The sequence below is a fragment of the Pseudorca crassidens genome, chromosome 3, assembly GCF_039906515.1.
Source record: "Pseudorca crassidens isolate mPseCra1 chromosome 3, mPseCra1.hap1, whole genome shotgun sequence".
NCBI lineage: Eukaryota > Metazoa > Chordata > Mammalia > Artiodactyla > Delphinidae > Pseudorca > Pseudorca crassidens.
Window position 1 is genome coordinate 49,983,863 of NC_090298.1, and position 121,896 is coordinate 50,105,758.

At 37.9% G+C, this 121,896-nt stretch overlaps 1 non-coding gene and 1 pseudogene across 1 annotated transcript; both read left to right on the top strand.

The window, feature by feature from the left end:
- Nucleotides 1-24,074: 24,074 nt before the first annotated feature.
- On the top strand, nt 24,075-117,679 carry LOC137220981 (small ribosomal subunit protein eS12-like; annotated as a pseudogene).
- On the top strand, nt 58,364-58,471 carry LOC137222811 (U6 spliceosomal RNA). The gene has a single exon (XR_010942602.1). It is a non-coding gene; the product is annotated as a U6 spliceosomal RNA (small nuclear RNA).
- Nucleotides 117,680-121,896: the final 4,217 nt, after the last annotated feature.

A 121,896-nucleotide genomic window follows, 5' to 3' on the forward strand; every position in this document is an offset into this window, starting at 1 on the left:
TATATGATCTGGATAAGATAATTACTCAAGATGTACCAGCTCTCTGTCCGAAGGTGAGCAGTGACTCAAGCAAGACTAATGGGATTCCTTCTGGGAATTTGAATTTAGGCCAATTCTCCTTTTACGGCGTCACTAAGACACATAATTTCAACTGACTGTGGACCCACTTATCAGGAAATGTTATTAAATAGGTTTAAAAACAATCATGAGAAGAGTAATTCCAGGGTAGAAAATTGTTGGAGCTGAGTCATTTTTTAATGCTAGAGACCAAAAGAGACCCTCTCTGAGATGCCGTTCCCCAGATCCTCAAGCTATCCTAATTCTTGTCCTTCCTAGGGATTCTGTGAAGTACGTCATTTCCCTCCTGTTGTGGTTAAATTAGAGTATGTTCTGACACTGACTAGTATGTTTTTGTTATATTCCTTTGGATTGATTTCCTTTGGATGAACCTCCTTGGCTTGCTCTTCTCATGCCCCAGAGTGGCACACCCTCCTGGAAGAGGGCTATGGAAAAGGGCAGAGGAGGCTGCTGAACTTGATTTTAGTATAGGCTTTGGGCCAGAACCACCAAGGGAGTCTCTTGGCCTCCACATAAGCCAGTCCTGTTCATCAACGCTAGAGGTTCTTTATCAGCACTTACGGTTAAGTTCATATAGCAACAAAAAAAATGAGCTTTGGCCTCCCCTATCCTCCTTTCTCGTTAGGTTTAAGTAGAGAATCGCTTGCGGGAATATGGTCAAGAAGGTTTTCTTTGCTTAACTTACATGGAACCCAAATGTCAAAGTGATTAACATAACCAATCTGGTGCAAATGATTTTCAATGCTTGATTTGGATATTTTGAGTATGTCGGCTATCTTCTGCGTGGTATAATGTTGTCAATTAATGTCTCCGTTTGACTGTTATCAACTTCAACTGATCTACCCAACCATGGAGCATTGTCCAGGAAGAAATGTACAGCATGAAACTTCACAAACTACCTTTGACACGTTTGATCAGTCACAGCACCTTCTCCATACACTGCACAAATCTCTTTTTGTGTTTCAGTTGCATTTTTACCTTTCTTGAAATCTTAAAGGATAATATGCCAAAAATGTTGCTTTTTTCTTCCATCTTCAATATTAAAATGGCTACACCAAAATTTACGAGTTTTGATAAGATTTTCTTTTTTAAATGCAGGCTAATATGACAGCTCTCACAATCAATCTAACAGAATTGTTTCAAATGAAGTTAAAGACAACTAAACGCTACTAGAGCCACCTTATGCAAAAAAACCGAACAAAGTTTTTGGCCAACCCAGTGTATATCTTGCTCATGGATCTGTAGTGCTAGGTGGATGGTTGAAGTGGAAAAATTCTAACCAAGTGTCACTAGAGGCATGACTAATGACTAAATAAACCCATTTCCTTGAGTGATTTTTTTTTAACATCTTTATTGGAGTATAATTGCTTTACAATGGTGTGTTAGTTTCTGCTTTATAACAAAGTGAATCAGTTATACATATACATGTGTTCCCATATCTCTTCCCTCTTGCATCTCCCTCCCTCCCACCCTCCCTATTCTACCCCTCTAGGTAGTCACAAAGCACCGAGCTGATCTCCCTGTGCTATGTGACTGCTTTCCACTAGCTATCTATTTTACGTTTGGTAGTGTATATATGTCCATGCCACTCTCTCACTTTGTCACAACTTACCTTTCCCCCTCCCCATATCCTCAAGTCCATTCTCTAGTAGGTCTGTGTCTTTATTCCCGTCTTACCCCTAGGTTCTTCATGACCTTTTTTTTTTTCTTAGATTCCATATATATGTGTTAGCATACGGTATTTGTTCTTCTCTTCCTGACTTACTTCACTCTGTATGACAGACTTTAGGTGCATTCACCTCACTACAGATAACTCAATTTCATTTCCTTTTATGGCTGAGTAATATTCCATTGTATATATGTGCCACATCTTCTTTATCCATTCATCTGTTAATGGACACTTAGGTTGCTTCCATGTCCTGGCTATTGTAAATAGAGCTGCAATGAGCCAGGACATATTTAAAGTGATGAAGGAGAAAAACCTACAACCAAGATTACTCTACCCAGCAAGGATCTCATTCAGATTTGATGGAGAAATTAAAACCTTTACATGCAAGCAAAAGCTGAGAGAGTTCAGCACCACCAAACCAGCTTTACAACAAATGCTAAAGGAACTTCTCTAGGCAAGAAACACAAGAGAAGGAAAAGACCTACAATAACAAACCCAAAACAATTAAGAAAATGGGAATAAGAACATACATATCGATAATTACCTTAAACGTAAATGGACTAAATGCTCACACCAAAAGACACAGACTGGCTGAATGGATACAAAAACAAGACCCATATATATGCTGTCTACAAGAGACCCACTTCAGACCTAGGGACACATACAGACTGAAAGTGAGGGGACGGAAAAAGATATTTCATGCAAATGGAAACCAAAAGAAAGCTGGAGTAACAATTCTCATATCAGACAAAATAGACTTTAAGATAAAAACTATTAGAAAAGACAAAGAAGGACACTACATAATGATCAAGGGATCAATCCGAGAAGATATAACAATTGTAAATATGTATGCACCCAACATAGGAGCACCTCAATACATAAGGCAAATACTAACAGCCATTAAAGGGGAAATTGACGATAACACAATCATAGTAGGGGACTTTAACACCCCACTTTCACCCATGGAAAGATCATCCAAAATGAAAATAAATAAGGAAACACAAGCTTTAAATGATACATTAAACAAGATGGACTTAATTGATATTTATAGGACATTCCATCCAAAAACAACAGAATACACATTTTTCTCAAGTACTCATGGAACATTCTCCAGGATAGATCATATCTTGGGTCACAAATCAAGCCTTGGTAAATTTAAGAAAATTGAAATCGTATCAAGTATCTTTTCTGACCACAACATGATGAGACTAGATCTCAATTACAGGAAAACATCTGTAAAAAATAGAAACACATGGAGGCTAAACAATACACTACTTAATAACCAAGAGATCACTGAAGAAATCAAAGAGGAAATCAAAAAATACCTAGAAACAAATGACAATGAAAACACGACGACCCAAAACCTCTGGGATGCAGCAAAAGCAGTTCTAAGAGGGAAGTTTATAGCAATACAATCCTACCTTTAGAAACAGGAAACATCTCAAATAAACAACCTAACCTTGCACCTAAAGCAATTAGAGAAAGAAGAACAAAAAAACTCCAAAGTTAGCAGAAGGAAAGAAATCCTTGAGTGATCTTACAAAACTTGATGAGATCAGGAGGGCACATATCATTTCCACTTTACAGACACATAAACTACAGCTCTGCGTCTATGTGGTATGATGGTGTCAGGACAGAACTCAGGGCTCTGTCTCCTGCATTACTGAGGCCACATCATATATTTTAGTTGACTGTGAATAGAGCTTCTATTTTAGAGATTTAAAAATTACGCTGGCTATTGGAAAATAATTGCTTAAGTATCCTTAGTCCCTACCCTTGCACGTGGTGAATAATCCATTTATATTATTCTAAGTACTTGCTTGCCAGTTTAGCTTGAGCTATATAAAATTGCTGTTTGGTAGGTGAAAAACTGTCAAATACTGGCTGTTCCATGTGATTCAACCCACACCATTGAGAGATCAATTCACCTCTTACCACTCACCCTCCTCACTCAGCCACACTTGTGGCCTCCTCGCTGTCTTCACACAGAATGTTCTTGCCTCAGGGCTTTTGAATTTCTGTTTTCTCTGTCTTGATTGCTCTTATTTCAGATAATGATTCCCATCCTCACTTTCTTCAGAAATTTTATACAAATGTTACTGTCTCAAAGAAGCCTTCCTTCATCATCTAGTCTAAAATTTCAATCCCCTGTCCTGACCAAACACGCCTTTTCTATCCCCCTTCCTGGTTTATTTTTTTTCCCCTTAGGATCCACCATTATTTTACATATTATATATAGTTATTTATTTTCGTTTATTGTGTATCTTTACCTTATAATGAAAGCTCCCAGTGGGTAGCGATCGTAGTTTGTTTTATTCACCGCTGTTATCTCCAACATTTAAAATAGTGCCTGATACATAGTAGATGCTCAATAAAATATGTTGAATAAATGAGTGTGAACTGACCTGTAGTAGCCATAAATCCATGGGTCTAGATCTTTGACAACATCACATGGGTAATTGGTTACTCTTTTGTGACAAAACCAGGATTGTAGAGGTCTCTGTAGCTATGGTACAGAGTGAGGGGTAGGCCAAGGAAACACAACTGTGGCCCATTCCTTTCCCATTCAAACAGGACAGCTCAGTTTTTATCTCTCTTATATTTTGGGGTTCAGGTAAGGATTTCATTAGGGAAAAGGTTTATGCAGATGGATAATAACAATTTGAAACCACTGATTTGGGATAACAACAACAAAAAGTGTTTATAAGTGATCGTGTATTTTTGAGACTAAAATATTGTGATTACAGTGTTTTTTCAGCACCCCATGAGGAGTGTAAGGGGTGGGTGTGATGGGGAGTCATCTGTAAAACCCACACATTCAGTGAGCTTCATATTTGAGAGATCTTTAAAACTGTTCTTGAAATGTAAAAGTTATTGTATTTTAATAAATTGTTGAAAACTCCCTCTCCCTCATTCCTAGGTATATTACTCTATATTAACCCTCCATGTGATTGAAAATTCCTAGTGGGGAAGGGGACACAATGTTATTTATGTATTTACTTTTTGCTGGGAAATCGGCCTGAGTGCTATACTGGCCAGAAGCAAGGGAAAGTGGGCATCAGGAATAACAGGTCTTAGTCCACAGTCTCTGAAATTTGTGTATTTCAACAAATTTTTAAACACATGATGACACAAAAATTGTTAAGGCCATAGTATAAAGACATTAAACGAATTGATGTGAAAGCAAGATGGTGAACCATAAAGTAATCAAAAGATATGTCTGCCTCTATTTGTTCTCCCAGTAACCTGGCCCAGAACCCTGCCTCAGATCACTGAGGGCTGCCTTAATCTCCTGTTTTTCCATGATACACTGCTTCCCTCTCACAAATCCTTCAAAATGGATATCAATGCACTTTATATGTTAATACAGAACTTTGCTCTATTGAAAATATAAACATATAAAGCAAACTTTTACCTATCGAGATTTACAAATTGAAAAGGAACGTGCTAATCACAGTAAGCGTTAGTTGAATACTTAATAATTCTTAGACTAGAAGAGTAACTGATATTTAGCTAATAATTAATAATGATTTGGATGGAAGAAATACTATTTTCATGCAACTATACACATGTAAGACTACCAGGGGAAAATAGATGGGAACAGGAAAAAGGAAAGAAGTCTGTGTGATAGTTACAGCAGAATGAATGAAATTCTGAGTGAAGATTAGAAAGTCCAGGTAAATAAGACAGAGGAGAGCCAAAGGGTCCAGTGATACCGTAAAATGGAAAATGCAGCTGTTGTAATGAAATGAGGTCCTCCGTCTATTTTTTTTTTCTTGCCCTTACATTGTTTCTGTTAAATAAACATAATGGTTCGGTTCTTAACCTGTTTTGATCCAGGGACATTTTGAAAATCTTGTTAAAAATGATAGATTTTTCTCCCCAGAAAAAAATGCTCCTATGCACAATGTTCTCCAAGGCCACTAAGTGGTGTGCAAAAATGTAACCTTCTTTGTTTACCTGCTGCATTTGTCTCTGTCTCAAGCCTGCATTCTGCCTGATAGCAGGAACCTAATCCAGCTCCTGGCAGTAAGCCATCCCTTCAGTGGCTTCTCCATGACTTGAGGTTTAAAATAACAACAACAACAAAATCCTGATATTTCCTCCCCTCTTCCTGCTTCTGGGGTTACCTCTAAACCCTGGGGCTCTGCTTCTTGTTCTGGCTCTACTTTGAGCAGGTATCCCTGAGACATATGAACAGCGTGTTGGGGCTTCTGGTTGTTGCTTCCATCACTGCTTGCTTTTCTTGCTGAGCAGCCATGTCCCCATTGTGCTGCACCTGCATGGTCCCTGCTCCTGGTCACTGCTATGTCCTTTTGTCCTGACTCCCTGATTTTCCCTCTGTTAGGGCTCTGCCCTTCTTTCAATCCTTTTCTCCTTGACAGCTTGGAGGCTCTGGATGGCACAGAAGTAACTTGGTCATAAAGGATTCTCCTTCTGGGAATATAAGAATATGTCTATGTATTTTCTTATTTAAAAATATACAAAGAATAAATGAAAAAGTAACCAAAATAAGTAATGAAAATGATTTATAGTGGGTGGGTAGGAATGGAGTAAAAGGGATGGGGAAAGGAGTGAAACTTTCGAGTGTGCCTTTTAAATAATTTGGACTTTTAAACCATTTTAACAATTTACGTATTCCAAAAATGAAATTAAATGAAAAAGGATGAAACAAGTCAAACCTTCAAATTGTTTACTAACAGGAACAAATACTAATCCTAACTATATATTGAACTGATAACATAACTATAGATAAGATATTTAATTGGATTATATTTGTACACCTATTTGTACTTGGATATAATGTAAGATAATAAAATAACTGCAGGGAAATCTTAAACTATATTCAGTAGTTAACTAATGGCAGTTATTGTAATTCTAAAACTATTTTGTGTGTATTTTAGGATAAAATAAATGAATCAATATGTTGATATTGTTGGCAGCCAGGATTTTCACCGGGAGAAGGGAGTTTCAACATACAGGATGTAAGGACAGTAAGGAAGAACTCCTTGGTATTAAATTTAGATTGGAGTTATATTATAATATAAATTAAAACTTTAAAATATCTGTATATAGCTATAAGCACATATAAATATTATATAAATAATAGAGAACTAACATATATATATGTATATATGTATGTATGTATACACAGAGAGATAACTGGCTAACTGTATACATTTGTTCTCCCCTGGAAAGACCTAAAATCAAAGACACCTTAGTGGCAGCAAGTACCACTAGTACCCAGACCTTGGTTGTGAATACCATACTCTACTAAATGAAACCAGAATTTCTTAGAGAAACAGCTAAAATGGGGAAAGTACAAAGTGAGCCTGGAACTTCTTGTGACAGGAAACAATGAACTGTTCAAAGACTAACTGGGTCTTGTCAAGAACACAACATGAATAGTAATGGTAATACATAGTAAAAAGTCCATGAATCCACAGTGATATCCAGAAATAGGGAGAGGGAAAAGGAGAGGGAGAGGGAGAAGGGCAGGAATAGAGGGAGGGATTGAGAGAGAAGATTGTCCTCCTTTAAGTAGAATAATGCCAACTAATAAACACAGAATGAATGATAGAGCAGTCCCCACTTTGTAAACTCTAACATATTAAATTGATTTAGGTAAGCATCATCAATGGATGCTGTGGTGCTGTGGTAGCAGAAAAACAGCCCTCCAAAATGTTCATGCCCTAATCCCAGAAATGTGTTACTTTACATGATGAAAGGCATTTTGCAGATGGGAGTAAGGTTAAGGACTTGGAGATGGAGAGATTATCCTGGATTATTTGGGTGGGCTCAGTGTAATCAGCAGGGTCCTTATAAGTCGAAGAGGGAGGCAGAAGAGAGAAGCAGAGAGATGGCAATATGAGAAGGACTCAGTTACTGATTTTGAAGATGGAGGAAGCAGGCCATGAGCCAAGGGAAGCAGGCAGATAGTGAGATGGTTGGAAAGAGTGGGGCAGGATGGTAACAGTTGGTGGTTCTTGGGGAGGCATATGCAAGTGTTCATGCAATTTTCTTTTAATTTTCTATAGGTTTGAAAATTTTCAAGCTAAAAAATTAGTTAAAAAGAAAAAGCCTAGGGGCTTCCCTGGTAGCGCAGTGGTTGAGAGTCCGCCTGCTGATGCAGGGGAAATGGGTTCGTGCCCCGGTCCGGGAAGATCCTCTCCCGTGGAGAGGCTGGGCCTGTGAGCCATGGCCGCTGAGCCTGCGCGTCCGGAGCCTGTGCTCCGCAACGGGAGAGGCCACAACAGAGAGAGGTCCGCGTAACGCAAAATGAGTTAATCTGGGTGTGGATTATTATTGTCATTTTGCACATAGGAAAGGTTAATAATATGAACATAGACACAAGCACCAGTGAACATCAGGGACGGAGTAGAACTCAGGTATTCCAGCTATGCATCTGTTGTACATTTTATTAAATCAGTGTTTAACCACCTGTGGGCCCTGGTGGCTTCAGGATCTATTGCAGAAAGTCTGTCCTGCAAATGAATTTGGGTACCCAGCTTTGTCTATAGATTGAACTATGCCTCACACATATTCTACTATTTACAATGTCAATTCAGCTGTTTAAAAATATTTAAAAATTAAAAGTATTCTCCTTCTATTAAATATGTACATTGAGAGTTTTAAAAAACTGAAAAGCCAAGGATTTGGATTTTTTTTTTCTGGTTACTTCTATGGCGCCACTGCTCATTCTCACCATAGGACAATACTGATCTCAAGTCTTGCCTTACTAGAAGAATTTCTTTGAGGGTGGAAAATTGATATGAGTTTTTCGTTGTTATATTTCTAGAGCCTAGAACAGTGCCTTGTACTTAGCATGTGTCCAGTAAATACTGGTTGAACTAATGATGGGACAGAACTTCAAGGATGGAACCGCATTAGCTAAAATGTCATATATTAACCGTCCACACACAGATAGAATTTTGTCTACATTTTAGAGCCATTAAAGAGCTCTCTGAAGTCATCCTTAGACTCTAAATGAAACCCCACTCTACAGTTCTTCCTTCCCTCTCAGTAATTTTCTATTGATCTTCTAGTCTTTATTTCTCTGTTGCTCAATTGTTACTTCTAAATAGGCCCCACTAGCTGGGCTGAGTGCCTTTTTAATCTGTGCATTTTATTTCTTGAAACACATTTTAAGCTTCTTAAGGACAGAAACTACTTCTTATCTATTTTTTTCTACTCTTTTTTTCAAACCCAGAACCTGACATGGTGTCTATTTTTTTTTTTTGTAGGCATCTGTTATTTTTGTTTCTCCTGGCTTCTATTCATTCCTCTTCTCTTTTTTTTTTTCACAGACACACACTATATTTTATTTTTACAAGAGATAAATAGACTGACACCAAGCATTGTAAATGGATGACCACAACAAAAGCAACAATGATTGCAATTACCAAACACGAAACCCACTCATACTATGTCATAATATTGACATTCAGTCCAGTAATCCTCCACTGTAACAGCTCCTTTACTTTGCAGTGAAAATTGATTTGTATATTTTTTGCCTCTGAGTCCTTGTGGGATTTTTTTTTTATTCAAACAGAAAGTCACAAAAATTATAATCATCCTCATCAGTTCACTCAGTCCCATGTAATTAATTTTTTTTCATCTTGATCTTTTGTTAGCACTTTTATGATTTCATCAGTTTTCCATTAGAGTTCAGAAAATGCTTATTCATTCAGTTCACCAGTATAGTCAGTTACCAGAAAACTGTACTTTCAGAGTCTTTTCCATGAATTCCTTGAAGATGAAACCCTTTTATAGGAACATATTTGCAAAAGCATCAGATACACCCAGAACTGTCTGTAAATGACAAAAGACTTAAAAATGACCATGGTTAAAGATTTGATGAAAGTTCATAATAATGCAACTGACAAGGAAATTTAGTTATTTCTGAGATATACATTTTAAAGTAATAACTAGAATTATGACTTACAACATTATACCAGAATATATAAGATTTTTAGAAATTTCATGTAATGTCTCAAATATTTATATTAACATATTTCCATACAAATAATCCAAAGAAAGTCTGGTATTAGTTGTTTTGTTTGCTTCTTTGTCTTTTTATACTGCAGGTTCTTATTAGTCATCAGTTTTATACACATCACTGTTTACATGTCAATCCCAATTGCCCAATTCATCATACCACCATCCCCACACCCCTGCCGCTTTCCCCCCTTGGTGTCCAAACGTTTGTTCTCTACATATGTGTCTCTATTTCTGCCCTGCAAACCAGTTCATCTGTACCATTTTTCTAAGTTCCACATATATGCGTTAATGTATGATATTTGTTTTTCTCTTTCTGACTTACTTCACTCTGTATGACAGTCTCTAGATCCATCCACATCTCAACAAATGACCCAATTTCGTTCCTTTTTATGGCTGAGTAATATTCCATTGTATATATGTACCATACCTTCTTTATCCATTCATCTGTCAACGGGCATTTAGGTTGCTTCCATGACCTGGTTATTGTAAATAGTGCTGCAATGAACATTGGGGTGCATGTGTCTTTCTGAATTATGGTTTTATCTGGGTATATGCTCAGTGGGGGGATTGCTGGATCATATGGTAATTCTATTTTTAGTTTTTTAAGGAACCTTCATACTGTTCTCTGTAGTGGCTGTATCAATTTACATTCCCACCAACAGTGCAAGAGGGTTCCCTTTTCTCGGCACCCTCTCCAGCATTTGTTGTTTGTAGATCTTCTGATTAAGCCCATTCTAACTGGTGTGAGGTGATACCTCATTGTAGTTTTGATTTGCGTTTCTCTAATAATTAGTGATGTTCAGCAGCTTTTCATGTGCTTCTTGCCCATCTGCATGTCTTCTTTGGAGAAATGTCTATTTAGGTCTTCTGCCCATTTTTGGATTGGGTTTTTGTTTATTTAATATTGAGCTGCATGAGCTGTTTATATATTTTGGAGATTAATCCTTTGTTGATTCATTTGCAAATATTTTCTCCCATTCTGAGGGTTGTCTTTTCATCTTGTTTATGGTTTCCTTTGCTGTGCAAAAGCTTTTAAGTTTCATTAGGTCTCATTTGTTTATTTTTGTTTTTATTTCCATTACTCTAGGAGGTGGATCAAAAAAGATCTTGCTTTGATTTATGTCAAAGAGTGCTCTTCCTATGTTTTCCTCTAAGAGTTTTATAGTGTCCAGTCTTAGATTTAGGTCTTGAATCCATTTTGAGTTTACTTTTGTGTATGGTGTTAGGGAGTGTTCTAATTTCATTCTTTTACATGTAGCTGTCCAGTTTTCCCAGCACCACTTACTGAAGAGGCTGTCTTTTTTGCATTGTATATCGTTGCCTCCTTTGTCATAGATTAGTTGACCATAGGTGCGTGGGTTTACCTCTGGGCTTTCTATCTTGTTCCATTGATCTATGTTTCTGTTTTTGTGCCAGTACCATATTGTCTTGATTACTGTAGCTTTGTAATATAGTCTAAAGTCAGGGAGTCTGATTCCTTCAGCTCCGTTTTTTTCCCTCAAGACTGCTTTGGCTATTCGGCGTCTTTTGTGTCTCCATACAAATTTTAAGATGATTTGTTCTAGTTCCGTAAAAAATGCCATTGGTAATTTGATAGGGATTGCATTGAATCTGTGGATTGCTTTGGGTAGTAGAGTCATTTTCACAGTATTGATTCTTCCAATCCAAGAACATGGTGTATATCTATCCATCTGTTGGAATCATCTTTAATTTCTTTCATCAGTGTCTTATAGTTTTCTGCATACAGGTCTTTTGTCTCCCTAGGTAGGTTTATTCCTAGGTGTTTTATTCTTTTTGTTGCAATGGTAAATGGGACTGTTTACATAATTTCTCTTTCAGATTTTTCATCATTAGTGTATAGGAATGCAAGAGATTTCTGTGCATTAATTTTGAATCCTGAAACTACCAAATTCATTGATTAGCTCTAGTAGTTTTCTGGTGGCATTTTTAGGATTCTCTCTGTATAGTGTCATGTCATCTGCAAACAGTGACAGTTTTACTTCTTCTTTTCTGATTTGGATTCCTTTTATTTCTTTTTCTTCTCTGATTCCCATGGCTAGGACTTCCAAAACTACGTTAAATAATAGTGGTGAGAGTGGACATCCTTATCTCGTTCCTAATCTTAGAGGAAATGCTTTCAGTTTTTCATCATTGAGAATGATGTTTGCTGTGGGTTTGTCTTATATGGCCTTTATTATGTTGAGGTAGGTTCCCTCTATGCCCACTTTCTGGAGAGCGTTTATCATAAATCAGTGTTGAATTTTGTCAAAATCTCTTTCTGCATCTATTGAGATGATCATATGGTTTTTATTTTTCAATTTGTTAATATGGTGTATCACATTGATTGATTTGTGTATATTGAAGAGTACTTGCATCCCTGGGATCAATCCCTCTTGATTGTGGTGTATAATCCTTTTAATGTGTTGTTGGATTCTGTTTGCTAGTATTTTGTTGAGGCTTTTTGCATCTATATTCATCAGTGATATTGGTCTGTAATTTTCTCTTTTTGTAGTATCTTTGTCTGGTTTTGGTGTCAGGGTGATGGTGGCCACACAGAATGAGTTTGGGAGTGTTTCTTCCTCTGCAATTTTTTGGAAGAGTTGGAGAAGGATGGGTGTTAGCTCTTCTCAAAATGTTTGATAGAATTCACCTCTGAAGCCAACTGGTCCTTTGCTTTTGTTTGTTGGAAGATTCTTAATCACAGTTTCAATTTCATTACTTGTGATTGCTGTGTTCGTATTTTCTGTTTCTTCCTGGTTCAGTCTTGGAAGGTTATACCTTTCTAAGAATTTGTCCATTTCTTCCAGGTTGTCCATTTTATTGGCATAGAGTTGCTTGTAGTAGTCTCTTAGGATGCTTTGTATTTCTGCGGTGTCTGTTGTAACTTCTCCTTTTTCATTTCTAATTTTATTGATTTGAGTGCTCTCCCTCTTTTTCTCGATGAGTCTGGCTAATGGTTTATCAATTTTGTTTATCTTCTCAAAGAACCAGCTTTTAGTTTTATTGATCTTTGCTATTGTTTTGTTTGTTTCTATTTCATTTATTTCTGCTCTGATCTTTATGATTTCTTTCCTTCTGCTAACTTTGGGTTTTGTTTGTTCTTCTTTCTCTAGGTCTTTTAGGTGTAAGGTTATATTGTTTACTGGAGATTTTTCTTGTTTCTTGAGGTAGGCTTGTATAGCTATAATCTTCCCTTTTAGAACTGCTTTTGCTGCACCCCATAGCTTTTGGATCATCGTGTTTTCATTGCAATTTGTCTCTAGGTATTTTCTGATTTCCTCTTTGATTTGTTCAGTGATCTCTTGGTTATTTAGTAACATATTGTTTAGCCTACATGTGTTTGTGTTTTTTACGTTTTTTTCCCCTGTAATTCATTTCTAATCTCATAGCGTTGTGGTCAGAAAAGATGCTTGATATGGTTTCAATTCTCTTAAATTTACTGAGGCTTGATTTGTGACCCAAGATGTGATCCATCCTGGAGAATGTTCCATGCGCACTTGAGAAGCAAGTGTAATCTGCTGCTTTTGAATGGAATGTCCTATAAATATCGTTTAAATCTATCTGGTCTACTGTGTCATTTAAACCTTCTGTTTCCTTATTTATTTTCATTTTAGATGATATGTCCATTGGTGTACATGAGGTGTTAAAGTCCCCCACTATTATTGTGTTATTGTCAATTTCCTCATTTATAGGTGTTAGCAGTTGCCTTATGTATTGAGGTGCTCCTATGTTGGGTGCATATATATTTATAATTGTTACATCTTCTTCTTCGATTGATCCCTTGATCATTATGTAGTGTCCTTCCTTGTCTCTTGTAACATTCTTTATTTTAAAGTCTATTTTATCTGATATGAGTATAGCTACTCCAGCTTTCTTTTGATTTTCATTTGCATGGAATATCTTTTTCCATCCCCTCACTTTCAGTCTGTATGTGTCCCTAGGTCTGAAGTGGGTCTCTGGTAGACAGCATATATATGGGTCTTGTTTTTCTATCCATTCAGCAAGCCTGTGTCTTTTGCTTGGAGCGTTTAATCCATTCGTGTTTAAGGTAATTATCGATATGTATGTTCCTATGACCGTTTTCTGAATTGTTTTGGGTTTGTTTTTGTAGGTCCTTTTCTTCTCTTGTGTTTCCCACTTAGAGAAGTTCCTTTAGCATTTGTTGTAGAGCTGGTTTCATGGTGCTGAATTCTCTTAGCTTTTGCTTGTCTGTAAAGCTTTTGACTTCTCCATCAAATCTGAATGAGATCATTGCCAGGTAGAGTAATCTTGGTTGTAGGTTCTTCCCTTTCATCACTTTAAGTATATCCTGCCACTCCCTTCTGGCTTGTCGAGTTTCTGCTGAGAAATCAGCTGTTAACCTTATCAGAGTTCCCTTGTATGTTATTTGTCATTTTTCCCTTGCTGTTTTCAATAATTTTTCTTTGTCTTTAATTTTTGCCAATTTGATTACTATGTGTCTTGGCGTGTTTCTCCTTAGGTTTATCTTGTATGGGACTCTCTGCACTTCCTGGACTTGGGTGGCTGTTTCCTTTCCCTTGTTAGGGAAGTTTTCAACTATAATCTCTTCAAATACTTTCTCTGGTCCTTTCTCTCTCTCTTCTCCTTCTGGGACCCCTACATTTAATGTTGTCCCAGAAGTCTCTTAGTCCGTCTTCATTTCTTTTCATTCTTTTTTCTTTACTCTGTTCCTCAGCAGTGAGTTCCACTGTTCCGTCTTCCAGGTCACTTATCCGTTCTTCTGCCTCAGTTATCCTGCTATTGATTCCTTCTAGTGTAGTTTTCATTTCAGTTATTGTATTGTTCATCTCTGTTTGTTTGTTCTTTAATTCTTCCAGGTCTTTGTTAAACATTTCTTGCATCTTCTCGATATTTGCCTACATTGATTTTCCGAGATCCTGGATCATCTTCACTATCATTATTCTGAATTCTTTTTATGGAAGTTTGCCTATCTCCATTTTATTTAGTTGTTTTTCTGGGGTTTTATCTTGTTCCTTCATCTGCTATATAGCCCTCTGCCTTTTCATCTTGTCTATCTTTCTGTGACTGTGATTTTTGTTCCACAGGCTGCAGGATTGTAGTTCTTGCTTCTGCTGTCTGCCCTCTGGTGGATGAGGCTTTCTAAGAGGCTTGTGCAAGTTTCCTGATGGGAGGGACTGGTGGTGGGTAGATCTGACTGTTGCTCTGGTGGGCAGAACTCAGTAAAACTTTAATCCACTTGACTGTTGATTGGTGGTGCTGGGTTCCCTCCCTGTTGGTTGTTTGTCCTGAGGCAACCCAACACTGGAGCCTATGTGTGCTCTTTGGTGGAGCTAATGACAGACTCTGGGAGGGCTCACACCAAGGAGTACTTCCCAGTACTTCTGCTGCCAGTGTCCTTGTCCCCATGGTGAAACAGAGCCAACCCCCGCCTCTGCAGGAGACCCTCCAACACTAGCAGGTAGGTCTGGTTCAGTCTCCCCTGGGGTCACTGCTTCTTCCACTGGGTCCTCATGCACACACTACTTTTTGTGTGCCCTCCAAGAGTGGGGTCTCTGTTTCCCCCAGTCCTGTCAAAGTCCTGCAGTCAATTCCCACTACGCTTCAAAGTCTGATTCTCTAGGAATTCCTCCTCCCATTGCCAGACCCCCAGGTTGGGAAGCCTGACGTGGGGCTCAGAACCTTCCCTCCAGTGGGTGAACTCCTGTGGTACAAGTGTTCGCCAGTCTGTGAGTCACCCACCCACCAGTTATGGGATTTGATTTTACTGTGATTGCGCCCCTCCTACCATCTCATTGTGGCTTCTCCTTTGTCTTTGGATGTGGGGTATCTTTTTTGGTTAGTTCCAGCATCTTCCTGTCAATGATTGTCCAGCAGCTAGTTGTGATCCTGGTATTCTCGCAAGAGGGAGTGAGAGCACGTCCTTCTTCCCCGCCATCTTGTTTCCTCTTCCATTCCTCTTCTCTTGATAATAACATTCTGCTTTCTTTCTGGGAACTCATCTCACCTCTATTTTGTAGACAACTGTGGGTAAATGCAAGCTATCCTGTCCTGTCTTAGCCAAGCAGGAGAGGAGGTTTTGGAAGAAATAGGTTAACAGCTAGACTGTAATCTTCTTCAGCATTATAATTAATTGAGGAAAAATAGAACACTGTCAACCTTCTTACGATATCAACTCAAGAAATTTTTTCATTGCAACGGTCTCTGTGGGTTTGCTGTGAATAGATTACTGATCCATGAATATTCTTGCATACTTGGTTGTCAAGATAATTTATCGTATAATCTATAAGTTTTGATTTGTAGCCTCATAAAAGACAGGAAGCCAGGCAGCCTCTCCTTTAGTTCCCCAGTGACAGGTATCTAGAAAGATATTTAAGCTGAGGGACCCTAAGCCCTGCAGTTTTCTTGTGTTTTTGTGATTCGCACTCTTGTCATGTCAGTGCTGGTCCCTCATGACTAAAGTGTATCCCATGTAGTGACTGAGACATTGGAAGATGTGTCTGGGGTGTCCAAGGCCTCCACGACCTTGTTGCAGTATGTTGTTGTCCCTCTTCTTAAGGCTTCTGTGTGCTTTCTTAAGGCTAAGTAAACTCAGTGATGTATAAGCCTATTGTATGCTGTGCACTTGATTGACAGTCTTGCAGCGTGTGACCCAGACTCAGCCAATGATAATTTCTCCTGGGACTTTGAATCTTGGGTTGGTGGCATATGTCCTAAATGGATTTTTTTTCTTTTTTAATTTGACTGGCAGCACAGCACTCTGACAAAGCTATAGAATAGTTCTTGCTCCCTGGATGTCAGAGCTACATGTGTTTCTGTCTATTTCCAAGCTTTTCCACGGTTTCTGTTAGCATGCTCTCTTTCCAATGAATTCCTGTTTACCTAATTAATCAGAGATGGTTTCTCTTAGCTGCCACCAGAGAACTCTGACGATACCGCTATGAGTAAGGTAAGTTCTCAATACATTTTAATTGTTTAGTTAGTGTCTTGATTAGCTACTGCTCTGTAATAAATCACCTCTAAATGTGGTGGCTTGAAATTACAACCACTTATTTAGCTGCAGTTATGCAGGCCCATGGGTTAGACTGGGCTCAGCTGTCTGGTTCTCTTGGTCTCAGCCAAATTTCCCCACATTCAGTATTTTTGCCATAAACATCTTTGCCACAAATGTTTTTGCCCCAAGCATTTTCACTGCATAGCTAAATGGCTGTGAGGCAAGTTTGCTATCATGGATAAAATAATGAAAAAGAAAAGTGGGATACTAAAACATGAGAAATGAGTAACAAAGTTAAGAGGACCTTATTGCAAAATACAAAATACTTGAATACATTTAGAATGTGTGTAGATTCATGCAATACTGCACGTATAACTGATTTTATTTTGTGGGTTGTACCTAAGCACTTGTCTTCCAAGGCTTTCGTTCATGATATTTTATACATTGATTGATTGATTGTTAATTTGTCTCCCTGTTTGGTGCCACACTTTTTCTTTTTTGCTAAAATTTCTTCCTTTATTAATAAAGGTAGCAGTTTTCAAACACTAGGATGCATATTTGTAACTGAGCTTTGTATTGTGTTGGGAAAGCCTCTGCACTGTTGTTTGTTAGCATTATTTCACATGCTGGTTGAAAGATGTTTCAAAGTTCTATGGGAAACGTGGGTTCAACTCTGTGCCTTTGAGGCTCTTGAGGCCTCTTTCTCTTCCAATGTCGTGTGTTTCAAAATAAGAAACCCACTCTTGGGACAAATCATCATCATCATCTGTCAACTCAAAAAAAACCAATAACGTTGCTAACCAGAAGAAATGCTAATGTATTCAACCAGATAAAAACAAACTTTCTAATCAAAAATTGCCAACCATTTATTTTACATTTCATGGAATAATTGCCTTAAGGCCAATTAGCTTTGGGCACAAATGCTTGTGGCAAAGATGTCACTAAAGATGTTTATGGTGAAAGTGCCTAGAAAAATTTTCTCAGGCTTTTGTGGTAGAATGCACGTCAGGTGGGCAGCTTTGCTTCTGGAGGTTAGCTGGCCATCTAGGAAGTTTCTCTGGGCTTGTTCAAATGGTGGCGATGGGGTCCCGAGAGAATGAGGGAAGCATTATGTGCTGAATTGTGTTCCCTCAAAATCCATATGTTAAAGATTCAACCCCCCATTAACTCAGACGGTGACTGTATTTGGAGATAGGACCTTTAATGAAGCGATTAAGTTAAATGATGCCATTAGGGTGGGCTCTAATCTAATCTGACTGATGCTTTTTTAAGAAGAAATTTGGACACACAGAGAGATACTAGGGGTACCCATGCATAGAGGAAAGGCTATGTGAGGACACAGCAAGAGGGTGGCCAGCATGCCAGGAAAGAGGTCTCAGAAAGAACCAAACCTGCCAATACCTTAATCCTGGACTTCCAGCCTCCAGAACTGTGAGAAAATAAATTTCTGTCATTTAAGCCACCTAGTCTGTGGTATTTTGTTATTGCAGCCCTAGCAAACTAATACACGAAGCACACAGGTTCTCTTGTGGCTTGGTCTTAGAACTGGCACAACATCACTTCAGCTGTATTATATTGATAAAACTAAGTCACAAGTCCAGCCCAGCTGGGAGGTCACATTACAAATGGGTATGGATATAGAGAAGGGAATAATTGTGGCCAATTTTGTAAATAAGCTGTCACAGTAATTTGAATGGAAAGGAAGTATACAGAATAGAAATAGATATTAATGCAGAAAATGTTGTTGTGTACTTTAATCTGCAATTGAAATGCTTTGTCCAAAGCACATTTCTCTTTGGTGTGAATGGAATAGGCTAGCTGATGTTCATCCCATGGTCTGCCCAATGAAAATATGCCCACCTGTACCAAGAAGGCTGTATTATGAACCATAATGCCTTGACAAATAACCAGAATGTGGGAGGAATGGTATATTTCTTTTTTAACAGATCAAATCATATCATTAGGTCTTAAAAACTTAGCATTATCATGTCTTATTAATTTTTCAGAGGGATAGTTGCCCAATTCTTTTTTTTTTAACTTCCTAGCCCCCTTATTTTCTTTTTTTAAAGCATTTTTATTGGAGTATAATTGCTTTACAGTGGTGTGTTAGTTTCTGCTTTATAGCAACGTGAATCAGTTATACATATACATATATCCCCATATCTCTTCCCTCTTGCCTCTCCCTCCCTCCCACCCTCCCTATCCCACCCTTCTAGCTGGTCACAAAGCATGGAGCTGATCTCCCTGTGCTATGTGACTGCTTCCCAATAGCTATCTATTTTACATTTGGTAGTGTGTATATGTTCATATATACACTACCACTCTCTCACTTTGTCCCAGCTTCCCCTTCCCCTTCCTCATGTCCTCAAGTCCATTCTCTAGTAGGTCTGTGTCTTTATTCCCATCTTACCCCTAGGTTCTTCATGACCATTTTTTTTTTTTAGATTCCATATGTATGTGTTAGCATACAGTATTTATTTTTCTCTTTCTGACTTACTTCACTCTGTATGACAGACTCTAGGTCCATCCACCTCACTACAAATAACTCAATTTTATTTCTTTTTATGGCTGAGTAATATTCCAATGTATATATGTGCCACATCTTCTTTATCCATTCATCCGATGATGGACACTTAGGTTGCTTCCATGTCCTGGCTATTGTAAATAGAGCTGCAGTGAACATTGTGATACATGACTCTTTTTGAATTATGGTTTTCTCAGGGTATATGCCCAGTAGTGGGATTGCTGGGTCGTATGGTAGTTCTATTTTTAGTTTTTTAAGGAACCTCCATACTGTTCTCCATAGTTTGCCCACTTCTTGTCATTGACAGACTGGAGTGCTAGAAAGGTCAGGGAAAGCCCTTAAGTTAAAAAAAAAAAAAAAAAAAAGAAAAAGAAAAAACATTTTCCAAGCCTTTAAAGTAGGGTTATGTCTCATTCCACCTTTGCATCTCTCCATGATAATGACAGGCTTTACAGAGAAGGCGTTTAAATACTGAAGAATTAATACTGGCTTCTATAGTTGAGATTGCATCATTAGTTATGTCCTGACTCATGTAGCTGGAAAACTTATTTACTTTGGATTGTAGAAATAGACTTTAGTCAGGTGTAGAAAAATTCGTGTGGTGGCCTATAGAATTAAAGAAAAATGCACCACTTCAACCAATATTTATTAAGTATGTGTTCACGTTCAATATTTATTTAGAGGGGAAACTGGTTTATTAATAGTAAAAATTCTTCCTCCCTCCCTCCCTCCCTCCCTTCCTTCCTTCCTTCCTTACTTTCATCCTCTTTTCCTATTTTATTTTCTCCCAAACAAAATTTCACATCAATGAGAACATTAGGGAATGATAAAGTATTTACTGAGGTGAAGTGGAGTGGCAAGGAGAGGGTTGGTATTGCACTGTGCCTGCTGTTTCACAGTTTGCACACCAAGCTCAGTGAGCCCTACCTGGTTTTCCAAATTCCTCTTGTCATCCTCACAGCTACCACATTTCCTCCCTCTCTTTTCCCATCCACACTCTGCCTTCTTGCTCCTGCCTTAGATTTTCTAGATCTGTATCTGGGATTCTCAATTTTTCCGTTCTTAGGCAGAGCAATTTAGTGCTGTAACAGTTTTAAATTCAAACTTTGACACTCCCACTCACTAGTTAAAACTGCCTACAGTAACATCAAAGGCCATTATATGAGGAACAAAAGTTTTACTCCTGTTTAAAAGTTCCTCCAGATACCAAAATTTGCGTTCCTTAGAAGGCAATGGGAAATAAAAACTGACAAATCTACTATGAGCAGATGACCATAGTAAAAGGCAAAATAAGCAATTTCTTACATGGCCTGCATAGGAGAGGGGCCGATTTACATCTTTCTATTGTGTTAAAAGTTGTTTTGATGTGTAAATCATTTAAAAGTTAAAATGATTCTCATGATATTTTAGCAACCCTTATGGAATGGAGTCCTGGAGGTATTCAACTTGTCCAACCTCTAACACACCCATAGTTATTGTGATAATGAAATTAACTGTATCTGTTGAGAGATCTTTGACAGCAGTAATTGACAAGTGAACGCTTTAATGTACATCTGCCCCCATCTGAACACTTTTCCCAGGGTTTCTCTCCTGAAGCTACAGTGATGGGGTGGGTGGGAGGGGCTAGCCATCTCCATCATGCCTCTTTCTGTTGGTTCTCCCAGCTCTTCCACTTCATTCACTGCCCCTAATTCTTGCTACCTGGATCGCAGTCCCTGAAAAGAAATTTGTCTTTGTTTCCCGCTCTGTTTTCTAGGGAACCTAAGCTAAGATACTCATTTAAAAAAAAAAAAAAGAGGATAAGACTGGGAAAATAAGAATACTGTAAACTCAAACTTTGCTTACTTTAAAGTGTTTTATGTGCACGAGGTAAAGGGCTATAATTCCTTCTACTCAACGTTCTTTGAAATATCAGAAAGACTTGTCATTTTCCATTTTTTTCCCCCAAAGATTGAAAAAAATCCATAAGTGCATTAGAAAATCAAAAAATGTAAAGAATTCTTAGACGATAAAAAGCAGTTGAGATTATTTTATAAGAGAATCAAGAGCAGGGAAACCATGTCTCCAGATCCATCTCAAGCCTACCTGTGTTTTTCCATCTCCACTGTCACCTTCCTAGACCAAGGTATCTTCCCCTCTTACTGGGGTTCCACCTGGTCTCTTTGCTTTGCTCTTGTCTTCCTACAATTCCTTCTCTATGCTTTTCCCACCTTCAAGCCTTTGCAATTTATTGTTGCCTCTGCCTTGGATGCTCCTTACCTGCTTCTTCCCGTTGGCTCCTTTTAGTTCACCTTAAACATCATTTTCTCAGGTCAGAGCATCTTCTGACCTCCTGGTCTAAAGTCACCCTCCTCTTCTGCTTACCTCCCATCATTTCCTATTCCATTTATCTGTTACTTTTTTCATGGAATTTACCAAATCTGTTACAGTTTTTTATTTGTTTGCTTCCATATTAGTGGCTGTTTCTCTCATTAGAATATCAGTGCCATGAGGGCGGGAACCTGGTCTGTTGTCTTTATTGCCCTGTCTTGGGTTTTCAGCACAGTTAGTGACACACAACATAGAAAGAATGACACTTTTCTTAGGGCTCTTCACTCAGTCAACAAGCACTGTACCAACTATTGAGCTAGATATTGGCAATCAAGAGGAAGGAAATAAGACCCTGCCTTCAAGGAGCTCTGAGTGGAGAAGAGCATGGCCTTTTATTTTCTGATGCATTGTTTGATCATTTGTGCTACATATTTTATTTTTTTACCATTAGACTTTACCACACTGAATGCAGGATCTCAATCATCTTTGTATCTCTACAGAGGTTAGCATATACCATGAAAATAAAATCATATTTTTGATAGCATTTAAAAAGTTCTAAGGGAGCTTTTATAAATATGATAAATTATTATTATTTTAATATTACTATTATTATTATTATTTTTTGTGGTACCCGGGTCTCTCCCATTGTGGAGCACAGGCTCCGGACGCGCAGGCTCAGCGGCCATGGCCCACGGGCCCAGCTGCTCCACGGCACGTGGGACCCTCCCAGACCGGGGCACGAACCCGTGTCCCCCGCATCGGCAGGCGGACTCTCAACCACTGCGCCACCAGGGAAGCCCTAATATTACTATTATTAATTGTCCAGTAAAGTATAATCAGTGCTTCTTAACTATTTGTTAATTACCAAATGAGATGTTTACGTAAAAGGGTGAGAAAAAGATTGTGGTGTTGGTGAAAAAGAAGAGTCTGAGTGGATGGTAGGTAAAGTGATCAAAAGAAAAATTGGATTTGAAAGCCAAATCCCACACTGCTGTAAGGATACTCTTCTGCTCATTTTCTTTCCTGGAACTTTATAATTTAATAATAATCATTTCTTTAGATGTCTGTAGGAAGTTAAATAATGAGTCTGCTGCAATTTCAACACCTAAGAACAAAAAGTTCACAAACCATAGCTTATTTATCTACTTGAAAATTACCTCATTATTTTCCAGCTTCAGTGTGAGAAGGTCACGCAAATTAATTAACAACATACGGTCAGCAACATTCATTTAATTGTGATCTTTTGGGAGAAGGAAATCATGTACCACTGTCACTGATGTGAGTTGGGAAGCGGGGGAACATCACACACCTGTAATTTTATTAATTATTAATGAAGACCAATATAAATAATGCATTTCCTATTTTGTTTACTAAGCCAGTGGGACTCGGTATAGCCTGAGATAATATCTCTGCCTAAGACAAAGAAAATTCCAGCTGCTCTGAATTTCTCGGCTGGAATTTATATCATATAAATTCCAGCCGATAGTTTGCCAAAAAGGGATCTGGCTACTACAAGTGGATTTACAAAAATGCTGTCTGTGATCTAATGCTTAATAAATACAGTTTAATGATAATAATGTGAGCTGCTGAGATGAAAATACTTGTAAGGTAAGACCTGGTGCCTTTTCAAATCAGGCATGTTCCCCAGACATCATGGAGCCATGTATACTTTAGAAGGAAAATTAAAGGAAATTTATGCATGTGTGTGGTCCCATATGAATGCTCACCAAAGGGGGACTTCAGCAGAGGAAAATTTTAATAATCAAGTGGATAGGGCAACCTGTTCTGTGTATGCTAGCCAGCATCTTTCCCCAGGTACCCTTGTTATTGCCCAGTGGGCTTATGAACAAAGTGGCCATGATGGCAGGGATGGAAGTTATGCATGGGCTCAGCAACATGGACTTCCACTGACCACTGCCAACTTGGCTGTGGTCACTGCTGAATGCCCAATCTGCCAGCAGGAGACACCAACTTTGAGTTCCTGATATGGCATCATTCCCTGGGGTAATCAGTCAGCTACCTGGTTGCAGGTTGATTACATGGGACCACTTTCGTCAGGAAAGGTCAGTACTTTGTTCTTACTGGGATAGACACTCTGCATACAGATTTGCATACAGCATTGCTTCTGATCAAGTAACTCATCTCAAAGAAAAATGAGTATGGCAATGGAGCCATGCTCATGGAATTTACTGGTCTTCCCATGTTCACTATCCTGAAGCAGCTGGCTTGATAGAGTGGTAGGATGCCATTTGAAAACTAAGTTACCACACCAGTTAGGTGGCAGTTCCTTGCAGAGCTGAGGCAAGGTTCTCTTGAGGGCTGTATATGCTCTGATATCAGCATACAATATATGATGCTGTTTTTTCCATAGTCAGGGTCCATGGGCTCAGGTATCAAGGGGTGGAATGGGAGTGGCACTACTCACCATTACCTGTAGTAACCCACTAGCAAAATTTTTGCTATCTGTTCCTGTAACTTTATGTTTTGCTGGCCTAGAGGTCTTAATTCCAGAGGGGGGAATGCTTCTACCAGGAGACACAATGTTTCCATTAAACTGGAAGTTAAGAAATGTCCACTGTGAAGTCCTCATGCCTCTGACTCAGCAGGCAAAACAGGAAGTTCTTGTGCTGGCTGGAGTGATTGGTCCTGATTATCAAGGAGAACTTGGACTGCTTTTCTACAATGGAGGTAAGGAAGAGTATGTCTGGAATAAAGGAGATCCCTTAGATTGTCTCTTAGTATTACCATGCCCTGTAAATATGGTCAACTACAGCAACCCCGTCCAAGTAGGACTGATGGCCTAGACCCTTCAGGAATGAATGATCACCCTGCCAGGTAATGAGCCATGACTAGCTGAGATGCTTGGCGAAGGCGAAGAGAATACAGGATGTCTGGTAGAAGAAGGTAGCTATAAATATCAGCTACAACCACATGACCAGTTACAAAAATGAGGACTGTAATTGTTATGAGTATTTCCTCCGTATTTCTTATGAATACGTTTGTGTATGTGTATAATATCTTTTTTCTTTCCTATATTATTCCCTTATCATGTAAGGTAAGATATATTGACTTGATATCAGTATTTAAATATTGTTGATTTTACGTCATAGTATTTAAATTATTGGATGTCGGGAGAAGAGTAAACATCACTCAAGGACTTTACCTCTTTTTCTGGGAAAGGTATTAGTGCGTTTTTAGTTGTATGTAGGATAGTTGTATCATGTTAGATGGAATTATGACCTTGTTATTGTTTTTATCTGGAGATTAAGTATGGTTTAAGGAGATGCATATAGTTGCCAAGTTGACAGCTGGTGGGCTTGTGATAGTTAATTTTATGTGTCAACTTGACTGGGATAAGGGATGCCAGATAGCAGGTAAAACAGTGTTTCTGGTGTGTCAGTGAGGGTGCCTCCGGAAGAGATTAACATTTGAATTAGTAGACTGAGTAAAGGTTGCCCTCCTCCATGTAGGTGGGCATCATCCAATCTGTTGAGAGCCTGAATAGAACAAAAAGGCAGAGGAAGGGTAGTTTCACTCTCTCTGCTTGAGCTGAGACATCCATCTTCTGCCCTCTGACATCAGCGCTCCTGGTTCTTGGGCTTTTGGACTCAGACCAGGACTTACACCATCAGCCCCCTCACTCTCAGGTCTTTAGACTCAGAGTGAATTATACCATTGACTTTCTTGGGTCTCCAACTTGCCGATGGCAGATCTTCTCAGTCTTTATAATCATTTGAGCCAGTTCCTCATAATTAATCTTCTTTTACATATCTGTTATATCCTATTGGTTCTGTTTCTCTGGAGAACCCTGACTAATACAGTGTGTGTGTCTATGTGTCTATAGAGCTAGTATTTGATATAGAAAAGAATCCACTGAGAAGCATAGAAATAAAATGTAAACAAAGAATAAAGAGTAATTAGAGAATAAAAACTTATTACCCAGTCAGATTTCATAGAATCGGAAATCTAATAAAAAGGCATTTGAATCAAAAGAACCTGAGTACAACCTAAGCATTGAAAATAAGGGAAAAATGTCCTCCCCCCCCTTTTGTTTTTCATTCCCTCTATACACTTTCCTGATGATTTCACTCACTTCCAGAGCTTCAGCCCAGATGTCAGTGTATAAACGTGGACTAGAAGAGAAACTTTTAGCAAAAGTTTACCAGATAACATTCTATGAAAGACCTGAGCTCTGCACAGGCAGCTGCCTCTAGACATCTTACGTGGATACTCTGGTTCCTCAGACTCAGTGCACCCCAACCTGTACCCATCACTTCCCCTTGCAAACCTGTGCCTCAGTGCCATCACCATCCAGCCAGTCTCCCACAATAAGCCCCAGATTCACCCTTTTCCCCTCCTTTCCATTTACTCCTCATATTTGATTGTCCATTGACTCCTGTTGCTTCTACCTCAGAACTGTCTTTTGAATGCAAGCCTTTGTCCTCTGCCTCCCTTCCCCCTGCCTTAGTTCAGACTCTTATCAACAGATTCCAACAGGTCTGTGCTTCTCCATTCCTTCTGAATTTCTCTCCATCTGCCATTACTGCTGCCAGAACAGTTCCCCAGTCTGCAGACCACTGGTGATGCTCAAACTCCTCATCATGTCAAAAAGGCCCCTCACAGCCAGGTCCCAACACACCTCTCCTGTGACAACCACTCACTCTTCCCAAAGCCCAGCTCTTGGGAATTCTTAACCATTCCCCCAATATGCCAGGCTCCTTTTCACTCCTTTGTATCTGCAACTCCCCCTGCTTGGAATTCCTCTATTCCTTCTTCCTGCATTCTCCTTGAAGCCACCTCCAAACAGGTGACAATCTTGGTTACTGGTTAAGACTAGGGGCTATGGAGACAGATAGTCTGGGTTGGAATCCTCCACCAACTTGCAGTGTGATCTCAGGCAAGTCACTTAACTTCCCTTGTCTTAGGTTCCATGTCCATAACATGGGAAGATCAATAATGATACCTATATCTTAAGACTGTTATGAGAGTTAAATGATAAAATATATGTAGCAGGACTCCACATCCCTTCTTAGAACAGTAAATGTGTAATAAATGTTAGATACTATGACCAAAATTTCTCAAGGCAGAGTTAGTTCTTCCCACTTCTTGGATCTCTAAAGATGAGGGCTCTGGTATCTGGAAAGTTTGCTCAGAAGGACAAGTGATGTCCTGAGTTCCGAGGAAATTACTAGGGGAGTTTTCATAGTTAGAGCAAGGAAAATCATTCTTTATTTCTTCAGAGTCCTAGGCACTGGGGATACAAAGTGACCAGTTTGTTGAATAAGCCTGTTGGAACTAAAGTGCAAAATTATATTTTTCTTCCCTCCATTTTTAAAACTTTCTCAGCCACTGGATAAGAACCCATCAAGTCCTATAGATATTCTCTTCACTCTTGAGTAATTGACATTCTCTAACCTAAGTCACAAACTCTGTCTCAATTCAGTCGAATTTCCAGTCTAAGACATGATTAAAGCTTTAAACTTGATTTAATGCTATTTCGTTTCTTTGCTCCAGCTCTGCCTGCTTTAGGCTAAAAGCCTACAGTGGGAAAGTGAGTGTGGTGTTGGATAATGATACACAAAACACAGACCTGTTTTTCAAGCTCACTGTCTTTTGTGGGGACAGACGAATGGTAGATTGGATTACAGTGTGACATATGCTGTAATAGAGGTATGCTTATGGGCGTAGCAAAGCAGAAGAAGGGTGCTGAAATCAAGCTGTGACATGAGGAAGGCTTCCTATAAGAGATGAAACATGACCAAAGCTCAGTTTCGCAAGACTGGCAACAGTTTCCAATAGAGGAAGTAGCAGGTGCAAGGCAGGAAAAGGATCATGAACCTAAGGATCACTTGCCAAAGGGATTGCGTTTGCCATAGATCCCAAGGGAGTTACTTTTGCCAGCTGTGCTACTAAAATGTATATGACCACACAATGTAGGCGTGGAATGTGGTTTAGATATGGATTAGATTAGATATGGAAAATATTGTGGGTTGATATTTTGGGTTCTCTGATTTACTAGCTGCCTGATCTTGGGAAAGTCGTTGAACCTCTTTGAGCCCTAGTTTCTTCACCCAAAATGGAGAGATTGTTACTCACCTCAAAGTGTATAAATTTAAATGACGAACTACATATGCAGAGTTCTTTGTACTATCCTATTGGTTCTGTTTCTCTGGAGAACCTTGACTAATCCAGTGTATGTTTCTGTGTGTATATGTCTGTGTGTCTATGGAGTTAGTACTTACTTAGTTTGGGCTTAATAATTGTTAGGTCATTTACTGAAACTATCTCCACTCCCTGCTTTTAATTTATATTGAGGACAGATTGGAGGAGCAGAAATTTTATGGCAAACTCAAGAATAGCATTTCTAGATATTGAGACAGCATGGACCTGAATTAGCAAATTGGTAGTGGGATGGGAGAAAAACCACATATAGTTGGAAACAGTGCCCTAAAAGAAATAGACTAGCTATGTCTGTTGTCATTGTTAATTTTCAATTACATTTTTATTTGCCCACTCGCTGATTATGCTTGTTTGTCTGGCTTCAGGATCCATCATCTTTATCGTATTTGAATGTAGCCTTGTACACAATTTGAGATCCTCAAAGAGAAGTTATTTCTATCAAAAAATGATTTGTACATTAAAATAAGCTGCCACCTGGGAGATTATAACCTAGAGGCATCATTGCTTTATTAGCTGAGCCCAAAATTGTTGGAGTAAGATTACCTCAGATGAAGAGGTGGCATATGATTCTTAATTGCGTTTGATTTCTAACACAGCTTATTTTGGTTTAACTAAAATACATGTCCATTTGTTTGAAGTACTCTGCCTAGAAAGGTGGGGCTATGAAGTCAATGCAAATAGAGGAGAATCATCAAAAGAAATATGGTGGAAATGGCACCAGAGGAATCAGAAAACCTGGGTTTGTTTCTGGCTCTGTCACTGACTAGTTGGGTAACTGGAAAGGTTGCTTGTAGGATAAATAAATATGATAAGATGAATATGGGGCCTGAATGGTGAAGTAACTGATAATGTATTTCCTTTTGTATCCCCCCTCTTATCTCTTTCTTTACTTCATTATCTTTTACCTGTTCAAACCACTAAGGCTCAACTGTTACCAGAGGTTCACCTGGGTATGAAAGAATTTTGTAAGAGTGAGGGTGATATGCCAACATGAGTGTGTCGATATGATTATATTACTGGTTCTTTCTTTTTGTGACCTTCTTTCTGTTGTTAATGCCAAACCAGAATTTCTTTTAGTGACTTTCATCTAGAAACTATTATTATTCTTAGTGAAAAGTCTTTCACATAATTCATATCATTTAAAAAATCATGAATATTTACCCATATTATTCATATTTACTAATAACACTTCTAATGCTTTTGATGACAGAGTAGCTTAAAGCAGGTCAATATTTCAGGCTAATTATTTGTGTGTTACCTGTTGCTGAATTTCTTCAGCAAATAGTACCATTCTTGGTTTGTGACTTAGATGACAGTAGAGAGTCAATCACTAATGTGAATTGAATGTGAAAATCAGGACTTGTTTGTTTCCTGGTTGATTGCTTTAATTCTGATTTGATTTCTTCACACCAAAGGAAGTGAACATGTAGTAATCCAGGTGGAAATTTAATATCCTGTCTATGCAGTACAAAATTGGAGTGGGAAACTGAAGCTTTTTGCAAAATATTCTATATCAATATCATGCCAAAAATGTTTTTTATTGAATGTCTAGAAATATGGTCCTGTTGTAAGATTTAGTACACAAAGAGTTGTCCCAACCCAAACCTGTGCTTTCAAAAAACATATTTTCATGCTATGAGCTTAAGAGAAAGAAGAGGGAGGCTTTCTAGCTAACAGTAGTAGCTGAGGTACTGTGGCATTTTAAACAAACTTGAATGTCCGCCAGTTGCTCAATAAATCCTCTTCGTTTACTTTCACCAAATGCACAGGAGGTTGGGACATGACACTGAGTTAATTATGGGTGCAGGACTTTCCAGAATAACACTGGGTTGAAGACAGGTTGACATTTTCAGTAATGCCATGGGTCAGAAAGGTAAGCTAATTTGGGCTCACGTAAATCTGGAAAGCAGCTTTATGTTTAACCCAGTAGAAGGAAAGAAACAATCCTTACAGTCCATTGCAACACTGCCTTGGAAGGGTCCTAAAGGCCATCTCGTTTAAACTGCAACACTTGTGATCAGGTTGGTTGGATCTAGAACGTCACAGAGTGCTTGACCTTCAGGGCCTGGGCTGGTCACAGAGCTGAAGAACAATTTTGACTCAACCAGTCCCAGAGTGCCAGATGAATCTGCTCAGTGGCCAATTCCCTATCTTCACAGTGCACATGTGAATACTCACCTGTGTGCATGCCCCCAAGTGAACACATACACACGCACACACACCATGGTGTGCAAAGGAAAGGCTTGAGAATAAGACCAAGAAAGCTTGTGTTTTTTATCCCTTTTCTGTTACTTAATAGCTATGTGGTCTAGAGCAAATCACGCTGGATAACTGCCTTTTGCCTCTCTGGATGTCCTATCTACCCTTCTCTAACCTGCTCTCTGTCCCAGGGGGCTGACTTTTAGGGACTATATCAGAAGGCTTCCTAGTCTTCTGGTTTCCTGTTGGGTTTGGTAAATGCTGAGCCCCAGCAGGAGGCTGGAGGGAGAGATAACAGTGAGCTTGGATGTTTCTCTGTGAGCTCACCTTGGGCTGACTTTGTCCCTCAACCAAAGGTCATAACTGCCCTTGGGCATATTATCCTTGTGTGACCCTCCCTGCTGTCCCTCTTTATCCCTCACCCACATAGTCCCTACCTACCTTACAAGCTGAGGATTTTCCCTTGATAAATAGTCTCTTTACTAATCTCTCTTTGAATTATGTTAATTTGGTTTAATTTATGTTATTTGGTTTATTAACATAATTATGTTAATAATTATAATAATTATTTTAACATAATTATGTTAATTATGTTAATTTGGTACCAACTGTTTCCTCCTGGCACCCTGACATGTTTTGTTTTGTTTTGTTTTTTTCGGTACGCGGGCCTCTCACTGTTGTGGCCTCTCCCATTGCGGAGCACAGGCTCCGGACGCGCAGGCTCAGCGGACATGGCTCACGGGCCCAGCCGCTCTGTGGCATGTGGGATCTTCCCGGACTGGGGCACGAACCCGTGTCCCCTCGTCAGGCGGACTCTCAACCACTGTGCCACCAGGGAAGCCCCCTGACATGTATATTCAATGGACTATTATGAGAAGATCTCTTAGTTTATGTCACTGTTCATCAAAGAAGGGGCCATGGTGGGTCAGTGATGACTGCCATGAGCTCAGCTAGAGGGAGGTGAGCATAGATGTCCAGAATTAGCTCTTTCACAAGTCTCCTCTGGTTCTAAATGTTCTATGACTCAATGTGTAGGAAACTGAAGGAAGCCTATTACATTTTGGACTTTTATATTTCTATGGGGAATCTGGACTGGGATGATTAGACAAATGTAGTTTAAAGGAAGTTACAAGCAAGGTGTGCCTATGAAAACCAGAGATGAATCCATACACACAGAGTCTTCCTATAAATAGTGCCTTTCAACTATTGTTCATTATTTTCAGTATTGGATTATTTTTCACCAAGTATTGCTTTTTTGTTAAGTGTTAATTCTAGGTCAGTGTTTTCTTATATGTAGCAATATACAGATTATAAAAAATATACAATAGTTAGACAAGCCTTATTTGGCAATATGGCAAAAGTATTTACTACCAATTAGTAGTATTAAAAACCATCCCTAGGGCTCTGGGTATATTCTCTGGATTGCAATTCTTTTTACTTTCCCATCTACCTCTCAAGTTAAAACAGAAACTGCTTATACTCATGAAATTTGCCTGGTAATAATACCCTTGGGCTTTCTCGTAAATTTTCCAAGAGTGTATATATGGTCAGAAAAGCCAAATGTGCCTATTTCAGCCCTCACTGTGGTAAGACTCATGAGATGATTTGAGGTCACCTTTCTCCTGGTAAGGATTTTATCCAGTTTCATTTTCAAAAAGGATCAACGACCAAAACTGCTTACGATCCGCAGCGTGAGTAAAAACTTTAAAGGAATTTTTCTGTTAGAAAAAGTTACTAGAGCATTCCTGTCAAGCTGTCTATCTTTGTGGGATTTGATCATTTGAACATTCAGTAGTTGATAGAATTTGACAGCTGCTGCAGCTGTCTTTTTTTTTTTTTTTTTAAAGATACTCCTTTAAGGGCCTTATATCATGGTTCTCCTCTCAAAACAGTGACCCAGAGCACTTGCCACTTTTGCCCACAGAAGCTAAACCTACTAGTTACTGGGAAAGAATATATTACTTGGCTATAGGATGCTAATAGTAAAGATAATTCTTCTTATCTTTGTTTTCCAAATTCCTTTCACACATGCTTGGTTATGTTATATTTGGGATAATGTAATGAGGTTCTTAGGGAAAGTGCTTTATTTTTAGTTTACAGATGAGAAATCTGAAGCAGAGAACTGTTATTATCAGGCAGCACTAGAACCCTAGATTATTAGTTCATAATAGGCTTTAATTTTCATTTTCATGAGTTATTCATATTTAACATATGCCACATAATTTAACTGTAGGAGAGCATTCCCCATTCATATTTAGGCTCGTAAAAATGGTCTAGTAGTTGAAGATAATACTCTCCACTTTCAAGATACCCAATATTTTTAATGCTATTTTTTCATCTATGTATTCCAACTTGAAGCACCAGTGTGATTTGGTGCTTTGAGACAAGGCACAGACCATTAAATAGGCTTGGGATTTTGTATCCCTCACTAATCCCCTCCCAGCCCCTTTCTGCTTATTTCTTTACCCTGAAGCAAAGGCTGAGATTCTTCTCCACATGAGTCCTGTATTTGGATTTTAGAGCATATGGGTCATAGCACCACAGTAAAAGGAAAATAAAGATTTATACGGATGACTTTGGCAATTCCAACTCTCTTTGTTCCAAAGAACAAAACTTCCTTTGGCATGTTGTGTCAGAGGACTTGCTTGCACTACCTTCATATCCTTTGCAGGAAATGTATATAATTGAGAAGATCTCATCTGGAAAATCTAGAGTAATTATACTAATGAGCTGGACCTGCTGATCCCAGAGATCCTTTCAGGTTTAACAGCCTGGAATTTCAAGTATTAACAAAGAATTTGATCTCCAAATGATTGAGCTATTGTGTGTGAGGCAGAGAGCAAAGGGGTATGAGGAAGGGAGGGTTTCAATGTCCATGTGACCTAAAAAATGAGGATTGAGAGAGATCAATCCCAGCATGAAGGAGCCATGATGAAAAATATTATAGAAGCAAACTTAGAGAAATCACAGATAGTCATAAAGTTGAAGTTTGACTGGGAATGGAGATAATTACATGGAATTGGAACAGAGGAATTGGGAACCAAAATGTTAGCATAGTGCTGCATTCTGGAATCCAAGCATGTGGGTTCAAATCTCAGCTCTGTCCTCAACTGTACATCTGTCCATATATGATTCAGTACCGAACAGCACACACACCTTAGAGCAGTGATTTCCAACCTTATTTGGATATTAGAGCACTAGACTCATCTGGGAGTTTTGAAAAAATGCAGGTGGCTGGGCCCACTTCTGGAACAGTTCAGTCAGAATCAGGGACTTGTTGGGGACTGGGGTGGTGGAGGAGATAGGCTTGAGAGCCTGGTTTGAAAGCCACAGGTTTATAGCCATTATTCTCACATTTTTGTGTGTCAAAATCAACTGGGGTGTTTGTTAAAATAGATTGCTGGGCTCTACGCTCATTGAAAGTGTTCCTGGTGAATTTGAGGTTCTTTCTTTGTCGCGAAAGGATTCGGAGATGCAGTGATAGGTAAGAATCGGATTTATTTAGAAAGAAACACACTCCATAGACAGTGTGGGCCATCTTGGAAGGCAAGAGGCAAGAGGCTTCAAAATATGGGGTGGTTAATTTTTATGGGCTGGGTAATTTCATAGGCTAATGAGTGGGAGGATTATTCCAGTTATTTTGGGGAAGGGGTGGGGATTTCCAGAAATTGGGCCACCTCCCACTTTCTGACCTTTTATGGTTAGCCTCAGAACTGTCATGGCATTGGTGGGTGTGTCACTTAACATGCTAATGTGTCACAATGAGCTTATAATGAGGCTCAAGGTCTAGTGGAAGTCGAATATTCTGCCATCTTGGACCCAGTTGGTTCTCACTAATTTTTGTTATGTACTATGGCTATGTCATTCTTTTAGAGGTTGTGCCCTGCCCCCTTTCCTCCTGTTTCAAAAGTGAACATCATCAGGTCAAATAGTTTGTCCACAGATCAGAGTGTTGCAGGAAGGGACATCTCTTCCAGGGCTCGAGAGTGGTCTCTTAGAGTGTTAGAGTGGGTCTAACACTCAGAAATGAATTGTCCAAGGAGACACATGTGCTGACAGAGACTTTATTGGGAATGGCTGCCTGGGCAGAGAGCAGTAGGGTAAGGGAACCCAGGAGGGCTGCTCTGCCATGTGACTCGCAGTCTCAGCTTTATGGTAATGGGGTTAGTTTCCTGGTTGTCTCTGGCTAATCATTCTGACTCAGGGTCCTTCCTGGTGGCACGTGCATCACTTAGCCAAGATGGATTCCAGTGAGAAGGATTCTGGGAGGTTGGTAGGCATATGGACTGGCATCTCTTCTCTCCTTTTGACCTTTCCCAAATTCTTCTGGTTGGTGGTAGCTTGTTAGTTCCAAGTTCCTTACCGGGACCTCCTGTTTTAAGATAACTCATGCCTGGCCAGGGTGGTTTCAGTCAGTGGTTCCCCTAACAAGAGTTTTCAAATCTATGACTATCCTAAAAATACCTAATACTTGATTTTATTAAATATAAACAATGACACAAGAGGAGCACGAAAAGAAGATGAAGCAGAATAATTCTATGTAAGATGAAAGACAAGTTGAACTCTAGCACATACATGGAATTGAACAGAATTTAATTGTTAGGAATTTTGTGATTAAGGTCCCACACCTTTTCTTTCCCCTCATAAGTCAAATTTGTAGATTGACTCCTCCTGACACCACAGGTCACCTTTTAAATGTTGACTTCAGTTGATTTTCTCAGGTGAGAAATGAATTTTATTAAATATTCTAAGAATATCTCATGTACTAGAAAGAAAAATATGATTCCTATCAGGTGATAAACATTACCATGAAAAGAGACCAGTGTAGATATGAAAAATCTAGTCCTAAAGCATACAGAATACAGTCTGAACAATGTTGTAATGGCAGAATAAATAGAATTCCTGCTTGTTTGCTCTTACTGATGTCTTTTCAGAGGATCTGGAAAGCTTTGTGTGTGGTGTGGTTTTTTTTGTTGGTTCTCTCATTTAATGAGGTGGAGTATTCTCTACTCTAGAGCCTTGTCACACAAGATGTGGTCCACAGACCTGGAAATGTGTTAGAAAAACAGGATATCAGGTTTTTCCATAGACATATAAAATCAGAATTTACATTTTCACAAAATTCCTAGGTGAGTTATGTGCCTTTTTAAGTTTCAGAAGCTGTGCTACAACATTCCAACATTGTAAATCAGGGGTTGTGGGGAAGCAGATCATGGTCTAACAGAGAGCATGAAGATACATTCTCCTAGATACTGCTCCAGTTAAGATATGCGTTGGGTGCAAACAAATAGGCAGAGAAAAAAAAATGTTAAAGAAGAAAAACCATAGTTCATTGTCCTCCATCTGCCTTGCCTACATAGTGTAGAAATTTGGGCCTATATTGGTGAGAAAAGTTTCAGAGGATGGTGAGACACTTTCATGGCATTAGCTGAGGCCACTGGCTATCTTGGTTCTAGTTGCTTTATCTTTCCAAGGTGAACCAAGTCCTGACAGAAAAACAGGGGAGTGAATACAAATAATAAAAGCAATCCCATTGTAACTGGTTTTTGAAAGTTTATCCTAATGGATACAAACATGCAAGGGTCTAATTTCTTCTCAGCCAGTGCCTTTGACATTATTCTGTTGAATCTGGCTTTCCTAGATCTTAATAACATCTTTGTCAGATCTCATAGCTTCCAAATAAATTTCAGTTATTAAGTCTAGTCCAGTCCAATATAAAACTTCAATCACACCTACCCCCTCTTCCTAGCTCAGGGTTCATCAGTGGCCTGAGGGGGCATGCAGCACTGGGGGGGGGGGAAGGAGGCCCTCGCTATTAAAGTCCATTTCCCTCCCCTTTTCCTCCTCTGGTGTGTTGGACTAGGGAGGAAGGAGATGGCATGAGAGGGAGAAGATAGAAATAGATGTATGGACACATGTGTAAGCTTTTTAGGTGGACTGTGGGAGGGACCCACTTCATAATTACTCTCATGGAATATCCATCTCCAGCTCAAACTTTTCCCTTGGCCTCCAGATTCCTTCACCATTAGTATATCACATGGCCATAAGCTCCTGCTGCTTCCTGAAGCAACAGAGAGCCCTCCTATTTAGGATGTGAGCTCATAACTCAAGCCTTGCTACTATGTTCCAGTGTTCTCTTGACATATGAGAGACTCATACATCACTCATACATCACACATCATTCACGTACTCAAACATCACCAGACACCACATGGCTTCCGTTCCTTCCTTCACTTTTGCCATCTGTGTTCAACTTTCTTGTCTATTCAGATTAGCAGTAACACTAGGAATGAGATGCTCGTCTCTTTTTCCTGTAGACACCCCCAAATCCTACAAGTGGTCTTTTGGTGGAGCCCTCACTGGACTTTGGTGGATGAGCACTCGCCTTCCTTCCTCCTTCCATGAGGAAAAGCTTCAGTACCCTGATTAGACCTTAGAATCAGTCACGTGTGAGTCTGTGGATCCTCAACCCCTTCTTCCCTTTCTCCCTCTCTACTTTTCTGTTTCTGTCTCGGGGGAGAGTCCTGAGGGATGTTTTGGAGCAACAGAGAGAATATACTCACCTTTTACAAGAACTTGGAGGGGCTGTCCTGCTCCCCAGTTGCTTGTACGTTTATTTAGGAAGTGTGTTACTAGACAATTCTGTGTCCTCAGCTGTGAGGCCTCACTGCCAATTCCAGAATAGTAGGAAAGGTTCTACTCAGCAGACCTTTACATTATAATATACAATATCTATTGATGATTTCCTTTGTACTGATTGTATTAAGCATTTTATGTATTCTATTTCACTTAATCCATATGACAATACCATATGATAGTTCTATTGTTATTCTCATTTGAACAGTTAAACTCTGTAATGGACTTCTGTTATATCTGGTTGCACAAAAATATTTTTAAAAGCCTTCCCATTTTGTAATAATTCCATTGAATTATGTCTTACTATCCTAGTGAGGAAACTAACAGATGAAAACTTTGTTTTTGGAGAAGAATAAGTGATTTAGATTCTACCCACCAGATATACCTGCAAGAGACTTCATGCAGAATTGAGTCACGTGTAGTGAAGAGGCATGGTGCTGAGTTTCCATGTTGCAGCAGGTACTGAGACAGAGAAAGTGTGTTAATCCGTTTGGGCTGCTGTAACAAAATACCACAGGCTGCGTAGCTTATAAACAACAGAAATTTATTTCTTCCAGTTTTGGAGCCTGGAAGTCCAAGATCAGGGTGCCAGGTCAGGTGAAGGCCCTCTTCTGGGTTGCAAACTTCTCATTGTATCCTCACATGGCAGAGAAAGGGCAAGGGATCTCTCTGTAACCTCTTTTATAAGGGCACTAATCCCATTCATGAGGGCCCTGTGGTCATGACCTAAACGCCTCCCAAAGGCCCCAAATCCTAATACCATCACCTTAGGGATTAGGATTTCAACGTACAAATTTTGTGGGGGGACACACACATTTAGACAATTGCACTGAGGAAGGCTCTATTACTGACAGTGATGGTAGCAGCCCCCTGACTTAGGCACTTTCTGATGATGGCAGAGGAAGCAGTTTCCTTCTTGGTAGGTTGGCTCTGAGATGTAGCTCTGGGTGTTCTCCCCAGAAGCTCAGCTTGGATTCTGACTCTTCAGCCTTACAAAGATTCTGTGGACTCCCTCTGTCTTCTCTCTGCTTAAACCAGTAACACAGGGTTTGTTGGCTACAGCAAAGCACCCTGGCCAGGACAACAACATTACCAATATTGCTTCTATTCTTCATATTTGAAGAGGGAAAAACTGTAGACATTAATCTGTTTTATAAAGACAATCCTTAGAAAAATCTGAAAGTCGGGACTAACAATGGTTACAATATTTCTCCACCACTAATAGATATAGCTTTACTCTAATAGTGTTCTATTGAAACTAAGATGCTTATGAGGAAAATGTTTTAGATAACATGAAGACTCACTCTGGGTTCAAAATATCATATTTAAGATTTTGCTTTTGCATTGATTTGCTGCATATGATTCAGCAAATTTGTTTCGCTGAAGCATAGGATCATGGGGTGAAAAATCAGAAGATCTGTTTGAGTTCCGGCACTGCCCTTTATTAGTTATGTGGTCTTAGGCAAGTTTATTAACTGCTTTGAGACTCAGTTTCCTCATTATAAAATTGAAATAATCATCACAGTAGTATTTTCCATCCATTCAAGTTTTCTGGAAGATCAGATAAAAATGTTCTGTGGGCAATGAAAAGCTAAAATAAATAAAATAATAATTATTATAGCTATGGTCTTTTGAATAATCTCTGTGAGTAGAAAATAGTAGAAAATAAATGCCAGATCCATTTATAATTTATTATAATTTAATTTAATATAATCTGGCTTTTCTCTAAAAAGCCGGATTACTAGGAGAAAAAAAGAAAGACATTTTTAGGAAGGCATAGAGAACATATATATTTCTTTGCATGCAAACGTCTTTTTTCTCAAATTACATAAGGCCTCTGATCAGGATATAGCAATTCAGGATCCTAGGAGAGTCAAATACATTTCATCTACAGTTCTAGAAAGGATGGCCAATTTTTTGAATGCTTTATTACCCATGAAAACTTCTTATTCCCCAAATATTATTTGTTCAATTAAATAGAAGAATAGAAGAATAAATAGAAGAGTAAATAGAAGAACAGTAGAAGTCGCCTAGAGGTTCTTAGGTCTCTGGAAAGTTGCTGGGTAGTTGCTAAGTCAAGTCTGTCTTTTGAAGATGGAACACTGGGACCCTGGCACTTGTGTTGTCTAGTGAAAAAGGCCAAGGTCATTTCCATGGGGACTGCCCTTCTCCTGCTCTCTTCCCCACCCCCACCCCCCTTCCTCAAAGGGTAGAGTAGGTTTAATGTGTAAAAGAGCCATGAATTCCTCTTGGGTGTACTGCATTCCCCCCTTCCCATCTGTGCTTCAGGATTACATCATTTTCCTGAGTGTAGAAATCAAAAGGAGCATTTTTCATAATTTGCAAGGGTGGCTATGGTAGGTCAAGTTTGCTATAATAACTTTTCAACTGTGTTCTATCTTCATTTTTACAATCGTTATATGCATAGGATAGCTGGTGATAACTATATTCACTGGCACATGAGACCACTCCCTGTGAGAAAAGCATTTGTAATGGAAGAATAGGCTGCACTTGCCATGCAACTGCTCTCAGCAGAGAGGATCAGATATCAGGAGCACAGGTGGAGAGATGGCAGAAGCCTGAAATCTTCAGTATAATAACTTATTTCACAATACAGTGGTCCCTCCTTTACTGTGGTTTCACTTTCCATGGTTTCAGTTACCCACAGTCAACCATGGTCTAAACTATTAAATGGAAGATTCCAGAAATAAAACATAGATAAGTTATAAAAATTGGGTAGTGTTCTGAGTAGCGTGATGAAATCTGGCACCATCCTGCTCCATCCTGCCTTAGTTATTTGGTAGCCTTCTGGGTTATCAGATCAACTGTAGTGGTATCACAGTGCTTGTATTCAAGTAACCCTTATTTTACTTAAAACTGGCCCCAAAGTACAAGAGTAGGGAGGCTGGCAATGCAGATATTCTCTTACTGTGCCTAATTTATGAATTAAACTTTATCATAGCTATTTATTATAGGAAAAGCACATAGTATATATAGGGTTTGGTACTATCTGTTGTTTCAGACATCCACTGGGGGTCTTCGAACATATCCTCCTGAGGATAAGGGAGGACAACTGTAAACTGACTGATTGGGTTCCCTGAGACTACTGGAGAAAGGGCGGAAAATTCTATACAACTGATAGGATGCCTAAGCATGATGACCCACACAAATATTGGAGTACAGTCAGAGCTTTGAGGAAGGAAAGCTGGAAATTTGGAGAAAGCTTTGGACTTGGAAATGGGATGCAGAAAAAGTTTATTAAGATTTCTGGGGGCAAAGCAGCTTGGTGGAAATGTGCATTCTATTTATTAGAAACCCTTCCCGTAACTAATACTTGAATTGTGCTTTAGAGCATACAAAGAGCTCTTATATACATCAGTTCTCTTTTCATCCTCCCAATCTGTGAAGAAACTATTTTGTTCCCATATTTCTTACAAGGAAACTGAGGCTAAACTTTCTTGTTTAATTTGCTTAAGCTCACACAGCAAGTGAGTGGTGGAGATAGATCATGTGACCTCAGCTTGAGCCCATTCTTTATTACCCCAGCTATCTTGCTGATTACATTGAAGATAATGGTGATGACTTTAATTTTTATTAAATTTTTTTTTAAACATTACAGGGATTCTTTCTTCAGGCTAAGAAACTGAGGCTTATAATGTCAGTTTTGAATTCTGCTTTATAGTTCCAAGGTGAAAAGCTTAGATCCTTTACTCTTTTTCAGATTTCTTGATTAAACAATGATGTTATTTGAAGTTTTCTGATATTTGTCAAATTATTTAGGTCAACACATGGAAACAGCTTCAAGTTTAAAATGACTCTTGTAATCCCTTTCCTGTTTCTCTCCCAAGAATGATTTCCTCTTTCATGATTGGTTGGCCTGTATGTTACTGTAAAAATCAGTTTGGGGAAGGCTAGTTATTTAAAAAAAGTTGATTTTTTGTTTTTACTATAATGGAAAAAATGCTATTTTCAGAAGCATGAATTTAATTGTCTTAGATTACTAGAGTCCCAAAGAACCAACTGTGATAGATATAGCTACTACTGTCAAGTAAGTGATGCTATAAAGGAAAATAAAATTTTGGTAGAAAGATTAAACAATTACAGAGAGAGAAGAATGGGATTTTGTTGCCTAAAGACAATGATATAAACTGAGAAAGAATCCTAGTTGGCCGCCCCCTTGTCAGGAAAGGACATCTGTCTTTGAACATACACATAAGTCATGAAAGTACAGCTCCCCCAGGGAGGGGTAAGATTTTAAGCCTTAGCAGGATTTTAAGTCATAATGTACATAAACTCAACAGTCATTTGTAAGAAAAGGTTTTAACAGGGTTAGAATTAAGGGAGAAAAGCAGGACACGTGACTCTGGACACTTAAAGAGACAGGGTAATAGCATTCCTAGGGTGATAACAGGACTTTGGAAGGGGCCTAGTTCCTGATCTTTCTGAAGACAGTCCAGTAATAATCCTGCTCACTTTCTTATCTAACAAAGACAGGCTTAATATCCTGCAAACAAATTAAGAGATAAAAATATATAACCTTTTATATTACTTCGGTTTCTGATACAGACAGTGTGGCCAGACAGGATGTTTAGCCTAGTTGATTAAAAGCACTGAGCTAATAAGACCCCTAAAAATTATCTGTTCACAGTAAGCTTTGTGTCCTGGAAGAACAGTGCCTGCCTATGCTGAACTGTGCAGTAGACAGAGTTCATCTCGAGTGTCTCTTACTCCCACCTGCCTCCTCTGTCCCTGTTCCCAGAACTTTCCCACACTTTACATTTCCCTAGTGCTCACTCACATGCTCTGGCTCACGGAGACTTCACACCTGGGTCTGCTTCTGGCTGTGTCTCTGCTGCAGCCCTTTCCTTTCTGCCTAGCTTCTATTTAAACTTACATGTCCTTGCTCTCCTGACCCCAAGGCCATGTTTTCTGTTAGATGAGAGTATCTGATAACCCATGCTTTCCCAAACCCAACTTCTAGTGTTCCTCCAGATATCAGTAGATACAACTCAGGGGGATAGAAAAAGAGTTACTTGGCAAAATAAGTTTGTAAAATTCTGCATTCTATACCATCGTCTTAAAGATTCACAATTCTCATTAGCATATTAAGGCTTGGTGAAGTCTTTCAGAAATAAATTTCTGTGATGAATTCAGTATGGAAGAGACTATTATAACAATAAAAACGAAGGTGTAAATTTTTATCCTTCCCAGATATTATTATTTATTCTAACACAAGTCTATAGAAAAAAAATGCCTTGACTTTGAGGAATGACCCTGAGTTTTGGAGTTTCAGGCACAACAGTGTGTATTGATGGGTGGTATTTGGCACAATTCAAATTATTTCTGATTACTTTCTGCCCTGCTAAACTAAGCCACAGTCTTAGGGTAATTTGATTACTTCCTCTCCAATCAGAAAAAACGGGTAGAGTTTGGGTAAGCTTAAGGCTCTTGTTTTAGCAATTTCTATGTCCATTATTTCCAGATATTCTTTTTTTTTTAAATTTCAAAAGATATTCTTTTGAGAAGTGAAATGTTCTTCTTTTCCCATCAGTCCACTAATATCAGGTCACTCAACATTTAAAATACGGGTGAGAGGAAGGGGATATGGGGATGTATGTATACATACAGCTGATTCACTTTGTTATACAGCAGAAACTAACACAACATTGTAAAGCAATTATACTCCAATAAAGGTGTTAAAAAAATAAAATAAAATATGGGTGATATTGGATTCTTCTTCTTTTCTTTTTTTGTTTGTTTGTTTGTTATAGCCATCTCAGGTCAGGAGCAGAGCTCTCTGATAATGTGATCAGGTGACTAAATTGCAATCCTCTCCCATTCCATCCTCTGCTAATGAAAATATTTTTATTTACCTGGGAACTGGGGTATTTTGGAAATTATATTTTAAAGTGATTATATTAAGAAGATGCCTTTTGGAAAGCGTCAAAATGAGGTCACAGACCTTAAAGAAATGTTTACTGCCTTAGGAATTTAGGCTGTCAAATGGAATCTGGAGAAAAATGCTGTCAATTTAGTTTCCTTCCTCCCTTCCTTCCCTCTGTGTGACCAGAGCACAAGATCTCTCTTTCTGTCTCATTCTCTCTCTGGATGCCAGCTCTTGTTTCCCATAATATAGACATTTATTAGTTCTCTGGTCTAATAAAATTTTTTAAAACTTCTAATATTTTAAATCACAGCTTTTCATCTGTGACTATGGTGGTTAAGTTTCTAACTTTGATGGAAAATCTCCTATTTCCACCAGTTCAATCTATCAAATAGTTGCAATGAGTATGATTGGAAGCTTTTCTCTGCTAACATCTTCCCCTTCCCTTACTTTTTGTTAAGTGTGAGTAGAGATGAGCCATTCTGTAAATCCAATATAATGATGTCTGAAATACAGGATTTGGGAAGTTCCACAGAAATCATTTGGACAGTTTTATCAGACATACTTATTCAATCATGTACTGCAAGATTCTACTGATGACTATGGTAAATTCTAGAGCAGAAACCTGTTTTTGAAATACCGAGCTCCTTAACATGCCACGTATGTGTACCTTTTAAAAATTCCTTACTGGGCTTCCCTGGTGGCGCAGTGGTTGAGAGTCTGCCTGCCAGTGCAGGGGACACGGGTTCGTGCCCCGGTCCGGGAAGATCCCACATGCCGCGGAGCGGCTGGGCTCATGAGCCATGGCCGCTGAACCTGCGCATCTGGAGCCTATGCTCCGTGGCGGGAGAGGCCACAACAGTGAGAGGCCCGTGTACCAGAAAAAAAAAAAAATCCTTACTAATGAAAATTTATGTTAACTTTATACATATATATATATATACACACACACACACACACACACCCCCCTATCAAATTGAACTTTATTTATTTATTTATTTATTTATTTTTGGCTGTGTTGGGTCTTCGTTTCTGTGCGAGGGCTTTCTCTAGTTGTGGGGAGCAGGGGCCACTCTTCATCACAGTGCGTGGGCCTCTCACTGTCGTGGCCTCTCTTCTTGTGGAGCACAGGCTCCAGACGCGCAAATTGAACCTTAAAGTGCCAATTTACTGATTAACTTAATGAACATCAATCAAAAGAGGTAGTGACTAGCCAATCAGCCGAGAAACACATCAGTCATATTAACTTGGAATAGTTGTATATAAAATTTTGACATTAGTCAATAGGAGTATGTCAGTAACTTATCTAGAGGCTTAAATCACATTTAAAGATTTATTTCTGCTTGTGACAGAGCCTGTCCCTGAAGAGAACATCACAGGCAGTTGAGCTTATGCTTCTTTGGAAAAGCTTCTCATTCAGCATTGAGGTTGAATTATGTCTGCATGATTCATGTAATTTATGCTCCATATCTCTTTAGGAGAGAGAACTTAGTAATAAGCATGCAAGCTAAGGAGCATCTAGTAGGATGTTATCAATTACCAATTCACCCCAAAGTTTTATGGTCAAAGGGCCACTGATAAGGCCAACTGTAGGGAAAATGGTAAAGCTGTACCCACTGTAAACTTAACTAATTGGGAATCCTTTTCCTACCTAAGGAACTATAAAGTTTTCATGAGGCAGTGGAAAGGTTTAGTGTCTGCCCTTGAAGTCCAGCCTTGATTTTTCCCCTTTTTGGGGGATATATCTCATATTCTAAACCTTTGTCCTTTATCTGCAAATCTCTCCACCAAATATCAATTCAAACTTACCTTCTTGGATGTATTCCCTCAAGGCTTAATCTTTATTTCCTGTAATAATGGTTCATTATTTTAGAATTTGTGTATTCTCCGGCAAAAGGCATGCTGGAATTACCCTAGTAATATAGAGTGGTGGTATACATAAGAATCAGGGTGGATCTGGGGAAAAGTGACTGACCTGATGACCTGCGGACACCTATGAGGTTCGTGGATGTGCTGTGTTCATGAGAGGAGTGAACGTAGATGTGATTAAGTGACTCACCTTCTGGATAAAATAATAAGTTTTTTCCTCAAAAGAAAACTCAAGGGTTATCAATTATTTAGTTTAAATTGTCTATTAAGGGAGACGCAAGAGGGAAGAGATATGGGAACATATGTATATGTATAACTGATTCACTTTGTTATAAAGCAGAAACTAACACACCATTGTAAAGCAATTATACCCCAATAAAGATGTTAAAAAAAATAAATAAATTGTCTATTAAGTAGACAAAGTAATATAGCTGACTTGTAATGTATTAAGCTAGAGGATTTATAGTTACAGTATACAGATAAAGTTCACAAAATATAAGGCCATGAAGGCTTGCTAAACCCTTCTATTTATAGTCAAGATAAAGAATTAAAGTGTGGTTTTATAACATTGCCTTTACAGTAATTATGGTGGGCGGAAAGACATACAAAGCACAAGACAGATGTATATTGATTATAGTAACATGTTACTATAATAAATTGTAGTAGAAACACTGTGTTTAGTGGAAATGATTGGTTAGTTTAGCTTCTAATTATAGAATCAAGAGGGAGAAATTCAAACTTTTACTAATATTTCAAGGTTATGTTATATGACTTCTCAAATAAAATATTTATGTTGATATGAAGGTGATATACATGTGTTTATTTAAGAGTCCTCTTTTATTTATGCACTATGATCTACTTGTCTTTTAATAGTTCTTAAGAATAAGGGCTTATTTTATGTTTCTTCTAAATATTTTTATTTAAATTAATTTTTATTGGAGTGTAGTTGATTTACAATGTTGTGTTAGTTTCTGCTGTACAGCAAAATGAATCAGTTATACATATACATATATCCACTCTTTTTTAGATTCTATTCCCATATAGGTCATTACAGAGAACTGAATAGAGTTCCCTGTGTTATACAGTAGGTTCTTATTAGTTATCTATTTTGTATATAACAGTGTGTATATGTCAATCCCAATCTCCCAGTTTATCCCCTCCACCGCCGTTCTCCCTTGGTAACCATAAGTTTGTTTTCTACATCTGTGACTCTACTTTTGTTTTGTAAATAGGTTCATTTGTACCATTTTTTTAGATTCTACATATAAACGATATCATATGATATTTGTTTTTCTCTGACTTCACTCAGTATGGCAATCTCTAGGTCTATCTATGTAAATATTTTTAAATGCATCATAAGACTATGATTACAACAAAAAAACAAACATGCTCATTTACATGCAATTTTACAAGAGGATGAATGCAGATGGGATTCTAATTAGAACTGTATTTATCAATTAAGTAAATAATGTGTTTGCTTCTTGGTAAAGCAATGTGAGTGACAACCCAGGACATATGGTCTTACGAAGACAAAAATATTATGCTGGAGGACACCACTATCTCATTACTAGGGGGGAGGAGGGGCTGGGTAAAGATGTGTGAGCACCTCCAAATCCCACCTCATCCTAAGCCAGTGTAGGGCTATTTGGAATGGGTGGCAATGGTAGCCATGCCCAAGGTAGAAATGGAAGGGTTTATTTTGCCTCTTACAATCTGGCATGCGAAAATGGTGTCCCTCTAGATTTCTTCAGAAGGGTGATTGCCTTCTTATTCTACTGGAAGCCTCTTTTCCAAACTTTTTAGAAGAGCTCACTGTTTACATCTCTAGAGGCCCAATGGAGTCCCAGGTTTGAATTTCAAGAAGTGACTAGAGATCATAGAGTTATTTTCTCTATTATTAAGTCCTAAAATGTAAAATGAACATTCTGTCTGCTCTGAAGGATAATTGAAAGCTGATAGCTGTCCTCTTGTGTTTGTGGTTTTGTTTTAACATGTTTTTTTCACCCCTCAGGGAAATCCAAGGGCACATCTTCTGGTATATACATTTACAGATTTATCTTCTATATCAGGAGGCTGAGGAAATCCAATTAATGAATTTGCTTTGGACAGATTACAGGAACAGCCTGTAAATGCTGCCATGTGCTGCTAATATGTAAATAGACCAGTAAATTATTCCTGCTCTTGTGTTTTGAGAACACATGTTGGTTTCCTAAGCTCTGTATAATTCAAATGAGGAATACTTTGAGTATCAATGTTCAAATGTGTTTATTTTAGAGTTAAATAACAGATAATTTTTTAGATTTCACTGCATACATAAATCCTGTGATTTGTGAATCTGAGGTTTTCACTAATTTTCTGGGCAGTGATGAGCTACGCTGATTTTAATTCTACTTGTTCATTGCACTGCATTACAAGCTAGAATATAGTTGGCTGATTTCGATTTCATGCTTCAGATTGGAAATTGCATTGTGGAAATGAACTCATCACAACAGGTAAATGAATTTGACCAAGACATTAAGTGGGCATCTCCACCATGCCTAATGCAATATCAGTATCTTCTCTGGGGTGCATAGGCATCTGTGACAGCTAAAAATGAGTTCCCTTGTTCCTCGAGTGCTTAGCATCTAATTTTAACTAACCCTGAAGGAAAACCCAGAAAGCTGTGTCATGCTGCCCTGAAAATCATCAGGGACCAGTCCACCTGGGCTTGGCATGCAGTGAGTCTGCTGATAAAATTTTCATAAAAACGAGGATGGATGCCTTCTGCAGGTTGCTCATTCTGTAGGCTACTAATATGAAGTCACTGAACAACAATATATATGGGAATATCTGGTTAATAATTTTAGAGATAGCAGTTTTTTGGAAGTTTGAAAGATGACCTTTTGTTTTTTAAACCTATCTGCAACAGTCCTGTTCTCTTTCTCTTTCTACTTTTTTTCAGTCTTTGTATTTTTTTCTCTCTTCTTTCAACTCTTGATTTTGTCTTTTTTTCCTTCCAGAGTAAAGAGATGACGGAAGGGAGATATATTCTGACGAAAGAGAAGGTCATAATAAGAGACTATACAATGTATTTTGATTTGTGTTTGGATCACATTGTATATTTTCATGTATTTATTTTGAAAAGTTGGAAAGTTGAATTTTTAATTATTTTTCTCAATTTTTCCCTAATGAAAATCAGTAACATACTTAGAATCAATGTTTAAAATGTTTGTTTCTGGATTGATCTAGTTTTATACATTAATGATCTCTGCATCTTAATTTTAAGGATTTTGGTCTTTTTTTTTTGTCCTAAAGTAAGGATAAAGAAGTTGGCTTATCAAGTAGGCAGAGGACTGGATGCAAGGTACAAAGCCAAAATGGGATGTGAGCTGGGGAACCAGGAAAGAAAAGATTTAACTTTAGTGATTGGAAAAATAGGAGGTAGCCTGGAGGAACTCAAGAGCATTTGCCAACATCTCTTCCATACTTGAGAGAGTTGCATTCATTCAGAGGTCCTAGAACAGGCTGGAAACCATGGTTTTCAAATCCCTTTTATTCACAAAACTCTTTTATTAACTGAATTCTTGAACAGATTCTATTATGTTAAATAGATGAAAATGATCATAGTGAGGTAGAGCTCTACTTTCTTGGCCTCATATAAAGGTAGTCTCAGAGTGAACATTTGTCTTTGCAGAGCACAGCATGAAAATCACTGTGTTAGTGATTTTCAGCCTTGCATTCTGATTTTGTTTCAGAAAGCAAAGTCAGTATGACTAATTTTGGTTGTCACTCAGTGAGTTCTTTACTCATGTGAGATTGAACAATGGAGGCATGCCGTGATGGACACCACACGTGGGGCATCCTTGGGCAGTTTGGAAACGTACCTGAGTCAAGGGGGCAGTGTGTGTTCTCCTGGAGGTACATAAGGGCTGACAGAAGAGGATCTCAAGCAAAGAGAAATGTCTAACCATGTAGCCTTCCTTCCTCAAGGCAATCGCTAAGGCTCACAGTGTTTTCTGAGGCAGAGGTCCCTAGCTCTTCCCGTAGCCTGAGATGTGCTTCCTCCAGCCCTTGGGAGGATTGCTTCTTCTTGTTCTTCAAGTGTCAGATCACTGGTCACCTGCTCAAAATGGCCTTTCCTGACTGCTCTGCTCTGTCTCCTTTAGGCCCTCTTCTTACAGTCATGTTAATCATCTCCATCGCAACACCCTGTGCATTTTTTTTTAAGGGACTCTAGGAAGAGTTGCAGCTTGCTAAGTTTTAGTCTTCCTCACTAGAATATAATTTCTGTGAGAGCAGGGACCATATCGCTCTAATTCCCTCTTGTAACTTCAGTACGTGGTGGTTACAATACCTGGTACATAGTAGACATTCAATAAATATTTGTTGAATGAATATTTTATATGAGAGGAATAAAACATAACAGAGACCACTAGAGGACTCATTGGGGTCATTTCTTTTAGGCAATTTCCCAGAACAGTGAAGTATTAATTTTCTGAATATTTTTATTAAAGAAAATTGTGAAGTTTTATGTATCAGAGAATGTCAATACTTGTAAAGTGAGTGTATTTATAGATTTCTTATCAGTCATCCATGGTAAAGGAGATAGAAAGTATTAGGAAAAATAAGAAACAGGATAATACATATTTTCTCTCTTCCCTTTGTTGTTATAACCAAGTCACATTAAAATTAATGACATTCATTTATCCTAGAGGTAGTGCCATTTTGCACTACTCACTTTCTGCCATGGTACTTGATAGTACTTGAGAGTAAACGTTTCCCTTCTGAATGCTGTTACTTGGGTCCCTACCAGTCTCCTGTGGATCCCTGCAAGGCGAATGTGGAGATCCTGATGAGGGGGACACAATGCTGCACAGAGAGGATACAGAGGGCCACGATGGTCACCCATCAGTAGACAGTTGTTGGAGCTAAGGAAAGTGGGATTTATAGGCATAGGACACTTAAAAGAGATAAGAAGAGTTGACCTTTCTTTTTTATGTATATTTTGAGGCAGTGGAATTTGTTCATATTTCATTTCGAGCTTGGAAGACTTACGAGAACTAGACATAATTACGACCAGGTGAGTTAGTAATGTTGGAAGGAGGATGGGAAAAGAAACTAACAGTTATGGACTGCCTGCTGGGTTCTGTGATAAGTACCTTTATGCCCTTTACCTTCTAGAAATTCCAGATGGAGGAGGCTCGTTTCTAACAGCTGACACCTGAACCTCAGATTCCTGGCAATGAGGTATAGATTGGGGAAAATGTTCATCTGTTATCATCACACCATAGTAATAAATGTTGTCAATGTTTGACTTTTCCTACTAACCGAAAAATAGGAGTTAGAATTTTTACTTAGCAGGATTTTGGTATGAACTCTTAATTAACATTTCATTTATGTGCTTTTCCCCATTATTGTCAAGAGGGTTGGGGAAATGAGTCATGACAGCAAACCATATCTGAATATGAGTCTACCTTTTTCTCACCTGATACGTGTTACAAGTCTTTATTGCTTCAATTTCAATTTATTAGACAGCTGTTGTTAAAGTAGGCATGGATTTTTACTTCTGTAAATATGAGTGCTTTGAGAAGTTTACTCTGTTGGGTATTGAAAGCAATTAAAGTTAAATAGTGTGTATGTGTTTTAAATTATACCCATGTGATGATGAAGTGATATTTGAATGTGAGTTGTTGTTTTTTTTTTTTTTTTTTGGCGGTATGCGGGCCTCTCATTGTTGTGGTCTCTCCCGTTGAGGAGCACAGGCTCCGGATGTGCAGGCTCAGCGGCCATGGCTCATGGGCCCAGCCGCTCAGTGGCATGTGGGATCTTCCCAGACTGGGGCACGAACCTGTGTCCCCTGCATTGGCAGGCAGACTCTCAACCACTGCGCCACCAGGGAAGCCCTGAATGTGTGAGTTTTTGATTTACAATGACAGAATTCAGATTACAGAATTCAGAAAATGTAATCCAGAATGCAGGTTTGTAAAAATCAATCTCTAATAGCAAAATAAACAAGGATAATATAAATGTAACATTGTATCTGATTGAATGGCTATTGAACCTTGGCATTTGAATTCACTTATTTAATATGGAAGTACTCAATATTTGACTGTCCTATGGATACAGCTTTCTCCATGTTTCCACTCCCCCCGATCCCTTTCAAAAATTTCTGCAGACTCCCAGGTTGTTATATGGCCTATGTGAGTGTTTAAAAATGAACCAAATTTGCTTTTTTATTTTTGAAAATGTTGTGACACCTCTTGAGCCCTTGCGTCCCATCCCTGTTATGTGGCTGGAGATACACTGAGGAGTCCCAGAACCCTCATGTTGTCAGTTTTGCAGGCCCTGGTGTGGCTGGAAGCTTAATGAGCCCTGCTATCACCTTGGTCGGTTGGCTTAGTCCTCTGATCCAGAAACCTGCTCCTGTCTTTCATCCGTGCATCATGTCATTGGAAGGGAAGGCATCCCTTTCACCATAAAACCCTCCTTTCCATACTCATTTCACCCCAGAAAGCTACTAAGGTACAGAGGTGTAGAATAGTACTGTTCTTAGAATCATTTATTGAGTCAAAATAACCCCCTAGTTTTCTTGCCTTACCAACCAGGACACATTCCATTCAGAAGGAGCCCTCAGCCCATGCTTGGTGCTCTCCAAGCTCTTCTCAGCCACTCATATCTCCTGCTGCTGCCCACCCAAGACACCTAGGCTTATTTTCCTAAATCCTAGGCTGTTATGAATAACACAGTTAGAATAGAAAAATGAACCACATCACTTTCTGCTTTAATGTAGAACTTGGTTCATCCTAAAACTGTCTTGGACTCTAATTTCTCGCCCACTGGAACTTCTTTGCAGCCTTCTTTTCCCCTGACACCTAGTTTTTCCTCAGAGTGGGAGGTGGGTAGGATAGATTCTTTCACTCTGACCCAGCTCTGCTCAGAACTGTGTTGGGACTGTAAATCTGTGGATCAGCAGAACAGGTTTAAATGAATAATCCATTAGGTTTAGGCTTTTCTATTGATTTAAAAAAGCCTATTCTGCTTCTTTTAGATCCTGAGAATGTGAACAAGTAATTATATTCAACGCTGCATAAGATTGCTTGTACATGTTTTTAAATGAACCATTATGACACAAATTACCTTGAAAATGTAATATTACCAGGTCAGATGTTAGTATCCTTTTGGAGTCTGTCATCAATTACATGTTCAGATTACAGACTGAGTAAAGGTCATTCCTACTCACTAATTCTGCCAGATATACTGCCAGGTGGGAGAGCTGCTTAAGAAGGCAGTTTAGTTTAAGGACAGGACATCCTCTTACAAACCTATCTCTGAGGTGGGAGCTATTTGCAATAACATATTTATTCATGAATTTTCCAGAGCATAGGGAGAATGATTGAAGTTTCCCTTCTCCTTAAGAATGCATGCATTTAACTTTATTAGTTGTTATATGCTTCTCGATTGTTAGTTGGAAAAGCTCAGAGGGCCTTGATTTTTTGCTCTCAAGAAATGGGCCCTTGGCTAATCTGCCAAAGGCAATCTTAGCCACCTTTGGGGTGTCTGAAGAAGGCTTGTAAGGTCAGGACACCAATTCTCACCAGGGTGCCCCCGTTCAGGTGTCATCTCCACTCGCATTGATAGAATTTTATTTATAGCTTTTGTAAATTAAGGTATTTGTGAAAGTTAATTTGGACGAGGAAGTCATTATCCAAGGGAGGAACACAAATGGGGGGAAATAATAACAGAAACAAAGGCTGGTTTAAGTTCGAGATGGTTTTGAATGAAAGCAGATGCACAGATATATCAATAGATTAGGATTGTAGGTGATATTTGATGGTAGAGAATAAAGCTGAGGTATTGCCTCAGGGAGTCTCATCTCAAAGAGTTAGGCTTGAGTGGGGAGTCCTCCCTGGTAGCCCTGAGAGAAGGGAACTAATATTTAGGCACCTATATGCACCAGGTGCCTCTGTATACATCATCGCCTTTGAATAGATGATGGGCCTCACACTGCCAGGGAACAGTTCCACAGAGAGGAGCACACTAGCGGAGACTTGGACAGAAGATAAGCAGGGTTAAAGGAGCAAATTTCTCCAAGAGCTGTGCATAGATTGAAAGCTTCAGACACAGCTGTGACATCAATGGTGTAATGACCACAGAGAAGACATCAGGCCCAGAAAGAGGTGACACAAAGTTAGAGACAAAAGCTACAGAATCAAAGGAATAGTTGAAATACGAAAATGCTGGACTCTAGAGCTACACCATGCACCTTACTGTGATTATTTTTAATCGTTTGTACCCCTAAGATGAGCAGTTACCAGACTTACTGAGATTTCTCTAGCCTTCATGGTGACTTATACTCCACAGTTCCTGAGTTCTTATTTAGGACAACACTATGTTGTATGTATTTGTCCACTTAGGAGTAACTAGGGGTAGAGGCTAAAGAAAAGCCAGCAAGAACTCTCTAATTCTTCCTTCTTCCTTTCTGAAGGTCTTTGAAAGCCAAGGAAGTGAGGGACTTAGGCTTTCACCATGGCCAGGGGGACTCCAAGGTGGCTGGAAAATCACAGTTCTTGCCTGGCTAGTGTTGGCTTCCTTAAGCTGTAGTCATGAGGACGAATTTCCCCACATTCAGGTATCTAGGAGCTTTCTGTGATCTTCTAAGACAGGTAACATGTACGTCTATGCCTCTTGGGCTCTGTAGATATATATCCCTAAAAGAAAGCTCGGCGACTCGAATTTCTCTGACACCATGTACTTAAGCTTCTGGATTCCTTCTCACTTCTTGGAGAGCAGTACCAGAGGGCTGGAAGGTTTATCCCTATTCTACTGGGACACTGCAGGACTGTGCAAATGCTTCACCTGAACCTAAAGTTCCATAGGTTCATATTCATTTGTCCAGAGGTGATTTGTTCAGGACACCTCTGTGTCAGAAGATGCCTTGCTCATTACGGAAGTATTCCATAACGAAATATGAAGTCATAAAATGTCAATATAAAGATGTGCTATATCTATTTCATTATTAAAAAGATAGGAAAATTGTGGTTCACATTGCAGTTTCTGAGGAGACCTAAAGGAATATGAAATTGATTTTAGTCCTACTCACGCTGTATGCCACTGAACCGAACTGGTCTCATGTTTCAGTGCTGGAAACAAACGCAAAAAGGTCAACCCTAGACTCTGAAGCACAAATTCCAAAAGAGCCCCATTGCCCTGTTTTTTCTTGTCCTTTGCAAATAAATAGGGCTCCAAAGGAGAGACAGCCCAACTAGGAAGATTTCAAAATATGACTCTTCCAGATCCTCCTTGGGTTCTCCAGTTTGGAATAGAAACCCTGACATTACTGCAGGCTGTATAGGCTACAGGAGTTCAGCCTGAACCTGTGTTCTACAGCAGGAATCTCCGAACAGGCGGCAAGAGGAGATAGTTCCTATTTTCCAGAAGCCTTGTGATCTCTGGGGTGTGGGGTGTGGGAGCTGGAGATACTGAGGGTGAAGTGCTCAGATGGGAAAGAAGTATTGCTGAAAGGGCATGAGTATGGAAGAATCTGGAAGCAAGGAAATCAGTTAGAGGCTCCTGAGCTACTTCAGGAGAGAGTTGATGAGGGTCTCACCTAAGGAGATAGAGCTGGGATGAAGAAGGGAAAGAATATTTGAGAGATGTTTCACAGGTAAAATCTTCAGTACAACCATACCTCTTAAACTTTGAAGTTTCAGTCTCCCTCTCTGGTGTTGCACGGGAGCTTCAAGTGTGAGAGTGAGAAAGCTCAGGATGGATGCCCAGAATATAGACTCAGCTTCATTCTAGTCGCACACTTTGCAGTTGACAACCTCTACCACCACTACCACCAATGCGAAGTTATTTACACCTCTAAATTTCCTACATTCAGCTCTCTCCTGTGTTCTCCTCAGTCTCCCCATCCCCTGGGATATCCTAGGTCCCAGTTTGAACTATCAAATTTTATAACTAATTGTGATTCACTTTACCATAGTTTTATAAATTTTTCATTTTGGTTTATTGTTTTAAAATCAACTCTTCCCCTAGGAGATACAGCAATGATAGAAAATAAATGAAACCTGTGCTTATTACAACTCACCCTACATAAATCATCTTACCCTTGGTGAATGGGAAAATGGCTATTCGTGTGAGGCTGAAAATTGAATGTACTCGGGCAAATTAAGGAGCAGAAAATGAGTATGAAATGACAGCATTCAAAAAAGGTTGTTTTAAGACGTTTCAGGTTTGTTTTTCCTCTTCTGCTCTGAAATATTCTGTGTACTAAGGACTTGCCCAGGAGTCAAGGGAAGCAGCTTCTACATTATCAGAGTCAGTGTGAACCTGTATTATCAGCAGGTCCACAGGACCCTAAGCATTTTTCTCAGGATTAGAGAAGATGTGATAATCATCACACAGAGCTGAGTCTGAGTGAAATGAGAAGCAGACCAAAGGTAAGAGGTCTCTGGGCAGAATTTTTTTCAAAAGTGGTTTCAGACTTCCCTACACGGCCGAAGTCCCCAAGAATTTAAGTACAGATCCATGAGCAAAACTTGGGATTTGAATCTGAATTTTTAAGCTTGGGCCCTGGAAATGTGCATTTTTATAAAAGCTCTCTTGAAGTGACTAAGAGACATGATCAGGTTCATAAACTTCATTTCTGGTAGTTGGGACTAGAATATAAGAAACTAAGAAATGGGGTTGAGTTTTCCCTTTAATTACAACCTTAGAGAAGTACCTCTAGGTTTTACTTCTTTCTTATAAAATATGAGGCTCCCAGATCCCTCCAGGATCTAAAATGTTATGATTCAATAAATAAGAGTTTTAGCAGTTACATTTCTGTTTTTGTGCCTTTGGGTTTAGAAACTAATTTTCAGAGCTTGCCTTTAATGTAGATGGAGTTTGTGGCTGACTATAGCACCAATTCAAAGGATTCCAAGTAGGTTTTTCTTCCTCAGAACATCTACACCAGCCTGCTTTCAGTTTCGGAAATTTCTGCATTAGAGGAATGGGTTAAAGTGAGGTCTCTTTAGTTACATATTTAAGTCCCCTTTTGTAGGAGTTAGTAACTGCATTAGCAAGTTGATAATAGTTTTGTACCAAATATTGTAGCATTTCTCAGCCACTTTTTCTATCATGACACTTATGACTAGTTGTGTTCACATGTGCTTTTCTTTCTCATTGATGCAGTCAGTGTTGTGTATGATGCCCAACTGTATCTCTACTGTTTTCCTTCCTATTATGAAAGCATCTCAGAATACAAAGAATGAAAGTGACGTAATTATTAGAATAACCTAGAATTTGGTCAAGTTTTATAAGAATAAAAGTATCACTAATTCTCCAAGTTGGATGTGAGTAAAAAAAAATTAGTTGAGACATGCCTCTTCTGATTGTGACTGTGTTAATTGGCTAGGTCTGCCATCAACTGATTGGTTTAAACAACAGAAACCTATTGTCTCAGTTCTGGAGGCTAGGAAGTCTGAAATCAAGGTGTTCTTCTTTCCAGGCATGTCTGGCTCTGTGTCCAAATTTCTCCTTTTTATGAGGATACAAGTCTTATTATGTAAGGATCCATCCTAATGATTTCATCTTAACTTGATCATCTGTGAAGACCTTATTACCAAATAAGGTTACATTCACAGGTACTGATGGTTAAGACTTAAACATTTTGGGGAGATTACAGTTAAACGCATAACAGTGTCATTCCATTGTATGGTGGCATTGATGGTGAAAATCTAATGAATTAATTTATGAGGTGGATCATGGTCCTCGGAAATTAATAAAAACATAGACAGGTTTTTCTGGTGTGAGATGGAGAAATTAAAGATGGAGCACAGAAACTGCCAGAGGCATGACTGGCCCAGATTGAAAGGCCTTAAACTGCCAGCAAAAAGTAATTGGTAATGAAGACCGTGGGAAGGGTTGTCATAACTAGGAGAACTACCTTAAGGTAGTTGCAAGGACACTAAATACAAACTTAGCCTTCTTTATGTAGAAGACAGCTCCTACAGGGAAGTGTGGGAAGGGTAAGGTTACTAGAGTAAATTTTGGAGTAGCTGTTTTGAATCTCTGCTCCTGAGAGTTTCATAGCATTGAATTTTTATATCACCATCTTACTGTTATAATAAAAGCATTAATCACATCATTAATAAAACTAGTATTTTATCCCAAACCTGGTAGTTTTCTATTGGTATATATTAAGGTTGTACAATTGCACAGCACATATACTGTGCACTGACATGTATTTTGAAGGTAGTCTGGGAAATGGGAAGGTATTTGATGGTATTTTGGAAATACATAGTGATGCCTGCTTGTACTGTCATGAAGCAACTGTGTGCATATTTCCCCAACTTCATGATCATGTTGGTATCGTGAAATTGTTCAAGATGGGAGAATTTATACTATGGCAATTGGCAAGTGCTGTAAATTATAGCTTCAACTTTGTATTGAAAGCTGGTTATTAAACATTCACCAGAACACCACCAGATATAAACTGTGTTTTAAACAAATTAATACACTCTGCTTTTAGGGGCACTTACAAGAAAAACTGTTTTTCTTATTGAACAAAAGTAGCTGTTTCTTGGTACCATGCATTAGAATAGTGTGAAGATGAACAATAGGGCCAGTTTAGGAAGCAGATGAAATGAATTTGAACTGCAATCTAGTAATGCCTTCTAGAGCTCTTGAGCAAATTGCCGAGGTAATTCTGGTATGTGAAATGCATTCATTAAGAAGAGTTAAAATTCAAACTTCCTGCTTCCCTGACACAGGATGATTAACAGGAGGGCTAGAAGGATCATCATTTCCATGGAAAACCCTGGAAATCAGAGAGTTCCAAGCTGTCATTAGTTGTTTTCAGGATTAAAAATTTTAAAAAAAATGACTAATTAAACATTTGTTAATTCAACCTGTACATTTTATGGGTATTTGGATAATACGCACTAATGTGAAGAAAAATGAGCTTAGGAACTTAGAACCTTCTTTAGGTTGATTTGCCTTTGAATTACCAGAGGAGAACAAAGATGTCACCTTTCTGAATAAGTCTGCAGTGCACCTCAAGCTTTAACGCGTTTATAGATCATCTGGGAAGCTTGTTAAAAAATTTAGATTTTCATTCAACAACTCTGTGGTGGGACCTCAGCTGCTGGTCCCCAGAGCACACTCTGAGTAGCAAGGAGCTAGAAATCTTTCAGAGGATGTGAGTGTGGAGATGCCCCTGACTGGGTGTGACCCTCCCTTTCGCCCACCTTGCCCTCAGCAGCAATAAGCAACACATGATTTGAAGGTTTTCCTTCTATTTTATTCTGCTACACTTTCCTTTAATTTAGATTTATTTACTGGTTGATGGTAACAGTGTTCTCCCTTAGAAATTCCTCTGAGGTCACCACTTCTTAACATTTAAACCTGTTCTATTTTTTTTTCTCCCTAAGTCTTGAGACTAACTGGGATCTCTGTAATTCCACACAGCTGCCAGTAGAGGTCATTACCTCGTTACAGAAATATTTTCTTTCTTTTTTTTTTTCCCTAAGAGATAGTTCAGTGGCTGGGATGAATTTGCCTTCTCTGGGAGGGAGTCAGCCTAAGGGACCAGTTATCTCCAAGGCCACTGGTTTGCACATAATATCCCCTCCATGCAAAAGTGGGAGTGTCAAAGATGGGCAGACTTTTCCAATCCCCTAGGAAAAATGAAGGAAACAACAACTGAAGCATGGCTAAAGGGCTACAAAATTTAAATGCAGTGTATTAGTTTGCTAGGGCTGCCGTAACAAAGTTCCACAGCTGGTGACTTAAACAACTGAAATTTATTTTCTCACAGTTCTAGAGGCTGGAAGTCCTCAATTAAGGCATTGGCAGAGTTGATTTCTTCTGAGGGAAGGATGTGTTCCAGGCCTCTCTCTGACTTATTAGATGGCCATTTTCTCCCTGTTGTCTTCATATCATCTTCCCTCTGTATGTGTCCATGTCCACACTTCCTTTTCTTATAAGGACATCAGTCATGTTGGATTAGGGCTCACCCCAATGAACTCATATCAATTCAGTTACCTCTTTAAGGACTCTTAATAAATACAATTAGTGCTCACCTCAGCAGCACATATTACTAAAATTGGAATGATACAGAGAAGATTAGCATGGTCCCTGTGCAGGGATGACACACAAATTCGTGAAGCATTCCACATTTTTTTTTTCTATTGTGGTGCTGATGTATCCTCTGGTTGTTTCAATATTTTTGTATTCTTCCTAACATACCTGTTAGTTTCCTAGCCTAATTTTTTTTTTTTTTTTGCCACTCACGCAGCTTGGGGGATCTTCGTTCATGAGCTGGGGGTCAGGTGAAGGAAGCTTCTGTGGTGGGAGCTCCGAGTCTGAACCACTGAACTAATAGAGAAACTCAGACCTCTGGAAATATTTACTGGAGTGAGGTCTCATGGAGGTCCCTGTCTCAGCACCAAGACCCAGCTCTACCCAACAGTCTACAGACTACAGTGTTGGAAGCCTCAGGCCAAACAACCAGTAAGACAGGAACACAATCCCACTCATAAAAATAAAAAAAAATGAGGCGGTAAAAAAATATGTGACAGATGAAGGAGCAAGGTAAAAACCTACAAGACCAAATAAATGAAGAGGAAACAGGCAATTAACATGAAAAAGAATTCACAGTAATGATAGTAAAGATGATCCAGAATCTCGGAAATAGAATGGAGGCATGGATTGAGAAAATACAAGGAATGTTTAACAAAGATCTAGAAGAACTAAAGAACAAATACAGATGAACAACACAATAACTGAAATGAAAAATACACTAGAAGGAATCAATAACAGAATAACTGAGGCAGAAGAACAAATAAGTGAGCTGGAAGACAAAATGGTGGAAATAACTGCCAAGCAGCAGAATAAAGAAAAAACAAGGAAAAGAATTGAAGACAATCTCAGAGACCTCTGGGACAACACTAAATGCACCAATATTTGAATTATAGGGGTCCCAGGAGAAGAAGAGAAAAAGTAAGGGTCTGAGAAAATATTTGAAGAGATTATAGTTGAAAACTTCCCTAACATGGGAAAGGAAATACCCACCCAAATCCAGGAAGTGCAGAGAGTCCCATACAGGATAAACCCAAGGAGAAACACACTGAGACATATTAATCAAACTATATAAAGTTAAGTACAAAGAAAAATATTAAAAGCATCAAGGAAAAAGCAAAAAATAACATACCAGGGAATACCCATAAGGTTATCAGCAGATTTTTCAGCAGAAACTCTGCAGGCCAGAAGGGAGTGGCAGGATATACTTAAAATGATGAAAGAGAAAAACCCACAACCAAGATTACACTACCCAGCAAGGATCTCATTCAGATTCAATGAAGAAATCAAAAGCTTTTCTGACAAGTGAAAGCTAAGGGAATTCAGCACCACAAAACCAGCTTTACAACAAATGCTAAAGAAACTTCTCTAGGTGGGAAGCACAAGAGAAAAAAAAAGACCCACAAAAACAAATCCAAAACAATTAAGAAAATGTAATAGGAACATACATATTGATAATAACCTTGATTGTAAATGGATTAAATGCCCCAACCAAAAGAAAAGACTGGCTGAATGGATACAAAAACAAGACCCATATATATGCTGTCTACAAGAGACCCACTTCAGACCTAGGGACACATACAGACTGAAAGTGAAGGGATGGAAAAAGATATTCCATGCAAATGGAAATCAAAAGAAAGCTGCAGTAGCAATACTAATATCAGATAAAATAGACTTTAAAATAAAGACTGTTACAAGAGATAAGGAGGAACACTACATAATGATCAAAGAATCAACCCAAGAAGAAGATATAACAATTATAAATGTTTATGCACCCAACATTGGAACACCTCCGTACATAAGGCAAATGCCAACAACCATGAAAGGAGAAATCGATAGTAACACAATAATTGTAGGGAACTTTAACACCCCACTTACACCAATGGACAGATCATCCAAACAGAAAATAAATAAGGAAGCACAAGCTTTGAAGGACACAATAGACCAGATAGATTTAATTGATATTTATAGAACATTCCACCTGAAAGTGGCAGAATACACTTTCTTCTCAAGTGCACATGGAACATTCTCCAGGATCACATCTTGGGTCACAAATCAAGCCTTGGTAAATTTAAGAAAATTGAAATCATATCAAGCATCTTTTCCAGCCACAACGCTATGAGATTAGAAATAAATTACAGGGGGAAAAAAACATAAAAAACACAAACACATGGAGGCTAAACAATATGCTACTAAATACCAAGAGATGACTGAAGAAATCAAAGAGGAAATCAAAAGATACATAGAAACAAATGACAACAAAAACACGACAACCCAAAATCTATGGGACGCAGCAAAAGCAGTTCTAAGAGGGAAGTTTATAGCAATTCAATCTCACCTCAAGAAAAATCTCAAATAAACAGTCTACCCCTACACCTAAAACAACTAGAGAAAGAAGATCAAAGAAAACCCAAAGTCAGTAGAAGGAAAGAAATCATAAAGATCAGAGCAGAAATAAAATAGTAATGAAGAAAACAATAGCAAAGATCAATAAAACTAAAAGCTGGTTCTTTGAGAAGATAAACAAAATTGATAAACCCTTAGCCAGACTCATCAAGAAAAAAAGGGAGAGGACTCAAATCAATAAAATTAGAAATGAAAAAGGAAAAATCACAACTGACACTGCAGAAATACAAAGATTTGTAAGAGAATACTACAAACTATATGCCAATAAAATGGACAACCATGAAGAAGTGGACAAATTCTTGGAAAGGTACAATTTTCCAAGACTGAACCAGGAAGAATTAAAAAATATGAATAGACCTATCACAAGCAATGAAATTGAAACCGTAATTTAAAATCTTCCAACAAACAAAAGTCCAGGACGAGATGGCTTCACAGGCGAATTCTGTGAAACATTTAGAGAAGAGCTAACACTGATCCTTATCAAACTTTTCCAAAAAATTGCAGAGGGAGAAACACTCCCAAATTCATTCTATGAAGCCACCATCCCCTGAAACCAAAACCAGAAAAAGATATCACAAAAAAAGAAAATTACAGATGAATATGACTGATGAACATAGATGCAGAAATCCTGAACCAAATACTAGCAAACAGAATTCAACAACACATTAAAAGGATCATCCACCATGATCAAGTGAGATTTATCACAGGGATGCATGGATTCTTCAGTATATGCAAATCAATCAATGTGATACACCACATTAATAAATTAAGGAATAAAAACCACATGATCATCTCAATAGATGCAGAAAAAGCTTTAACAAAATTCAACACCCATTTATGATAAAATCTCTCCAGAGAATGCACATAGAGAGAACCTACCTCAACATAATAAAGACCATATATGACAAACCCACAGGAAGCATTATACTCAATGGTGAAAAACTGAAAACATTTCCAATAAGATCAGGAACAAGACAAGGATGTCTTGTTAAAAACTTGTTAAAAAACTTGTTATTTAACATAGTTTTGGAAGTCCTATCCATGGCAATCAGAGAAGAAAAAGAAATAAAAGTAATACAAATTGGAAAAGAAGAAGTAAAACTGTCACTCTTTGCAGATGACATGATACTATACATAGAAAATCCTAAAGATGCCCCCAGAAAACTCCTAGAACTAATCAATGAATTTGGTAAGGTTGCAGGATACAAAATTAATGCAGAGAAATCTCTGGCATTCCTATACACCAACAATGAAAAATCAGAAGAGAAACTAAGGAAACACTCCCATTTACCATTGCAACAAAAAGAATAAAATACCTAGGAATAAACCTGCCTAAGTCTTTCTCCCTCTGCCTAAGGAGGCGAAAGACTTGTATTCAGAACACTATAAAACGCTAATGAAGGAAATCAAAGATGACATAAACAGATGGAGAAATATACCATGTTTTGGATTGGAAGAATCAATGTTGTGAAAATGACTATACCACCCAAAGCAATCTACAGATTCAGTGCAATCCCTATCAAACTACCAATGGCATTCTTCACAGAATTAGAACAAAAAATTTTACAATTTGTATGGAAACACAATAGACACTGAATAGCCAAAGCAATCTTGAGGAAAAAAATGGAGTTGGAGGAATCAGGCTCCCGAACTTCAAATTATACCACAGAGCTACAGTAATCAAGACAGTATGGTACTGGCACGAAAACAGAGATATAGATCAGTAGTACAGGATAGAATGCCCAGAGATAAACCCACGCACATATGGACACCTAATTTATGACAAAGGAGGCAAGAGCATACAAAGGAGAAAAGACAGCCTCTTCAATAAGTGGAGCTGGGAAAACTGGACAGCTACACGGAAAAGAATGAAATTAGAACACTCCCTAACAACATACTCAAAAATAAACTCAAAATGGATTGAAGACCTAAATGTAAGACCGGACACTATAAAACTCTTAGAGGAAAACATAGGAAGAACACTCTTTGACATAAATCACAGCAAGATCTTTTTTGATCCACCTCCTGGAGTAATGCAAATAAAAACAAAAACAAACAAATGGAACCTAATGAAACTTCAAAGCTTTTGCACAGCAAAGGCAACCATAAACAACAAAAAGACAGCCCTCAGAATGGGAGAAAATATTTGCAAATGAAACAACAGACAAAGGATTAATATCCAAAATATACAAACAGCTCATGGAGCTCAATATCAAAAAAACAAACAATACAGTTAAAAAATGGGTGGAAGACCTAAATAGACATTTCACCAAAGAAGATGTACAGCTGGCCAGGAGGCACATGAAAAAATGCTCAACATCACTAATTATTATAGAAATGGAAATCAAAACTACAATGAGGTTTCACCTCACACCAGTCAGAATGGCCATCATCAAAAAATCTAGAAAAATGCTGGAAAGGGTGTGGTTAAAAAGGGAACCCTCCTGCACTGTTTGTGGGAATGTAAATTGATACAATCACCATGGAAAACAGAATGGAGCTTCTTTAAAAAACTAAAATAGAACTGCCATATCACCCAGCAATCCCACTACTGGGCATATACCCTGATAAAACCACAATTCAAAAAGAGACATGTACCACAATGTTCATTGCAGCACTATTTCCAATAGCCAGAGCATGGAACCAACCTAAATGTCCATCAACAGATGAATGGATAAAGAAGATGTGTCACATATATACAATGGAATATTACTCATTCATAAAAAGAAATGAAATTGAGTTATTTGTAGTGAGGTGGATGGACCTAGAGTCTGTCATAAAGAGTGAAGTAAGTCAGCAAGAGAAACACAAATACCATATGCTAACACATATGTATGGAACCTAAAAAAAATAAAATTGGTATTGATGAACCTAGTTGCAGAGCAGAAATAAAAGATGTAGTCATAGAGAATGGACTTGAGGACACAGGGTGGGAGAGGGAAGCTGGGGTGAAGTGAAAGTAGCATCGACATATATACACTACCGAATGTAAAATAGTTAGCTAGTGGGAGGCAGCTGCATAGCACAGGGAGATCAGCTTGGTGCTTTGTGATGACCTAGAGGGGTGGGATAGGGAGGGTGGAGGGAGGCTCAAGACGCAGGGGATATGGGGACAATATATATGCATATGGCTGATTCAGTTTGTTAAACAACAGAAACTAACCAATATTGTGAAGCAATTATACTTCAATAAAGATCTATTAAAAAAATAAAACAGTATGACACTGGTGTAATGATAGACATATAGATCAGTGGAATGCAATTGTGTTTCCAGAAATAAACTCATGCATTTATGGCCAATAAATAAATAAATACAATTAAATTCTGAGGTATGGGGGTATTAGGATTGCAACATATGAATTTTTTTTTTTTTTTCGGTACGCGGGCCTCTCACTGTTGTGACCTCTCCCGTTGTGGAGCACAGGCTCCGGACGTGCAAGCTCAGCGGCCATGGCTCACGGGCCTAGCCACTCCGCGGCATGTGGGATCTTCCCAGACCGGGGCACGAACCCGTGTCCCATGCATCGGCAGGTGGACTCTCAACCGCTGTGCCACCTGGGAAGCCCTACATATGAATTTTTTTTTAAACATCTTTATTGGGGTATAGTTGTTTTACAATGGTGTGTTAGTTTCTGCTTTATAACAAAGTGAATCAGTTATACATATACATATGTTCCCATATCTCTTCCCTCTTGTGTCTCCCTCCCTCCCACCCTCCCTGTCCCACCCCTCCAGGCGGTCACAAAGCACCGAGCTGATCTCCCTGTGCTATGCGACTGCTTCCCACTAGCTATCTACCTTACGTTTGGTAGTGTATATATGTCCATGCCTCTCTCTCACTTTGTCACAGGTCCCCCTCCCCCTTCCCATATCCTCAAGTCCATTCTCTAGTAGCTCTGTGTCTTTATTCCTGTCTTTCCCCTAGGTTCTTCATGACATTTTTTTCTTAAATTCCATATATATGTGTTAGCATACGGTATTTGTCTTTCTCTTTCTGATTTACTTCACTCTGTATGACAGACTCTAGGTCTATCCACCTCATTACAGATACCTCAATTTCGTTTCTTTTTATGGCTGAGTAATATTCCATTGTATATATGTGCCACATCTTCTTTATCCATTCATCCAATGATGGACACTTAAGTTGTTTCCATCTCTGGGCTATTGTAAATAGAGCTGCAATGAACATTTTGGTACATGACTCTTTTTTTTTTTTTTATACTTTTTATTTTTATTTTTATTTTTTTTTTGCGGTACATGGGCCTCTCACTGTTGTGGCCTCTCCCATTGTGGAGCACAGGCTCCAGACACGCAGGCTCAGCGGCCATGGCTCACGGGCCCAGCTGCTCCACAGCATGTGGGATCTTCCCGGACCGGGACATGAACCCGTGTCCCCTGCATCGGCAGGCGGACTCTCAACCACTGCGCCACCAGGGAAGCCCCATGACTCTTTTTGAATTATGGTTTTCTCAGGGTATATGCCCAGTAGTGGGATTGCTGCGTCATATGGTAATTCTATTTGTAGTGTTTTAAGGAACCTCCATACTGTTCTCCATAGTGGCTGTACCGATTCACATTCCCACCAGCAGTGCAAGAGTGTCCCCTTTTCTCCACACCCTCTCCAGCATTTATTGTTTCTAGGTTTTTTGATCATGGCCATTCTGACTGATGTGAGATGATATCTCATTGTAGTTTTGATTTGCATTTCTCTAATGATTAATGATGTTGAGCATTCTTTCATGTGTTTGTTGGCCATAAGAATTTTTGATGGGACCCAATTTAGCCCATAACATGCAATAAATAGACAAAATGTCTTAAGAGAATGGGACTTCACTGAAAAATAGCTCTATGTCTACAGCTATAATTTGTCTGGAAAATTCAAATCAAAAGTTTCTTTTCCCTCCATTACCTGAATATGTCTTGAAGATTGAATTAAAATAAAAATCAGCTCCAGTTGTCTTAAGTAATTGTTCATTTTTTGTAGGTGTTACATTTTGATGGCTGATCTAGGAGTAGATCATAGGGGAGGAGAACTCTGAAGCAGGAGACAGGGTGCACATCTTCCAGTTACATTATCCAGACCAGAGGCATTTTCTCCTAAATTATGTCCCACCACTATTTCTATCATAATTTCTTTGTTTCATGTCTGTTGAGTTTCCTTCTTCTTCTTGATATCTTTCCAGAGATCACATGAACTAAAAGTAAAGTCTCTGTTCTTTGAATTCATTAATTCATTCCAAAGACATACTCCAAAGCACCCACTATATTTTTAATACCCTGGGCACATAAACTTAAATGTCAGTAACTTCTCCCTAGTAACTTACTATAAAGAGTAGAAATGTTTGTAAGAGATGTGTGGCCATGTGCCATTTCAGAATAGTTGGGGGGGGGGGTAGAGTAATTTTAAGGAGGAATCAGGAGATTTTGATATGTCCTTAATTTGGCATTTATTCATATGCCTTAGGAACCCTCTTCTTACCCACCCAAGAATTGTTATTTTTGTATTTCTCAGAAGGCAGTACACATTGTAGGTGCTCAATGAATACTTGTAGAAGAATGAATAAAATCAGGTGTTATAATTCTCTTACTCAGGAATAAATGTTAAGGTACTATTCTGCAAGGTGGGCTTACTTGGGTGATCTGCCCATTCTGGGCACCAGCCCTTGTCCATCAGGGTCCACACGGGCCACATAACTATAAATCCCACTCCCAGAGGGGCTTCATCAGAACAACAAAAAGGTATGTTGTAAATGACTGAACACGAGTTACAGACTTAGAACTTTATAGAATTTAGCTATTTTGAAGATGCAACAACTAAAATGTTATAGACTGGGGTTTTGAGATTAGCATTTTACTTTCTCCTTTCTAAGGAAATAGTGAAAACCTTGGTCAGCTCTGGCTGAGAGAATTGTATCCCTCTTGATCTCCTTCAGATTTTCAGGTTTATTACATCAGTTCTCTTGTAAGTATTCTGCCTTGTTCTGTCCTATGCCTTTTGGTGTCAAGAAGGTCACTTCTTCACAGCGGAGCCCTTTTTAATTAAAATAAAGATTCTAAATTTGCTTTGGGTCCATTTTAAGTGCAGAGACTTCATTAATTACACCAGGAGGAGGTTTCCTAATGCTATAACATCTAGGAGCCTTTGAAAAATTAATTTGAAAAGGTTTTTCTTCCTTATTGTGCGGTTTTGTTTCCTCTTGAGTATTCTGATGGCTGTAACTTTTCTTTTTTTAAAATCCAGATTGCTTTAGAGGATGAGGAGCCTGCTGATTTGATTGCAAATGAAATATAAGCCTCACAGCCAAGAACCATTAATACCATAACATTCTATCTGGTTTTAGCCACTAGGGAAAATTACTATTTAACAAAATGTTGAAATAAATAAATAGTAATTTATGACACCATTGTTCTCTGTTGTTGGAAACCTCACCTTTAAAAGTAGTTATCACATCTTGGAGGGAGACTCATGAGAAGAAAAAGAGTTTGAGGGGTTTTCTCCAGTGGTGCTCTCCTGCTTGACTCTTTCTCCCCCTTATTAACCCACTCCTACTGAAGCAAATACACTTGGTCTTCCACTTTGTTTTTTCCCCAATTTCTTTTTGTATAAATACTCTTGGCTTTGAGGTAACATGAAGGAGTGAATGCTAGGTCTGAGAGTCCAGAACATAAGCAGACATGAAAGCCTCATCACTAGAACATCAAAGGCTAACACAGAAAGTGCTAAAACAGAAATCAAGTTGTTTCCAGCTACCCTTTCTTGTGAGATATTTAGCATCCTGTTCAATATTTGGACACTTGGACTATTCCACAGGCTCCTCAAATCTAAAGTAGAAGTGAGTTAGAGGTAGAAACGTAGATGTGGTCCTTTAGTTGTCTGAGCAAGGACATTGTCCCAGTAGATTCTCTCTTGACATGGTTTGTGCTTGGGCTCATTATGTCCTATCCGTATTTTTACTTTTTAGTTATTTATTTTTTGAACTGGTTAAAGATTTAGATCAGAATGGGGACACTGTGTAGAAGCTATTCATGAGGTTTACTTGCCAGTTTATTACAAATTTCATCCCTCTCCCCAGGGAGAACACACTCTCTGTTTCCTTTAATCTCTTTTATAAGGGATGACAGTATATATTAACAGAGGGCAAGAATAGATCATTGGGTTTAAGTATTAATGATCATCTAATAATAAGATGTGATAGGATTATTTTAGAATTGCAAAACTGGTCTATTTATTAAGAGTGACAGGCTATCAAATTATAAGCCTCAGAGGACAGAGGAATAATTATAATCTTCTAGAAATGCAAAAAGTTAAACTCTTTTGAAAGTCAGTTTTATTATTTTGCTATAAACTATGGCCAAATAAGGTTAACTCTGAAAATGTCTGCTATGTGAAAAAAAAATTTAATTAGCATTTAAATGAGACCTCATCTTCTAACACTTTCTGGTAGTTTTTAGAAGAATTCTACCTTTTTGGTATGTTTGTTATGCATAAGGATGTTAAGGTCTTGTTGATAACATAGAAATTAATATGCTTTTAAAATGTTTAATTCAGTGTTATAAAATGATTATTAGCTGCAAGTATAGTACATTCTCTAATAGCTCATTACAAAACATGTTATGGAATATATCAGTTAAAAAAGCTTTATATACAGTCTGTGACGACTTGAAAGAAAAGGCAGTGTGAGCAATAACCCTAACACAGTATCTCAAAGTGGGAATTCACATTTCATCTGGAACCTTGACTGACTACTTATAGAACTTCCTCTACAAAACTAAACAAATCACTTCCCTGATAATAGCAGCTAACTTATTTGGATGTTCTTTGAGCCCCAGTTGAGTGACCTTCATCTGGTGTATTGTCTTCCATTATCTCCAGCCTCACTCAGCCTCCCATTTGGAGTATCTTCATTTTTCTTTCTTGGCTTCTTTATCAGAGCATCTAATTTTAGCTCCTACCCCGTTTCTTCTCTTTATTTCTAAAAAATTTTGAGGAGTGTTCTTTAATAATTAGTTTAATTTATTTGTAATTTTTCAACTCATTGCGTCTTGGCATCTATTCCTACCATTTTACCAAAACCATTCCTAATTGCTGGATTTGGCAGTAATTATTTTCCTGTCATTGTCTTTTTTCTTTTTTTAAACGTTTTATTTTATATTGGAGTATATTTGATTAACAATGTTGTGTTAGTTTCAGGTGTATAGCAAAGTGATTCAGTTATACATATATGTATCTATTCTTTTTCAAATTCTTTTCCCATTTAGGTTGATACAGGTATTTTGGATGTTGGCTTTGAAGATAAAGTACTAGACCTGTAGACCAGCTTGGTGGAGCAGGATGTCATCCCCAAATAGTGACATCTGCATCTGTGAATATTGGGGGGATTCGAAGACTCCAACACATTCACCCTAACAACTCTAGCCAAGCCCTGCACTGGTTCCTCAAGGTGGTCAAAAAATATAACTTATTTACTAATCGTGCCCTCTCTTTTTATGAAAGTGGGATTCTGTAATTACTAAACACTGTTAAAGTGCAGTAATTATATTTCATTATACCAACAGGGGGATAATAAGCGTTGACTATTACCCCCAGAGTCTAGCTTCAAATTTTTTGAACTCTAGAGCATCAGTGTGGGGCTACATAATGCTAACTTCACTTCTCTCTGATCCCTACAAGGACCATACAGAGTAAAAAGAGACTGCAGTTAATGGTGCCCTAGGAGTAGGAACTGGAGAGGTTAAGAAAAGTCCTATACAGGGTATGCAAATAAGTACATTGATGCAGTTTGACATGAATAAACAGCTTGAAAGCCCAGGAAAATTTTAAAAAGATCTAGAGAAACAACTAGTCATGGTAAACGTGGCCTCAGCCTACATTTCCATGATTAATACAGCAGAGTAAGTTAAAGAATGCCTTTGGAAGGTCACCTCGGTTTCTTGTTAGTTAAAATCAAGACATACAATTTGTCCATTGTAATAGGGCATGGTATCCTTACTATAAAATTCTATCTAGGGATAAGCAGGAAGCTTCTTCATGACAAAAAAGTTATATCTAAATAAGTAGAGAGGTAGAAATCTTAATACCTGAATTATAGAGATGAAGTTGGTCTACATTTCCTGCCCACCAATAGGACTTTGTGTCTCCCTAGAGGTATAAACCATAAGACCTGGAATCTCTTTAATTCTGTTACCTGATCTACCTATGATGATGGTCCAGGAGTCACTACAATAAACACTGAATTAATCAGGTTCAGAGAAAGTTATTTTTACCTTAAATGTATAAAAAACACAGATGACTGAAAAGATAGACTCATTTTCAGGATGCCAGGAGTATTCTCATGCCTTGAAACCTAATGAAATTTACCTTGCTGGGTTTGAGATGTTCTTGGGAACTGCAACATCTTTATTCCTTCCCAACTGGAATGGGAATATCTATTCTATACCTGTCCCACCATTGTATTTTGGGAGCAAATAACTAGTTTGTTAGTTTCACAGGCCCACAGGTGGGGAAGAATTTTACCCCAAGATGGAGCATAACCCAAGTCTTATTATACTTGATTTAGATAATTTAGAAGATGAGTTTTGGGACTTTTTGTGTTAATGACATTTAGATGAGATTTTTGGATTTAGAGTTGGTGCTAGAATGGGTTAAGTCTTTTGAGGAGGTTGGAAAGGGGTGAATGTATTTTGTACTTGGGAAGGATGTGAATTTTGGGAGACCAGGGGCAGACTATTATGGATTGAATTCTGGTCCCCAAAAGGTGTGTTGAAATCCTAAGGCATGGTACTTGTGAATGTGACCTTATTTGAAAATAGACTCTTTGCTGGATTATCCAATGACTGATTTCCTTATAAGGAGAGAGAGCTTTGGGGGCACACAGAGACATAGAGGAGACACAGGGAAGAAGACCATGTGAAGGCGGAGGCAGATACTGGAGTTATGCTGCCACAAGACAGGAAATGCCAAGGATTGCCAGCAACTATCAGAAGCTAGAAGAGTCAAGGAGGGCATCTTCTTTAGGGCCTTCAGAGAGAATGTGGTCTTATCAACACATTCATTTCAGACTTCTAGTCCTAGAACTATTAGAGAATACATTTCTGTTGTTTTAAGTCACTTGGCCTGTGGTAATTTGTTACGGCAGTCCTAAGAACGTAATACAAGGTAGGGTTCTATTTATGTGAAGTTCTAGAAAATATAAACTGATCTATAGTGACAGAAATTAGATCAGTGGCTGGCTGGAAATATGGGGGTGGTATGTTGGGGACAGGAGGAAGGAGGAAAGGTTTACAAAGGGACATGAGGAAATTTTGGGAGTGATGGACATACTAATTATTTTGATTGCAGTGATCGAAACAGCATAATGTGCACTTCAAATATGTGCAGTTTATTGTATGTCAATTATACCTCAATAAAGCTGTTAAAAAAGTCATTTCTGGCGAGTAGAATTGGGTTTAGAATGGAATTAAGTGAGGGCTGTTGAAAGAGTAGCAAAATAGAATATATTTTCCTTCTTTTATCTATGTTGCTGTTTCTTTTTTTTCTGAGAAAAAGAAAGAAAACATTGTACTTGATTAAATTCTTGGAAATTAGCTCTTAAGTGGATTTAAATGAATTAGCATTAATCTCCCATGGACACTTTTGCCATCGTCCACTTACGGCACCTTTATCCTGACATTTTGCCTTGGTTGGGTTCTATTCTCCCTTTATCAAGCTCAGTAATTGGAAGTCCATTGATAATTGCAGTCATATTATTTGTCTCATTTTCTGTGAGAAACATTTTCCAATGTGCTGTTGTAGTCTTAGGTATAATTCAGTTAGTGGAGACTTTGTCCTAACCAATGCCTCCTTAATGACAGCTGTTTTACTCTGCTGGGGCAGATGAGGCTAACTAGCTTTCTATTAAGGCAAGGTAAGAGGTGGGGATAAATATCTATTTTTTTTTCTTTATACAGATCTGATAGTGCTGGCTCACAGATATACATTAATGGTCTTTGCAAAAGATCTTGTGTGATTTGAAGATTTATGATTGGTGAAAAATGAGGGAACAAAAGGGAATTATAGCTTTGTAGTATTTTACATGGTTGGCCAGTTTTTTCTTCTTAAAACCTTTAATGACAGAAGTCTCCTTTAGTTCTCCTCTGATTTCCTTGGCTTTTCATGCTCCTCTTTTTATTTTTGTTTTCCATTTAAACGTACCTCTGTACCTACTCTTTGGATGACCTCCTCTGAATGAATGGCTTCAAGCACTACACTTACTGTTACCACTCACAATTCTGCTGAGCTTTACACTTGTACACACAGCTGCCTAAAGGGTAGTTCTATGTCCCACCTCCAGGTAGTGAGACTTACCTGTTTCCCCCAGTGTCTACTCAATAAAGCTAAACATCTTCACTATTTCTGCTTCTCCTCCCTTCACAGGCAATTCTTTAAAAGTCTTTTACTTTTTTTTAAATGTAATTTTTATTTTATATTGGGATATAGTTGATTTACAATGTTGTGTTAGTTTCAAGTGTATAACAAAGTGGTTCACTTATACATATACATATATCCATCCTTTTCCAGATTTTTTTCCCTTATATGTTATTACGGAATATTGAGTAGAGTTCCCTCTGCTATAAAGTAGGTCCTTGTTGATTATCTATGTTATATATAGTAATGTGTATATGATAAATTAGGAGTTTGGGATTAAGATATCTTTTACTTTGTTTTACTTCAATATCTCATATCGCTCCCTTCATTTCCAAATCTTCCAATTCCTCTCTATTTGAGTTACACACTAGATTGTAGACCATGACCTATATTTTAATTTTTCTCTTACATATTCCATAGAAATATCTTTTCAAAATGGACAGAGAATCTGCTTGAAGTCCTTTAATATTCTCCAAAATAGTCCCCCCAAAGTTCAGAGTTCTTTGTTTAACCAGTAAGATAAAGCCCCTAATCACAAATCTGGCCATATCACTGTGTTTGATATACATTTTATAAATACCACATTTATCATTTTATCAGGTAAGATAGTTCTCTTATTTTACTAGCTTGTTATGTTTGTTTGTTTGGGTTTTTTTCTTTTTTGGGCTGATGTGCTGAATTGTTTATCATAAAGGGGTAATGAATTTTAAGTTATTTTCCTTCATTATTGATAAGATTCTATTGTTTTCTCCTTTAATCCATTAATGTAATAAATTAAATTAATTGGAGTTTTAAAAAGTTAACCAACTTTGCACTCCTGTGTAAAAAAAAAACTTGCCTATGGTTTACTATATTTTTCACATAATTCAGGATTTGGCTTGTCTATATTTTGTTTATGATTTTGAATGTGTGTTCCTGCGTGAGGTCAGTCTATTGTTTTCTTTTCCCATATTGTACTTGCTTGGTTTTGGTTTCTAGTTACACTAATTTCATAAACAATTTCAGGAGTTGGCCCTCTTTTTTTTTTATAAAACTCTGGACAAGTCTTGTAAATTGGAATTACCTGTTCCTTGATAGTTTCATGGAACTCACCTATTGGACTGTCTGGGTCTGGAGTTTTCTTTGTGGAGACATGTTTTTAACTTCTTACTCAAATTATGTAATGTTTATGTAAATAGTAGGGGTCTTCTTGAGCCAGTTTTTGAAAGTTATATATATTTTTGGAATTTGACATCTCATCTCTGTTTTCATCTTTACTGGTCTATTATATCAATAGACTTCTAACATAAAAATTTTTGCCTTACAATTTACCCTCTTTTATTCCAAATATCTTTTTAACATCTTTATTGGAGTATAATTGCTTTACAATGGTGTATTAGTTTCTGCTTTACAACCAAGTGAATCAGTTATACATATACATATGTTCCCATATCTCTTCCCTCTTGCATCTCCCTCCCACTGACCCTCCCTATCCCACCATCTAGGTGGTCACAAACCACCTAGTTGATCTCCCTGTGCCACGTGGCTGCTTCCCACTAGCTATCCACCCTACGTTTGGTAGTGTATATATGTCCACGCCACTCTCTCACTTCGTCACAGCTTACCCTTCCCTCTCCCCATATCCTCAAGGCCATGCTCTAGTAGGTCTGTGTCTTTATTCCCGTCCTACTCCTAGGCTCTTAATGACATTTTTTTTCTTAGATTCTATATATATGTGTTAGCATACGGTATTTGTTTTTCTCCTTCTGACTTACTTCACTCTGTATGACAGACTCCAGGTCCATCCACCTCACTACAAATAACTCAATTTCGTTTCTTCGTATGGCTGAGTAATATTCCATTGTATATATGTGCCACATCTTCTTTATCCGTTCATCTGCTGATGGACACTTGGGTTGCTTCCATGTCCTGGCTATTGTAAATAGAGCTGCAATGAACATTTTGGTACATGACTCTTTTTGAATTATGGTATTCTCAGGGTATATGCCCAGTGGTAGGATTGCTGGGTTGTATGGTAGTTCTATTTGTAGTTTTTTTTTTTTTTTAACAACTTTATTGGGGTATAATTGCTTTTCAATGGTGTGTTAGTTTCTGCTTTATAACAAAGTGAATCAGTTATATATATACATATGTTACCATATCTCTTCCCTCTTGCATCTCCCTCCCTCCCACCCACCCTATCCCACCCCTCCAGGCAGTCACAAAGCACCGAGCCGATATACCTGTGCCATGCGGCTGCTTCCCACTAGCTATCTACCTTACATTTGTTAGTGTATATATATATGTCCATGCCTCTCTCTCACTTTGTCACAGCTCACCCTTCCCCCTCCCCATATCGTCAAGTCCGTTCTCCAGTAGGTCTGTGTCTTTATTCCTGTCTTACCCCTAGGTTCTTCATGACATTTTTTTTTCTTAAATTCCATATATATGTGTTAGCATACGGTATTTGTCTTTTTCTTTCTGACTTACTTCACTCTGTATGACATACTCTAGGTCTATCCACATCATTACAAATAGCTCAATTTCGTTTCTTTTTATGGCTGAGTAATATTCCATTCTATATATGTGCCACATCTTCTTTATCCATTCATCCGATGATGGACACTTAAGTTGTTTCCATCTCTGGGTTATTGTAAATAGAGCTGCAATGAACATTTTGGTACATGACTCTTTTTGACTTTTGGTTTTCTCAGGGTATATGCCCAGTAGTGGGATTGCTGGGTCATATGGTAGTTCTATTTGTAGTTTTTTAAGGAACCTCCATACTGTTCTCCATAGTGGCTGTACCAATTCACATTCCCACCAACACTGCAAGAGTGTTCCCTTTTCTCCACACCCTCTCCAGCATTTATTGTTTCTAGATTTTTTGATGATGGCCATTCTGACTGGTGTGAGATGATATCTCATTGTAGTTTTGATTTGTATTTCTCTAATGATTAATGATGTTGAGCATTCTTTCATGTGTTTGTTGGCAATCTGATTATCTTCTCTGGAGAAATGTCTATTTAGGTCATCTGCCCATTTTTGGATTGGTAGGTTTTTTTTGTTTTTTTGTTTTTTGTTTGTTTTTTGTTTTATTTGAGCTGCATGAGCTGCTTGTAAATTCTGGAGGTTAATCCTTTGTCAGTTGCTTCATTCGCAAATATTTTCTCCCATTCTGAGGGTTGGCTTTTCATCTTGTTTATGGTTTCCTTTGCTGTGCAAATGCTTTTAAGTTTCATTAGGTCCCATTTGTTTATATTTTTTTTATTTCCATTTCTCTAGGAGGTGGGTCAAAAAGGACCTTGCTGTGATTTATGTCATAGAGTGTTCTGCCTATGTTTTCCTCTAAGAATTTTGTAGTGTCTGGCCTTACATTTAGGTCTTTAATCCATTTTGAGTTTATTTTTGTGTATGGTGTTAGGGAGTGTTCTAATTTCATACTTTTACATTTACCTGCCCAGTTTTCACAGCACCATTTATTGAAGAAGCTGTCTTTTCTCCACTGTATATTCTTGCCTCCTTTATCAAAGATAAGGGGACCATATGTACAGGGGTTTATCTCTGGGCTTTCTATCCTGTTCCGTTGATCTATATTTCTGTTTTTGTGCCAGTACCATACTGTCTTGATTACTGTAGCTTTGTAGTATAGTCTGAAGTCAGGGAGCCTGATTCCTCCAGCTCCATTTTTCGTTCTCAAGATTGCTTTGGCTATTCAGGGTCTTTTGTGTTTCCATACAAATTGTGAATTTTTTTGTTCTAGTTCTGTAAAAAATGCCAGTGGTAGTCTGATAGGGATTTCATTGAATCTGTAGATTGCTTTGTGTAGTAGAGTCATTTTCACAATGTTGATTCTTCCATTTCAAGAACATGGTATATCCCTTTGTATCATCTTTAATTTCTTTCATCAGTGTCTTATAATTTTCTGCATATAGGTCTTTTATCTCCTTAGGTAGGTTTATTCCTAGGTATTTTATTCTTTTTGTTGCAGTGGTAAATGGGAGTGTTTTCTTGATTTCACTTTCATATTTTTCATCATTAGTGTATAAGAATGCCAGAGATTTCTATGCATTAATTTTGTATCCTGCTACTTTACCAAATTCATTGATTAGCTTTAGTAGTTTTCTGGTAGCATCTTTAGGATTCTCTATGTATAGTATCATGTCACCTGCGAACAGTGACACCTTTACTTCTTTTCCGATTTGGATTCCTTTTATTTATTTTTCTTCTCTGATTGCTGTGGCTAGAACTTCCAAAACTATGTTGAATAAGAGTGGTGAGAGTGGGCAACCTTGTCTTGTTCCTGATCTTAGTGGAAATGCTTTCAGTTTTTCACCATTGAGGATAATGTTGGCTGTGGGTTTGTCATATATGGCCTTTATTATGTTGATGAAAGTTCCCTCTATGCCTACTTTCTGCAAGGTTTTTGTCGTAAATGGGTGTTGAATTTTGTCAAAAGCTTCCACGTATTGAGATGACCATATGGTTTTTCTCCTTCAATTTGTTAATATGGTGTATCACATTGATTGATTTGTGTATATTGAAGAATCCTTGCATTCCTGGAATAAACCCCACTTGATCATGGTGTATGATCCTTTAAATGTGCTGTTGGATTCTGTTTGCTAGTATTTTGTTGAGGAATTTAGCATCTATGTTCATCAGTGATATTGGCCTGTAGTTTTCTTTCTTTGTGACATCTTTGTCTGGTTTTGGTATCAGGGTGATGTTGGCCTCATAGAATGAGTTTGGGAGTGTTCCTTCCTCTGCTATATTTTGGAAGAGTTTGAGAAGGATAGGTGTTAGCTCTTCTCTAAATGTTTGATAGAATTCGCCTGTGAAGCCATCTGGTAGTGGGCTTTTGTTTGTTGGAAGATTTTTAATCACAGTTTCAATTTCAGTGCTTGTGATTGGTCTGTTCATATTTTCTATTTCTTCCTGGTTCAGTCTTGGCAGGTTGTGCATTTCTAAGAATTTGTCCATTTCTTCTAGGTTGTCCATTTTATTGGCATAGAGTTGCTTGTAGTAATCTCTCATGATCTTTTGTATCTCTGCAGTGTCAGTTGTTACTTCTCCTTTTTCATTTCTAATTCTGTTGATTTGAGTCTTCTCCCTTTTTTTCTTGATGAGTCTGGCTAGTGGTTTATCAATTTTGTTTATCGTCTCAAAGAACCAGCTTTTAGTTTTATTGATCTTTGCTATTGTTTCCTTCATTTCTTTTTCATTTATTTCTGCTCTGATCTTCATGATTTCTTTCCTTCTGCTAAATTTGGGTTTCTTTTGTTCTTCTTTCTCTAATTGCTTTAGGTGCAAGGTTAGTTTGTTTATTTGAAATGTTTCCTGTTTCTTGAGGTAGGATTGTATTGCTATAAACTTCCCTCTTAGAACTGTTTTTGTTGCATCCCATAGGTTTTGGCTTGTTGTGTCTCCATTGTCATTTGTTTCTAGGTATTTTTTGATTTCCTCTTTGATTTCTTCAGTGATCACTTTGTTATTAAGTAGTGTGTTGCTTAGCCTCCATGTGTTTGTACTTTTTACAGATCTTTTCCTGTAATTGATATCTAGTCTCATAGTGTTGTGGTCGGAAAAGGTATTTGATATGATTTCAATTTCCTTAAATTTACCAAGGCTAGATTTGTGACCCAAGATATGATCTATCCTGGAGAATGTTCCATGAGCACTTGAGAAAAATATGTATTCTGTTGTTTTTGTATGGAATGTCCTATAAATATTATTAAGTCCATCTTGTTTAATGTATCACTTAAAGCTTGTGTTTCCTTATTTATTTTCATTTTGGATGATCTGTCCATTGGTGAAAGTGGGGTGTTAAAGTCCCCTACTATGAATGTGTTACTGTCGATTTCCCCTTTTATGGCTGTTACTATTTGCCTTATGTATTGGGGTGCTCCTATGTTGGGTGCATAAATATTTACAATTGTTATATCTTCTTTTTGGATCGATCCATTGATCATTATGTAGTGTCCTTCTTTGTCTCTTGTGATAGTCTTTATTTTAAAGTCTCTTTTGTCTGATATGAGAATTGCTACTCCAGCTTTCTTCTGATCTCCATTTGGATGGAATATCTTTTTCCATCCCCTCACTTTCAGTCTGTATGTGTCCCTAGGTCTGAAGTGGGTCTCTTGTAGACAGCATATATATGTGTCTTGTTTTTGTATCCATTCAGCCAGTCTGTGTCTTTTGGTGCGAGCATTAAATCCATTTACATTGAAGGTAATTATCGATATGTATGTCCCTATTACCATTTTCTTAATTGTTTTGGGTTTGTTATTGTAGTTCTTTTCCTTCTGTTGTGTTGCTTGCCTAGAGAAGTTCCTTTAGCATTATGGTGTAAACCTGGTTTGGTGGTGCTGAACTCTCTCAGCTTTTGCTTGCGTGTAAAGGTTTTAATTTCTTCATCAAATCTGAATGAGATCCTTGCTGGGTAGAGTAATCTTGGTTGTAGGTTTTTCTCCTTCATCACTTTAAATATGTCCTGTGACTCCCATCTGGCTTGCAGAGTTTCTGCTGAAAGGTCAGCTGTTAACCTTATGGGGATTCCCCTGTGTGTTATTTGTTGTTTTTCCCTTGCTGCTTTTAATATGTTTTCTTTGTATTAAATTTTGACAGTTTGATTAATATGTGGCTTGGTGTGTTTTCCTTGGATTTATCCTGTATGGGGCTCTCTGTGCTTCCTGGACTTGATTAACTGTTTCCTTTCCCATATTAGGGAAGTTTTCAACTATAATCTCTTCAAATATTTTCTCAGTCCCTTTCTTTTTCTCTTCTTCTTCTGGAACCCCTATAATTCGAATATTGGTGCTTTTAATGTTGTCCAGGGGTCTCTGAGATCATCCTCAGTTCTTTTCATTCTTTTTTCTTTATTCTGCTCTGCAGTAGTTATTTCCACTATTTTATCTTCCAGGTCACTTATCCGTTCTTTTGCCTCAGTTATTCTGCTATTGATCCCATCTAGAGTATTTTTAATTTCATTTATTGTGTTGTTCATCATTGCTTGTTTCCTCTTTAGTTCTTCTAGGTCCTTGTTAAATGTTTCTTGCATTTTCTTTATTCTATTTCTAAGATTATGGATCATCTTTACTATCATTATTCTGAATTCTTTTTCAGGTAGACTGCCTATTTCTTCTTCGTTTGTTAGGTCTGGTGGGTTTTTACCTTGCTCCTTCATCTGCTCTGTGTTTTTCTGTCTTTTCATCTTGCTTATCTTACTGTGTTTGGGGTCTCCTTTTCGCAGTCTGCAGGTTTGTAGTTCCTGTTGTTTTTGGTGTCTGTCCCCAGTGGCTAAGGTTGGTTCAGTGGATTGTGTAGGTTTCCTGGTGGAGGGGACTAGTGCCTGTGTTCTGGTGGATGAGGCTGGATCTTGTCTTTCTGGTGGGCAGGTCCACATCTGCTGGTGTGTTTTGGGGTGCCTTTGGCCTTATTATGATTTTAGGCAGCCTCTCTGCTAATGGGTGGAACTGTGTTCCTGTGTTGCTAGTTGTTTGGCATAGGGATTCCAGCACTGTAGCTTGCTGGTCATTGAGTGAAGCTGGGTCTTGGTGTTGAGATGGAGGTATCTGGGAGATTTTTGCCATTTGATATTATGTGGAGCTTGGAGGTCTCTTGTGGACCAATGTCCTGAACTTGGCTCTCCCACTTCAGAGGCACAGCCCTGATGACTGGCTGGAGCACCAAGAGCCTTTCATCCACATGGCTCAGAAAAAGGGAGAAAAAATAAGAAAGAAAGAAAGAAAGAAAGAGAAAGGAAGGAAGGAAGGAAGGAAGAGGATAAAATAAAGTAGGATAAAATAAAATAGTTATTAAAATAAAAAATAATTATTATGAAAAAAAATTTTTAAAGGGTAAAAAAAAAAAAAAGAAAAAGAAAAAACCGGATGGTCAGAACCCTAGGACAAATCGTGAAAGCAAAGCAATACAGACAAAATCTCACACAGAAGCATACACATACACACTCACAAAAAGAGGAAAAGGGGAAAAAATAATATATCTTGCTCCCAAAGTCCACCTCCTCAGTTTGGGATGATTCATCATCTATTCAGGTATTCCACAGATGCAGGGTACGTCATGTTGATTGTGGAGATTTAATCCACTGCTCCGGAGGTTGCTGGGAGAAATTTCCCTTTCTCTTCTTTGTTCACACAGCTCCCCGGTTCAGCTTTGGATTTGGCCCCACCTCTGTGTGTAGGTTGCCTGAGTGAGTCTGTTCTTCGCTCAGACAGGACAGGGTTAAAGGAGCAGCTGATTCGGGGACTCCAGCTCACTCAGGCCAGGGGGACAGAGGGGTACGAATGCCGGGCGAGCCTGCGGCCACAGAGGCTTGCGTGACATTGCACCAGCCTGAGGCGTGCCGTGTGTTCTCCCAGGGAAGTTGTCCCTGTATCACGGGATTCTGACAGTGGCGGGCTGCACAGGCTCCCGGGAGGGGCGGTGTGGATAGTGACCTGTGCTCGCACACAGGTTTCTTTGTGGCTGTAGCAGCAGCCTTAGCATCTCATGCTCGTGTCTGGTGTCCACTTTGATAGCCGCGGCTTGCGCCCATTTCTGGAGCTCCTTTAAGCAGCGCTCTTAATCCCCTCTCCTCGTGCACCAGGAAACAAAGAGGCAAGAAAAAGTCTCTTTTCTCTTCGGCAGCTCCAGACTTTTTCCTGGACTCCTTCCTGGCTAGCTGTGGTGCACTAGCCCCCTTCAGGCTGTGTTCACACTGCCAACCCCAGTCCTCTCTCTGGAATCTGACCTCTGAAGCCCGAGCCTCAGCTCCAAGCCCCCGCCCGTCCCGGCAGGGGAGCAGACAACCCTCTCGGGCTGGTGAGTGCTGGTCAGCACCCATCCTCTGTGCGGGAATCTCTCCGCTTTGCCCTCCGCACCCCTGTTGCTGTGCTCTCCTCCATGACTCTGAAGCTCCCCGCCTCCACCATCCGCAGTCTCTGCCCGCGAAGGGGCTTCCTAGTGTGTGGAAACCTTTCCTCCTTCACAGCTCCCTCCCACTGGTGCAGGTCCCATCCCTATTCTTTTGTCTCTGTTTTTTCTTCTTTTCTTTTGCCCTACCCAGGTAGGAGGGGATTTTCTTGCCTTTTGGGAAGTCTGAGGTCTTCTGCCAGTGATCAGTTGGTGTTCTATAGGAGCAGTTCCACGTGTAGATGTATTTCTGATGTTATCTGTGGGGAGGAAGGTGATCTCTGTGTCTTACTCTTCCGCCATCTTCTCCAGAATCCCCTATTCCAAATATTGTTAATTTGTGCCTTCTATTTTTTTTTCTTGGTAACTCTTACCAGAGTTTTGTCTGTTTTATCAGTCATTTTAGAATATTAATATCTAACTTTTAAAAAGTCTCTGTTTTATAATATTATTTTATATTTCATAATATTAATTTTGTTTTTATCTTTATATCCTTCCATATGCTTTGGATTTATTCTTGTTCTTAGCTTTGTGAACTTGATCTATTCATATTTATTTTTATAACTACATGCTCGGTTTTATTTTTGTATCCTATTTTTTTTTATTTCTACTTGTCTCACTTTATCTTGGATCCTGTTTTCCTCCTTTCTAGCTTTCTTTTGGATTGATTTTCTTTTCATTCTATTTATTCTCCTTTACAGGTTTGCAATTTATACATTATATTTCTATGCTATAATTTTCTACACAGAAACCACTATTTATCAACTTAAAAAGTTCAAAGCTATAAAATAATGTTAGGAGTGAAACGGGATAGGACTCAGATTCATATATAATAAGAAAACAATGAAAATCACTGAATGGCAGTAGATTAAGAACATAATAAAACAGGAAATATTCTAAAAATCTAATTTACCAAACCTGAGTTAAAAATTATCTGCATATATTTATAACCATTAAAAATTGTACAGTGGTTAAAATTTACATGTCAAAATATTAGCAGACTCAAGCAATTTTCTGAAAGCTTCAGCATCTCTGTCATGCACACATTATTCTTAAGAATAGAACATAGGAAAAGTTTTACAATGCTATAGGTGAATTTAAAGTAAATATTCTTAAAAAGTGAGTACATACTCAAAGTAGCAATGTAAAAATAGCTTAAAATACTGTGACTAAGTAGGATTTAACTCAGGAATATAAGAAAGAGATTAAAGAAGAAAGGACATATAAAAATAATTGTAGATACAGAAAAAACATAAAATCAACAGCAATTCATGATGAAAAATACACAGTGAATTAGGTATAGAAAATAATTTTTCACCTAATAAAAGGCACTGCCAGTAATCCATAGGATACAGAGGTAATGAAGGCAAATATGAACATTGTTTTCAAAATCAGGAACCAGATAATTATCTGTGAGAGCACTCCTTCTATTTTATATTTTACTGAAGTTTTTATTCACTAGTCCTTCTGTTGATTTTTCTCCATTTATTTTTCGGGTGAAGTAGGCTAAATTTGTCTCTTAGTAGTTCTTCATGAAAGACTCATGTGACTAATATTCCCTGTTTTCTTGAGAGTTCAAAACATTTTGTTTGGAGCCTGTATAATTGGCTATATCCTGGGATCCCAGAACCTTCTAAATATTATTAAAAATTTGCATACAGTAAAGTTCACTCTGTGCTTTAAAATTCATGGTTTGTGACAAAGGCATAGTGTTACATATCCACAATTATAATATCATACAGAATAGATTGACCATGCTAAAAACAGATCAGTCTCCTGTGCTTTACTCATGCTACCTTCCTCTACCCCTGAGCCTCTGGCAAACACTGATCTTTTTACTACAGCTATACTTTTGCCTTTTTCAGAATGTCATATAATTGGAATCATACAGTATGTAGCCTTTTCAGAACGGCTTCTTTCACTCAGCAATGCATATTTAAGATTAATCCATGCTGAGTGTGGATTAATAGCTCATTTATGTTTATTTATACTAAATAGTATTCCGTAGTATCAATGGACCAAACTTTGTTTATGCATCAATGTACCAAGTTTATGCATTTGCCTATTTAGTACATCTAGATTGTTGAAGGCTTTCTGTGATTATTAATAAAGCTGCTATAAAAATTTGCCTGCTGGTTTTTGTGTAGAAATAAGTTATCAAATCAATTAGGTAAATATTTAAGAGCATGAATACTGGGTCATATTTAAGTTTATGATAAGTTTTATAAGAACCATCAAGCTGTCTTCTAAAGTGGCTGTACCATTTTGCATTCCCGCCAGCAATGAGGGAGAGTTCCTACTGCTCCATCTCCTTGCCAGCCTTTGGGGTTGTCGGTGTTTTGGATTTTAGCCATGTTTCATTGTTTTTTTTTTTTTTTTTTTTCGGTACACGGGCCTCTCACTGTTGTGGCCTCTCCCGTTGTGGAGCACAGGCTCCGGACGCACAGGCTCAGCGACCATGGCTCACGGGCCCAGCTGCTCTGCGGCATGTGGGATCCTCTCAGACTGGGGCACGAACCCGTGTCCACTGCATCGGCAGGTGGACTCTCAACCACTGTGCCACCAGGGAAGCCCTCATTGTTGTTTTGATTTCCATTTCCCTAATGACAAATGATGTTGACTGTCTTTTCATATGCTTATTTGTCATTTGCATATCTTCTTTGGTGAGGTGTCTGTTCAGATCTTTAGTCCATTTTGGGAGATCATTTCTTATTGTTGAGTTTTAAGAGTTCTTTGCATATCTGGATACAAATCCTTTATCATATGTGTGATTTTCAAGTATTTTCTCCAGTCCGAAACTTATCTTCTAATTTCTTAATAGCATCTTTCATAGAGCAAAAGCTTTTAATTTTAATACAATCAAACTGATTAATTTTTTTTCTTTCATGGATCTTGCCTGTGGTATGTTGTATCTGAAAACTCATCCACAAACCCAAGGTTATTCATATTTTCTCCTGTTTTTGTCTAGATGTTTTATAAGTTGTATTTTCCATTTAAGTCTATGATCCATTTGGAGTTAATTTTTGTGTAAGGTGTGAGTTCTGTGTTGATTCTCATTTTTTTTTCTTTGTATGTGAATATCCAGTTAGAAGCACCATTTGCTGAAAAAAACCATCCTTACTCAATTAAATTGCCTTTGCATCTTTGTCAAAAATCAGTGACTATATTTGTGTGGGTCTATTCATGGGCTTTCTATTCTATTACATTGATATGCTTGTTTATACTTTCACTGATATATGCTGTATTGATTAATTAACTTTATACTTAATCTTAAAATTGGGTTATAAGGAGTCCACCAACTTTGTTCTTCTTTTAAAAACTGTACTAGTTTTGGTTCTTCTAGTATTTTTGCCTTTCCATATAGATTTTAGAATCTATTTATTAATATCTACAAAAAGAGCTTGCTGGGATTTTGATTTTGATTGTATTGAATCTGTAGATCAAATTGGGCATAATTGATATTTTAACAATATAAAATCTTCCAATCTATTAAAATAGACTATCTGTGTCTCCATTTATTTAGATATTTAATTTCTCTCTTTTTTTTAACCATCTTTATTTGAGTATAATTGCTTTAAAATGTTATATTAGTTTCTACTGTATAACAAAGTGAATCTGCTATACACACACATATATCCCCATATCCCCTTCCTCTTTCCTCTCCCTCCCCCTCTCCCTATCCCACCCCTCTAGGTGGTCGCAAAGCACGGAGCTGATCTCCATGTGGTTTTCCATTGCTTCCCACTAGCTATGTATTTTACATTTGGTAGTGTGTATATGTCCATGCTATTCTCTCATTTCATCCCATCTTACCCTTCCCCCTCCCCGTGTACTCAAGTCCATTCTCTACATCTGCGTCTTTATTCCTATCCTTCCCCTAGGTTCATCAGAACCATTGTTTTTTTTTTAAGATTCCATATATATGTGTTAGCATAAGGTATTTGTTTTTTTCTTTCTGACTTACTTCACTCTGTATGACAGACTCTGGGTCCATCCACCTCACTACAAATAACTCAGTTTCGTTTCTTTCTATGGCTCAGTAATATTCCATTGTATATATGTGCCACATATTCTTTATCCATTCATCTGTTGATGGACACTTAGGTTGCTTCCATGTCCTGGCTATTGTAAATAGAGCTGCAATGACCATTGTGGTACATGACTCTTTTTGAATTATGGTTTTCTCAGGGTATATGTGCAGTAGTGGGATTACTGGGTCATAATGGTAGTTCTATTTTTAGTTTTTTAAGGAACCTCCATACTGTTCTCCATAGTGGCTGTATCAATTTACATTCCCATCAACAGTGCAAGAGGGTTCCCTTTTCTCCACACCCTCTCAGATATTTAACTTCTTTCATTGTTATTTTATAGTTTTTCATGTACAGATTCTGTACACATTTTTTGTTAGATTTGTATCAAAGTATTTCAGTGTTTTAAAAACAAAATTCTCTTAAAAGTTTTATAACATTTAATAATAAAAAGTCATTCAACTTTTTAACAGTTTTTAGTAAGTTTTTTTTTTAATGTTGAGCCTTCGTTTAATTAATTTATTTTTATTTTTGGCTGTGTGGGGTCTTCGTTTCTGTGCAAGGGCTTTCCCTAGTTGTGGCAGGCAGGGGCCACTCTTCATCGTGGTGTGCAGCCTCTCACTGTCGTGGCCTCTCGTTGTGGAGCACAGGCTCCAGACGCGCAGGCTCAGTAGTTGTGGCTCACGGGCCTAGTTGCTCCACGGCATGTGGGATCTTCCCAGACCAGGGCTCGAACCCATGTCCCCTGCATTAGCAGGCAGATTTTCAACCACTGTGCCACCAGGGAAGCCCAGTAATGTTTTGTTTTAAAAATTAAACTTATTTTAAAACTAGTCATATATACCAATCAGATATAAATAAAGCCTTTATTTTCAGGTCTTTTTTTTTTTTAACATTTTTATTGGAGTATAATTGCTTTAGAGTGGTGTGTTAGTTTCTGCTTTATAACAAAGTGAATCAGTTATACATATACATATGTTACCATATCTCTTCCCTCTTGCATCTCCCTCCCTCCCCCCCTCCCTATCCCACCCCTCTAGGTCGTCACAAACCACCGAGCTGATCTCCCTGTGTTATGCAGCTGCTTCCCACTAGCTATCTATTTTACGTTTGGTAGTGTATATATGTGTATGCCACTCTCTCACTTTGTCACAGCTTACCATTGCCCCTCCCCATATCCTCAAGTCCATTCTCTAGTAGGTCTCTGTCTTTATTCCCATCTTACCTCTAGGTTCTTCCTGACATTTTTTTTTCTTAGATTCCATATATATGTGTTAGCATACGGTATTTGTTTTTCTCTTTCTGACTTACTTCACTCTGTATGACAGACTTTAGGTTCATTCACCTCACTGCAAATAACTCAATTTCGTTTCTTTTTATGGCTGAGTAATATTCCATTGTATATATGTGCCACATATTCTTTATCCATTCATCCAATGATGGACACTTAGGTTGCTTCCATATCCTGGCTATTGTAAATAGAGCTGCAATGAACATTTTGGTACATGACTCTTTTTGAATTATGGTTTTCTTAGGGTATATGCCCAGTAGTGGGATTGCTGGGTCATATGGTAGTTCCATTTGTAGTTTTTAAGGAACCTCCATACTGTTCTCCATAGTGGCTGTACCAATTCACATTCCCACCAACACTGCAAGAGTGTTCCCTTTTCTCCACACCCTCTCCAGCATTTATTGTTTCTAGATTTTTTGATGATGGCCATTCTGACTGGTGTGAGATGATATCTCATTGTTGTTTTGATTTGCATTTCTCTAATGATTAATGATGTTGGGCATTCTTTCATGTGTTTGTTTGCAATCTGTATATCTTCTTTGGAGAAATGTCTATTTAGGTCTTCTGCCTATTTTTGGACTGGGTTGTTCGTTTTTTTGTTATTGAGCTGAAAGAGCTGCTTGTAAATTTTGGAGATTAATCCTTTATCAGTTGCTTCATTTGCAAATATTTTCTCCCATTCTGAGGGTTGTCTTTTGGTCTTGTTTATGGTTTCCTTTGCTGTGCAAAAGCTTTGAAGTTTCATTAGGTCCCATTTGTTTATTTTTGTTTTTATTTCCATTTCTCTAGGAGGTGGGTCAAAAGGACCTTGCTGTGATTTATGTCATAGAATGTTCTGCCTATGTTTTCCTCTAAGAGTTTGATGGTGTCTGGTCTTACATTTAGGTCTTTAATCCATTTTGAGCTTATTTTTGTGTATGGTGTTAGGGAGTGTTCTAATTTCATTCTTTTACATGTACCTGTCCAGTTTTCCCAGCACCACTTATTGAAGAGACTGTCCTTTCTCCACTGTATATTCCTGCCTCCTTTATCGAAGATAAGGTGACCATATGTGCATGGGTTTATCTCTGGGCTTTCTATCCTGTTCCATTTATCTATATTTCTGTTTTTGTGCCAGTACCATACTGTCTTGATTTAATACATTTAATACAAAAAAGTCATTCAACTTTTTAACAGTTTTTAGTAATGTTTTGTTTTAAAAATTAAATTTATTTAAAAAGTAGTTATATAAACCAATCAGATATAAGTAAAGCCTTTATTTTCAGGTCTTTTTAATGTCTATCTTCTTTATTAGTTTTACAGTAGTATTGTTATAATTATTGTTTCCTTATTCTTATTAAAATTAGCTGTTTTCAGGATTAATGGTTATAATAAACTTTGCTTTTTATCATTCTGTTTAGGTAAGGTAGAAACATTTTAAAATTAATTTTCAACTTCATATGGACTATTTTATAGTAAAAAACTATTTGTTACCAAATGTTGTTAGGCTAAATGTTCTAAAAGTAATCTTTAGACCTCAAATGAACTTTGTACTCTAAGATTTTTTATTTTAATGATATTTATATAATAAATATTAATTAATTTATTAGTGTGAGGGGGTTCCCCAATGACTCTGGGCCCCAGAAATTTCTCACTCTCAAACTCTCCACACCTAGTATCCAGCAGTTTGACAGAATTTTTTAATTTAATATTTATACCAACTTATGACATCCAGCAGCTTCTGCCCCAGGTAAGCATATCTCAGGAGCTATATCTCTCTGGATGCAACCTGACTGTCCAGATTTCAGCCTGGTTATATGCCCTTCAACCTCAGTTTTCTGACAGCTTAAAGAAAAGTACTTGATTTTCAGTTTGTTAAAGTTTTTCTTGTAGGGATAGAAGTAGTGTTTCCAAACCTTTTACATGTCAGAGCTGAAGCCAGAATCCTTTTTTATATTTTTTATCTGCTTTGCAGGTACATTTTCTTGGTGAATTTTCATCATCTGTAAAATGGTTAAGCTGTTCATTTCCCCCTTTTTCTGATAATATCTTATTAAACATATATTTCTGTTGTTATTCCAAGGTGATGGCATTGAATTTTCTTAGGTACTAGCAGGAAGTTTTTGTGGGAGGTGTTGGGGGGAGAGGCCTGGGTAGTTTTCTAAGCCTCTCAGCTCAGAGGGTCTTTTATTGCTATAGCTATAGCCTATTTCCATAGAGTTTGATGCTTCTGTATAGAGAGGCTGCCTCTGAATCTCAGAATATAATCTGGCTCAGGACGACTTCTAGTGTGACTCCTGGGGCTGCCAAGTCTCACAGGCTGGCTCAGAGGCAGCCATCATCAAGGGACTGTTGCCTGCCCGAGTGATGACTCACTTTTAAAGGAGTGTTTTCTGAAAGCCACTCATTGTGGCTCCCCTGGGCACTTTCTGCAACTTCTTTCTCCACTTACTGAAAAGTTAGAGTTCTGTTACCTCTCAGCACTTCTCATATAAGTTTTGTCACAGAGACCTCCTCTTTTGGAAAGTGAATATTTGCTGAATAGTCTATGAGACTGCAGATATTATGAAGTCATAGTATTTGGCAGTGCGATATTGGTGCAAAGATAGACAAATATACAAATGGAAAAAGTATTCTAGAAGTAGTCACACCTAAATAATTTACTGATTTACAGTGAAGGAATTACTGCAATTCAATGGGGGATATGAAGGTATTTTCAATAAATTGTACTGAATATATATATATATATATATATATATATATATATATATATATATATGGAAAAAAAAGAATCTTGACTCATATCATGCCACACACAAAATTTTATTCAAAATGACAATAGCTCAAAGATCCAATTGTGACTGGTAAAGCTATGAAATTTTCAGAATAAAATATATAAGAAAATATTATTCACCTTGGGATAGACAAATGTTTAACAAGACACACGAAACAAAAAAGAAAAGATTTGGGGCTTCCCTGGTGGTGCAGTGGTTGGGAGTCTGCCTGCCGGTGCTGGGGACACAGGTTCGTGCCCCGGTCCAGGAGGATCCCACGTGCCGCGGAGCAGCTGGGCCCGTGAGCCATGGCCGCTGAGCCTGCGTGTCCGGAGCCTGTGCTCCGCAAGGGGAGAGGCCACAACAGTGAGAGGCCCACATATAGCAAAAAAAAAAAAAAAAGAAGATTTATATTTTTGATATTGAAATTAAAAATTTTGTACATAAAATGAAACCATTAGAAGAGTGAAAAGACACCCTATGCAGTGGGAGAAGATGTGAAAGCATATGAAAAGATCATCAACTTCATCAGCCATTAGGGAAATGAAAATGAAAACCAGAGTGAGATATCACTATACAACTGAATTTGCTTCAGTTAAACAGATGGAAAACACTAAGTGTTGATTTTTATATAGGGCACCTAGAATTCTCCTATACTGTTGATGGGAGCATAAATCAGTACAGTCACTTCGTAAGACTGACAGTGTTTACTATAACTGATATACTCATTCCTATGATGCTGAAATTTCACTCCTAGGTTTATACCCAACAGAAAAAAAGTGTATGTTTCAATGTACTTATTTCATGTACTTACTCACATACATGAATTTTCTTAGCAGCACTTTTTGTAAAAGCCAAAAAATGGGAACCACCCAAATGTCTGTCAACCATAGAATGGAAAATAAATTGTTGTAAGGAATGGATAAATTGTAGAATTCTATACAGCAATGAGACTGAACCATCTACAACAATGAAAAGGAGCTAGATAGCAAAGTTGTACTATATGGTTTATTTATATAGATATAAAACCAGGCAAAACTAATCTGTGCTATTTTAAATCGGGTAGTGGTTATCCTGAGATGAAGTGGGTTAGGTCAGTGATAGGAAGGGAGTATAAGGGTGGCCTCTGGGATGTGTGTAGTATTGTTTCTTGATCCATTTGTTGTTTACATGGCTTTGTTTAGTTTGTAAAAATTCACTGAGTTTATGCTCACAATTTGTATACTTTACTGTATTTTTTATTATTCCATAAAAACTTCAAAAACCAAAACCCAAACCAAAACTCTTTGTGGTAATCTACCCAAAATCTATATGATTTGAAGCAGGAGGGCTTTTCAACCTACTACTTCTGCTGTATTACCAAAAGCTGTAGCACCCCTTGGGCCCGTCTCTCTATGCTTGCTTATTCCAGCTCTTTCAGAAAAAAAACAGAACGAACTAATGGTTTCTAAACTTGGCTGTATATCAGAAGAAAACTTGGGAATTTTTAATAAGGTATAGATTTACACTCTTCCAGGTTAATTTTATCCACAGACAGGTTTGGGACCTAACGTTAAACTACTCAAAAGACTCCCAGAGGGATTCATCAGGCATGCTGTTAATTTATAATTACATGGGTACAAGTCAGTTTGACCAAATTCTGACCCTGGTTATTTCATGCCTTTTGTACTGATTGGACTCATGGGATCCATATTAAAAAGATAAAACTTGTTAGATAGCACCATCCTAATAACTCAGAACCTTCTTTTAGAAAACTTTCAAATTGTAATCAAATTACAGACGTTCTTACATCTGTAATCGGTGGATGAAACCCATCTCATGTGGTTGTTATAAGGAATAAATGGAGAATACAGTAAAGCACTTAGCATAGTGGTATCTGGCGCATACATTTTTTGAACGAGTTTCCAGGATCTCTATGAGAGTCAAATTGGCATTTCTCAGTCAATTTGGAATTCTGCTTTTTCAGAATAGTGCTGTATTTTTTGGAATACGAAGCAAATACAACTACCCACTAACATCAGGTGCATTTTTGAGGTGTTTATTCCAGCCATGGTAATGAATTTGTACTCATCAGCAATGATTTCTTCAAGTTCCTAATCTGGATTATCACCATCCTTTTGTAAAATGCCTGGCCGGTGTTAGGGAGGAATCCAGAGCCTGTGTCATGAGCAAAACAGGCCTATTCAAGTGTAAAATTAAATCTCCTATCCACTCTTTCCTAGCATCATGATTTAACCAATGAGCCAACCAGCTACAGGGAACTGAACAACAACCACATAATTGGTATGAAATGTTCCACTGATTCAGAAGACCAATTTGGTCACATCTCCTTAATTTTTTCAATTAATCACTTCAGTACCCAACTTCCTTCTTTATCAGGAAATCTAGAATCTCCCTCTTGGGGTTTCCCCTACCCTTAATTTGCCCAAAAACTTCAGAATCTCACACAACCCCAAAGCAGTTCACATTTTTACACCAACAAGAAAGAACCCTGGGGTTTTCCAGTCTACTGCCATGAAATCTATTACCACGTGGTGTGACTTTTGCATTTAGTCTTGCTCTGTCATGCAATTAGTATGGAATCACTGATGTTATGAAGCCTAGATGATCCAAATTCCTGTGGAGACTACGATGGTTCTTTGAGGATAGATAATCCCTTGGTGCTAAGCTTGGCTAAGAGTGCCCCAAAGCTCTCCACATTATGGGATCTTTAGTGTCCACATATTTCAGCTCTCTTATAAGTTACTTCCATGTTTCCTCATCGTCCCAGAAGTGGTAAGACAGGATCAGCTATGTATTGCTGTTACTTCACAGATCCAAAACCACTGTCTTCTTTTTCTACATAGGAATCAACTATCTAACTGCATAATGTCTGCTGTTGTTTCTTTTCCCCAGATTGTGGTACTAATCCCTCAGCTTTCCAAAGAAGACTAATTTCCATGACTTTAGGGCTTCATCTCTATTCTTCTTGTATTCAGACTCCAACAGCCATGGTACCCAAGCAGGGAAATATCCCGCTGCCTCACTGTATTTTATATTCTAAAGCTTGCCTTCTATATGCCCATTTCCTGCTCCCAAACCTAACTCTTCTCAAAATGATAGACAGTGGAAATATTCTCTACCTTCCAGGCAAACAGTATTATCCACTTGGAAGATTATGTCTTCAGTGCATGATACACACAGAATATTATTCTCCATTAGCAGTACATTTGTAGCTGGGATTTTGGCTTAAATGCGAGAGTATTAACATTACAGTTAAGTTGGGCATTGCACGGTGCAGATTGGTATCACTGGTATTGCCTTTGGAGTTATGCTGGTATTAACTTTTCAGAAGTGTAAATTCTTGGACCCCACTCCAGATCTACTGAGTTAGAAACTTCGGGGCTGAATTCCAGCAATTTATTTCAACCAGTCCTCTAGGAGATTGTGATTAAAGACAGAGTTTGGGAACCACTGATCTACACAGAAACATACTTTATAATTGTTTCTCCTGTAGGAGGTAAAGATCTGACTTCTGTGTTCTTGGTGATGTTTTCTGAGTGTCAGCTGTTCTTCAAACATGAATATACATATGTCTTTTCTAGGATAAGCAACTGGATGTAGAAAACAGTGTAGTATAAACAGGTTTTTCTTGGAGCTTTTTAAAAAATCTGTGTCTGTTAGTAGTTCTGAGTTGGGGGCTCAGTGTCCTATCTGGGATATATGAAGAGGCACTAAGGAAACCCAGGGGACTCACTGTCATGTTGTTGCTTAGGTCCTAAGGTGCCTAGAATCTGCTGCCTTCTTTCCGGCTTTCAGCATCTTCCTCTTCTTGCTTGTTGTGTTATGTCCATGGTGTTTTCTTTGTAAGTCAGTAGAACTAGGCAGTGTCCATGGTTTTTTCCTTGCAAGAGGATAAAAGTATGTGGGATGGAGCTACCACAAGTTGGCAGAACGAGTTCTGTGAAGCTCTTTATAGCCAAATCACCATAAACTTGTGGTAGTGTTTTATGTCTTTTCCAATCTTTGATGTATTTTTATTAAGGAAAAATGTGGGATTAGAAATGAATATTTTGATCTATGTTGGGATTATTTGAATTCAGATGCAGTATATGGTGTTACTGAGCAATGGGAACAATAATTTCTCAGACACTTTGATACTTCTAGCCCATGGTCTATTGTGAAAGAATGCATTGCCCCTGAGAAAATGTATTATGAGAACAGAACAAGAGAGCACCAGGAAGAAATAGTGACAGTAGCAGCATTTTATTTCTTCTAGGTGACAAACTAGTGGCAAGGCTACACAACTTATGCACCTACCTATCTAATTTAGAAATAAGATTTTAAGATTTAGAAAATACTGGGAAGTACGTTCTGCAATGCAGTGTGCTTTTGTCACTTTCATCATTCTCAGGAATGAGAAAGAATCCAATAAGCACTTTTACACTTTCAGGTCTTGGTCTTTACCTTAGCTGCATAGTTGTCATGAATCAGATCAGGCATAGATTTAGATCAGTGCTAAAAAGGAACATGTATCAGAGCTCAGAGTGTTATAGTTTAATGATCAGTTACTTAGATTCATAGGGGAAACATTTTCATTACATTTTTCCAGAAAATTATTTGATAATGTAAATATATATTCTTTTTTATAGTAGCAGTATACAAGCCTTCTGCTCACATCACTCACCAACCACTTTTCTTATTTGTTTATTAAATACTCATTTATCCTTTCTTTTAATTATATGATTTAAATTAACCAAGTTGGTTGTGGGTTTATAGTGTAGATTCTGTTATAAATAATGTACTTGATACTAATTTTTATTATAACAACTTGCATAAATTCTGCACTTTGTAGTGGTTAACTACCTTCTTGTCCTTTTGTATAATGTAGTGCATGCTTTAAAAAACAGATCTTCTTACTTAAGAATTTAGTTCCCTTCATTTATATATTTCTTTAAAAATGTTTATTAAATTCCTGCTGCATGGTAACCATTTACCAGATACCATAAAGCAAAGATGAATAAAAAACAATCCTTCCCTTCAAGGAATCCTAGTGGAAAAATGCACGAATATAATGAAATATGATTTTTAAAATGAAGGAATATGCAAAATATCAGGTAACTACAAATATTAGACTGTCTCATTTTGACTGAGGGACTAGGAAAGCCTCCCCAAAGGAGGTGCTGCTTTTAGCTGACTCTTGAATTAGAAGTAGGAGTTTATCGGGATGTGTGTGCCAGCAAGAAGGAGCAAAGGGGTGAGATATTTCGGGATATTAGTAGAGATGGGGCATAGTTTTGTGTAATTTAATTTTAAATGAAGAACTAAATAATCTTCAGTATATTAACAACATCACACCAATAATAATAACTAAAATATGATGAATGTTTGACTTAAAACCTGAAACTTTAAAAAACATACATTGTCCTTGATTTGTTTTTGATAATTTTTTTTGGTAAACCATTGAAGAGGTCAACCTCCAAGCTTTGGGTTTGACAACTAATATGTCACAAACTGAGTGTGTTGACGGCATTCTAAATGTCATTTTTTGCCTCTAAAAAGTCCTACAGGGGAGTCAGGCTCCACTAGACAGACTTCAGAGTTAAAAGCAGCCAACCAAATGAAATACTTTCAAAGTCAAGTACTTTGGTAGAGTCTAAATAGATGGGTAATTGTAAGCTAAAGATTGTAATACCTACAGTTCCACCTGGTTCCTTACATTTGACTCTTTGAGCTGTTATGGATCTAAAATATTGTGCTAAGTCAGACTTTATAACCCAAAAGGGAATTCTTTGAGAATGGAAGATGCTAGAGAAAGAAATTTTACCTTAGACCTCTGGTGGGGTTGGATTTTGTTAGAATGCCATTTTTCATAACGTTTTTCAAGGGTTTTTAATGTCATTCTATCTAATATTTAATTGTAATTTTCTGCAAAGACTTTAAGGTTGCTGATTTTTAAAAATATGAGTTTAACACAATAGTTATGTTGCATTCTGGCATCTTGACCTTTTAAAAACATGTCATTTCATTATGTTTCAGATATGTAAGTGCTGTGCTCTTTTATAGCTTTTGCCCAGAGGAGAACTCATAATGAAGACAAGAGCCAGGTAGAGCTCATACCCTCTGAATCTCTGACATCCTCATTTTTAGGTAAACTATATCTGTCAACAGAGGGGAGGCTTTCTAGTTCCTGGAACTTTATCAAATTATGCATGCTGTTGAATAGAGTCGAGGCAAAAATAAACCACTTAGGATACAGGAAAAGAGAAATCAGATCTGGTTCAAGTTTCATCCCTTTCCTATAACTTCCTGAAATGTCTCTTGACAGATGCACTTCACACCAATCTCCTCCATCTTTGACCCACCTCAGGCCTGTATTATCTGTGTGATATATTTTGGCACTTAATCGTACACTCACTGTCTTGTAACATAAATGTGTATATCTTGTGTCTCTAATTAGGCCATATGCTTTTAGTGGGAAAGGACTCTGCCTCTACTTCTTGGTATTCTCTTTGACCCTTAATATAATTTTCAGCATATAATATATATTCCATACATTTTTATTTGATAAAGCTTAGTTGAGTTAGCTTATCATCTTTAAGAATGTATGAGAGCAGAAGAACCATGAAAGTATCACTAACCAGGGAATGCTGATAAGTTGTCATGCTAGTGAACCAACTGGATTCCCTGTCTAACCCCTACCACTCCTTACTCCCCCTTCTCGGTAGAGCAGCACACTGCACTTTATTTCTTTACTTACCTTACTGTGTAACTCAGGGACACACTCTGAGGTAGAAGGAGTGTCTTATTTTCCTTCAGGCAGCTCAAAAGTGGTGAAAAGTATTTTATATAACAACTGTTCAGGTTGTATGAGGCAAATAAAACATTGCTGGTAATAATGAAAATTATGGCCAAAATGTCAAAAGTATAAAGTGTACTTATAAGTCCTAGGGCAGAAAAGAAGACAGGCTTAAATTGGAAATGGGAGTAAAGAGGATTGGTCTGTGGTTAGACAGGGAAAATGGGGAAGATGTAGGGGAGGAGGTCTGGATGGAGTATTTAGACTTGACAATGGGAAAATCCAGGTTAAATCTGGCATAAGTTCATCGACTTGCAGAGCTCAGGGGAAAACATCTCAAGTAGCTAGAGCTGTTTTAACTCTTTGAATATTCCCTCTAAGGAAGCAGACCCAGAGAACACTAAACACAGGTGGGCATGACTAGCTTTATTTATTTATTTATTTTTATTGTTATTATTTTTAATAGATCTTTATTGGGATATAATTGCTTCACAATACTGTGTTAGTTTCTGTTGTACACCAAAGTGAATCAGCCATATGCCTACATATGTCCCCATATCCCCTCCTTCTTGAGCCCCCCTCCCACCCTCCCTATCCCACCCCTCTAGGGCATCGCAAAGCACCGAGCTGATCTCCCTGTGCTATGCTGCTACTTCCCACTAGCTAACTGTTTTACATTCGGTAGTATATATATGTCGATGCTACTTTCACTTTGCCCCAGCTTCCCCCTCTCACCCTGTGTCCTCAAGTCCATTCTCTACATCTGCATCTTTATTCCTGTCCTGCCACTAGGTTCATCAGAACCATCCCTCCCTTTAGATTCCATATATATGTGTTAGCATATGGTATTTGTTTTTCTCTTTCTGACTTACTTCACTCTGTATGACAGACTCTAGGTCCATCCATTTCACTACAAATACCTCAATTTCATTTTTTATGGGTGAGTAATATTCCATTGTATATATGTGCCACATTTTTATCTATTCGTCTGTCGACAGACATTTAGGTTGGTTCCATGTCCTGGCTATTGTAAATAGAGCTGCAATGAACATTATGGTACATGTCTATTTTTGAATTATGGTTTTCTCAGGGTATATGCCCAGTAGTGAGATTGCTGGGTCATATGGTAGTTCTAGTTTTAGTTTTTTAAGGAACCTCCATACTGTCGTCCATAGTGGTTGTATCAATTTGCATTCCCACCAACACTGCAGGAGGGTTCCCTTTTCACCACACCTTTAAATTCCAAATGGATTAAAGACCTAAATGTAAGACCAGACACTATAAAACTCTTAGAGGAAAACAGAGGAAAAACACTCTTTTACATAAACCACAGCAAGATCTTTTTTGACCCACCTCCTAGAGTAATGGAAATAAAAACAAAAATAAACAAATGGGACTTCCTTAACTTAAAAGCTTTTGCACAGCAAAGGAAACCATAAACAAGACAAAAAGAAAACCCTCAGAATGGGAGAAAATATTTGCAAATGAAATAACTGACAAAGGATTAATCTCTAAAATATACAAACAACTCTTGGAGCTCAATATCAAAAAAACAAACAATCCAATTAAAAAATGGGCAGAAGACCTAAATAGACATTTCACCAAGGAAGACATACACATGGCCAAGAGGCACATTAAAAGACATTCAACATCACTAATTATTAGAGAAATGCAAATCAAAACTACAATGAGGTATCTCCTCACGCCAGTCAAAATGGCCATTATGAAAAAATCTAGAGGCATGACTAGATTTACATCTCTGCATGTTGGTAGCTGAGGCTAACTGTTATAACAGATAGATCCCAATGTGTACAGTGTCAAACCAAAAGAGATTTATTTCTTGCTAAGAGCACTGGGTGTTTGCCTAGGTTGGCATGGTGGCCTTCTTGCATGTAGCTCTCCATGGACTTGGTTGATGGAGGCTTTGCCATCTTTAATATGTAGCTTCCATGGTCTCTGCAGGGGTGGGAGGGTCATCTCTATTTCAACTAGCCATAAAAGGGAAAAAGGCAGTGAGGAACATATGTGGATGTTTTTAGGGGCCAGGTCTTGAAGTGGCAAATATTTCCATTGGTATTTATTCCAGTGTCTAGAACTCAGTAATATGGTTATACCTAACTAGTCGGCGTTTAAGGAGCTAGAGAATTCATGCAAGGTGATGGGGAGGGGTACCTCCTTTGGGAAAGAAAAGATGAGGACCCTGGAAACTTCCCAGTTTTTCTCTGCTTGGCATACCTGTAACACTGTGTGTGTTGGTGTGTGTGTGTGTAATTATGTCAGGTACAACTATATGTAGATGCATCTTATGAATGTCTCTGGGCCTGAGACACATGAACTATGCCAAAGTGCTTTTTCATGATTTAAAAGGACTGTTGTTTATTTGACTTAGTCAATTTTCTTTACTATTAAAAATAACCTTTGTGTCCAGAGTTTCATTAACTGAGGTATCTTTTTATTTATTTATTTATTTATTTATTTATTTGGTTGCACCGGGTCTTAGTTGCGGCACGCATGTGGGATCTAGTTCCCCAGCCAGGGATCGAACCCAGGCCCCCTGCATTGGGAGCATGGAGTCTTAACCACTGTGCCACCAGGGAAGTCCCATAACTGAGGTATCTTTGTATGTGGCAGCATCTTATTAGCACAGCATACAGTTGGTGCCTTTGATAATATTTTTATTTTTTTAAATTAGAAAATGCTCATTAAAATGTATCCAAGGTGAGATTTTTGGTATTTCAGTGAAGAGTTATATAGAACATGAATAATTTAGTGCTGAACTAATTTTGCATTACATGATCTATAAAATATAAAAGGCTTCTAGTGCTTTTCTGAAACTTTAATGGATTTCTACATTTCAATAATTTTTTACTTTGTTGTATGCAAGCACAATTACCAAAAATTACTCCACTGGAATAGCTGTAGGCAATAGCATTAACATAATCTGCTAACGAATTAGTCTATAATGTTCTGAGGTGCCCTTTCTTTGTTTAAATGCTTTCCTAACCTTATAAGGGAATCACTAAAATGATTTTGACCTAAGTCCATTACAAATGTTTGTATAACTTCATTTGGCAACAATTTATAAAATATCAAAAATTCGATAGGAACTGTTTTAACAATGGAGAAATGAAACTATAAGCCACATTGTAGGTGCTAAAAAATATTTGTTGACAAATGAATGGAAAGATACAAAGATTCTATCACCTCTCTTTTGACCTAACATCACTTATTACCTGAATAATTGATCACTTATTCAATCACCTGAATATCAAGGCTTTGTTCCTGATTAGTACAGGCACAACTGTCAAACTTGTGGAGCAGTAATCCCATTAAAGGCTGTGCAGAGACTGGCTTAATTGCTAACAGTCAGTTCTGAAGATGAAGATGTCCTTAAATCAATACAAAAAATAAATTAATTGAGCATTTACTTTGTATGAGCCAATTCAATTAAATAATTCATTTTGATTCAATCAAGTAAGCACATATTGATTGCTCTCCATGGAAAGGCACTAACACTGGTTTGGGGAATATTTATATAGAATTGAATGAAGAAATACATCTATAATTTAGCGAGCTTTTGGTCCTGTAAAATATCATGATTGTGAAAACTCATCAGTCTGATTGATATGTGTCATCTCTGGAGGGAAGCTCCTTGATTGGCACCTGAAACCGCTAGTTTTAATGATTCCTGTGGCCTGGAAATGACCTGTCAAGACATAATGGCTGTTTTATGTTTCCTATTCTAGTCATTCATGATTTAAAAACATGATCATACTCAGTTAGAGGTGCATGTTTTGTCAGATACACACATGCACACACTCCTTTTAGCCCCTGTTTAGCATGTACCTTGAACTCTCCCTTCTGAACTGGCTTTGGTAGTTGAGAAGGGAGGTTGGAATAACTGAGATTCAGAAGAACAATGGATATTGAGATCCCAGGATCCCAACATCTTGGGATCCCAGGTTCCATTAGGAAAAGAGTCAGGATGTCTGCATACAATTGAAAGTGTATGTTGGGAGGGATGACAATAAAGAGAAGTCTCTTGGTGTATAACTTCCTTTTTTCCAGCCTTCCAGTCTTTGCAGAGCCATCTTTCCCAGTGCTCTTGGGCTGATCTTTTGCCCATGCAGAAGTCCCGCACAGTTAGGTACTCTCTAGCAAACGCTTCAACACTTCAGAACTTACTCTTCCTATCAGGTATTTCAGAAAATGACTACCTCTGCTCAACCTGCAGGATATACTAGAGGTCTGTTACTCGCAGGCTCAGTTCCACTTAATTTCAAAACCATTGAGAACAAAATGTTATAGAATATCATGGACTTTTTTCCCCATCAGACTGTGGTCTGGAATATCCAAAAAATGCCTAGTGAAACTGGAGGGAGGGAGGGAAGCCTAGCAACTGATGAGCTTGGATCTACAATCTCCATTTCCACTCATATGATGGACACACTGCCAAAGCCATGGCAACTAGTTTCTAGTCTGGGTCCTAATGGGTCTTGAGCCTGTCCGTAGAACTCAGTATGTAGGAATAGAGCCCCAACTCCTTTCCTCTCACAGTAAGCCTCTCCCTGAATTGAGCTGGGTTTCTGGTCCCCACCTGACTTGACCACTTCTGTTATTGAGAAGTCTATGTCCCCATATGATGCCCAAAACATTATTCTACCATTTGTGTATCAATATCCAGCTTAGTCTTTTCTTGTACTATCTGGGACTTTATAATTTGTACTAGGGTACTCTCTGCCCAGTGATTTCATCCTTAGCCTCAATCTTACACCAGTCTCTGCTTTTTCTTATCTCCCTGACAGGATACTCCAGCATGCCATGTGCCCAGGGTTGCTTCATCTCTGATGGTTTACAAGATCTACCTTTCCTTCAACACACACCCTTACCCAGTTCTTGAGGGTAGATATAAGGCAAAGGCTTTAGGAAAAAGTAGTTTGTTGACATGCTGAACACGTAGGAGAACCAAGGGTAAGTCATCTATTCTCAGAGTCCTATTGGCTTTTTAAAATATACTTTAGAGGTTTAGATTATGTAGTTTTGAACATATTAGCAAATCTAAATCTGCTTCCTGAGAAGAGCTTTGTCTTACTTGTTGACCTTTTGACTCATGTAGCTTGTTTCCTTGCAGGGATAGAATGCCTTTTCTTTGGGCAAGAAGTCAAGTTAGATTCTTCACTTCTTTTTTAATTAAAAGACTTTATATTTTAGAGCAATTTTAGACTTACAGAAAAATTGATCTGAAATTACAGAGAGTTACCACATACTCTCTCCTTCCCCAGTTTCTCCTATTATTAACATCCTGCATTAGTGTGGTACATTTGTTACAATTGATGACTATTATTGATATGTACGGTGTTATTAACATAGTTTAATAACACAGTATTAAACTATGTTAATAGTTTGTAAACTAAAGTCCATAGTTTACAATAGGGTTCACGCTTTGTGTTATACAGCTAGATAGATTTTGACAAATGCATAATGTAGTGTATCTAACATTACAGTATCATACAGAATAGTTTCACTGCCCTGAAAATCTCCTGTGCTCCACCTATTCATCCCTCCTGCCCTTCCCCCAAGCCCCTGGGCACCACTGATCTTTAAACTGTCTCCATAGATCTGCATTTTCCAGTATGTCATAAAGTTGGGATAATTCAGTATGTAGCCTCTAAAGATTGTCATCTTTCACTTAGTGATATGCATTTAATGATCTAATTAATGTCTTTTTGTGATTTGATAGCTCATTTCTTTTTATTGCTGAATAATATTCCGTTGTATTAATGTATACAGTTTATCCGTTTACTTACTGAAGGACATCTTGCTTTCTTCCAAGTTTTGGCTGTTATAAATAGAGTTGCTGTAAACATCTGGGTGTAGGTTTTTGTGTAGATATGTTTTCAACTCATTTGAGTAAATACCAAGGAGAGTGATTGCAATATCATATGGTAAGAGTATGTTTAGTTTTGTAAGAAACTGCTCAACTGTCTTCCAAATGGGCTGTATCATTTTATACTCACAAGCAATAAACGAGAGTTCCTGGTGCTCCGCAGCCTCACCAGAATTTGATGTTGTCAGTATTTTGGATTTTAACCAAATCCAAATGTGGATTGGCATTCATGTTGTAGTTTTAATTTGCATTTCCCTAATGACTTATGATATTGAACATCTTTTCATATGCTTGTTGGCCATTGGTACGTATTCTTTGGTGAGATGTCTGTTCATATCTTTTGTCCATTTCTTAGATTAGGTTCTTTGTTTCCATATGGTTGAATTTTAAGAGTTCTTTTCATATTTTAGGATCCTTTATCAAATATGTATCTTACAATATTTTTCTCCCAGTCTGTTACTTGTCTTTTAATTCTTTTAACAGTGCCTTTCACAGAGTAGAAGTTTTTTTTTAGTTCCTGTTTTGTTGAGATATTGAGATATAATTGATATACAGCACTGTATAAGTTTAGGGTGTACAGCAAAATGATTTGACTTACACTATCCTGAAGCTATTACTACAATAACTTTAGTGACCATCATTCATATAGATATCAAATTAAAAAAATAGAAAAAAGTTTTTTTCCTTGTGATGTGAACTTTTAGGATTTACTCTCTTAGCAAATTTCACATGTAATTGAAATATAATCAATTATCTTTATCATGTTGTACATTAGATCCCTAGTACTTATTTATCTTATAACTGGAAGTTTTTTTCTTTTGACCACCTTCATCCAATTTCCCCTACCCCCACCCTCTGCCTCTGGTAACCACAGATCTGATCTCCTTTTCTATGAGTTCTTTGTTTATTTGTTTGTTTTTGAAGTATAACTGACTTACAACACTATGTTGGCTCCTGGCACACAACATAGTGATTCAATATTTCTATACATTTCAAAATAATCACTGTGTTAAGTCTAGTTACCATCTGTCACCGTACAAATATATTATATTATTATTGACTATAGTCCCTACATTGTACCTTGACACATTTATTTTGTAATCAAAAGTTTGTACCTCTTAATCTCCCTTAGATATTTCTCTCCTCCCCTCACCCTCTCCCCTCTGACAACCACCGTTTGTTCTCTGTATCTATGATTCTATTTTGTTATATTTGTCCATTTGGTGTTTTTTTAGATTCCACATATAAGTGAAATCATATAATATTTGTCTTTGCCTTACTTATTTCACTCAGCACAATACCCTCTAGGTCCATCCATGTTTTTGCAAATGGTAATAATTATCTTTTTATGGCTGAGTAATATTAATATTCTCTCTCTATACATAGAATACATATAGTAATATTTTATATATATATATAATATTGAATTGCTGGGTTATATGGTAGATCTATTTTTAATTTTTTGAGGTACCTCTGTACTGTTTTCCATAGTGGCTGCACCAATTTACATTCCCACCAACAGTGCATGAGTGTTCCCTTTTCTCCACATCCTTGTCAACACTTGTAATTTGTTGTCTTTTTGTTAATGGCCATTCTGATAGGTATGAGGTGATATCTCACTGTGGTTTTGATTTGCATTTTCCTGATGATTAGTGTTGCTGAGCATCTTTCATGTGCCTGTTGGCCATTGTATGTCTTCTTTGGAAAAACGTCTATTATGGTCCTCTGACCATTTTTTAATCATGTTGTTTCTTTGTTTGGTGTTGAATTGTATACGTTCTTTGTATATTTTGAATATTAACCCCTTATTGGGTATATTATTTGCAAATATCTTCTCTATTCAGTAGGTGGTCTTTTCATTTTGTTGATAGTTTCCTTCACTGTGCAAAAGGTTTTTAACTTGATTTAGTTCCATTTGTTTATTTTTGCTTTTGTTTCCCTTGCCTGAGGAGACATATCCAAACAAATATTACTAAGAACAATGTTAGAGAGTGTACTGCCTGTTTCCTTTTAAAACTTTTATGGTTTCAGGTCTTATATTTAAGAGTTTAATCCATTTTGAATTTATTTTTGTGCATGGTATGAGAGAGTAGTCCAGTTTGATTCTTTGCATGTAGCTGTCCAATTTTCTTGATATCACTTATTGGAGAGGCTGTCTTTTCCCCATTGTATATTCTTGCCTCCTTTGTTGTAGATTAATTGCCCATATAAGTATGACTTTATTTCAGGGTTTTCTATTCTGTTCCATTGACCTATGTGCATATTTTTGTACTGGTTCTGATTAATGTAGCTTTGTAGTATAGTCTGAAGTCAGGGAGCCTGATTCTTCCAATTTTGTTTTTCTTTCTCAAGATTGCTTTGGCTATTCAGGGTCTTTCGTGTTTCCATGCAAACTTCAGAATTATTTGTTCTAGTTCTGTGAAAAATGCCATTGTTATTTTGAGAAGAGTTGAATTGTGTCTGTAGATTACCTTGGGTAATATGGTAATTTTAACAATATTAATTCTTCCAACCTAAAAGCATGGTATATCTTTTCATTTGCTTGCGCCATCTTCAATTTTTTTTTGTCATAAAGTTTTCTGAGTATAGATCTTTGCCGTCCTTAGTTAGATTTGTTTCTAAGTATTTTATTCTTTTTGCTGCAATTATAAATGTGATTGTTTTCTTAATTTCTCTTTCTGATTGTTTGTTCTTAGTGTATAGAAACACAAAGAATTTCTATATATTAACTTTGTATCCTGCAACTTTACAAAATTCATTGATGAGTTCTAGTAGTTTTTTGGTGGTGTCTTTAGGATTTTCTATGTACAGTACCATGTCATCTGCAAAAAGTGACAGTTTTACTTCTTCCTTTCTAATTTGGATACTTTTTATTTCTTTTTCTTGTGTGATTTCTGCATCTAGGATTTCCAATACTATGTTGGATAAAAGTGGAGAGAGTGGGCATCCTTGTCTTGTTCCTGATCTTAGAGGAAATAATGTCAACTTTTTACCATTGAGTATGATGTTAGCTGTGGGCTTGTCATACATGGCCTTTATTATGTTAGGTACGTTCCCTCTGTACCCAATTTTTCGAGAGTTTTTATCATGAATGGATGTCGAATTTTGTCAAAATCTTTTTCTGCATCTATTGCAATGATTGTATGGTTTTTATTCTTCAGTTTGTTAATATGGTGTATCATATTGATTGATTTGTGAATGTTGAAAAATCCTTGCATCCCTGGGATAAACTCCACTTGATCATGGTGTATGATCCTTTTAATGTACTGTTGGAATTGATTTGCTAATATGTTGTTTAGGATTTTTGCATCTATGTTCATCAGCGATATTGGCCTGAAATTTTCTTTTTTTATGATGTCTTTGTCTGATTTTAGTATCAGGGTGATGCTGGCCTCATAGAATGAGTTCAGAAGTATTTCTTCCTCTGCAATTTTTTGGGATAGTTTGAGAAGGATAAGTTTTAACTCTTCTTTAAATGTTTGGTAGGATTCACCTTTGAAGTCATCTGGTCCTGGACTTTTGCTGCTTGGGAGTTTTAAAATTATTGATTTAATTTCATTACTGGTAATTGGTCTGTCCATATTTTCTATTAATTCCTGATTCAGTCTTGGGAGATTGTTCATTTCTAGGAATGAGTCCACTTCTTCTAGGTTGTTCATTTTATTAGTGTATAATTATTCATAGTGATATTTTCTGACCCTTTGTATATCTGTGCTGTTAGTTGTTACTTTTCCTTTTTCATTTCTGATTTTATTCATAAGAATCCTCTCTCTTGATGAGTCTGGCTAATGGTTTATTGACTTTATCTTTTCAAAGAACCAGCTTTAGTTTCATTGATCATTTCTATTTTTTAGGTGTAAGGTTAGTTTGTTTATTTAAGATTTTTCTTTTTTACTCAGGTATGCTTGTATCGCTTTAAACTTCCCTCTTAAAACAGATTTTGCAGTGTCCCATAGATGTAGTTTTTTTTTTCTTTTTAACATCTTTATCGGAGTATAATTGCTTTACAATGGTGTGTTGGTTTATGCTTTATAACAAAGTGAATCAGGTATACATATACATATATCCCCATATCTCCTCCCTCTTGCATCTCCCTCCCACCCTCTTATCCCACCCATTTAGGTGGACACAAAGCACTGAGCTGATCTCCCTGTGCAATGTGGCTGCTTCCCACTAGCTTTCTATTTTACATTTGTTAGTGTATATATGTCCATGCCACTCTCTCACTTTGTCCCAGCTTCCCCTTGCCCCTCCCCATGTCCTCAAGTCCATTCTCTACGTCTATGTCTTTATTCCTGTCCTGCCCCAATGTTCATCAGAACCATTTTTTTTTAAGATTCTGTATATATTTGTTAGCATATGATATTTGTTTTTCTCTTTCTGACTTACTTCGCTCTGTACGATGGACTCTAGGTCCATCCACCTCACTACAAATAACTCAATTTCATTTTTTTTAAGGCTGAGTAATATTCCATTGTATATATGCACCACATTTTCTTCATCCATTCATCTGTTGATGGACACTTACATTGCTTCCATGACCTGGCTATTGTAAATAGAGCTGCAATGGACATTGTGGTACATGACTCTTTTTGAATTATGGTTTTCTCAGGGTATATGCCCAGTAGTGGGATTGCTGGGTCATATGGTAGTTCTATTTTTAGTTTTTTAAGGAACCTCCATACTGTTGTCCATAGTGGCTGTATCAATTTACATTCCCACCAACAGTGCAAGAGTGTTCCCTTTTCTCCACACCCTCTCCAGCATTTATTCTTTGTAGACTTTTTCATGATGGCCATTCTGAGTGGTGTCACATGGTACCTCATTGTAATTTGATTTGCATTTCTCTAATGATTAGTGATGTTGAGCATCTTTTCATGTGTTTGTTGGCAATCAGTATATCTTCTTTGGAGAAATGTCTATTTAGGTCTTCTGCCCATTTTTGGATTGGGTTGTTTGTTTTTTTGTTGTTGTTGTTGTTTTGTATTCCTTTTATTTCTTTTTATTCTCTGTTTGCCATGACTAGGACTTCCAAAACTATGTTGAATAATAGTGGCCAGAGTGGACATCCTTGTCTTGTTCCTGATCTTAGTGGAAATGCTTTCAGTTTTTAACCATTGAGAATAATATTTGCTGCGGGTTTGTCGTATATGGCCTTTATTATATTGAGGTAGGTTCCCTCTCTGCCCACTTTCTAGAGAGTTTTTGTCATAAATCGGTGTTGAATTTTGTCAAAAGCTTTTTCTGCATCTATTGAGATGATGATATGGTTTTTATTCTTCAATTTGTTAATATGGTGTATCACATTGATTGATTTGCGTATATTGAAGAATCCTTACATCCTTGGGATAAATTCCACTTGATCTTGGTGTATGATCCTTTTAATGTGTTGTTGGATTCTGTTTGCTAGTATTTTGTTGAGGATTTTTGCATCTATATTCATCAGTGATATTGGTCTGTAGTGTTTTTTTTTGGTAGTATCTTTGTCTGGTTTGGTATCCGGGTGATGGTGGCCTCATAGAATGAGTTTGGGAGTGTTCCTTCCTCTGCAAATTTTTGGAAGAGTTTGAGAAGGATGGGTGTTATCTCTTCTCTATATGTTGATAAAATTCACCTGTGAAGGAATCTGGTCCTGGACTTTTGTTTATTGGAAGATTTTAAATCACAGTTTCAATTTCATTACTTGTGATTGGTCTGTTCATATTTTCTATTTCTTCCTGGTTCAGTCTTGGAAGTTTATACCTTTTTAAGAATTTGTCCATTTCTTCCAGGTTGTTCATTTTATTGGCATATAGTTGCTTGTAGTAATCTCTCATGATCCTTTGTATTTCTGCAGTGTCAGTTGTTACTTATTGTTTATTTCTAATTCTATTGATTTGAGTCTTCTCCCTCTTTTTCTTCATGAGTCTGGCTAATTCTTTATCAATTTTGTTTATCTTCTCAAAAAACCAGCTTTTAGTTTTAGTGATCTTTGCTATTGTTTCCTTCATTTCTTTTTCATTTATTTCTGATCTGATCTTCATGATTTCTTTCCTTCTGCTGACTTTGGTTTTTTGTTTTTTGTTTTCTTCTTTCTCTAATTGCTTTAGGTGTATGTTTAGGTTCTTTATTTGAGATGTTTCTTGTTTCTTGAGGTAGGATTGTATTGCTTTAAACTTCCCTCTTAGAACTGCTTTTGCTGCATTCCATAGTTTTTGGTTCATCATGTTTTCATTGTCATTTGTTTCTAGGTATTTTCTGATTATCTCTTTGATTTCTTCAGTGATCTCTTGGTTATTTAGTATTGTATTGTTTAGCCTGCATGTATTTGTATTTTTTACATATTTTTTCCTGTAATTGATATCTAGTCTCATAGCATTGTGGTCGGAAAAGGTACTTGATATGATTTCAATTTTCTTTTTGAAATTTACCAAGGCTAGATTTGTGACCCAAGATATGATCTATCCTGGAGAATGTTCCATGAGCACTTGAGAATAATGTGTATTCTGTTGTTTTTGGATGGAATGTCCTATAAATATCAATTAAGTCCATCTTGTTTAATGTATCATTTAAAGCTTGTGTTTCCTTATTTATTTTCATTTTGGATGATCTGTCCATGGGTGAAAGTGGGGAGTTAAAGTCCCCTACTATGATTGTGTTACTGTCGATTTCCCCTTTTATGGCTGTTAGTATTTGCCTTATGTATTGAGGTGCTCCTATGTTGGGTGCATAAATATTTACAATTGTTATATCTTCTTCTTGGATTTATCCCTTGATCATTATGTAGTATCCTTCTTTGTCTCTTTTAATAGTCTTTATATTAAAGTCTATTTTGTCTGATATGAGAATTGCTACTCCAGCTTTCTTTTGATTTCAATTTGCATGGAATATCTTTTTCTGTCCCCTCACTTTCAGTTTGTATGTGTCCCTAGGTCTGAAGTGGGTCTCTTGTAGATAGCATGTATATGGGTCTTGGTTTTGTTTCCATTCAGCCAGTCTATGTCTTTTGGTTGGAGCATTTAATCCATTTACATTTAAGGTATTAATTAATATATATGTTCCTATTCCCATTTTCTTAATTGTTTTGGGTTTGTTATTGTAGTTCTTTTCCTTCTGTTGTGTTTCCTGCCTAGAAAAGTTCCTTTAGCATTTGTTGTAAAGGTGGTTTGGTAGTGCTGAATTCTCTTAACTTTTGCTTGTCTGTAAAGGTTTTAATTTCTCTGTCGAATCTGAATGAGATCCTTGCTGGGTAGAGTAATCTTGGCTGTAGATTCTTCCCTTTCATCACTTTAAATATGTCCTGTGACTCCCTTCTGGCTTGCAGAGTTTCTGCTGAAAGGTCAGCTGTTAACCTTATTGGGATTCCCTTGTATGTTATTTGTTGTTTTTCCCTTGCTGCTTTTAATATTTTTTCTTTGTATTTAATTTTTGATAGTTTGATTAATATGTGTCTTGGCGTGTTTCTCCTTGATTTATCTCTGCACTTCCTGGACTTGATTGAGTATTTCCTTTCACATATTAAAGTAGTTTTCAACTATAATCTCTTCAAATGTTTTCTCAGTTCCTTTCTTTTTCTCTTCTTCTGGGAACACTATAATTCGAATATTGGTGCATTTAGAGTTGTTCCAGAAGTCTCTGAGATTGTCCTCAATTCTTTTCATTCTTTATTCTGCTCTGTGGTAGTTATTTCCACTATTTTATCTTCCAGGTCACTTCTCTCTTCTTCTTCCTCAGTAATTCTGCTATTGATTCCTTCTAGATTATTTTTAAATCCATTTATTGTGTTCATCCTTGTTTGTTTGCTCTTTAGTTCTTCTAAGTCCTTGTTAAACGTTTCTTGTGTTTTCTCCATTCTATTTCCGGGATTTTGGATCATCTTTACTATCATTACTCTGAATTCTTTTTCATATAGACTGCCTATTTCCTCTTCATTTGTTTGGTCTGATGGGTTTTTACCTTGCCCCTTCATCTCCTGTGTGTTTCTTTGTCTTCTCATTTTAAGTTACTGTGTTTAAGGTCTTCTTTTTGAAGGCTGCAGGCTTGTAGTTCCCGTTGTTGTTGGTGTCTGCCCCCAATGCCTAAGGTTGGTTCAGTGGGTTGTGTAGGTTTCCTTGTGGAGGGGACTGGTCCCTGTGTTCTGGTGGATGAGTTTGGATCTTGTCTTTCTGGTGGGCAGAATCACGTCCAGTGGTGTGTTTTGGTGTGCCTGTGACTTTATTATGATTTTAGCCAACCTCTCTGCTAATGGGTGTGGTTGTGTTCCTGTCTTGCTAGTTGTTTGGCATAGGATGTTCAGCACTGTAGCTTGCTCGTCGTTGAGTGGAGTTGGGTCTTAGCAATGAGATGGAGATCTCTGGGAGAGCTTTCACCATTTGATATTACATGGAGCCAGGAGGTCTCTGGTGGACCAGTGTCCTGAACTCGGCTCTCCCACCTCAGAGGCACAGGCCTGACACCCGGCTGGAGCACCAAGACCCCGTTAGCCACACCACTGAAAAGAAATGGGAGAAAGAAAGAATGAAAGAAAAAATAAAACACAAGTTATTAAAATAAAAAAGTTATTAAAAAATATTAAAAAGTAATTTAAAAAAGAAAAAAAGAAAGAAAGAAAGAAGAGGGCAACCAAACCAAAAAAGAAATCCACCAATCATAACAAGTGCTAAAAACTATACCCCCCCCAAAAAAAAAAGTATAAACAGAACGTTAGGGCAAATATAAAAGCAAAGCTATACAGACAAAATCACACAAAGAAGCATACACATACACACTCACAAAAAGAGAAAAAGGAAAAAAAATATATATCTATATATAAAAAAATGAAAAGGAAGAGAGCAACCAAATCAGTAAACAAATCTACCAATGATAATAAACTCTAAATACTAAACTAAGATAAACATAAAACCAGAAACAAATTAGATTCAGAAAACAAGCCCCAAGTCTACCGTTGCCCCCAAAGTAAACCACCTCAATTTGGGGATGATTCGTTCTCTATTCAGGTATTCCAGAGATGTAGGGTACATCAAGTTGATTGTGAAGATTTAATCCACTGCTCCTTAGGCTGCTGGGAGAGATTTCCCTTTCTCTTCTTTGTTCACACAGCTCCTGGGGTTCAGCTTTGGATTTGGCCCCACCTCTGCATGTAGCTTGTCTGATGGCATCTGTTCTTCGCTCAGACAGGACAGGGTTAAAGTGGCAGCTGATTAGGGGGCTCTGGCTTACTCAGGCTGGTGGGAGGGAGGGTTATGGAATGCGGGGCAAGCCTCTGGTGGCAGAGGCTCGTGTGACATTGTAACAGCATGAGGCATGCCAGGTGTTCTCCCGGGGAATTTGTCCCTGTTTCATGGGACCCTGGCAGTGATGGGCTGCACAGGCTGCTAGGAGGGGAGGTGTGGATAGTGACCTGTGCTTGCACACAGGCTTCATGGTGGCTGCAGCAGCAGCCTTAGTGTTTCATCCCCATCTCTGGTCTCTGGAGCTCGTTTAGGCAATGCTCTGAATCCCCTCTCCAAGCATACCCCGAAACAATGGTCTCTTGCCTCTTAGGCAATTCCAAACTTTTTCCTGGACTCCCTCTTGGCTAGCTGTGGCGCACTAGCCCCCTTCAGGCTGTGTTCACACAGCCAACCCCAGTCCTCTCCCTGGAATCTGACCTCCGAAGCTGGAGCCTCAGCTCCCAGTCCCCACTTGCCCTGGCAGGTAAGCAAACAAGCCTCTCAGGCTGGTGAGTGTTGGTCAGTACCGATCCTCTGTGCGGGAATCTCTCCACATTGGCTTCTACACCCCTGTTGCTATGCTCTCCTCTGTGGCTCGGAAGATTCCCCCTGCCCCCGCCAACCCCCCGTCTCCGCCAGTGAAAGGGCTTCATAATGTGTGGAAGCTTTTCCTCCTTCGCAGCTCCCTTCCAGAGGTGCAGGTCCCACCCCTATTCTTTTGTCTTTTCTTTTTTCTTTTGCCCTACCCAGGTACGTGGGGAGTTTCTTGCCTTTTGGGAAATCTGAGGTCTTCTGCCAGCATTCAGTACGTGTTCTGTAGAAGTTGTTCCACATGTAGATGTATTTGTGATGTATTTGTTGGGAGGAAGGTGACCTCCATGTCTTATTCCTCCACCATCTTGAAGGTCTCCTCCTGTCCCATAGACTTTGGATCGTTGGGTTTTCCTTTTCTTTTGTCTCCATGTATTTTTTGATTTCTTAAGTAACCCATTGCCTGTTTAGTAGCATATAGTTTAGCCTCCACGTGTTTGTGTCTTTTGCTATTTTTTTTCTTGCAGTTGATATCTATTCTCATAGTGTTGTGGTCAGAAAAGATTCTTGATATGATTTCAGTCCTCTTAAATTTATTGATACCTGTTTTGTGGTCTGGCATGTGATCTACACTGGAGAATGTTCCATGTGCACTTGAAACGAATGTGTGTTTTGCTGCTTTGCATGGAATGTTCTCTCTCTATATCTGTTAAGTACAGCTGGTCTAATGTCATTTAAGGCCAGCATTTTCTCGCTGGATCATCTATCCATTGATGTAGGTGGGGTGTTAAAGTCCTCTACCATTATTGTTTTACTGTCACTTTCTGCCTTTATGTCTGTTAATATTTGTTTTATGTGTTTAGGTGCTCCTTTGTTGGGTGCGTATATATTTACAATTGATATATGTTCTTGGATTGCTCCCCTGATCATTTTATAATGTCTTTCTTTGTCTCTTATTACAGTCTTCATTTTAAAGTCTATTTCATCTGATATTAAATTGCTATCATAGTTTTCTTTCTATTTCCCATTTATACTTTTTCCATCCCCTCACTTTCAGTGTGTGTGTGTCTTTAGATCTGAAATGAATCCTCTGTAGGTGGCATACATGTGGACCTTGTTTTTGTATTCATTCTTTTGATTGGAACATTTGGTTCATTTACATTTAAAGTAATTATTGATAAGTATGTACTTATTTCCATTTTTTTGGTTGTTTTTGCAGTTGTTCTTTTCTTCTTCTTTTACTCTGTACCCCCTTATGATTTGCTGACTATTTTTAGTGTTATATTTGGATTCCTTTCTCTTTTTACATGTGTATCTATTATAGATTTTTGGTTTGTGTTACCATTATATATATGATTAAAGTTGCTGATTTCTTTAGTTTGAAGGTATTTTAACAACCCTGCATTTTTACTCCCCTTCCTGTATATTTAATGTTCTGATATCATATTTTACATTTTTTTGTTTCCTTTAACTACTTATTGTGGATATAGATGATTTTACTACTTTTGTCTTTTAATTTTCCTAGTAGCTATATAAGGGGTTGATTTTGATTGGGATTCTGTTGACTCTATAAATCAAGTTGGGAAGACCTGAAATTCTAAAAATATTGACTTTTTCTATCCATGAACATGGAATATCTCTCCACTTGTGTAGATTTTTTTGTTTAATTTCTTTTATCAGTTTTTTGGTTTCCTAATATAGACCTTGTACTTCTTTTTTTACCCTTATGCCCAAGTATTATTATTTTTTGGCACTAAGGCAAATGCTTGTACCTTTAATTTCAAATTCCTATTGTTCACTGCTGGCATATAGAAAAGTAACAATGTAGATTCTTCACTTTTTATAACAATATGTTAACTTTATTACCTACACATCTGGTTTCCAAAGTTATGTTGATTTCCTCTCAAACATATAACATCTGTTATTCAGGGACTCAGTAAGAACTAAAATCCAAATTGACTACTAATGAACTTCTTAAAAATCCTATCCAAGTTAAGTTGGGGAGAAATAATGATCCATTTCTAGATCCTCTGCTCTGAGAAGAAAAACTTCTTGTACTTCAAACTCAAAAAAGTTGGTCATAATCCATCTCAATCAATCCCTGTAAATTTGCTTCTTTAACTACACTTCTGAAAGCTACCCACTGGGAACATCATCACTTGGCTGAAGGCCAGGCAATCAGCAATAGCCTCACTATGACTGACTTTTAGAGACACTTCTACTGCTTGAAATGCTTCCACTTTTAGAGACACTTCCATAACTACTAAAGATCAACTAATTCTGAGTCATTCCGAGTTCTGAAAGTCTAACAGTCCCCAAAATCTCTGCTTCCCCAAACCCTGTATAAGATCAGCAACTTGCTTTGATCAGTAATACTGAGCTCTGTTCATACAGATCTCTCTTGCTTACCAGATAATCCATTAAACTTTTTGTTTCAAATGTAAAGTGGTAACCTCTTTTGTTGAGAGCTTTTTTTTCCTGTTATCAATTAAGCTACCTAAAACAGCATCTGTGGGGGCTTCCCTGGTGGTGCAGTGGTTGAGAGTCCGCCTACTGATTCAGGGGACACAGGTTCGTGCCCCGATCCGGGAAGATCCCACATGCCGCGGAGTGGCTAGGCCCGTGAGCCATGGCTGCTGAGCCTGTGCGTCCGGAGCCTGTGCTCCACAACGGGAGAGGCCACAACAGTGAGAGGCCCGCGTACGGCAAAAAAATAAAATAAAATAAAATAAAAATAAAACAGCACCTGTGGATTGCATTGTTTTAGAGCCAGGTGGAAACTCTTAATGGAAATATGATTTTACTATTTTCTTGGCAATTTTTTTTGTTGTAAATTTGTGTAAAACTCAGTTACATGAATATAGTTTCCATATCTTTTGTAAAACAGCTATTTAATTCATTGCTCAATAGCTAGTTAAATGTTCTTTATATAAAGAAAAGTTTTTAAGTTCCTCTTAGAGTTTAATGCTAGGTAAAATTGTGTCTCCTGAGCAAATAAATGATTTCCTCTTTTCTTTGGCTGCCATGAATCTCAACACTACAATTTCTAATCAGTTATAAGACTTAATTTCTCACTTTAAGATTATATTCTTAACCATAAATGATACATGACTTTCATTTATTTTCATGTTTTTTATTGTTATAATCCTTATCATAATGGTTTTATTGCATATGACTTTTGCTTAACCTACATTAAAAATCCATGTTTGGGACCAGGTATGGAAAAAAATTTATAATACATTTCTTTTTGAGGAACATTATGATAATACACTAGTATTTGCATACTTCTTGTTCTTTCCAGGCACTTTCACCTTTGATAATAATCCTTTATTTTGTTTCTATGATATCTAGAGTTTGGCAGCAATATTTTAATGAAGTCAGTCAAATGAATTTATAGTTTTACAAATCATTTCTAACATTGATATTCTTTAGAACAAAATTCTGTGTGAAAATATTAATTCTCAGTGTAACTGGTAAAAGTTATACCTCCACAGCAGTTAGTTGGCCAACTGCACAATCACCTTTGAAAGTGCAACAACTTTAATAGCAACATTGTACAAAAATAAAAGGCAACATCTTAACCTTGAAACTTTGGTGCTAACAATGGAAATCAAAATAAACACTTCTAAGTGTTTATTTCACTCCTCTATTCAGCAAGGCAACAGGTTAGTTAATGGAAGAATTTGACATCCTGCGTGGAAGAATAGCTTTCAGGACATATATAACAAAAAGTACATCCTAAATATGAGACTGATTTTGAGTCTGATATAAATTTTCCTGTTTCCATTGCAGGTTCCTTACCATTCACAAATCCAACAACTTGCATTAGGGTGCTTGAAACTAATTTGTTTGGCTGGAATTATAGTCATTGCTGTTATTATGTATAGTTTTTATTTTCCTTTTTTAAAAAAATCAATTCTGAGGTTTTCCTGGTGGTGCAGTGGTTAAGAATCCACCTGCCAATGCAGGGGGCACGGGTTTGAGTCCTGGGCCCGGAAGATCCCACGTGCCACAGAGCAACTAATACATGCATCACAACTACTGAGCCTGCGCTGTACAGCCCACAAGCCACAACTACTGAAGCCCGCATGCCACAACTACTGAAGCCTGTGTGCCTAGACCCCATGCTCCGCAACAAGAGAAGCCACCGCAATGAGAAGCCTGCACACCGCAATGAAGAGTAGCCCTTGCTCACCGCAACTAGAGAAAGCCTGCACGCAACAACGAAGACCCAACGTAGCCAAAAATAAATACAGAAATAAATAAATAAATTTATTTTTAAAAAGTATTAAAAAAATCAATTCTATCTATCTGGCTGCATCAGGTATTAGTTGCGGCCTATGGGATCTTTCATTGTGGTGAGTGGGCTTCTCTCTAGTTGTGGCACATGGGCTCTAGAGTGTGTGGGTTCAGTAGTTGAGGCACACAGGCTTAGTTGCCCTGCGGCATGTGGGATCCTAGGTCCCTGACCAGAGTTCGAACCCATGTCCCCTGCATTGCAAGGCAGATTCTTAACCACTGGACCACCAAGGAAGTGCTTAGTTTTTGTTTTCATATAACAAACACAGGTCTTATAAAGAGATGGAATAAATCATGGTGCCCATGGTAGGGCTTAAAGTGGTGGTGAGAAAGACTTATTCTACTGTATATTTCTTCCCTTCTTCCCTAGATGCCATCCTGCTTAAAATTCTGTCTTTAGAAGGGTTGCAGGGAGGGGTGCAGTGGAAGAGAGATGTGAACTACCTCTTCCAAATTCTAATGAAATGTAATAAAAGATTAAGCAGAATTGACATCATTAAGACCAATTATTCTTCTTTCCAGGAAATATAGTAGGTACTTCTAGGGGATGAAACACAATAAATTCCTATTTCCTGAGGACATACAGATTACTGAATCTTTTCTGAGGCACAGGATGATAGGGTGAGGAAGGCAATGGCAGGAGATGTTTGAGAATCCTCTAAAATTAGGTATGTGCAGAAACAGCAGTCTTTAGAAGAAACAGCTAGTAAATCTGCTCCTGATTAGTAGTGGACTTAGGTTTGGATGAAAAGGGAGGGTTAGTTCTAGTTCCAACAACCTGAACTTCAGGAAAGGAAGGAAAGAGGCAATCTTTGCCTACTTCCTAAATCTTTCTCAAATGACCTTGTTTTTAAGGAATATAAGGTTTAGCTATTCTAAAGTGCCAACATGGCAACAAATACAATACTAGACAAGAAACCACCTATTTTTCTAATAAAGAGAGGAAAATTGTTGCAGAAGAAAGTGTTTCTGCCTTTCATAGATGTCTCCACCTGTGCCTGAAACCACTGGAATTGAAGTTGGGAGGCATCTGTTTTTGTCTGGTCATCTCTGCTGATTTTCTCAGCTACTCAGGATATCCCCAACATCATTTACATCTCATATACAGAGGTTTTCTTAGGATGAGGCCAAGAGAGGCTCCTTGGGCCTGCTTTGAAGACCCTCACTATGAGCAGCTGGGAAACCACCACTGAAGATGAAGAAATTGGCTCTACCATAACTATTTTTTTAATTCCAAAGTTTTATTTTATTTTATTTTAGTATTTAAAAAAATATCCAACTTATTAGGTTTCCTCATTGAAAGCCAAGGCAAAGCAGGTAATATACTTTTATCCACCCAAGGCTGTCCTTTGGTGGTTTCTATTCCTATTTAAAATGACCACTAACGCCACGGAGTCGCGCGGAGACTGAGGCTCGGGTGCACTTAAGATTCGGCTCCACCCATAACCCACTGCCAGGGCCGAGGAAGGCACTGCTGCTGGAGGTGTAATGGACGTTAATCCTGCTCTGCAAGAGGTGCTGAAGACCAACCTTATCCACGATGGCCTAGCACGTGGAATATGCGAAGCTGCCAAAGCCTTAGACAAGCGTCAAGCCCATCTCTGCATGCTTGCATCCAACTGTGATGAGCCTATGTATGTCAAGTTGGTGGAGGCCCTTTGTGCTGAGCACCAAATCAATCTGATTAAGGTTGATGACAACAAGAAACTAGGGGGATGGGTAGGCCTCTGTAAAACTGACAGAGAGGGAAAACCCGTAAAGCGGTTGGTTGCAGTTGTGTGGTGGTTAAGGGATGTGGCAAAGAGGCTCAGGCCAAGGATGCCATTGAGGAGCACTTCAAATGCAAGAAATGATCAAATAAAAACACTGGGCTCTTGTTCCTCAAAAAAAAAAAATTAAAATTAAATAAAATGACCACTGATGTATATTGTAACCTGAATCACATGGGAGCTACTTATAGTGATATCCCTACTCACACTCCATAGTTAAATTTACATTTATTGAGGACCTTTAATGAGCCATCTGCTTCATATTAGCACATCAGCAGCAGAAGTACCACTGCCACCAGTATAACAGCTGCCATTTATTTAGAAATAACTATGTGTCAGAACCAAAGCTAAAGACTAATTTTATTTCATCCAACTCTTACATAAACTATGGCAGGTAACATTATCCTCATTTGATGGAAGAGAAAACTGAAGCAGAAAGAGTCTCAGTAATCTGCACTAGGTCGCAGAGATAACAAGTGGCAAGAATTCAATCCTTATGACACTGCGGTTTACAACTAAGGACATTGAGGCCCAGAAAGACCAGAACCAAGGGGACACAGTAAACGGCAAATTGGAAATCAGATCTGTCAGAACCCTCAAAGAACATGTTCTTTCTATTGTATCATATATCTTTCATTCTGTGTTTTGTTTCTCTGCCCTCTCTGAAGTGTAGGAAGAGGAAATAAAATTTGTAAATTAAAAGGTTTTGAAATATTCTGGAAGGTTCCATTTTATGAATAGGCATAATTCTCTGCCTGAGTCCACATTTTAGAAGGAACATGTCAGATATGAGTTGCTGGCTTGGCAGTGGTCTCAAGCATATGTTACCTGGTGACCTCAGTGTTGCCAGTTAATCACTGGCATATGAGCCAACACAAAGTTACTTTTTCTTTTTCAATTTTTTTTATTGAAGTATAGTTGATTTACAATGTTGTGTTAGTTTCAGGTGTAAAGAATATATATTCTTTTTCAAATTCTTTTCCATTAAATTTAGGTTATTGCAAGATATTGAATATAGTTCCCTGTGCTATACAGTAAGTCCTTGTTTTTTTAATCTATTTTATGTGTAGTAGTGTGTATCTCTTAATCCAAAACCCCTTTTGCCCCTTTGGTAACCATAAAATTTTTTTTCTAACATTACTCAGCCATAAAAGAGAATGAAATAATGCCATTCACAAATAACATTGATGGACCTAGAGATCATACTAAGTGAACTAAATCAGACAGAGAAAGACAAATATCATATGATATCACTTATTTGTGGAACTTATTTATAAAACAAAGTTACTTTTATATAGGACAGAGGCAGCTAACAGTCCTGCTTCAGAAATCAGTGTTATTGATGATGGGAGAAATTGTGAGATGAGTTTCACTAGAAAGTGTTGTAAGGTTTCTATTTAACTAATTCCTGAGCTCACATCTGGGCCGAGTCCTGGTGACTTTGGGAAGGAATTCAAAAAGAAAATGCAGACAATAGGAAGGCTGCTTCACTTTCTTTGCCTTCAGCTGGAAACAGGTTAGTGCTCACCCACATCAAGGCAGTACTTGGACTGGCTGCCTGAAGTACAATTATATTCTACAAAGTTGCCTTGTAGTTTGCATTCTCCTCCTTCAATGGCTTTCATATCAAAGCTGTTTTGTTTCCAAGTTAACATAATGGGACTCAACGTAATATCTTGCCAAGCTCTCACTGATCCTCGGTGTGGAATAAATGTGAACACTGCCTCATTAATCCTCTCCACGGTCCTTGGAGAGAAGTGGCAAGCAATATCCCATCCATTTTGCAGTGGAGGAAAGAATGGCAAAGTAAATTGTTCACTTTGCATCTGTGCCCAGCCTTCTGGGCATTTCCATCTGGATATCCTGCTGGCTTGTCAAACTCAACTTACCCCAAATTGAACTCATTCCCTTCCGTTTTCCAAAACACATCTCTCTATCTGGGTATTGTCTTGGTTAATGGCACTACTATCCACACAGTTCCCCTGGTGGAAGCCTCGAGTCATCTTTGACTTCTTTCACTTTCTATATACAATCAGTTATGAAGTGTATCTCATTTTCCTCTGAGATAGCTCTCCAATTCATCCATTCTCTTGAAACAACCCTGCCCCAATCTCTTGCTCTGTCCAGTGTCACATCATCCCTCATCCAGGTTAGAGCCAAAAAATAATCCTTACTAATATACCCAATTTGGGTTTTTCAATTTGTCATTTATACTGTCTTCAAAAAATTAATTTTCCTAAAACCAAGGTGGTATTATTTTCTCTCTTGCTCAAAAAGCTCTGATGGCCCCACATGGCCAACAAGCATGGTCCTGACTCTTTTCACATCAATATCTTTTAAAATCAGGCACAACCTCATTCTGAGAACTTGTCTCCCACTTTTTGTTACCATGTACCCCCTACTCTAGACACAAGGCCATCTCACTATTCTCCAAGTGCTTTGGCCCATCTCCTAACTTTAGTTCATGATGAGCTTGCCTTAATTTCAGCTGATTCAACACATTTCTAGTCATTCTTTACAGTTCATATGGAACATCTTATTTGTTATCTTTATGACTCATTCATCTGCCTACTTTCCTAATTAATCTCTCCCTCTTTTGGATCTTCATAACAAGTTGTTACCATTTATCATACCTTGTTTTACAGTTAGTTATCAGTATTTCTCAAAACAGCCTATAAGCTTCTTGAGGACAAAGTCCATATTTTATTTATCTCTGAATTATTAGTACTTAGTATGGTGCTGGGTACTTACTTGGTGCTTAAATTTTTTTGTATAGCAATTTATATACAATCAAGAACTTCTTTTAGAAAAAAATTACTATATTTAATAACCACAATAACTGTAATACAGGTATTACTACTGATCCTTAACTTACAGATGAACAGACTGAGGCCTTAAAGAAGTAAAAGGACTTTTCTATGGCCTGTCTAGCATGAAGGCCAAGACTTAAACGCAGGATACTCATCTGAAAACCCTGATTTTATTTCACTGTACTGGACTGCACGTAGGCAGAAGTATATTTGGAAATGTGGCCTGAAACAGTGCCCAATTTTGATAAAGCAAGCATTTCTGGTTACTACAACATGCTAGATGTTGTTCATATTGAGGGGTCATCGATTTCCAAAGGATTGTACATCATTCCTGGTTGTTTTCTGTGTCTGAGTAAGAACACAAACATCTCAGGGGCAAGGATTCTGTCATGTTCACGTTGGAGCAACCATAGCACCACTATGGACTTGAATATAGATGATGTTTAAGAATTATTTATTGTCTAATGGAATCTAGTCAAAGGACTTTGTTATCTTTGGCCATTTTCTCTTGTCATCCCCAACCCACACAATGTGTTGCCAAATGTTTATGAAGAGAATGTATATACCTTGTTTGAATTTTTAAAGGTAATATTATAGGCACAGTTCCACTTCCTTCTTTCCCAGAGAAAAATCACTATTGTTATGTGGGAGAGTAGATTTCCCATATACAGTTATATATTTTTCACCACATATATCTGAGCATATAGCAATTTTCTGTGTGTTTCAAAGTTAATATATTACATATGTCTTTTTGCAACTTTTTTATAATCATGTAATAATACATCATTTAAGCTCTTTTCTATTGTATTACAACTTTTTATCTCTTGATAATACCCTTAGAAATACAATGCTTTATTTATAATAATTGCTACAATTTATTTAGGGTTTATTAAGGGGTCTAGCACTGTGCGAAATGCTATTGAACCCTCAATAGAATCTGATACAAATAAAAAAATAATCTGATCAAAATTTTTCCTGATATCAAGTTTTGAAGAAAACGAGATCCAGTGAGAATTTTGGACTGAAGACCCAAGAATACTCAGTGGAAGAAAGGTTGAAAAATAGGTTGGTCCCCTGTTTACAAATGCCATCTAGTTTTCTCTTTTGCCCTGAGATGGCCCAGTCCGTAGCAAGACTCAGACTCCTCAATCTGAGTGCCTTAACTCTTAATTTAAATTTTTTCTGTATTCTTGCCTAAGGAATTCACCATATTATTTCACAGATGCTTATGTGGTCCTTAGTGTGGTTCTCCAGGTATTATATATATACATAAATTTCGCCTCAACAGACTCTATGCTGTTTATTAGAGATCAAGCAAGTTAGCAATAAATACTCATTAACTGATTTGAATTGAAACGGATTCTAGTTGTCTGCCTCTTCTAGGGAAGAGCAGTCCTGTGACATGAGCACCCTATGAGTCCAAATAGAATACTCATTCTCCCAGTGGCCAAGAAAACAATTGAGATCATAGCTTTAGTTGCCCAAGTGTGA